Here is a 126,678-nt window from a genome sequence, read left to right as displayed (position 1 = left end):
GAAACTCTTATGTGTGAGCTGTGACTAGTGATGTACCTAGTGAAACACGAAAATGTTAGTTTGGAGTGGCTCTCAACGGCCTACCTTCACTACTCCTCTCCCCTCTCCTACCCCCTCCCCTCCTTCCTCCACTTGGAACACAGCCATTCGCCTCTATTTACCTAAGGTCTAGAGGCAGATTTTGCCAGTCCATATGAGAGCTTGAGTGCCCGTGCCAGTCCTGCCAGCACTCCACGCTTTCTTCCTCACCCTTCTTACGAATGTGTCTCCTCTGGGCCACATAGAAACTTATACTGTTGGATCGCAGCTGCAGTATTGTGAGAACTCTTATGTGTGAGTTGTGACTCGTGATATACTTAGTGTAACACTGGAAATAGCGTTCCGTTTGATGCCTCTGCTGCCCCTCACCAGCTACCCCTCTTCCTTGCATTTAAACTCAGCCGTTCGCCTCTATCAACGTGCTGTGTAGAGGAGTATTTTGCTGCTCCTTTGGTACTCGAATATCTGAGTTCCGCACAGCTAGTCGCCTCTGCCTACCTGAGAAATACGGACGAATCTCCCATCCTGCGTGAGTTGGTGATCCAGACCTGACTGAGGCCTGCCAGATGAATCAGACTGTGCCACTTGTACAAAATGTGTTATATCTCTAACTGAGGAAGATGTACCTGTTATTCTTCTATGCACTGAGTGCTTCTGGGAGGAATGCTGCATAGTTGGAACAAAACAAGAGTGGTTAAGAACAATTTAACGAGCATTGCAGTACCTGGTAACTCCTTTGGAGACGGCTTTTTAACTGTAACATGCCAGAGGTTCATCTATAAACATAGTAAGTTTGTGCTGATTTGTTTGTCCACAGAGTGAAAATTTGTCTGTCATTCCTAGACACGTGTGTTAAGTGTTAAGTGCTGCAGGTTTGGAGTAATTAACGAGTAGTGCAGTATTGGTAACTGTCGAGACGACTGTGGCCCCGTGAATGACCTTGAAAATCGCACTGCGACCCGCAGGCCACTACACCCATATTGCCTGTGTCCAGCGAGGTGTCTATCCCTTCCTTGTCCCTTCTATTCACCGGTATCCTTTTACCCATCGCCAGTGTGAAACTCCTGTCAGCTATGAGTATAGCTGATGGTGTTGATGTAGATGATGGTGAAGGCAGATTTGAAACATATTTTAGTAAACAGGCTCGGAAAAAAGAACGAGGCTTCCAGAGAAAGCTTGCTGAAAGCAATACAGTGGGCGCACACCCTCCCAAAGCTGTCAGGTTAGATTTCCCTAACAACACTGATCAAGAGACCAAGTGTAACTGTTTTTTCGAAGCTAGTGTAGACAATCATGAGAAAACGATCAAGTTTGCCCACGATGATGATAACTACGTCTTTGTGCCTAATGATTCAGCATTTATAAACAAACTTCTCACTCACGAATATGCCAACATCAAACTCCGAGCTGCCCCACCAAGGGCACCTAAAGTGCTTATTGTCATCTACAACGTCAACAAGCACTTGAATCCTCAATATCTGGCGTCAGAGCAAGTTGCAAGCCTTCGTTGACTTTCCAACGGTCTGATATTAGCTGAGTGGACTGGCCAGGGGACTCTGCCACGCTATATTCACTCCCGTGCAGCCCTCAACAGACGCTATAACATTGCATTGTACAGACCTCCTCAACGTCGATGTTATAAGTGTCAACGCTGGGGTCACATTGCCAGGAAATGCCCATCTAAGTCACACTGGTGTGCAGTGTGTGCCAACGCTCATCCTTCTGAACGGTGTTATGATATGATCAAACAGCAACAGACTGTTGCTAAACAATGTATCAATTGTAAGACCTCAGGAGTCACAGCAGCTCATACTGACTGCAGTGTGAGGGCTGATCGCATCTCAGCCAACCGCACCTCACCCTGTACCCCTCATTATGACTCCCCAGGACTACCAGGTACCTCGAGTCTGAATACTGGCTCATGCCTGCCCTCAGAAAATGGGGTTGAGCACCTCACCTGGGGAGCACGTCAACAGACCTCCATCACGTCTGCTGTCAATACCAGCCTAGCTGAGTCAGCTGACAGTCAGCCAACGAGCTCAGCTGACCGGGACTTCACGTCTCCAGATGTTCCAAGTCTTGCTCCTGTGGTATACAACCTGATGTCGCGCATAAAAGTACTGGAAACACAACAATTTCTCCTGAAACAACAACTTGAACAACACAAGGAAAGATGTGTAGAGTGTACTAATAACAAGATTGTCACAATTTGTGAAAGCAAGTGTAAGGTTGCTGAACAAGGTGGTGGTGGTGTTCTTAATTACAGTAATGACGAATATAATACTTGTGTTGATAACTGTAGTGAGCATCATAACGAAGGCTATGGTGTCTATGATGTTAGTAATAGTGATGACCGTAATATAAGTGGTGGTGAAGAGTGTGATGAGGGCAGTGATGTCTATAATGTTAGCAATAGTGATGACCGTAATATAAGTGGTGGGGAAGAGTGTGATGAAGTTAACCACTTTGACATTAATGTTGAATATAATACTGTTGATAAATGTAATGAACACTATGTTGGTAGTGGTGTTGGTGATGACAGTTACAGTGATGCGTGTAATGTTAGTGGGGGAGGGAATGTGAGTGGTGGTGTCACCTATCATACATTCACACATGAACAGCGTCGTGCTCTGAGTAAACAAAGACTCCCACGAGGCCTTACAACTGGAAGTGCACTTAGAAAACTCATGGACAAGGGTAACACTGCTGACATTGATAAGGTCTGCTATTTATATGAACAATTTTTTCATTATGCTGAGAAACACAAGAAGATTCCAGGACTACTATAATGGATCAAAACTCGTATAAACTTTCTATATTAAGCTGGAACATTGCATCACTTAGAAAAAGACTTCCTGACCTTCATCATAAAGTAACCACTGAACCCATTGATGTTGTGTGTCTACAAGAGTGCAGAGTCCCTGAAAAATCCCAACCCCCTAAATTACCATCATTTGTTGCATATAACCTCAAATCTACTAACTCTTGTGTTCTATATATTAAAAAATTACTTCCCCATCAACTTCTTGCACATAAGAAAACAGAGGGGCTACAGTATCACGGTGTTAGGATTTATATTGGGAACTCTGCTCTCAACATATTTAACTTGTACGCTCCTGCTGATAAGTTTAATTACTTGGAGCTCCCAACTTGTCCCAACTTCTGAGCCTACTCTTATTATTGGTGATTACAATGCGAGACACAAAAGCATTGGAAACTCACAGTTTGGTAATCGTAATGGCAATCAACTGTTGTCACTCTTAAACAGTCATGATAATGTCCAAATTGTAGGTGACCTTGAACCCACACATATCTATGGAGGCGTCCTTGATCTGTGCCTGGACTTCAACATTACTTCTGCCAGCTGTGAGTCTTCCATTGTAACAGATATAGCGTCTGATCATTTCCCTAGGCTAACCTCTCTAGATATTGGTAATACTATCCTTCCTGGTGGGATATTCAAACGGAAACGTTTTAATGTTCCCACTGATCAGCATGATGACTTTGTTGCACATGTGACTGACTGGTATAATTCCTATGAGTGTTCCTCTGTAGAGACTTTTAACAATGACCTTGTGAGCAGTATTCAGAACTACTTAGAGCCGCCACTGCAACCTCTTGGTACTCTAAACCCAACAAACTTCCATAATAATCATATCTCCTTCAAAAACCATACTTATTACAATGATTCTAAACTTCGTACACTGAAACGTACTGCTCGCAGACTAGGCCTAGCCTATAGAAAACATCGTACCCCTGGAATGCTGAGGCTCTTCCAAACTGCCCTTGCTGCTGCCAGAGAGCGTATGACAGAGCTGCGGCAAACAGACTGGGAAAAATTTGTCAACGGTCTTAATGCTCACACCCCACTTAGCCGGGCATGGAGGGACATAAATAGAATTAAGGGTAACAGAACTGGGCAGATCGCGCACCCTCATCCCTTGCATAGGACGAATGAGTTAGTCAGTGCTTGGGCTGCTACATCTAGCTATGACAATCTTCCCAGTATCACACAGGCAAAATTAAATGACAAATATGATGCAAGGGAGAGACTTGTTTGCTTTATGATCAGCAAGGCAGATGACTGCAACATTCCTTTCACTAATTATGAACTTGATGCAGCACTAACTAAGGGCAACTCCACGTCGCCTGGTGAGGATGGTATTACAACATACTCAGATTGCTGTGTCGAGTACCAGGTAATCCATTACTTGAATTATATAACATGAGCTATGTAACTGGGGAGCTCCCTCAATCTTGGACCAACAGCCTCATCATTCCAATTCCTAAGCCCAATCAACAAAATGCATTTCGCCCAATATCTCTTACTAGCTGCTTGTGTAAAACATTTGAGAGAATGATTCTTAATCGTCTCATGTACAGAATCAAACAATTTTTGTCTCCCCGGTTACATGGTTTCATGCATGGAAGGAGCGTGCATCATTGCATAGCCACCTTTCTCACCCTGCACACTGACAGCTCATACACTACCTTCCTTGACCTTAAATCCGCTTTCGATGTAGCCAACCGACATGTAATCATTAGTGAACTTGCCAGAATGGATGTTGGAGGATGGCTTCTCCGCTGGATTAAAGGCTACCTGTCCAACAGAAAATCGTCTGTGTTGTTCCAGGGACATAGAAGTGTAACTAAAGACTTTGAATTAGGAACCCCACAGGGAGGTGTGCTCAGTCCCACACTGTTCAATATTCTAATTAATGCATTACTTAATGCTATGCCTAGTCAGCCCCATAATTATATGATTAGTTTTGCTGATGATATAATGATTCACACCACCGGATTCTCCAACACCCAAAACATTCTTAATCATGTACTAGCCTCGTGTCAGGACCTGGGGTTGATAATCTCTACTGATAAAACAAAGATACTCAATAGGCGTCCTCCTCGACAGAGAGGCACAGTTCGTCAGATCCAATTGCATGATGGGTCTCTTCTAGAATATGTAAGCAGATACAGGTATCTAGGCTTTGATGTTCCACTACTTGGACCTGTTGTAACAAGACTTTGTCGCCAATACAAAGAAAGACTAAGAGCACTTAGAGTTGTGGCTGGGTTTCACCCCAGGTATGGTGCTAATGTTAAAATTGTGAAAATGATGTATCTTGCTTATATTAGATCATTGGTTGATCATGCTGCGCCACTACTTGAGCTCGTGTCTGACTGGAAGCTTGGACGGCTGGAAAAACTGCAGAACGAAGCAATGAGGATCATTTTAGGATGCCCTCGTACTGCCAAAATTTTAAATATGCAAAAAGAACTTGATATTCCAAGCATCAGAGATCGTGTTACTGAAAGAAATATCCTAATTGGGGTTAATATGCTCAGGCAAGCCCATTCAAACCCCTGCACAGAAGCCCTCCAAACTTTCCTCAGCACTGGTGAACACTCCTCCAGATGGATCGAAAAAACTGGAACCGACCTCCGCATGAATCAGATACATGATCTATGTCAAGTAAGGCAACAGCGGCTCTTCTCCGCTCCATGGGATATTACCCCATTCCAAACTACCATTCCTCCATTTCCCCCCAAACTACTTCTTAAATCACAACCAAAACTTCGCCTTGAAGCCAAACATGATGCCTTAAGCTGTATTGATAACTTAGTCACACAGCACACACTCTCGCAAATTATTTACGTTGATGGTTCTGTTCACCAATCCACTGGTGCAGCTGGTAGTGCTGCTGTTGTCGTACAGGGTGATGGCTCTCTTAAAGAATTTGGAGCACGCATCAATAATTGGGCCTCTACCCTTCAGACAGAACTGTTTGCCATACTCCTTGCACTGAAATGCATCTATGTATCTAAGATTGACAGTTTAATTGTAACTGATTCTCTGTCATCCATAAATGCTCTCAACTCATTAAGCATAAATTGTGGCATGCTTGTGTCAGAAGCTAGACACAGGTATGGTAAGATTGTGGACAGTGGAGTCAGAGTGCACATGCTGTGGATTCCATCTCACATTGGTCTTCGGATGCATGATAGAACTGATAAATTGGCTAAGCTATATGCTTTCAAAGAGGGGGTAGATTACAATCTTGGCTTGTCAGGTAGTAGTTTGAGAACAATAATACGAAAAGAACTTCAACTGAATTTTATTGACTTAACTCAGGGAGATTGACACCAGTCAGTCCATCTATCATCATTCTATCATGCAAGAGGAGCCACATGTCTATGGTGCATCCAACAAGATAAGCAGACTCTTGGATGTCACTACTGCCCGGCTCTGGCTGGGTTACAAGTATCTATGGCAGGTTAAATCACCACCACCAGATGTAGACCAAACGAAATGTAAACTTTGCCAGATGGACTATTGTCACACCTTGCGTCATTATGTACTGGAGTGTGATCAAATTAATGAATTTAGAGACAACTCACTCAGAAATGTTCAAGAAATGGCAAAGTATTTTATCCACAGTGGTACATTACAGACCATTCTGGAGAAATACCCTGACTTTGCTAGCTGTAAATAAAGCATTACCACGTGTGTGTGTGTGTGTGTGTGTGTGTGTGTGTGTGTGTGTGTGTGTGTGTGTGTGTGTGTGTGTGTGTGTGTGTGTGTGTGTGTGTGTGTGTGTGTGTGTGTGTGTGTGTGTGTGTGTGTGTGTGTGTGTGTGTGTGTGTGTGTGTGTGTGTGTGTGTGTGTGTGTGTGTGTGTGTGTGTGTGTGTGTGTGTGTGTGTGTGTGTGTGTGTGTGTGTGTGTGTGTGTGTGTGTGTGTGTGTGTGTGTGTGTGTGTCAACAATCAATATTTGCACCAATAACTCACTACAGTTGTGACCGGGTGTGGAAGTGTGAATTGCTCATTACACTATAATTTGTTCATGATTGTAGCCATGTATAAACGTAAGTAACCATTCTTACAGTATTCATTACCTTTGTAACTTGTGAGTTCATTACCTTTGTACCTATGGAAATAAATGGTATAAAATACCGACACAATGGAAATATAAACACATATGCAGTATAATGTGATCCTTTATTGACAACGTTTCACCCACACAGTGGGCTTTTTCAAGTCTCACACAGATCTACCTGGGGTTGTAAGGTACGGGAGTATTTATAGTCATGTTCAGAATGTTGAGGTCAGGTGGAGAATGCTGCATCTGATGATCTACCGGGTGGGGTTATAGAGTCTTGGGTAGCTTGGCAGGGGTATTGGACAAGTTGTGAGTAGACCTTCTGCAGTGTTCTATGTTCTTATGTGGGATAGCGATGAAGAAGTTTCTTGGCGAGTGGTTCAGCTATGTTATAGAAGCCGTTGTTCTGGTTGAAATTGTTGGTTATAGAGATAAGCGATGATTCCAGGATTCTTCTGTATTGAGTGTTGTCTTCTGTGGCGTTAAGTCTTGAGTTTCTGTAGTTAATTAAATGGTTGTGTGAATTGCGATGTTGTACACAGGCATTCCTTGTATCGTCAGTCCTGCTTGCATATTGGTGTTCTGAAATACGTGTTTGGAGGTCTCTTAATGTTTCGCCCACATATAATTTGTTGCAGTCATTACAAGGGATTATGTATACCCCTGCAGAGGATAGAGGCTTGTCCTGTCTACTACTGGTGATGTCCTTGATGGTCGTGGTTGTGGAGGTAGATACTTCGAATGATGTATTGGAAAATATGTTGGAAACATGTTTGGCAATGGAGTTGGTGGGGAGGACTATGTATCTCTTCTCGGCAGTTAAACATCTTTAACACACCCAGAGAAGACACTGCCGAGAAGAGATACATAGTCCTCCCCACCAACTCCATTGCCAAACATGTTTATCTCTATAACCAACAATTTCAACCAGAACAATGGCTTCTCTTACATAGCTGAACCACTCGCCAAGAAACTTCTTCATCGCTATCCCACATAAGAACATAGAACACTGCAGAAGGTCTACTCACAACTTGTCCAATACCCCTGCCAAGCTATCCAAGACTCTATAACCCCACCCGGTAGATCATCAAATGCAGCATTCTCCACCTGACCTCAACATTCTGAACATGACTATAAATACTCCCGTACCTTCCACCCCAGGTAGATCCGTGTGTGACTTGAAAAAGCCCACTGTGTGGGTGAAACGTTGTCAATAAAGGTTCGCATTATACTGCATATGTGTTTATATTACCTTTGTACCTAGTTCAGCTATCAAAACTTTGGGGGCCCAGTCCCTGGACCCATTACGTACCTCTGTAATCTGTAAATACCTTTGTAACTTGTCATGATTGTGACTAGGCCTACCTGGAGTTCATTACCTTTGTAAATTGTGAGTTCATTACCTTTGTAAATTGTGAGTTCATTACCTCTGTAACTTGCTCAGCTATCAAAACTTTGGGGTCCAGTCCCTGGACCAATTATGTACCTCTGTAATCTTTTGACTACCGCCCACAGGATGGGTATGGGGTGACTACCGCCCACAGGATGGGTATGGGGTGACTACCGCCCACAGGATGGGTATGGGGTGACTACCGCCCACAGGATGGGTATTGGGTGACTACCGCCCACAGGATGGGTATGGGGTGACTACCGCCCACAGGATGGGTATGGGCTGCATAATAAACATATTAAACTAACTAACTGATCAGACTCTGATAAACCAGCCGCGGGGGGCATTGACCCCAGGTAAACCAGACATTACATAGTCCAGTAGCAACATTAGCGTTCCTATAGGTATGCTGCGCTGGCATTAAAATTTGAAGCCGATCAGAAGATTCGTTCTTGAGATTCGGACGGAAGTCTAAATTATAGGTAACTTTTTTAAGACCATTTATACGCACACAATTAAAAAATAATACGCACACGCCACCCTGAGGCGCACACAAACTATGCACACACACACATACTAACACACCACAAACAATACGCACATGCCACTCAGACACGCACACACACAAACAGTACACATACATAACAAATAGAACGCACACATCTCAAGCATTACGCACACGCCACAGAGATACGCACACGCCACAGAGATACGCACACGCCACAGATACGCACACGCCACAGAGATACGCACACGCCACAGAGATACGCACACGACACAGAGATACGCACACGGATGCATATTACGAATACAATTAAAATGGTGATTCCTTTGTTGAGTTGATGATGCGAGTGTGTGTATTTGTGAGCACTCGCCATGTAACACTCCAAAAATCTCACTTTGTCATGTTCTGACTTGATTGTTTCCCTTCCTCTCTCACCCCCACCCTTCCTTCTTCCTTCCTTCCCCTCTCCTCCCTTCGTTCCTCTCTTTCCCTTCCTTTTTTGTCTCTTATTCCCTCTCCTTTTCCCTATTTTTTGTTCATTTTTTCCACACATTTCCATTTTTTGACAGTGTTAACACAGACAAAGTAACCAGAGTGTAAAGTAGCAACATCAAGGTCAACACTGGCTCTTGATATTAAGGTCAAGAAGACTGGCTCCTGATATTAAGATCAAAAAGACTGACTCCTGATATTAAGATCAAGAAGACTGGCTCCTGATATTAAGATCAAAAAGACTGACTCCTGATATTAAGATCAAGAAGACTGGCTCCTGATATTAAGGTCAAGAAGACTGACTCTTGATATTAAGGTCAAGAAGACTGACTCCTGATATTAAGATCAAGAAGACTGACTCCTGATATTAAGGTCAAGAAGACTGACTCCTGATATTAAGATCAAGAAGACTGACTCCTGATATTAAGATCAAGAAGACTGACTCCTGATATTAAGATCAAGAAGACTGACTCCTGATATTAAGGTCAAGAAGACTGGCTCCTGATATTAAGATCAAGAAGACTGACTCCTGATATTAAGATCAAAAAGACTGACTCCTGATATTAAGATCAAGAAGACTGACTCCTAACAGCCTATTACTTCTTTATTGTCCCAAGTTAAGGCTGTATTTAAGTGTTTTTCCTGAAGTGTTAAACACATTTGTGTCGTTCAGTGTAAGTAATCCTGGAGGCTCTATCCTCCGTTCCTTAATCTCAGCGTCTCGTCCAGTGAGTCTCTCTCTTTCTTTCACTTAAGTCGTTTCCTTTAGGTGTTTTCCCATAAAGTTCTTCATTAGTGCTTCCAGCAACTTAGCAGTTTGTGTGTGTGTGTGTGTGTGTGTGTGTGTGTGTGTGTGTGTGTGTGTGTGTGTGTGTGTGTGTGTGTGTGTGTGTGTGTGTGTGTGTGTGTGTGTGTGTGTGTGTGTGTGTGTGTGCGAGAATTTACTTCTCTATGTTCTTTGTGTTACTTTCTTATGTCTGGTAATACACTTAGTGTCCCACTGAGTTAATTAGTTAAGAGGCGAGAAATTCAGTGGAGCTGGAAGCCAGGCCAAGAGGAAACACCTGTTAACAGCTGAGCTGACCACCATCAGCTGGGTAGTTACTGGGTCAAAGTCCACCTTTAAACAACCACAGGAGAAAAACAATCCAAAATATCGACATCTGGCAATCGCTTGAGGCATCTAAGGCTCCTGATTGGTTGCGAGTGTCTGGAGGAGGAGCCAGGCACTGATAACCTCAGCTGTGATTGGTTGCGAGTGCCTGGAGGAGGAGCCAGGCACTGATAACCTCAGCTGTGATTGGTTGCGAGTGCCTGGAGGAGGAGCCAGGCACTGATAACCTCAGCTGTGATTGGCTCCATCTCTGCTGTGATCTGAAGAAAGAAGCATCGTGAATGGCTAAGATGGTGCAAGGGGCGTAGTTAGAGTGAGGAAGTCGAGTCAGTGATTGGTAGATGGAGGGTGGTGGGTGGGGCCAGGGCAGGATGACCCCCTGAGCGAGGTGCCACGCCAGACAAGCCACCACTCGCCACTTGGCACTCACCGCGTTCATTCATGCAGCCTTCGCCTCCCAAGTAAGTGCCAGAACCCCCTACACTCTCTCTCTCTCTCTCTCATATATTCTTTCAAAGTTTTCGTACTTTTCAGGTCATTATTTTGACAGGATCTCCAAAAGGTTACTTTTTTTTGATTTATTAAAAAGTCAAGAAAGTGAATGTCTATCTTCCAGACAGTGTTTGTCCTACTCAGCGGACGGAGGTTCGAGCCGCCGCCACTTCTTACACTCAATGATCCTCACTTTAAGTGAATATTCTACTACTACTTTTATTAAGGGGAGTAATTCTTTGATACTTGTGAAGGACACTTGATCCAAGGAACTGGAGCTTTCCTAAATTTCTTTGGATCAAACTTAATTACCTCCCATTTTTCTTTGACCCTTACGGATTAATTGTTTTTCCATATTTATAATAATAACAATAGCAGTGATAAAAATAATCTACCTAGAATATTCTTCACTTAACAGACGTCAATGGATGCCTAGAATAACGTCAATTTGTATCTATATTATAGGTCAACTGACGTATATAGTGTCTGGTGACGTATGCTGAAAATTACGTGAGGATAGTCTAAGTCATCCTTAAGAACAGAACAGAAGGAACTCACAAGTGAGGACCCACTGGGGGGGGGGTGAAGGGGATAGTTGAAGCTTGTGAGGACCCACTGGGGGGGGGTGAAGGGGATAGTTGAAGCTTGTGAGGACCCACTGGGGGGGGGGGTGAAGGGGATAGTTGAAGCTTGTGAGGACCCACTGGGGGGGGGTGAAGGGGATAGTTGAAGCTTGTGAGGACCCACTGGGGGGGGGGGTGAAGGGGATAGTTGAAGCTTGTTAGGACCCACTGGGGGGGGGTGAAGGGGATAGTTGAAGAATAGTTGAGGTACAGGAAAGAGATGTTCAACTCTGTTGAACACTTCGGTCTGTGTACAGTGTTAATAAGGAATATGATTAATTGTGTACGCCCTCTAAAAGCTATTTGAGTAGCCCTAAGGTGGTGTATCTCTCTCTCTCTCTCTCTCTCTCTCTCTTTCAAAATCCAGAAACAGTAATTTTTATATTTTAATCTAAGAACAAAAATAGTTTTTAAAAATTTTTTTTTTTCTTATCAAATGTTTAGTGTTATATCAACAGATATAATATATATTACTTATATATTAATATTTGGTCGGGTTGAGAAATAATTTATCCGTGAGGTAAATACCGTCAATCCCGGCATATAAGGCGCAGGCTGATTTTCCAATACTTTTTTGTGGGAAAGAGTCGCGTCTTATATGCCAGATATTAAAGTATCTCTCTGCTTTCCCCATGAAATGTTTTCTTTTAAATACACGTAATGGAAAACGTAAGACGAGAACAAGGTTGTGATTATCTCCATTATTCACTGTATTAAAATATTGTTTGAGAAAAATAATGTATATATATATATATATATATATATATATATATATATATATATATATATATATATATATATATATATATATATACATATATATATAATAAAAAACAGTTGATGTCACAGTGTGCAAATTAACCACAGCGGAAATGATCGACACCATGCCTAACCCTTCTAGGGCAGGGTAGGTGCCTGAGTCCGAGCTTTTAGCTCATAAGACTGTCATTCCCATTTGCTCCCTTGGGGCGGGGATGGCAGACCAGAGAGGCCTAGCTTGTGGCTAGGCCTGGGGACAGTTGGTCCCAAAGATGAGGAGGTACTTGTGCCTCCTCCCATGGGAGACTTAGGTCTCAGACACTCTCTAAAGAGGGAGCCAAGGCCGGGCCACCACTTAGAAAAGGCCCGGGCCGGGAGAATACCGGCGAATCTTTAATAATAATAATACACAGCGGAATAAATAGAAATTCCAAGCGCTTTCGCGATTTATCACATTATCAAAGAATAGCGAAAATAATAGAAGAAATGTCGAAAGATAAACAGATAGACAGAGAGGGAGACAGAGAGACAGACAGAAAGAGAAAGAGAGAGAGAGAGGAGGGTTTGGTGTGGAAGGGAAATCGTGTTATTGACAAGTATATAGCCGCATGTCATGTGCTGGAAGGGTGACTAAAACACAAGTCAGGTGAGAGAAGTGCTGGCCACTAACTGCTGTTATCACTCTCACAATACCTGTTTTTTGATGTTGTATAATTTAGGCCTTCCTTTTTCTTGCTGGATCATTAAGGTTGACTGCCAACTATACTCCACTATTACAGTAAATACTCAGCCTATATATATGCGAAATTTATACTTCTCGGTGTATATACCAGCGATTTATTAAATGATTCAATGGGCCACAAAGGTTAGTGTCTATACAGATATACACCTCAGTATATTTACACGGAGATAGACGCCTCACCGTATATTCACTAAGGGATACACACCTCTCGCTGTATATCCATTAAGGGATACACACCTCTCGCTGTATATCCACTAAGGGATACACACCTCTCGCTGTATATTCACTAAGGGATACACACCTCTCGCTGTATATCCACTAAGGGATACACACCTTTCGCTGTATATCCACTAAGGGATACACACCTCTCGCTGTATATCCACTAAGGGATACACACCTCTCGCTGTATATTGATAGAACAAAACTGGTCAGGAAACATTAGCCAGGAAACATGACGAATGTTTCCTGACGCGGGTCTTAGTCACAGTACTAGAAATATTTGAACTGGTCAGGAGACAGACCCAGGGTCTCCTGACCCAGGGTCTCCTGACCCAGGGTCTCCTGACCCAGGGTCTCCTGACCCAGGGTCTGCTGACCCAGGGTCTCCTGACTAGGGTCTCCTGACCCAGGGTCTGCTGACCCAGGGTCTCCTGACCCAGGGTCTGCTGACCCAGGGTCTCCTGACTAGGGTCTCCTGACCCAGGGTCTCCTGACCCAGGGTCTCCTGACCCAGGGTCTCCTGACTAGGGTCTTCTCAACATAAATATCTCGTTATTAAAAATAATATTATTGCCAGGAAAGTGTCCTGACAAGTCTTAATATTTTGACGACCCATCCTTGTACAGTACTTTAATAATGGAAGCTCTAGGTTACGTCAAGTTGGTCAGGAAACATTAGCCAGGAAACAGGACAAGTGTTTCCTGACGCGGGTGTTAGTCATATGATTACCCACAGCTGGAGCTTTTGGTCATGTGACCGAGGCCTTTCCCTGGCTTACCCCTCCACCCTTTAAAAATTAAGGTTATAATTATAACTATTAGATAGTTGATACCTGTATTTATAAAAGCTAAAGTGATTTCAGGCTTGTCTGCTCTGATTCCTTTATCTGCTTATTGATAAACTCAGTCAGGTTATTTCAGGTTATCTTTAAATCTTAGCTCTATATCTTCTTTTATACACATTATTTTTATAATTACATCATTTATATAATAACTTGTATTTTTATTATGACTGATAAATGGTTATAAATGACCATAATTTTTAAAGGGGTGGACCGGTAAGCCAGCGGAAGGCCTCGGTCAGATGACTAAAAGCTCCAAAGGTGGGTCATCATCTGACTAAGACCTGCGTCAGGAAACACTTGTCCTGTTTCCTGACGAATGTTACCTAACTTCAATTCTTTGAAGAAATGTCTATAACTATGGCTGTAGGTTTTAGAAGGGTGGATAGGTAAGCCAGTGGAAGGCCTCGGTCAGATGACCAAAAGCTCCTGTTTCCTAAGGAACCTGACCTAACAGTTCCTCGTAAAGAACATGGTGGATCACTTCAAGAATCTATACAATAGAGAACATTAACAAATTTATGTAAAACTCATAAGGATAGAACAAAATAATCTGACTTAACGAATAGTTTACAAAAATTACGGTAGATTTTTTGGTTAGTAATGAGGCAAAATTAAACGTTATTATATCAAATATTTGCATAAATCACAATTTGAGTTTTATTTCTCGAGTAGAATCTGGTTTTTAGAATTGATAATCCCAATAATTATTGATCGACACCATGCCTAACCCTTCTAGGGTAGGGTAGGTGCCTGAGCCCGAGCCTTTAGCTCATAAGACTGTCATTCCCATTTGCCCCCTTGTGGAGGGGATGGCAGACCAGAGAGGCCTAGCTTGTGGCTAGGCCTGGGGACAGTTGGTCCCAAAGATGAGGAGGTACTTGTGCCTCCTCCCATGGGAGACTTAGGTCTCAGACACTCCCTAAAGAGGGAGCCAAGGCCGGGCCACCACTTGGAAAAGGCCCGGGCCGGGAGAATACCGGCGAATATTTAATAATAATAATAATAATAATAATTATTTTTCGTACATTTCAAAGGTGTTCTGTAAAGTACTTTATTTATTTTCCTGATTTTTAAGGATCATTATTTCTTAGATTTCTTGGGGAAAATTTTTTTAGAATTTAATTATCTGGTTTTAATACATTCTGTTTGACATACATTATTTTTATACGTAATGGACATTTTTTTTAAGATGGGCGTTTAAGTGTAGGTTTGTGGTACAATTTAAATATACCATAATATATGTGTCTTTCTTTTGAATCATGTGAGAAAGGGCATCATGGAGCACACTGGGAAATACAGTCAGAAAGTCACTGTTTAAGGCTCGTCAAACAGTCAACCCTTCGACTGTCTTAGCCGGAGTTAAATACTGACTGAATAAGCTGCACAGATGACCTGAACATAGAAGAAATAACATTATAACGACGTGTCGGTCCTAATTTCACCATTGACAAGTCACACTAACATATGAAGGAAAGGGAGTCAGTATATACGATATTGTACCTTTTTATTCTAAGATGATGGGCTGCTGAGATGTATCTCTCATTGTTTCTAAACCTTTCTATTATGATTATAATCAAAACCAAGCGCTAAACTCACGAGGATTACACAGCTCTTTTATTTTTAAAATAAGATTTTTATACGTCTCGTTTTCTCCAAGTTTCACTTTATTTTAGTTTTCCCTCGCTATAATCCACTAAACACATTGATCAAGAGCCTTCAACTGGCATCAAGGGACCCACATTGAAGGGTGACTTAAAAAAACGAGATAAACCACGTCTATAGCCAGCCTCGTTGAAAAATTTGTGTTTTATTTGTAATTTGTAGATGTATCTGGTGTGTGGGTCAGACAATAAGATGTATTACAGAGAAAATAATACACAGTGAGAGGTGTGGACCTCTCGGTGTATATATACTGAGAGTGTATTCTGATTCCTATTTTAGATTTTTGATTTGACCGGGTTACCTGTAGTCTTGATGGCCCCTTATGAAGTCGATAGGCTTTGAACCCCATTAACCAATTACATGTAACTGTAGTAATTGTGGATATGGATGTGGGGGAGCCTGGGTGGTGTATAGGAGGGTGGGGGGGGTAGGACAGTATGCAACAGGTCCAACACTTGTTGACTTGAAAGATACGTCCCGACCTGACTGGTCGATAATTTTCCTGGACCTGTCATCGCTCACACACACACCAGCGAAGAGACGGGGCCAGGAGCTATGTATCGACCCCTGCAACCACAAATAGGTGAGTACACACACACTCACATTGCCTTGTTTTTGGATGAAGGGTGTTGAAGGAGAGATGGAGAGTGTTGGAGAAGGAGAGATGGAGAGTGCTGGAGGAGTGTTGGAGGAGAGATGAAGGATTGTTGGAGGAGAGACGGAGGAGAAGTGTTGAAGGAGGAGAGACGGAGTGTTAGAGGAGAGACGGAAGAGAAGTGTTGGAGGAGGAGAGACGGAGGAGGAGTGTTGGAGGAGCTGTAGTCATTTCGTAAAGTGGAGAACACAATAAATATCCTCGACGATGGTCAGTCTCCTTCCTGACACTTGTTGTTGTTGTTGTTGTTGTTGTTGAAGATTGTGGTGATTGTGGTGGTGGTGCAGGAGTTGGTGGTGCACTTGATGGTGCAGGTGGTGATGGTGATAGTAACAGTGGTGACGGTGGTGACAGTGGTACAGTAAACGTCTCAGCATATAACAATACAGAGAACAGAATACTATAACAATCTCTATATACACACATACAATACTATAACAATCTCTAAATACACACATACAATACTATAGCAATCTCTAAATACACACATACAATACTATAACAATCTCTATATACACACATACAATACTATAACAATCTCTAAATACACACATACAATACTATAACAATCTCTATATACACACATACAATACTATAACAATCTCTATATACACACATACAATACTATAACAATCTCTATATACACACATACAATACTATAACAATCTCTATATACACACATACAATACTATAACAATCTCTATATACACACATACAATCCTGCTTGCTGCCTCGCCACATACACTGTTTAACTGCAACTCTCTGTAATTTCCCAATTCTTCCCATCTTTATTTTCTATTTTCAACCACTCCTCTCATCCTCCTCCACCCCCCCCTATCAGTTCTTCACAAACATTCTTCTCTTCCATTCCTCCCTCCATCAACTCCTGTCCTCTCCTATAATTCTCACTTATTCCTTCCATCCCTCCGTCTCACTGTCTCCCACACTACTTGTTTCACTAAACCATACCCCCGGCCGGGATTGAACCCGCGGTCATAGAGTCTCAAAACTCCAGCCCGTCGCGTTAGCCACTAGACCAGCTAGCCACAATAAGATTCATCCAACTAGGTATACCTAGTTGGATGAATCTTATTGTGGCTAGCTGGTCTAGTGGCTAACACGACGGGCTGGAGTTTTGAGACTCTATGACCGCGGGTTCAATCCCGGCCGGGGGTATGGTTTATTTACAATCGTGTCATTACGATTTCTTTAAGTCATACTTGTTTCACTCTCTGTATCCTGTTGTTCTCAATACATAACACACAGCTGACTTATAAACAACAAATACACACATTTTCTCCAGGGACCTGACATAGGTTAAACCTGGGACAGTATCCTATTGGCACTATCCTAGATTATCCTTAACATAACCCACATATATATATCGTGTTAAATAGGTAAAGCTGGTCAATTAGCAAGAGCTCATTTAAAATTAAGTTCTTTCTAAAATTTTCTCTTATACGTTTGAAGATATATTTTTTTCATTTATGTTAATGTAAAAATTAAAAATTTTGTACCAAAAGAACCTTAGAAAATTTACCTGACCTTATTATAACAGGTGCAATTTAATTTAGCCTAATCCAGCTAAATATATTTTAGATAAGTTTACAATAATTTAATAATAAACAAACACAATCAAATATTTTTTTTTTCGTTAGGTTCAGAATGATTTTTGCGAAATTATTGCATACACAAATTTTCGCTTGGCTTATTCGGCAAGAAGAGCGTTGTTATTTAAGCTAAAATCCTAAGTTTTTACCTATACGACACACACACACAACACACACACACACAAACACACACACACACACACACACACACACACACACACACACACACACACACACATATATATATATATATATATATATATATATATATATATATATATATATATATATATATATATATATATATATAGGGCGGTACCACCTCTACAGCTCATCCTCAGTGAAGACAATAAACGTATTTCAGGGAAAACTCAAGGTTCTCCCCGGAGCTGTTTGAGTATTTTCTTCTACCACCCCTTATATTTTATATTTTATGGGAAAATTTATTAATAGACAGAATACATTTACAGAAAACATAAACATGAATACAATGGTACAATATGTTAAAGATTATGAATTTCCTCCAGCTCCTCCGAAGCCGAACGCGAGCCCAGTATGCACCATGCATTTCCCCTCTGGATGGCCACACAGAGGCGCTGGAACATGAAAGTGGCTGCCCTTGGGTCCCTGGTGGTGTCGATGAGTCTGGAACCCAATTCTTTAAGGAAACGTGTGGCATTTTTTCACCATGATCCCAAGGTCTCTGATCCCACTGGGACAAATTGATACTGTTGGCTTATGTCCCTGTACTTGCTGATCTTGTACTCCTCCCTGTGGTCAGCAGCTCCTCCCTGTCGCCCAACACTGTGATGGATATAGGTGTCAGCCAGTGTGGACACACAGGTATAGTCCCATGCTAAGAGCTTGCCATTCTTCCAAGGATACATGGTAATCCCGTCGGGGCGGTTTGCTGGGTTGTGGGTATTGTTGGCTGCTAGTGATCGGGGCTCCCTCTCGGCTGGGCATCCAGCTGTAGCAAGGCTTCTCTTTATGATGTCGTTGACCTCTTTGTATATATACGTATATATAATAGAGAATATGGTACGTGTTCCAGTTCTCAGGTTACTGGAGTTTATATTCGTAGTGAGATTCTAGGAATGAAGGTTACCATAGGTAAGACTGGTCAGGAATCAGGACAAGTGTTTCCTGATGCGGGTCTTAAGTCATATGATGACCAACAGCTGGAGATTTTGGTCATCTGACCGAGGCCTTCCACTGGCTTACCCCTCCACCCATTTTAAAAATTATGGTCAGCCTTCCTGACTAGAGTAATAGATTTTAGCAATTATTTATTATTATTAAAGATTCGCCGGTATTCTCCCGGCCCGGGCCTTTTCCAAGTGGTGGCCCGGCCTTGGCTCCCTCTTTAGGGAGTGTCTGAGACCTAAGTCTCCCATGGGAGGAGGCACAAGTACCTCCTCATCTTTGGGACCAACTGTCCCCAGGCCTAGCCACAAGCTAGGCCTCTCTGGTCTGCCATCCCCGCCACAAGGGGGCAAATGGGAATGACAGTCTTATGAGCTAAAGGCTCGGGCTCAGGCACCTACCCTACCCTAGAAGGGTTAGGCATGGTGTCGATCGATTTTAGCAAGTGGAATATAAATTCTCCTTCAGATATTTATGCAAAAAATATGCATTATGAAGAATTATTAATAAAAAAATTATGTATTATTTATTTCCAAAGCATTATTTAATTTTTTAAAAATATTGAATTATTTTCTAAAAAATTTTTTTTTTATTATTTTTTTGCAAAAATATTTCGCACGAAAATGCAAATTTCATTATGTTGAAATTCAGTATTTATATAAGTTATTATAGTGAAATTATCCGATATTCAATAATGGGTGATGTAAATGATCACGACCCACGTCAGGAGTTTGTGTTTCCTACAGAATTACTAACATTTATGTTATATTCACATTATAATTAGTATTTAGAATGTTCCATGGACGTTATATTTCACAAACGAATTTTAATATTGTAATATAATTTTAGTAGGATGGTTTAAAGAAAACTATTGTCAAAAATTACCTAAATATAAATGATTCTGGAGGCTACTTTGTTTTTTTATGTAATTATGACCAATTGACTCCTCTGATGATTAGCCATTTTTTTTAAATGTGTAATATTTTCAATGATTTTCAAGATCATCGACACCATGCCTAACCCTTCTAGGGCAGGGTAGGTGCCTGAGCCCGAGCCTTTAGCTCATAAGACTGTCATTCCCATTTGCCCCCTTGTGGCGGGGATGGCAGACCAGAGATGCCTAGCTTGTGGCTAGGCCTGGGGACAGTTGGTCCCAAAGATGAGGAGGTACTTGTGCCTCCTCCCATGGGAGACTTAGGTCTCAGACACTCCCTAAAGAGGGAGCCAAGGCCGGGCCACCACTTGGAAAAGGCCCGGGCCGGGAGAATACCGGCGAATCTTTAATAATAATAATAATAATAATCCTGGAGGCTACTTTGGTTTTTTATGTAATTATGACCAATTGACTCCTCTGATGATTAGCCTTTTTTTTTTAAATGTGTAATATTTTCAATGATTTTCAAGATCATCGATACTATGCCCAGCCCTTCTAGGGTAGGGTAGGTGCTTGAGCCAGAGCTTGCAGCTCAAAAGACTGTCATTCCCATTAGCCCCCTTGGGGCGGGGATGGCAGACCAGAGAGGTCTAGCTTCTCCCTACGAGCCCCGTGAGGGCGGGGAATGTGGCTAGGCCTGGGAACAGTTGGTCCCAACGGTGAGGGGGTACTTGTGCCTCCTCCCATGGGAGGAGGCACAGGGAGCCAAGGCCGGGCCACCACTTGGAAAAGGCCCGGGCCGGGAGATATACCGGCGAATTTACAAGAATAATAATTGACTTTTCTGATGATTAGGTGTGTTATAAATCTTGTAAATTTGCAGTTATACATGGGTGACGTCTGTAACTTATACAGATACAACGGTAATCTCCTGTGCTGCTAAGAATTTATGACCGTTCTTGAAGACGCAAAAACATCGTTCTGTCTCTCAGATAAACTCTTCACGTTCATCCAGACAATTAAAGATAGTGGAGTGAGAGAGTACCAGAGTTTTGTAATAAGAGGAATGGTCTTGTCTCTCAAGTTGATTTAGTGAGAGAGAGAGAGAGAGAGAGAGAGATAAGGCTGAGATTTGGACGCTTAAGATATTACATTGACCTTCATGTTGTACTGACTCTTGGTATAAGGTCACTCGAACATCATATAATGTACTTGTCATCCTTCCACCACTACTTCTACTCTTTCCCACTGACCCTTCCACCACTCTCTCTTCCTCCTCAATGCCCATCACATAACCCCCACCCCCACCCACACCCCACCATCCTAACACCCACCCTACCCCATGCACTGAGCTCTGTTAATACAATATCCGATAACAGCGATGCTCCACCCAGTGGCTCTTCATGGATTATTAAAGATTCTTATTTTTTCCATATTAAATTAGTGAAAAAATCAAGGCAAAAATATATATATATGACAGGTACGGTGGAAACTCGATTTAGTACAAACTGATGTTAAATGAATGTCTCTGGCGGCTGTTTTATAAAGGGTGACGCCATGGAATGCAACCTTTGGATCATAGGATTCACAGAAACTATACTTCATTTATGCTGGTCACATAGAACACTCAGAATCAGATTCTATAAAAGATGCTCGCATGATTTTTGAAAAGGACAGTATCCTACAGGCCGTATCCAATTCCTTTGAAGATAATGTTGACCCTTGACCTGGCCTAAATCAACCTTAATATGATTTGACCTTGGTTGACAAGAAAATCTTCAAGATATTTTCTGAAGTTGGTCGTAGCTGTTTACACGCTCAGTCTGCGATAAGTATTTGAATCATTTTGCCTTTCAAGTGTGGACACACTCTCCCTGTCCTCCTCTCTCTCTCCCTGTTACCCTCTCTCTCCCTGTTTCCCCTCTCTCTCTCCCTATATCCCCCTCTCTCTCAGTATCTTATTAAGCCCTGAGCACCGAACCTTGGGCTGATCATCTCGTCTTATTGCCTCAGAGTTGGACTTCCGTCAAGCTGTTAATGAGCACCTAAACTCCGCACGTTGGTTATTGAAAACTCCACATACCACTTTCTTATGTATTAGAAAAAAGGGGGTGACTTGAGAAAATTAAGTTAATAATAATTATTATTATTTATTTATTTATAGGGGTAACTCGAGAGAATCTTCAGTTCAACTATTATTTCATATTCAGGGGGAAGGTTTTAGCACATAGGGAAAATAAAGCCTCTGGGGAATGGGAAGTAATAGTTTGATTTGAGGAATGTGAAGGGTAGATTCAACTTCTCGGATCAAGAGCCGGTTATCATCATTAAGGTACCCACCTAGCATCCTTGAAGACTATCACGTCAAGAAATTTAAATTGTGGTATTTGTGGGGTGTAATAATAACATATTCTGCTGAGTATATTTCGTTGTATGTGTACTGAGAGCAACAGTGTGTATACACGTGGAGAGACAATATACACACCTAGATGTGTATTTCTCTCGGTGTATATATACTGAAAGATTATTTTAATACTTGTTTAAGGGAATAAAATATATTCATCTGGTGAAGTCTGACCCTCGTGTAGTCGACAGGCTTTAAGGGGCCCCTGAGTTTCCCTGTTTCCCAATATCATGTTTATTTTTCCCCTATAACCTACCGTCTCCATAATTATTATCGCATTTGTTTTGTCTGCTTTCGTAAGGTAAGGTCCAGGATCTTTCCTTAATTCGTGGTATAACTTAACAAATGTTTGAGGACAATTGTGTTACAGAGGTCTGAGTTTTACTCAGACCTCTGCAACACAGTTCCTTGAGATTCTGCTCAAGGAAGTGCAAATGACGTTAAAAGTTGAGTTCACAGTGAAAATTAAAATATTTACTTAAAACTGAAGATCTGAGGGAGAGATCAGCAGCAGCAGCATGACGAACAAGAGCAAGAGAAGAACTAAGAGTAGGAGGAGAGGGAGAAGGAAGAATAAGGGAGATAGTTATAGGGGATATGTCTCCTCAGGTATATAATCAATTATACGGAATACTTGTGTGTGTGACTCGTTCTCTCGCTGTAGATAATCGATTTTACGGGATACATGTGTCTCTTCTTGAAGATAATCGGGAAACAGTTACTATCGAGGTGTGAGAGAGTAAATGGAGGCAGGGACACATTACTGACACATTTTTGTGTATCGGTGTATCGAGCCCAACTTGGTATCTGCCTATGTTAGTGTACTGTGTACTGCAGTCCACTCTCTCAACCACTTTATCGTAACACTTATTTGTGGTGGCAGGGGTCCGGTCATAGCTCCTGGTCCCGCCTCTTCACTGATCGCTACTAGGACCTCTCTCTCCGTCCTTCATGAGCTTTATCAAACCTCGTCTTAAACTATGTATGATGTGTGTGTGTGTGTGTGTGTGTGTGTACTCACCTACATGTGGTTACAGGGGTCAAGCCACAGCTCCTGGCCCCACCTCTTCGCTGGTAGCTACAAGGTAGACTCTCTCCTGGCTTCAAGAGCCATATAGTACCTCTTCTTCAAGCTATGTATGGATCACGCCTCTACTGCCTTTTTTTTGTGTATAGGGGAGAGGGAAGCGAACCGGCAGAGAGTGTTGAGGGAAAAGTTGATGAGTAGACGCTAGTCAGAGCCTGTGTAGTAGAGGGAGAGGATGAAGGGAGAGGGAGAAAGGAAGAGGACGAAAAGAGAGAAAAAGGGAGAGAGTATATATTTAGTAAGATTTATATTAGTTAAGGACGCAGACTGATAGACAGAGTACAGTATGAGGGAGAAGTGAGAAGGGAGGTAGGGTGAAGGGAGTGAATGGTAGGGAGGTAGGGTGAAGGTAATGAATGGTAGGGAGGTAGGGTGAAGGTAATGAATGGTAGGGAGGTAGGGTGAAGGGAGTGAATGGTAGGGAGGTAGGGTGAAGGTAGTGAATGGGAGAGAGGGAAGGAAGGAGGGAGTGAGTGAGAGGGAGGGTAAAGTGAAGGGAGGGTTGCTAGACCCAGCCACACATGGAAATACTCTTAAGGAGCAGTGAGAGCAAGGATGCTCACTCCCTGTCTCTCTCTCTCTTTCTCTCCCTCGTACTCTCCTGTTCAAATTCTACTCTTTACCCCATTACTTAAGCATTCCACTTCCCTTTCTTATTGTATTCTCTTCTTCCTCCTCCCTCCCTCCCTCTCTCCCTCCCTCCCTCTCTCCCTCCATCCTTCCCTCTACCTTGCTGCACCTCAATTTAGGATTATCCTTGCGCCCTCTTGTCTTGTGGCCCCCCCCCCTATTCTCCTTCCTCCCTCTCACTTCTTCCCTCCTCCCTCTCACTTCTTCCCTCCTCCCTCTCACTTCTTCCCTCCTCCCTCTCACTTCTTCCCTCCTCCCTCTCACTTCCCCTCCTCCCTCTCACTTCCTCTCTCCCATCATTTTCTTTTCTTTCTTCCGGCTGCCATAATTACCTCAAATAAAATGAAGATGCATCAATAAAGGAGTGTAGCAGTGCCACCAGCAGTGTAGCAGTGCCACCAGCAGTGTAGCAGTGCCACCAGCAGTGTAGCAGTGCCACCAGCAGTGTATCAGTCCCATCAACAGTGTAGCAGTGCCACCAGCAGTGTAGCAGTGCCACCAGCAGTGTAGCTGTGCCATCAGCAGTGTAGCAGTGCCACAGTGTAGCATTGCCACCAGCAGTGTAGCAGTGCCACAAGCAGTGTAGCAGTGCCACAAGCAGTGTAGAAGTGCCACAAGCAGTGTAGCAGTGCCACCAGCAGTGTAGCAGTGCCACCAGCAGTGTAGCAGTGCCACCAGCAGTGTAGCAGTGCCACCAGCAGTGTAGCAGTGCCACCAGCAGTGTAGCAGTGCCACCAGCAGTGTAGCAGTGCCACCAGCAGTGTAGCAGTGCCACCAGCAGTGTAGCAGTGCCACCAGCAGTGTAGCAGTGCCACCAGCAGTGTAGCAGTGCCACCAGCAGTGTAGCAGTGCCATCAGCAGTGTAGCAGTGCCACAGTGTAGCATTGCCACCAGCAGTGTAGCAGTGCCACAAGCAGTGTAGCAGTGCCACAAGCAGTGTAGCAGTGCCAACAGCAGTGTAGCAGTGTCACAAGCAGTGTAGTAGTGCCACAAACAGTGTAGCAGTGCCACAAGCAGTGTAGCAGCGTCACAAGCAGTGTAGCAGTGCCACAAGCAGTGTAGCAGTGTCACAAGCAGTGTAGCAGTGCCACAAGCAGTGTAGCAGTGTCACGAGCAGAGTAGCAGTGCCACAAGCAGTGCAGCAGTGTCACAAGCAGTGTAGCAGTATCACAAGCAGTGTAGCAGTGCCACAAGCAGTGTAGCAGTGTCACAAGCAGTGTAGCAGTGCCACAAGCAGTGTAGGAGTGTCACAAGCAGTGTAGCAGTGCCACAGTGTAGCAGTGCCACAAGCAGTGTAGCAGTGCCACAGTATCACAAGCAGCGTAGCAGTGCCACAAGCAGTGTAGCAGTGTCACAAGCAGTGTAGCAGTGCCACAAGCAGTGTAGCAGTGCCACAAGCAGTGTAGCAGTGTCAGAAGAAGTGTATCAGTACCACAAACAGTGTAGCAGTGCCACAAGCAGTGTAGCAGTGTAGCAGCGTCACAAGCAGTGTAGCAGTGCCACAAGTAGTGTAGCAGTGTCACAAGCAGTGTAGCAGTGCCACAAACAGTGTAGCAGTGCCAAAAGCAGTGTAGCAGTGTCACAAGCAGTGTAGCAGTTCCACAAGCAGTGTAGCAGTGCCACAAGCAGTGTAGCAGTGCCACAAGCAGTGCAGCAGTGCCACAAGGGATGGCACTAGTGTAGTTCACTCTGTTTATAGTGTCAGTGAGACGTAACTCACTCACTTTATGGCCCTTATTTTAATAGTGCCAGGAGGGAGAGAGAGAGAGAGACAGAGAGAGAGAGAGAGAGAGAGAGAGAGAGAGAGAGAGAGAGAGAGAGAGAGAGAGAGAGAGAGAGAGAGAGAGAGAGAGAGAGAGAGAGAGAGAGAGAGAGAGAGAGAGAGAGAGAGAGAGAGAGAGAGAGAGAGAGAGAGAGAGAGAGAGAGAGAGAGAGAGAGAGAGAGAGAGAGAGAGAGAGAGAGAGAGAGAGAGAGATAGATAGATAGATAGATAGATAGATAGAGAGAGAGAGAGAGAGAGAGAGAGAGAGAGAGAGAGAGAGAGAGAGAGAGAGAGAGAGAGAGAGAGAGAGAGAGAGAGAGAGAGAGAGAGAGAGAGTACAATAACTCTCTACAAAGATTACAATACCAGCTGATAACTTAATAAAAGCCAAATACTAGTTTATGAAATAATATTTTTTATAGATTAGTATTAGTTAAATTATGATCTCTCTCTCCCTCTCACACACACACACACACACACACACACACACACACACACACACACATACACACACACACACACACATACAAGACACTGTACACTGTGTATGTTAGGCCCATACTTGAGTATGCAGCACCAGTCTGGAACCCACACCTGGTCAAGCACGTCAAGAAGTTAGAGAAAGTACAAAGGTTTGCAACAAGGCTAGTCCCAGAGCTCAAGGGAATGTCGTACGAGGAAAGGTTAAGGGAAATCGGACTGACGACACTGGAGGACAGAAGGGTCAGGGGAGACATGATAACGACATACAAGATACTGCGGGGAATAGACAAGGTGGACAGAGATAGGATGTTCCAGAGAGGGGACACAGGGACAAGGGGTCACAACTGGAAGCTGAAGACTCAGACGAGTCACAGGGACGTTAGGAAGTATTTCTTCAGTCATAGAGTTGTCAGCAAGTGGAATAGCCTAGCAAGTGAAGTAGTGGAGGCAGGAACCATACATAGTTTTAAGAAGAGGTATGACAAAGCTCAGGAAGCAGAGAGAGAGAGGTCCAGTAGCGATCAGTGAAGAGGCGGGGCAAGGAGCTGAGTCTCGACCCCTGCAACCACAATTAGGTGAGTACAATTAGGTGAGTACACACACACACACACATACACACACACACACATACACACACACATACACACACACACACACACACACACACACACACATACACACATACACACATACACACATACACACACACACACACACACACACACACACACACACACACACACACACACACACACACACACACACACACACACACACACACACACACACACGTACTCATATACAACAGGCCTAGTGTCTAATCGACATGTGCCTAGGACAAAATGGTAACTAACACACACACACACACACACACACACACACACACACACACACACACACACACACACACACGCTGGAATTTTGATGAGCTGGAGAGAGGAGACAGCGGAGAAGAAAGTGATTACATAGCGGGAACGCTTCACTCTGGAGGTCCCAAGGTGGTAATAGCAGTGATGTATAACCCACCACAGAACAGCAGGAGGCCAAGGCAAGAGTACGACGAGAGCAATAAAGCGATGGTTGACACACTGGCTAGAGTGGCCAGAAGAGCTCATGCATGCAGGGCAAAGCTCCTGATCATGGGTGACTTTAACCACAAGGAGATCGATTGGGAGAACTTGGACCCACATGGGGGCCAAGATACATGGAGGGCTAAGATGATGGAGGTGGTACTGGAAAACTTCATGTGCCAACACGTAAGGGACACTACAAGAGAGAGAGGAGAGGATGAACCAGCAAGGCTGGACTTAGTATTCACCTTGAGTAGTGCAGATATCGAGGACATCACATATGAAAGACCCCTTGGGGCCAGTGACCATGTGGTTTTAAGCTTCGAATACACAGTAGAGCTACAAGTGGAGGGAGAAGCAGGAAGGCCAGGACGAATGAAGCCAAACTACAAGAAAGGGGAATACACAGGAATGAGGAACTTCCTGAACGGGGTTCAGTGGGACAGAGAACTGGCAGGGAAGCCAGTTAATGAGATGATGGAATATGTAGCAACAAAATGCAAGGAGGCTGAGGAGAGGTTTGTACCCAAGGGTAACAGGAATAATGAAAAAGCCAGGATGAGCCCATGGTTTACCCAAAGGTGCAGGGAGGCAAAAACCAAGTGTGCTAGGGAATGGAAGAAATATAGAAGGCAAAGGACCCAGGAGAATAAGGAGAGCAGTCGTAGAGCCAGAAACGAATATGCACAGATAAGAAGGGAGGCCCAAAGACAATATGAAAACGACATAGCAGCGAAAGCCAAATCTGACCCGAAACTGTTGTACAGCCACATCAGGAGGAAAACAACAGTCAAGGACCAGGTAATCAGGCTAAGGAAGGAAGGAGGAGAGACAACAGGAAATGACCCTGAAGTATGTGAGGAACTCAACAAGAGATTCAAAGAAGTGTTCACATAGGAGACAGAAGGAGCTCCAGAAAGACGGAGAGGTGGGGCACACCACCATGTGCTGGACACAGTGCACACAACCGAGGAAGAAGTGAAGAGGCTTCTGAGTGAGCTAGATACCTCAAAGGCAATGGGGCCAGATAACATCTCCCCATGGGTATTGAGAGAGGGAGCAGAGGCGCTATGTGTACCCCTAACAACAATATTCAATACATCTATCGAAACAGGGAGATTGCCTGAGGCATGGAAGACAGCAAATGTAGTCCCAATCTTTAAAAAAGGAGACAGACATGAAGCATTAAACTACAGACCAGTGTCACTGACATGTATAGTATGCAAAATCATGGAGAGATTATCAGAAGAGTGGTGGAACACCTAGAAAGGAACGATCTCATCAACAGCAGCCAACATGGTTTCAGGGACGGGAAATCCTGTGTCACAAACCTACTGGAGTTCTATGACATGGTGACAGCAGTAAGACAAGAGAGAGAGGGGTGGGTGGATTGCATTTTCTTGGACTGCAAGAAGGCGTTTGACACAGTTCCACACAAGAGATTGGTGCAAAAACTGGAGGACCAAGCAGGGATAACAGGGAAGGCACTACAATGGATCAGGGAATACTTGTCAGGAAGACAGCAGCGAGTCATGGTACGTGGCGAGGTGTCAGAGTGGGCACCTGTGACCAGCGGGGTCCCGCAGGGGTCAGTCCTAGGACCAGTGCTGTTTCTGGTATTTGTGAACGACATGACGGAAGGAATAGACTCTGAGGTGTCCCTGTTTGCAGATGACGTGAAGTTGATGAGAAGAATTCACTCGATCGAAGACCAGGCAGAACTACAAAGGGATCTGGACAGGCTGCAGACCTGGTCCAGCAATTGGCTCCTGGAGTTCAATCCCACCAAGTGCAAAGTCCTGAAGATTGGGGAAGGGCAAAGAAGACCGCAGACGGAGTACAGTCTAGGGGGCCAGAGACTACAAACCTCACTCAAGGAAAAAGATATTGGGGTGAGTATAACACCAGGCACATCTTCTGAAGCGCACATCAACCAAATAACTGCTGCAGCATATGGGCGCCTAGCAAACCTCAGAACAGCATTCCGACATCTTAATAAGGAATCATTCAGGACCCTGTACACCGTGTACGTTAGGCCCATATTGGAGTATGCGGCACCAGTTTGGAACCCACACCTAGCCAAGCACGTAAAGAAACTAGAGAAAGTGCAAAGGTTTGCAACAAGACTAGTCCCAGAGCTAAGAGGTATGTCCTACGAGGAGAGGTTAAGGGAAATCAACCTGACGACGCTGGAGGACAGGAGAGATAGGGGGGACATGATAACGACATACAAAATACTGAGAGGAATTGACAAGGTGGACAAAGACAGGATGTTCCAGAGATTGGACACAGTAACAAGGGGACACAGTTGGAAGCTGAAGACACAGATGAATCACAGGGATGTTAGGAAGTATTTCTTCAGCCACAGAGTAGTCAGTAAGTGGAATAGTTTGGGAAGCGATGTAGTGGAGGCAGGATCCATACATAGCTTTAAGCAGAGGTATGATAAAGCTCACGGCTCAGGGAGAGTGACCTAGTAGCGATCAGTGAAGAGGCGGGGCCAGGAGCTCGGACTCGAGCCCCGTAACCTCAACTAGGTGAGTACACACACACACACACACACACACACACACACACACACAGGACAGGAAAGATAGGGGGTGATATGATAACGACATATAATACTGAGAGGAATCGACAAGGTGGACAGAGACAGGATGTTCCAGAGATGGGACACAGCAACAAGGGGTCACAATGTTGTAGACTCAGATGAATCACTGGGATGTTAGAAAGTATTTCTTCAGTCACAGAGTTGTCAGGAAGTGGAATAGTCTGGGGGGTGATGTAGTGAAGGCAGGATCCATACATACTTTAAGAAGAGGTATGATAAAGCTCATGGAGCAGGAAGAGTGATCTAGTAGCGACCAGCGACCAGACGGGGCCAGGAGCTGTCACTCGACCCCTGCAACCACAACTAGGTGAGTACACACACAAAGACGAGACAGTATCATTAGCGAGCCAGAGAGAGAGAGAGAGAGAGAGAGAGAGAGAGAGAGAGAGAGAGAGAGAGAGAGAGAGAGAGAGTGAATCTTCCGAACTTCAACAATAAATCCGTCCTATCATCTCTAAACTGTCCAATTGGAAACAAACTTTCTCTCAAGCTGACAATAATAAAAAAAAAAGCTTTCAAAAACGTCATTATATAGGCGAGTATTGGTGATCACTTACGCTATGCGTGTTGGTAAACAGCATGACTGTCACTGTCATTCTCAGGGTTCAGAGTCAGCAAGTCCTAAGTACTCCAAGTGTGTCGTGAAGGGTGTAATTAGCCTGTGAACTACCATTAAATATGCTGCAATTAATAACAATGAAATATGATTGGCTGTTTGAGTTTAAAGCCTATCTACTACACGAGGGTTATTAAGGCTGCAGGTAAACTGTTCACCACCAGTCAAGAACACTTTATACCTTAAGATAGTGATTATATACACTTTTATTATTATTATTATTATTATTATTATTATTATTATTATTATTATTATTATTATTATTATTATTATTATTATTATTATTATTATTGTCAGTTGTTAGATATAAAGTTTTTTTTCCTCCCCTCGCTCTCTCCCTGCTTCATCCTCCCTCTCTCTCCCTACCTTCATTCTCTCCCAGCAAGGACTGGCGGAGGAGGGGTGACTAACATAACCCATACATCAACCTTATCACTCTTCAGATATAAGTCTCCCTTGGCCTCCCAAGCTCTCTCTCTCTCTCTCACTCTCTCAGTCTCTCACTCTCACTCTCTGAACCAGCGTTCTAGTAACCTTTTCGTTATAACAATCCAGTAACAATCCTCTTGCTGCCAGCACACTCAGGCGGAAACGAGAGTGCTATTGTCATGGTGTTATTGTGACGAGTGTGCTATTGTCACGGTATGTGTGTTATTGTCACGGCGTTATTATCACGGTATATGTGTGTGTTACCGTCACGGCGTGACGAGGATGGTCCCACAGGAAGCAGCCTGGGCTGGGTGACTAGTCATGTAGCACCGGCGGGCTACCCAAAAGTGCTATAGAGAGGTATCTGAGGGTACTGTGAGAATACTGTTACAGCCACTGGAGGTAGTCAGTGTTACATCCAGTGGAGGTAGTGTTGCAACCACTGGAAGCAGTGTTATGTTACAACCACAGGAAGCAGTGTTAGTCACTGGAGGCAGTGTTACAGCCACTGGAACAGCATTACAGCCACAGGAAGCAGTGTTGCAGTCACTGGAGGCAGTGTTACAGCCACTTGACGTAGTGTTACAGCCACTGGAAGTGTTACAACCACAGGAAGCAGTGTTACAGTCACTGGAGGCAGTGTTACAGCCACTGGAACAGCATTACAGCCACATGAAGCAGTGTTGCAGTCACTGGATGAAGTGTTACAGTCACTGGACGTAGTGTTACAAGCACTGGAACAGTGTTACAGTCAGTGGAATCAATGATATAGCCACTGAAGGTAGTGTTAGAGTCACTGGAGGCAGTGTTACAACTCCTGGAGGGAATATTACAGTCACTCGAGGTAGCAAGTGTTAGGAAGACTGTAGACTTGAAACAGTTACTTACAGTATTAAACAGTTGAGGACGCAAGAGTTTGTGAGAGTAAAGCCAGAGGAAGGACGTGAGAGAAGGTTAGTGAGAACTGAAAGGGAGTAAGAGAGGGCTGGAGAAAAGGGAATGAAGAGAGGAAAAAGTGCGCCAGAGAAGGGAAAAGAGAAAGGAAACATATATATACATCATCGTAGCCGGTCATTCTCTAGTAATTAAGCAAGGTTCAGCGAAGGAAGACATGTTGATGTGGGTTAGGTTATAGAGGAGCCGTTGTGAGAGGGAACCTGACTTTCTAGTTCCCTGTCTGTCTGTTTGTCTGTCTGTTGCCTGTCTGTCTGTGAGCTACATTCTAGACTATTTCAATTTCCCTCCATCAAAACAATAATAATTCTTACAATAACAACAACAACAACAACAACAACAACAACAATAATAATAATAATGATAATAATAATAATAATAATAATAATAATAATAATAATAATAATAATAATAATAATAATAATAATAATAATAATAATAATAATAATACAAGTATAGCACGGAAGCCCTTAAATTAGTCTTCTACACAAGAGGAAAACTGGGCTTCACACAGTCAGATTATAATTTTTTACACCAGCTTTAAGCTGCTGGAACACCAGCTTCAAGTTGCCAGAACACCAGCTTCAAGTTGCCAGAACACCAGCTTCAAGTTGCCAGAACACCAGCTTCAAGCTGCTAGGACACCAGTTACAAGCTCCTGGAACACTAACTTCAAGCTGCCAGAACACCAGCCTCAAGCTACTGGAACACCAACTTCAAGCTGCCAGAACACCAGCCTCAAGCTACTGGAACACCAACTTCAAGCTGCTAGAACACCAGTTACAAGCTCCTGGAACACCAACTTCAAGCTGCCAGAACACCAGCTTCAAGTTGCCAGAACACCAGCTACAAGCTCCTGGAACACCAACTTCAAGCTGCCAGAACACCAGCTTCAAGCTGCTGGAACACCAACTTCAAGCCGCCAGAACACCAGCTTCAAGCTGCTGGAACACCAGCTTCAAGCTGCTAGAACACCAGCTACAAGCTCCTGGAACACCAACTTCAAGCTGCCAGAACACCAGCTTCAAGCTGCTGTAACACCAACTTCAAGCTCCCAGAACACCAGCTACAAGCTGCTGGAACACCAACTTCAAGCTGCCAGAACACCAGCTACAAGCTGCTGGAACACCAACTTCAAGCTGCCAGAACACCAGCTTCAAGCTGCTGGAACACCAACTTCAAGCTGCCAGAACACCAGCTTCAAGCTGCTGGAACACCAACTTCAAGCTGCCAGAACACCAGCTTCAAGCTGCTGGAACACCAACTACAAGCTGCCAGAACACCAGCTTCAAGCTGCTAGAACACCAGCTACAAGCTCCTGGAACACCAACTTCAAGCTGCGAGAACACCAGTTTCAAGCTGCTGGAACACCAACTTCAAGCCGCCAGAACACCAGCTACAAGCTCCTGGAACACCAACTTCAAGCTGCCAGAACACCAGCTTCAAGCTGCAAAAACACCAGCTTCAAGCTGTCAGAACACCAGCTTCAAGCTGTCAGAACACCAGCTTCAAGCTGCTGGAACACCAACTTCAAGCTGTTAGAACACCAGTTTCAAGCTACTGGAACACCAACTTCAAGCTGCTAGAACACCAGCTACAAGCTCCTGGAACACCAACTTCAAGCTGCCAGAACACCAGCTTCAAGCTGCCAGAACACCAACTTCAAGCTGCCAGAACACCAACTTCAAGCTGCCAGAACACCAGTTTCAAGCTGCTGGAACACCAGCTTCAAGTTGCTGGAACACCAGCTTCAAGCTGCTGGAACACCAGCTTCAAGTTGCTGGAACACCAGCTTCAAGCTGCTGGAACACCAGCTTCAAGTTGCTGGAACACCAGTTTCAAGCTGCTGGAACACCAGCTTCAAGTTGCTGGAACACCAGCTTCAAGCTGCCAGAACACCAGTTTCAAGCTGCTGGAACACCAGCTTCAAGTTGCTGGAACACCAGCTTCAAGCTGCTGGAACACCAGCTTCAAGTTGCTGGAACACCAGTTTCAAGCTGCTGGAACACCAGCTTCAAGTTGCTGGAACACCAGCTTCAAGCTGCTGGAACACCAGCTTCAAGTTGCTGGAACACCAGTTTCAAGCTGCTGGAACACCAGCTTCAAGTTGCTGGAACACCAGCTTCAAGCTGCCAGAACACCAGTTTCAAGCTGCTGGAACACCAGCTTTAAGTTGCTGGAACACCAGCTTCAAGCTGCTGGAACACAGCTTCAAGTTGCTGGAACACCAGTTTCAAGCTGCTGGAACACCAGCTTCAAGTTGCTGGAACACCAGCTTCAAGCTGCTGGAACACCAGCTTCAAGTTGCTGGAACACCAGTTTCAAGCTGCTGGAACACCAGCTTCAAGTTGCTGGAACACCAGCTTCAAGTTGCTGGAACACCAGCTTCAAGCTGCTGGAACACCAGCTTCAAGGTACTTGTCTCACCCGTCAATGAGACGAGAGTACAGGACTGCTTGAAATTATGTCAACAACCGTCTCTGTCCCTCTGGCTCTTGCTTCTCCTCCTCTTTCTTTCTCCTTTTCCTCCCTCTTGTTACCTAGCTGGCTGGCTGTCTGGCTGGCTGGCTCCCTGGCTGTCTCCCTGGCTGGCTCCCTGGCTGGCTCCCTGGCTGGCTGGCTGGCTGGCTGGTTGTCTGGCTGGTTGTCTGGCTGGTTGTCTGGCTGGTTGTCTGCCTGGTTGGCTGTCTGACTGACTGACTGGCAAGGTTTCTCTTTCTGTAACAGTTAGTGAAGTCATCTAAGAGACAACAGTTATTAAAGAACTTGCCCCTGACGTCATTAAATGAATCACACACTTATTTTTTAGGTTTCCCCACTTTTGTTTTTGTTTTTGCAATACGGCTTTCAAGATGAAAATATTGAAATCTTGCAGATGTAGAAAGCTATGAAGACAGTCTTACCTCGCACCCATCCTCAAAAAAAAAAAAACCGAAGAGGAGGGACTATCAACTCTAGGCTGGTCAACAAGACTTTTAAATTGGCCAGGAGTGAATGACCAATATTTTCATAAATAAATGAGTATACTGAGAGGGGACATGAGCCTCTGACAACATTTTCTCCCTTAAACATGAATTTCAAAAATAAAAAAAGTGCTGGTCGGGGTGAACGTCTGGAGGAGTCATTGACAATTTTTACTCACTATCAAGAGGTGAAGCAACTGGATAACAGAATGCACAGAAAAACTTACGAAAGAATTTTTTGAAAAGTATACGGGGGAAAAAAGCGATAAAAGTGGAAGATATTGGAAGGTTGGAAGAGTGTGTAAGAAGGGTGTGAGAATGAGTGCTTATCAGTCCCTGAGGAGGCCATGAGAGTGGGAGGTGAGTGGGAGGGTGCCATGAGATGGGAGTGGGGGTGCCCGGAGAGCGGGAGGTGGGGGGGAGGGTGCCATGAGAGATGGGAGTGGGGGTGCCATGAGAGATGTGTGGGGGTGCCATGAGACATGTGAGTGGGGGTGCCATGAGAGATGTGAGTGGGAGTGCCATGAGAGATGTGAGTGGGGTGCCATGAGAGATGTGAGTTGGGGTGCCATGAGAGATGTGAGTTGGGGTGCCATAAGAGATGTGAGTTGGGGTGCCATGAGAGATGTGAGTGGGGTGCCATGAGAGATGTGAGTGGGGGTGCCATAAGAGATGTGAGTGGGGGTGCCATGAGAGATGTGAGTGCCATGAGAGATGTGAGTGGGGTGCCATGAGAGATGTGAGTTGGGGTGCCATGAGAGATGTGAGTTGGGGTGCCATGAGAGATGTGAGTGGGGGTGCCATGAGAGATGTGAGTTGGGGTGCCATGGGAGATGTGAGTGGGAGTGCCATGAGAGATGTGAGTTGGGGTGCCATGAGAGATGTGAGTGGGAGTGCCATGAGAGATGTGAGTGGGGTGCCATGAGAGATGTGAGTTGGGGTGCCATGAGAGATGTGAGTTGGGGTGCCATAAGAGATGTGAGTTGGGGTGCCATGGGAGATGTGAGTGGGGTGCCATGAGAGATGAGTTGGGGTGCCATAAGAGATGTGAGTTGGGGTGCCATGGGAGATGTGAGTGGGGGTGCCATAAGAGATGTGAGTGGGGGTGCCATAAGAGATGTGAGTTGGGGTGCCATGAGAGATGTGAGTTGGGGTGCCATGAGAGATGTGAGTTGGGGTGCCATGAGAGATGCGAGGGGGTGCCATGAGAGATGTGAGTGGGGGTGCCATGAGAGATGTGACGGGGTGCCATGAGAGATGTGAGTGGGGGTGCCAGGAGAGATGTGACGGGGTGCCAGGAGAGATGTGAGTGGGGGTGCCATGAGAGATGCGAGGGGGTGCCATGAGAGCTGTGACGGGGTGCCATGAGAGATGTGACGGGGTGCCATGAGAGATGTGAGTGGGGGTGCCATGAGAGATGTGACGGGGTGCCATGAGAGATGTGAGTGGGGGTGCCATGAGAGATGCGAGGGGGTGCCATGAGAGATGTGAGTGGGGGTGCCATGAGAGATGTGAGTGGGAGTAGTGCTGGTGGTATCACTGCCTCCATGATGAACGACACAAAACATCTCGTAGCGCGGGAAAAACAATGGAAGGTGGAGATGCGGACTAGCGAGGGATAACTGAAGCAAACATTCCGAGGAGGAGGAAAAGTCAAGCACGACTCAAGAGAAGAAAACAAATCTACCGTCACTTGCTCCCTGGCTGTCTTGGGGCATTTCACACGTGATTCAGTAATGAGACACAACATAGCAACAACCTGAGTCACAGTGATCTCACAATCACACTCAAACAGCACGTCAAATCCCCCCCCCCCCCCAAAAAAAAAACTCACTCATCTCCACTCACTCCCACCTAACTATGCTTCAACGGATAGAGTTGAAACCTTGTTCATGGTAAGTTATTTTAGGATGCTGGATCATCTCACATGCCAGGGCGTTAGATTATTAAAATAAAAAAAGTGAAGAGAAATGCACCGTAAAAAAACCCCGTTTTGTAGCCGAGAGGGACATGTTTTTTAGGTGAGGTAGAGCACGGATGTTATATTTAACCTCAGCGGTAAAATATAAAGTAAAAAATATAAATTGACTATGAAAAACACAAGTAGAGAGCAGTAGGACTCATGTTTGTTAACCCGAGCAGTTAGAGTGTGTGTGTGTGTGTGTGTGTGTGTGTGTGTGTGTGTGTGTGTGTGTGTGTGTGTGTGTGTGTGTGTGTGTGTGTGTGTGTGTGTGTGTGTGTGTGTGTGTGTGTGTGTGTGTGTGTGTGTGTGTGTGTGTGTGTGTGTGTGTGTGTGTGTGTGTGTGTGTGTGTGTGTGTGTGTGTGTGTATGTGTGTGTGTGTGTGTGTGTGTGTATGTGTGTGTATGTGTGTGTGTGTGTGTGTGTGTGTGTGTGTGTGTGTGTGTGTGTGTGTGTGTGTGTGTGTGTGTGTGTGTGTACTCACCTAATTGTACTCACCTAATTGTGGTTGCAGGGGTCGAGACTCAGCTCCTGGCCCCGCCTCTTCACTGATCGCTACTGGATCCTCTCTCTCTCTGCTTCCTGAGCTTTGTCATACCTCTTCTTAAAACTATGTATGGTTCCTGCCTCCACTACTTCACTTGCTAGGCTATTCCACTTGCTGACAACTCTATGACTGAAGAAATACTTCCTAACGTCCCTGTGACTCGTCTGAGTCTTCAGCTTCCAGTTGTGACCCCTTGTCCCTGTGTCCCCTCTCTGGAACATCCTATCTCTGTCCACCTTGTCTATTCCCCGCAGTATCTTGTATGTCGTTATCATGTCTCCCCTGACCCTTCTGTCCTCCAGTGTCGTCAGTCCGATTTCCCTTAACCTTTCCTCGTACGACATTCCCTTGAGCTCTGGGACTAGCCTTGTTGCAAACCTTTGTACTTTCTCTAACTTCTTGACGTGCTTGACCAGGTGTGGGTTCCAGACTGGTGCTGCATACTCCAGTATGGGCCTAACATACACAGTGTACAGTGTCTTGAACGATTCCTTATTGAGGTATCGGAACGCTATTCTCAGGTTTGCCAGGCGCCCGTATGCTGCAGCGGTTATTTGGTTGATGTGTGCCTCCGGTGATGTACTCGGTGTTATGGTCACCCCAAGGTCTTTCTCCCTGAGTGAGGTCTGTAGTCTTTGTCCACCTAGCCTATATTCTGTCTGCGGTCTTCTTTGCCCCTCCCCAATCTTCATGACTTTGCATTTGGCTGGATTGAATTCGAGGAGCCAGTTACTGGACCACATGTCCAGCCTCTCCAGGTCTCTTTGCAGTCCTGCCTCATCCTCGTCCGATTTAATTCTTCTCATCAACTTCACGTCATCTGCGAACAGGGACACTTCAGAGTCTATTCCTTCCATCATGTCGTTCACATATATCAAAAATAGCACTGGTCCTAGAACTGACCCCTGTGGGACCCCGCTCGTAACAGGCGCCCACTGTGATACCTCTTCACGTACCATGACTCGTTGCTGCCTCCCTGTCAGGTATTCCCTTATCCATTGCAGTGCCCTTCCTTTTATGTGTGCCTGATCCTCCAGCTTCTGCACTAATCTCTTGTGGGGAACTGTGTGTGTGTGTGTGTGTGTGTGTGTGTGTGTGTGTGTGTGTGTGTGTGTATGTGTGTGTATGTGTGTGTGTGTGTGTGTGTGTGTGTGTGTGTGTGTGTGTGTGTGTGTGTATGTGTGTGTGTGTATGTGTGTGTGTGTATGTGTGTGTGTGTGTGTGTGTGTGTGTGTGTGTGTGTGTGTGTGTGTGTGTGTGTGTGTGTGTGTGTGTGTGTGTGTGTGTGTGTGTGTATGTGTGTGTATGTGTGTGTGTGTGTGTGTGTGATAATTTACAAACGGTTGCTAATGATACTAAAATAAATGTAATAAGCCATGTGGTTGAAATATCTAAAAAAAAACAGTTATTGATACCTAGTGTCTGATAACTACCAAGACACGAGACATGAACTGACTCACCTGATCGGTCAGCGACTTGGGAGTCAGAGGAACTTGACCTGTCCTCTCCAGAGACTCCAGCCTTAGTGTTTCCTATTCCCCAGGGAGCAGTGTGACCCCTGAGGGTTTAGCGCTTCTCCCTCCTCTCTCCTCGTCCCCCCACTAAAATGCATTTACAAAACACGAAGATATGAAAAGCGAATCACTGAGGAAAAAAAAAAAACTTGAAACAGGACACCAGAAGTATATTAGTGATACAATCACTGGGAATGGAAGGACTTAGAGGTAAGATCCAAGGAAGAGGAAGGGAACCCCAGTTCCTTGGATCAAGAGACCTCTCCAGACACAAGGCTCTCACTTTGAAGGGATAACTGTTATGAGTTCTATTCTTGTAACTGTAAATTGTTAATTACCCAGACACTCAAACATCTCTTCCGCGAAGCAGTTTGTGCCTCTGGTTAGTGTATGACCTTTCCCAGACTTCTTGGAGGTGTGTGTGTGTGTGTTTGTATGTGTGTGTACTCACCTAGTTGTACTCACCTGGTTGAGGTTGCAGGGGTTGAGTCCAAGCTCCTGGCCCCGCCTCTTCACTGGTCGCTACTAGGTCACTCCCTGAACCGTGAGCTTTATCAAACCTCTGCTTAAAGCTATGTATGGCTCCTGCCTCCACTACATCGCTTACCAAACTGTTCCACTTACTGACTACTCTGTGGCTGAAGAAATACTTGCTAACATCCCTGTGATTCATCTGTGTCTTCAACTTCCAACTGTGTCCCCTTGTTGCTGTGTCCAATCTCTGGAACATCCTATCTTTGTCCACCTTGTCAATTCATCTCAGTGCGTGCGTGCGTGCGTGCGTGTGTGCGTGTGTGTGTGTGTGTGTGTGTGTGTGTGTGTGTTGTGTGTGTTGTGTGTGTGTGTGTGTGTGTGTGTGTGTGTGTGTGCGTGCGTGCGTGCGTGCGTGCGTGCGTGTGTGTGTGTGTGTGTGTGTGTGTGTGTGTGTGTGTGTGTGTGTGTGTGTGCGTGCGTGCGTGCGTGCGTGCGTGCGTGCGTGCGTGCGTGCGTGTGTGTGTGTGTGTGTGTGTGTGTGTGTGTGTGTGTGTGTGTGTGTGTGTGTGTGTGTGTGTGTGTGTGTGTGTGTGAAAAGGAAGGAGGTTGCCTGCTTGTGGAAAGAAAACGAAGGAGGGGGAGGGGGGTGAATCTTCTTTTTCAAGGGAGTTCGGAGAATGAGAGATGGGGAAATAGAGGGGAAGGGGGGTAAACCCTCCGGGAATGGGTTGGGATAAATGGGGCCTTCAGAGAAATGGTTATTAGGGCGGAGAGGGTTGGGGGGTTGGTATGTGATTGTGTGGGAGAGGGTGAGTGAAGGGGGTGTTCATGGTGAAGGGAGGGGATAGAGAGGAAATGCGATCATGAGATCACAATGTGGCAGTTGTGAAGCTGCTGATCTTTTGGTGTCGTATTTCTCAGGCTAATGTAACAACATCTTACCTCATGTTATTGTTGTTACTCTTAATATTGTCTTCCTGATGTCTTGTATACTTCACTCATTCCTTTCCTGCCTTGCCTTCTTATCTTCACCCCTTCCTTGATCCTTAAATGTCTTACTCCCTTCCTGCCTATCTTCCTCTCAGTAATACTACTAGGTAAGTAGGTAGTAGATTCGCCGGTATAATCGCCCGGCCCGGGCCTTTTCCAAGAGGTGGCCCGGCCTGGGATCCCTGTCGTGGGAGTGTCTCAGACCAATGTCTGTCATGGGAGGAGGTATAAGTACCTCCTCGTCTTCTGGGACCAACTGTCCCCCGGCCTAGCCCCATTCCCCGCCCCCAGTGGGCTCGGAGGGAAAAGCTAGGCACCTTGGGCTGCCACAAACCCCGCCCACACTGGGCTCAAAGGGTGTGCCACCTACATAGTAGGAGATGCAAAGGCAGCAAGCACTACAGGATCCCTTTGGAGCCACACCCCAGCTTTGGGCCTAGGCCCGACCGCTGGGAAAGCTCAAGAATGCCTCTTGCTGTGTGTGTTGCTGCTGCTACTACTACACTTGTCCGTTTTTATATCAGTTTTATTTTAAGTACAACTAGTTTATAACCATTTTTCTTACCTCCTCTCTGCACTGTCATTAATTATTTTTTTATGATAGCCAGGCATCAAGTACCACCATGATTCTAATTACTGTTTCCTGTTATCAAACGGAAATAGCGTCGACAACTATTTTTTATGCTCCATGTTCCTCGATCGTTATTAGCGTTGTCTACTCCGTTTGTTTCCGTTATTCGTCTATTATTAAGCTTACCCGACCGTTATTTTTTGTTCTATCATTTCTTCCGTTGCTGCTTGAAAGTTATTCCCGTTGCTAACCAATATTTCCGCATCAAAGAGTTATTTCCGTTACTCGACCGTTATATCCGTTAGCCGATCATTTTTTCCATTGTCGCCCGATATTTGAGTCGTGCAGAAAGCAACGCTCTTGAAGGAGTCAAGGAGCAGCGGCTGGAGGCTGGCTTCTCCGGTGACGTGTGCCCCTTGGACCCCCATGGGGGCCCATGGGGCACCCAGAACCCCATTGATTTCCATTTAGCAGACGGGTGTAGGCGGTTATCGGCGCGACGGTCGGTCGCTCGGCCGATTGGTCCACCGGTCGGAGGCTGGAAATGAAGCGAACGCTATTCAACCCCTCTCTTCCGTTCGGAAATCAGACCGAATGTAAATATCGCCTCAAGGTAGTAGATCTTGTATCGTAGTTTAGCACATATTTACAATTTTATATTTGCAATTATACTGTAATAAGAAAAAATAAAACTAGTGAAGATAACCGACTTGGTCATTGTAGTTTTAATACAGGTTGTGTATTTAAGGGGAAACTTAACAAAAAGTTTTTTTTTTGCGGCTATTTTGTTAATTGCCTTCACGAGGAAAACGCTGCCTCAGTGTGAGTAATACAGTGCCTGGGGTATGGAAGTAAATCAGATATGATTCAAAGAAGTAGAAAGAAGCTCCTCTTCCTTGGATCAAGAGCCCTTCACTAGTATCAAGGCACCTGCCCTCACGGGTTATTTGCCTTCACCTTTCTGAAATCACTTTGTTCCTATATTTTTTGTTTATTGCATTCCCCGTTTTTTTTACATATTTTGCTCTCTTGGTTCGTTCGTTAACGGGGTTTCAAGCCTGTCTACTATACAGTGATCATCAAGGCTGCACGGATTTAAGTTAATTCTTAAGTGTATATACACTGTTAGACATACACAGTACAGTGTATTTCTTACAAATACATTTTAGCAGTACTTGTAAAATCTTAACTAATTCTTCCTTGTTTCAATATCACAGTCAGATGTCCCATGTGAAGCATTCAGTACAAGGAATTGTGAAGGCTCTATCCTCCGTCAAGTAACTGGATTCATCCAACTTCGGTACATTTCCCTTCTACACTTTGCTCGAGGGTTTTCAAACCATATACTTTTGTATCTCTTCTGTATTTATGAGGGCAACTGGGTTTTTGTTCCCTCCCCCAAAGTGTATTAATGTGAGGGCAGCTAAATAAAAACTGACACGTGTGTATTGGAAGAGAGGAGGGAGCAAAACAGAAGATAAAGGAGGATAAAGATAGGATAAAGGATGAAGTACAGAGGAAATACAGGCTAGAAGAGGAAAGGTAAAGAAGGTGCAGGGAGGAAGGACATCGAGAAAGAAGCGAAGAAGAGAGTAAGGTAAGACCCGATTCTGATCGTTAACATCGGAAGGTTAATAACCCAGGGTAACCCATGAAAGCCAAGCAGTTTGGCTTATTTACATGGGAGTCCTTTGCTTCTTCCCCAGGATCACCAGGATCCCCAGGATCACCAGGATCACCAGGATCACGCCCACAATAACCAACTTAACCTGTTGTAAATGTTATGTTTGACTTTAACTACTAATAACTGATAAAGCCACTCCGGGACAAATGTTAACGTCTTACAGAAAACACTTGAGAGGAAAACATCGGAAGGAATGTGGGAAAGAGATGAACAAAAGTATAAAAAGGAATAGAGATAGGAGAGAGAGACAGAGAGAGAGAGAGTGGAAAGTCTCGACATGCTGCTAAACTAACTCAATTTTGACGAGGTTTTAAAACATCTTGAGTAGTCCATTTTGAGGTTGGCAGACATGAGGCCAATAAGCAAAGCTTTTATCTTAATGTTTCCTATCTAAGTCTCCTTCCTCCTCTTTTTTCATTTATTTTTCTCCAAAGCCCAAGTTTCACTGTCTCATATCTTCTATCCCTTTACTTTCATTTTTCCATCCCATCGCCTGGTCTATCCTCTGACATGATATATACACTGAGAGGTGTATATATATATATATATATATATATATATATATATATATATATATATATATATATATATATATATATATATATATATATATATATATATATATATATGTGTGTGTGTGTGTGTGTGTGTGTGTCGTGCCGAATATGTAAAACTGGTCAATTAGCAAGAACTCATTTAAAATTAAGTCCTTTCTAAAATTTTCTCTTATACGTTTAAAGATATATTTTTTTCATTAATGTTGATGTAAAAATTTGTAATTTTGCACCAAAAGGAACTTAGAAAACTTATCTAACCTTATAATAACACGCGCAATTTATTTTAGCCTAACCCAACTAAATAAATTTTAGATTTGTTTATAATAATTTAATACTAAAGAAACACAGTGAAATATATTTTTTTCGTTAGGTTCAGAATGATTTTGGCGAAATTATTGCATACACAAATTTTCACTTGTCCTATATGGCAAGATGAGCGTTGCTATTTAAGCCAAGATCGCAAGTTCTGACTAGTCGGCACTATATATATATATATATATATATATATATATATATATATATATATATATATATATATATATATATATATATTTGTATAAGAGATTAAATTATTCTTGTGTGGTGTTGATAAGGTTAGATGCAGACTTTATGACCCTAGTGTAGTCGACAGACTTTAATTCCCATTACTGAAGACTAGTCATCTCCGCTCAGCTCCTCTACACTCTTTATTCTCCCTCTCGCTGATTTACCCCCTTGTATATTTATCAGGAATAAATAAAGGGGATGTAAATAACGCGCTGAAAATTTCCAGCCAAGACAGGACTCGCAGCAATGGTTTCAAGTTGGAAAAATTCAGATTCAGGAAAGATATAGGAAAGCACTGGTTTGGTAATAGAGTTGTGGATGAGTGGAACAAACTCCCGAGTACAGTTATTCAGGCTAAAACGTTGTGTAGTTTTAAAAATAGGTTGGATAAATACATGAGTGGGTGTGAGTTGGACCTGACTAACTTGTGTTGCTGGGTCTGGTGCAGTGCTCCATCCTTGAGTGGCGGTGACCAGACTGGGTGGGTTATTGGGCTAATCCGGGGGGGATGGGTCATTGGGCTAATCCGGGGGGGAGACATGGACCTGCTCCGTATGGGTCAGTAGGCCTGTTGCAGTGTTCCTTCTTTCTTATGTTCTTAATTCTTCCAGTCCTCGCCTTCTTTCCCCGTTCCCTAAATTTATTTTCTTCTCCCTCAAGCACTTTTCTTCCCTCCCTCTCTCCCTCTTCTCCTCTTTATGGTTTCCTTCCCTGCTCAGTTCTCTCTCTCATCTCTCCCATCTTTCTTTCCCTATCCTCTACCGTCTCCTACCACGTTACTCGCCTCTCCTTCATTCCTTTCTCTCATCTCCCAATTCATGAAACACTTTAGTCGTGCTACTTTATTATACAAAAACATTATATATATATATATATATATATATATATATATATATATATATATATATATATATATATATATATATATATATATATATATATGTGTGTGTGTGTGTGTGTATATATAATATGTATATATACTCCATATACAACATCTTGTAGGAGTGAGGAAGAGCCAGTTGTGAGTGTGGGGGAAGTTCGTGAGGCAGTAGGTAAAATGAAAGGGGGTAAGGCAGCCGGGATTGATGGGATAAAGATAGAAATGTTAAAAGCAGGTGGGGATATAGTTTTGGAGTGGTTGGTGCAATTATTTAATAAATGTATGGAAGAGGGTAAGGTACCTAGGGATTGGCAGAGAGCATGCATAGTTCCTTTGTATAAAGGCAAAGGGGATAAAAGAGAGTGCAAAAATTATAGGGGGATAAGTCTGTTGAGTATACCTGGCAAAGTGTATGGTAGAGTTATTATTGAAAGAATTAAGAGTAAGACGGAGAATAGGATAGCAGATGAACAAGGAGGCTTTAGGAAAGGTAGGGGGTGTGTGGACCAGGTGTTTACAGTGAAACATATAAGTGAACAGTATTTAGATAAGGCTAAAGAGGTCTTTGTGGCATTTATGGATTTGGAAAAGGCGTATGACAGGGTGGATAGGGGGGCAATGTGGCAGATGTTGCAGGTGTATGGTGTAGGATGTAGGTTACTGAAAGCAGTGAAGAGTTTTTACGAGGATAGTGAGGCTCAAGTTAGAGTATGTAGGAAAGAGGGAAATTATTTCCCAGTAAAAGTTGGCCTTAGACAAGGATGTGTGATGTCACCGTGATTGTTTAATATATTTATAGATGGGGTTGTAAGAGAAGTAAATGCGAGGGTCTTGGCAAGAGGCGTGGAGTTAAAAGATTAAGAATCACACATAAAGTGGGAGTTGTCACAGTTGCTCTTTGCTGATGACACTGTGCTCTTGGGAGATTCTGAAGAGAAGTTGCAGAGATTGGTGGATGAATTTGGTAGGGTGTGCAAAAGAAGAAAATTGAAAGTGAATACAGGAAAGAGTAAGGTTATGAGGATAACAAAAAGATTAGGTGATGAAAGATTGGATATCAGATTGGAGGGAGAGAGTATGGAGGAGGTGAATGTATTCAGATATTTGGGAGTGGACGTGTCAGCGGATGGGTCTATGAAAGATGAGGTGAATCATAGAATTGATGAGGGGAAAAGGGTGAGTGGTTCACTTAGGAGTCTGTGGAGACAAAGAACTTTGTCCTTGGAGGCAAAGAGGGGAATGTATGCGAGTATAGTTTTACCAACGCTCTTAAATGGGTGTGAAGCATGGGTGATGAATGTTGCAGCGAGGAGAAGGCTGGAGGCAGTGGAGATGTCATGTCTGAGGGCAATGTGTGGTGTGAATATAATGCAGAGAATTCGTAGTTTGGAAGTTAGGAGGTGGTGTGGGATTACCAAAACTGTTGTCCAGAGGGCTGAGGAAGGGTTGTTGAGGTGGTTCGGACATGTAGAGAAAATGGAGCGAAACAGAGTGACTTCAAGAGTGTATCAGTCTGTAGTGGAAGGAAGGCGGGGTAGGGGTCGGCCTAGGAAAGGTTGGAGGGAGGGGGTAAAGGAGGTTTTGTGTGCGAGGGGCTTGGACTTCCAGCAGGCATGCGTGAGCGTGTTTGATAGGAGAGAATGGAGACAAATGGTTTTTAATAATTGACGTGCTGTTGGAGTGTGAGCAAAGTAACATTTATGAAGGGGTTCAGGGAAACCGGCAGGCCGGACTTGAGTCCTGGAGATGGGAAGTACAGTGCCTGCACTCTGAAGGAGGGGTGCTAATGTTGCAGTTTAAAAACTGTAGTGTAAAGCACCCTTCTGGCAAGACAGTGATGGAGTGAATGATGGTGAAAGTTTTTCTTTTTCGGGCCACCCTGCCTTGGTGGGAATCGGCCAGTGTGTTAATAATAAAAAAAAATAAATATACTCCACTGTCAAATTTCAAAGATTTATGGAAAATATTTTTCGCCAGAGATGAAAAAATTATTCATTGATTTACGTTTTTATTTACAGATTCTTTAACTGATTTGCATATTTATTATTACCTATTCTTAAATTTTACCCCTCAGTCTTTACGAAAGTTTGAAAAAGATTTCTTTTTATCAGTAATCGTTAGCTCCATATAGGTGATACAGCGCCTGAGAAACGGGAAAGTATCTCCACTTCCTCGAATCAAGAGCCCTTCAGTAGCATCAATGTATTCCCATTGAGGAGATTAAATTTTTTTTTTTATTTTCGATTTTAGATCTTACAGGGTGGAGAGCGTCCCGTCCCCTCAACACTATTTTAGATCTTACAGGGTGGAGAGCGTCCCGTTCCCTCAACACTATTTTAGATCTTACAGGCTGGAGAGCGTCCCGTCCCCTCAACACTATTTTAGATCTTACAGGCTGGAGAGCGTCCCGTCCCCTCAACACTATTTTAGATCTTATAGGGAGGGGAGAGCGTTCCGTCCCCTCAACACTATTTTAGATCTTGCAGGGTGGAGAGCGTCCCGTCCCCTCAACACTATTTTAGATCTTACAGGGAGGGGAGAGCGTCCCGTCCCCTCAACACTATTTTAGATCTTACAGGGAGGGGAGAGCGTCCAGTCCCCTCAACACTATTTTAGATCTTACAGGGTGGAGAGCGTCCCGTCCCCTCAACACTATTTTAGATCTTGCAGGCTGGAGAGCGTCCCGTCCCCTCAACACTATTTTAGATCTTACAGGGTGGGGAGAGCGTCCCGTCCCCTCAACACTATTTTAGATCTTGCAGGCTGGAGAGCGTCCCGTCCCCTCAACACTATTTTAGATCTTACAGGGAGGGGAGAGCGTCCCGTCCCCTCAACACTATTTTAGATCTTGCAGGGTGGAGAGCGTCCCGTCCCCTCAACACTATTCCGACTTCTTTCAATTACTCCCGTGAGTTCTTTTTCCCTGTCATTTGCCTTCCACTGTGGTGCCTCATGGTCCACTCTAGCCACGGTGGGCGACCCGCTGGAGCCACGGTGGGCGACCCGCTGGAGCCACGGTGGGCGACCCGCTGGAACCACGGTGGGCGACCCGCTGGAACCACGGTGGGCGACCCGCTGGAGCCACGGTGGGCGACCCGCTGGAGCCACGGTGGGCGACCCGCTGGAGCCAAGGTGGGCGACCCGCTGGAGCCACGGTGGGCGACCCGCTGGAGCCACGGTGGGCGACCCGCTGGAGCCACGGTGGGCGACCCGCTGGAACCACGGTGGGCGACCCGCTGGAGCCACGGTGGGCGACCTGCTGGAGCCACGGTGGGCGACCCGCTGGAGCCACGGTGGGCGACCCGCTGGAGCCACGGTGGGCGACCCGCTGGAGCCACGGTGGGCGACCCGCTGGAGCCATGGTGGGCGACCCGCTGGAGCCACGGTGGGCGACCCGCTGGAGCCACGGTGGGCGACCCGCTGGAACCACGGTGGGCGACCCGCTGGAACCACGGTGGAGCCACTGTGGGCGACCCACTGGAGCCACGGTGGGCGACCCGCTGGAGCCAAGGTGAGCGACCTGCTGGAACTACTGTGGGGACCCGCTGGAGCCACGGTGGGCGACCCGCTGGAGCCACGGTGGGCTACCCGCTGGAGCCACGGTGGGCGACCCGCTGGAGCCACGGTGGGCGACCCGCTTAGCCACGGTGGGCGACCCACTGTAGCCCCGGTTGTAGGCCCACTGAAGCCACGGTTGTAGGCCCAGTGGAGCCACAGTGGTCCGCACAAGTTGGCTCGTGTCTACCTCATTACACTCATCAACCGCACATACTTCCATCCTTTGTCAATCATCAAAAGTGTTTCCCTCCATCAATAAATAAGAACACTGAGCTGATGCTTGATTCTCTAATTCTTTACTACATCAACAGATGGCAGCACCGCCAGGTCACTATCTGGGTCACTGTTTTTTTTTTTCACTTCAACAGATGGCAGCACCGCCAGGTCCCTGCCTGGGTCACTGGTTCTTCAGGATGCCACCCACAACAGTCGACTAACACCCAGGTACCTACTTACTGCTAGGTGAACAGGGACAGCAGGTGTAAGGAAACATGACCAACGTTTCAATCCTCCTTGTTTGTTTTGCCTTCACAGGTGCCTTGATACCGGTGAGGGGCTCTTGATTCAAGGAATTGAAGCAACCCTCCCCTTCTTTGGGTCATATCAGATACTCTACTCCACAGACGCTACCTTATGACTTCTAAAAGTAACTATGCCTTGTGGACGAATAATTATGTAATTACTTAATTATTATTTGATAAGAGAAGTTCCTTCAGTCACCCAACCTTAATGTGGGATAATAATCGACAGTGTCACATTGTTTGACGGGATATGTGTAATTATTATGAGACAAACTTCATCACCAAAAAAGAGAATTTTGAGCAACGGAGAGGTAGACTATTTTAAATTTCCCTTGTTGCAATAAACCCGCCATGTAAATTCATCAAGAGAATACAGCTACGTTTTTTTCAGAGGTCTCTCACACACACACACACACACACACACACACACACACACACACACACACACACACACACACACACACACACACACACACACACACACACACACGCATACACACACACACACACACACACACACGCACACACACACACACACACACACACACACACACACACACACACACACACACACACACACACACACACACACACACACACACACACACACACACACACACACACACACACACACACACACACACACACACACACACACACACACACACACACACACACACACACACACACACACACACACACACACACACACACACACACACACACACACACACACACACACACACACACACACACACACACACACACACACACACACACACACACACACACACACACACACACACACACACACACACACACACACACACACACACACACACACACACACACACACACACACACACACACACACACACACACACACACACACACACACACACACACACACACACACACACACACACACACACACACACACACACACACACACACACACACACACACACACACACACACACACACACACACACACACACACACACACACACACACACACACACACACACACACACACACACACACACACACACACACACACACACACACACACACACACACACACACACACACACACACACACACACACACACACACACACACACACACACACACACACACACACACACACACACACACACACACACACACACACACACACACACACACACACACACACACACACACACACACACACACACACACACACACACACACACACACACACACACACACACACACACACACACACACACACACACACACACACACACACACACACACACACACACACACACACACACACACACACACACACACACACACACACACACACACACACACACACACACACACACACACACACACACACACACACACACACACACACACACACACACACACACACACACACACACACACACACACACACACACACACACACACACACACACACACACACACACACACACACACACACACACACACACACACACACACACACACACACACACACACACACACACACACACACACACACACACACACACACACACACACACACACACACACACACACACACACACACACACACACACACACACACACACACACACACACACACACACACACACACACACACACACACACACACACACACACACACACACACACACACACACACACACACACACACACACACACACACACACACACACACACACACACACACACACACACACACACACACACACACACACACACACACACACACACACACACACACACACACACACACACACACACACACACACACACACACACACACACACACACACACACACACACACACACACACACACACACACACACACACACACACACACACACACACACACACACACACACACACACACACACACACACACACACACACACACACACACACACACACACACACACACACACACACACACACACACACACACACACACACACACACACACACACACACACACACACACACACACACACACACACACACACACACACACACACACACACACACACACACACACACACACACACACACACACACACACACACACACACACACACACACACACACACACACACACACACACACACACACACACACACACACACACACACACACACACACACACACACACACACACACACACACACACACACACACACACACACACACACACACACACACACACACACACACACACACACACACACACACACACACACACACACACACACACACACACACACACACACACACACACACACACACACACACACACACACACACACACACACACACACACACACACACACACACACACACACACACACACACACACACACACACACACACACACACACACACACACACACACACACACACACACACACACACACACACACACACACACACACACACACACACACACACACACACACACACACACACACACACACACACACACACACACACACACACACACACACACACACACACACACACACACACACACACACACACACACACACACACACACACACACACACACACACACACACACACACACACACACACACACACACACACACACACACACACACACACACACACACACACACACACACACACACACACACACACACACACACACACACACACACACACAGAGCATATGGGCGCCTGGCAAACCTCAGAACAGCATTCCGACATCTTAATAATGAATCGTTCAGGACCCTATACACCGTGTACGTTAGGCCCATATTGGAGTATGCGGCACCAGTTTGGAACCCACACCTAGCCAAGCACGTAAAGAAACTAGAGAAAGTGCAAAGGTTTGCAACAAGACTAGTCCCAGAGTTAAGAGGTATGTCCTATGAGGAGAGGTTAAGGGAAATCAACCTGACGACGCTGGAGGACAGGAGAGATAGGGGAGACATGATAACGACTTACAAAATACTGAGAGGAATTGACAAGGTGGACAAAGACAGGATGTTCCAGAGATTGGACACAGCAACACGGGGACACAGTTGGAAGCTAAAGACACAGATGAATCAAAGGGATGTTAGGAAGTATTTCTTCAGCCACAGAGTAGTCAGGAAGTGGAAGAGTTTGGGAAGCGATGTAGTGGAGGCAGGATCCATACATAGCTTTAAGCAGAGGTACGATAAAGCTCACGGCTCAGGGAGAGTGACCTAGTAGCGATCAGTGAAGAGGCGGGGCCAGGAGCTTGGACTCGACCCCTGCAACCTCAACTAGGTGAGTACACACACACACACACACACACACACGCATCTCGCGTACACAAATATATTTACGATAACAAGAGTGCAACATCACACTGGTGAATACATTGTAGAACCACTACTGCAAACATTAAACTTGTATATTAGTTTATTGTTGCACCCACTCATTGTATTTATAAATTTCGGCATAAAATAAATATCGGGATAATCCACTGAATTACTCAGCTTAATTATTTTGGCTTCTGTATCAGGAAGTATATTTGCAGCACATGATCTCCACTGATTTTGCCAGAGGGCCATTTATGAGTGGATCCTCTTGTAATTGGCAGATTCTCAACATGAATACCGGTGAAGGGTTCTCAGTTTTTTCCAGGATAGAATGTGAGTCGGAAAACTGGACAAAGATACTGAGCACTGGGTATAATGTACCAGTTGTTGCCAGACTATTAAGCCAACAACAAATTTATAAATATTTAGTATTGCCAGTGAGCGGCTATAGTATTTTAATTATCGTGACGTGTTTCTCCCAGGGACATATGGATTCAGCTTAACACTTTCAGCAATGTAAACTACTTCTGTAAACCATACACTGATCTTTTCATCAATGTTTTGCTTGGTTTCTTCAAACACAGATTTAGCTGAATTTGTACTCTGGTAATCAGACACAATTGTTATATTTGTCAGGAATGAGTCCCAACACTGGTCTTGATTTTTCAGTCAACGAACCATTGTGATTATGTCTTCCGTACATCCTTAGAGCTTTCTTACCGAGTCCATCCATGCATATAGTTAAAAATTTAACACTCATAGTGCAGCACACTTGTGTTCGTTGATGCGAGTGGGTAAATTCCTTACAGTTTCACCTACGTATACCTTGCTACAACCTTCACACTGAATTTGTAAACTGCGGCATCCACTGTCTGGATGTGACTACTATACCTGTGCTTTACAAGGTCGTAAATAATGGTGGAGGTTGACTCATCATTTCTGTGATGTTGGGGTCATCATAGATGAAGCAAAATTAAATTGGATGCAGAGTTCAATTATTCTATGATATTTGTGCGTGGAAGAGGAAGCTTAAAATCATAACCTATTTAATGTTAATCGGCCTGTTAGCCCCGCTACTCTGCCTGCTAGTCCCGCTACTCTGCCTGCTAGTCCTGGTACTCTGCCTGCTAGTCCTGCTACTCTGCCTGCTAGCCCCGCTACTCTGCCTGCTAGCCCAGGAACTTTGCCTGCTAGCCCTGCTACTCTGCCTGCTAGCCCCGCTACTCTGACTGCTAGCCTTGGAACTCTGCCTGCTAGCCCTGCTACTCTGCCTGATAGCCCTGCTATTCTGCTACTCTGCCTGCTAGCCCAGGAACTCTGCCTGCTAGCCCTGCTACTCTGCCTGCAAGCCCTGCTACTCTGCCTATCCCAGGAACTCTGCCTGCTAGTCCTGCTACTCTGCCTGCTTGCCCTGCTACTCTGTCTGCTAGCCCAGGAACTCTGCCTGCTAGCCCCGCTATTCTGCCTGCTAGCCCTGCTACTTTGCCTGCTAGCCCTGCTACTCTGCCTGCTAGCCCCGCTACTCTGCCTGCTAGCCCAGGAACTCTGCCTGTTAGCCCCGCTACTCTGCCTGCTAGCCCAGGAACTCTGCCTGATAGCCCTGCTACTCTGCCTGCTAGCCCAGCAACTCTGCCTGCTAGCCCAGGAACTCTGCCTGCTAGCCCTGCTACTCTGCCTGCTAGCCCAGCAACTCTGCCTGCTACTCTGACTGGTAGCCTCGTTACTGTGGCTTCTGCCTTTGAACGAGAATATAACAGCCAGGAGCAAAGACCAGCGCTAAATCCCGACCAAAATCTCTTCCTTTGATGAGATTGTTCAAGATAATATCTCTCATTTCCTTGACATGTATTAAAATTGGTGCTCAGATCAATTTTAGTGATTTCTTTTTCACAGTATATTAGAACCTTCCGAGCAGTTTATTTCGAATTATTAATTTTTTTTTTTAAGATTTGCAGTCGGAGTGTAACCGACCTTTTGTTCGGAGTGTAACCGACCTTTTGTTCGGAGTGTAACCGACCTTTTGTTCGGAGTGTAACTGACCTTTTGTTCGGAGTGTAACCGACCTTTTGTTCGGAGTGTAACCGACCTTTTGTTCGGAGTGTAACCGACCTTTTGTTCGGAGTGTAACTGACCTTTTGTTCGGAGTGTAACCGACCTTTTGTTCGGAGTGTAACCGACCTTTTGTTCGGAGTGTAACTGACCTTTTGTTCAGAGTGTAACCGACCTTTTGTTCGGAGTGTAACTGACCTTTTGTTCGGAGTGTAACCGACCTTTTGTTCGGAGTGTAACCGACCTTTTGTTTCGTTCTCTGAGTATGCAAGAAAAGACTAAATTGCAAACTTAAAAAAAAAAATCATATAAAAGCCTAATTAAGTTACTATACTAGTTGAGGGAGGAAGAGAGAGAGAGGAAGGGAAGGAGAGAGGGAGGGATGGAGGGAGAGAGGGAGTATACAGTAAAGGGTGAGGGGTGGCTTGTGGTAGGGAGGTTATAGGCATGGTAGAGGGGCATGAGAAGTGGAACAAGAGGGGGTAGGGAGAGAGAGAGAGGGAGGGGGGGTCGTCACGACCCACACACCCGGGAGTACGACCAATCAGCTCCATAATCATGGCGTAATGGGATAGAGAGGGGGACACGTTGCCGGGAATCCCATATAAACGGCTTTTGATCTTAACTTTTAGAGGATCCAGCACACACACAGAGACACGACCCGACCCTTAAAACAAAAAGAGAGCGCTGGAACAAGAGAAATTTGATCTGTGATTCTCTTTTGCTTATTGGGTTATATAAATACCTGATGATTTAATTATAAAAAAAAACGCGTCATGTCAGCAAAAAACATTAACAATCTCATATTCACTGTTTTGTTTTAGCTATGAGAATAAAACGTGATATTCATAGTGTACCGGACTACGGTACGCTGATAAGGGTTTTGTTTACGTGGTGCATGACAACGGTAGAGTAGTTTATGCCTCGGTTTACGTGGTAAAGTTTATGTCTTCGTAAAGGTTACAATGTGTAATTACAGTTTTGATTTGCCGAGGCATTTTGGGCAACGTAGCAACGATGGCCTCATGTAGATCTATGACGACCCTGGTACCAAATAACAGTAATGACGTACTCTACATCAGTGGTACCACGCTACTGTACTCTGAATGAAGGTCATGACATCCGTGATACTAGACAACAGAAATGAGGTCCATGACTTCAGCTTTTCCATATTATGGTGCTCTGAATGAGGTCCTTGACGTCAGTGGTACCAGACAATGGTACTGTGAATGAGGTCCTGTCACTGGTACCAGACAACGGTACTCTGAATGTCTCTGACGTCAGTGGTACCAGACAATCGTACTCTGAATGAGATCCTTGACGTCAGTGGTACCAGACAACGATAACGAAGTCCCTGACGTCAGTAGTACTAGACAACGGTACTCTGAATGAGGTTCCCGTGACGTCAGGGCCTCAAATAAAGTGTTGGCAAGCACAGTCCACGTAATTAGTTAAAGACGTGACCAAATTAGCAACAGCTGAGATCTGCCGACCCGAGCAAGTTAATGAATAACCTTAGTGTTGACATGCAGGAGAACGGTGTTCGTGTTCCGTGTGGTGTACACACAGAGTAGAAGGGTCCGCTGTACAAGCAGTGTACAAGGGTGCGCTGTACACGCAGTGTACGAGGGTCCGCTGTGCAAGCAGGGTACAAGGGTTTGTTGTACTGGCAGGGTACAGGGGTTCGTTGTACAGGCAGAGTACAGGGGTTGCTGTACAGACAGAGTACAGCAGGGGTTGTACAGAGTACAGCAGAGGTTGTACAGGCAGAGTACAGCAGAGGTTGTACAGGCAGAGTACAGCGGAGGTTGTACAGGCAGAGTACAGCAGAGGTTGTACAGGCAGAGTACAGCAGAGGTTGTACAGGCAGAGTACAGCAGAGGTTGTACAGGCAGAGTACAGCAGAGGTTGTACAGGCAGAGTACAGCAGAGGTTGTACAGGCAGAGTACAGCAGAGGTTGTACAGGCAGAGTACAGCAGAGGTTGTACAGGCAGAGTACAGCAGAGGTTGTACAGGCAGAGTACAGCAGAGGTTGTACAGGCAGAGTACAGCAGAGGTTGTACAGGCAGAGTACAGCAGAGGTTGTACAGGCAGAGTACAGCAGAGGTTGTACAGGCAGAGTACAGCAGAGGTTGTACAGGCAGAGTACAGCAGAGGTTGTACAGGCAGAGTACAGCAGAGGTTGTACAGGCAGAGTACAGCAGAGGTTGTACAGGCAGAGTACAGCAGAGGTTGTACAGGCAGGATACAGCAGAGGTTGTACAGGCAGGATACAGCAGAGGTTGTACAGGCAGAGTACAGCAGAGGTTGTACAGGCAGGATACAGCAGAGGTTGTACAGGCAGAGTACAGCAGAGGTTGTACAGGCAGGATACAGCAGAGGTTGTACAGGCAGAGTACAGCAGAGGTTGTACAGGCAGAGTACAGCAGAGGTTGTACAGGCAGAGTACAGCAGAGGTTGTACAGGCAGAGTACAGCAGAGGTTGTACAGGCAGGATACAGCAGAGGTTGTACAGGCAGAGTACAGCAGAGGTTGTACAGGCAGAGTACAGCAGAGGTTGTACAGGCAGGATACAGCAGAGGTTGTACAGGCAGAGTACAGCAGAGGTTGTACAGGCAGAGTACAGCAGAGGTTGTACAGGCAGGATACAGCAGAGGTTGTACAGGCAGAGTACAGCAGAGGTTGTACAGGCAGAGTACAGCAGAGGTTGTACAGGCAGAGTACAGCAGAGGTTGTACAGGCAGGATACAGCAGAGGTTGTACAGGCAGAGTACAGCAGAGGTTGTACAGGCAGAGTACAGCAGGGGTTGTAAAGGTAGAATAGAAGCCTGTGCTGTACAAATTGTTCTGGAGCTATGTTTCTGTTCTACTTCAGTAGTAGTGTACTTTTTAAAGTGAATAACAGAGAACACATAAGTACTTTTCTGGTTATTTCCAAGTAGTCTCCGCGGTCCTGGTCTTGTACTTCCCGCCTCGGTCTCAGAACAGACCTCTTAAAAGTGAGAGGAAAATTTACACGACTAAGGACTATTGAGAAACACGCAAGAAAATAAAGATATGTGCATTAAATGATGAGAAACATACCTATGTATGTATGTTCAATGAGAATAGTAAGTTGTGGGAGGTACCTGTTATTCTACAACGTCAGGAGACGTTTTGCCAGTGCAAAACGTTGAATAATCTTGCTTGGTATGGCAAGATGGCAGTGCCTCTCTGGATAGTTGCTGTCCAAGTGTCTTGAGACCTATGTCTCCCATGGGAGGAGGTACAAGTACCTCCTCATCTTCTGGAACCAACTTTCCCCAGGCCTAGAGGACCCATTCCCCGCCCTCACGGGGCTCGTAGGGAGAAGTTAGGCTTCTGGTCTGCCATCTTCCCCGCCCCAGGGGGACTCGTGGGAGTGGTAGTCTTGTGTTCTGCTGGTGGTAGCAAGCTCTAGCTCTGGCACCATCCCCGCCCCAGGAGGGCTCGTGGGAGTGGTGTCTTGGTTCCTTCATTTATAACCATTATTATTAAATCAATAATATAGAGATATTGTTTCACAGTGTGTTTAACTTTGTATTTCAGTTTGTGTTTTTCCTTGTGTTTCACCTTGCGTTACCTTGCATTCCACCTTGTATCAGATTGTTTCACCTTTCCTCTTGTGTTTCGGTTTGCTTCACCTGTTTCAATATGTTTCAGTTTGCGAGGTGGCTGAGCTTCTGAGTGCTCTGTCCACCAGGATGGCGGCCCGCAACACCCAGGACCGCGAGGCCGCCCACCTGCCCACCCGGGGCCGCCCACAGCCCCCCGCCCATGCCTCCACCCCTGCGGGCGTGGGCGGTAGTGGCTCTGTTGCTGCCACCTTCTCCACCACCACAGCCGTCACCACCCATGTGATGGAGAACCCCATGGCTGCTCCCTCACTCCTCCAACACAAGACACTTAAGGATAAATTGTCTACGATCTCCGCCGCCAGCAACACCACCACAACCACCACCAGCAATACCTTCACCACCACTTCCTCCAACACTTCTACCGAAGCCTCCCCCAACGCAGACGCCAAGACCAACCCGACCCTGTCCGATGCGTCAAGACCCGACGTGACACAGTGTGAGAAGGGCAAGACGTCGCCTGCTGCCACTACCGCTACTACCATGCCACCTACCACCACCACTACCACCCTGCCACCCGCAACAACCCTGCCGCCCACCACCACCCCGCCCAACTCCGACCCGCCACCACCCTACCAACTCGCTAGCAGCAAAGACTCGGTAAGTGCAAACTTCAAATCTTATGTGCGTCTAACTTAGTGTGGGGTGACTCTTAGGGTTTCCAGGGCTAACTTTGCGGCTTATCTTAAGTTGGCCAAGTCCAGACTCCCTTCAACTCTGTTTAAAGGACGAAGTAAAACGGCACAAGTCATTGTAGTCATTTTTCTTAAGTTATAGATGAAATCTACCCAGACAGAAGTGTTCAGTCACTTTGTATACCTTTCTCAGCCTTAGTAAAACTTGGGCATCGACACCATGCCCAGCCCTTCTAGGGTAGGGTAGGTGCCTGAGCCCGAGCCTTTAGCTCATAAGACTGGCATTCCCATTAACCCCCTTGTGGCGGGGATGGCAGACCAGAGAGGCCTAGCTTGTGGCTAGGCCTGGGAACAGTTGGTCCCAAAGATGAGGAGGTACTTGTGCCTCCTCCCATGGGAGACTTAGTCTCAGACACTCCCTAAAGAGGGAGCCAAGGCCGGGCCACCACTTGGACAAGGCCCGGGCCGGGAGAATACCGGCGAATCTTTAATAATAATAATAATAATAAAACTTGGGTGGAAAAGTGCGTAGATTGTATAATCCTACAACCGTGTAGAACACGTTTTTTTTTAATTGCAAGTTTATTTATTCAGTTACGATCACTTTTGCAAAATTAGGCAAAGGCGTAATTATTATTATCATACAACTTCATCACAGTCAGTTATAGATCTACATAGATATACGCCTCTTACAACAATTATAGATCTCTATTATGACGCTCAACACGTCGTATATACTCAACACTGCTCTTCAAGTCTCTGTACATGTTCTATATTTCTTGAAGATCTCTTTTCAAAATTAAATTGTATTTACTGAGCTTGGAAAAGATATTTGATTCTTCTTCTAATGATTATTATTATATTACTATTACTACAACCCTGAGATAGTGATTTATGGATATTAATGTCCGAATATTTCATCAAATTTAACACAGTACAATTTTTGTTACAATAATAATTTGTGTTGGATCAGAAGTGTGCCAAGTGGACGAGCGGCAGCGAGCCAGAGAGAGACACCTGGAGCAAGAAGGTGGAATTCCTGCTGGCAGTGGTAGGCTTTGCTGTCGACTTGGGCAACGTGTGGAGGTTCCCTTACGTCTGTTACCAGAACGGTGGAGGTGAGTGCACGCGTTTTTGTTGCCTTTGGGTAGGGTGTTTGTGCCATTGAGTAGGGTGGTTATAGTATTGGGGAGAGTGTTTGTACCACCAGGGCTCAATCCTAAGGTACTTTCTCCCTGGTGTTCCCACAGGCGCCTTCCTGGTACCATACGTGATCATGCTGATCTTCGGGGGTCTTCCACTCTTCTTTATGGAGCTTGCCCTGGGCCAATACCACCGCAATGGCTGTCTCACTGTCTGGCGACGCATCTGCCCCATGCTCAAAGGTGAGTCTCCTGGCCAGTGTAACAGCAACGCTCTATGGAAAACTCAATGCTCTAGGCAAGCGTGGTAATCTAGAATATGTGCTATGATAGCAGGCAATTGAAGAAACAGGTGCTTATAGTGAGAGCAAGACTCTCTCATATAGTTGTACAACATCTAGTGTCGAATACGTACAAGCTACGTTTTAGTGTTGCAAGCTTCTTGACTACCTCGCTTGCAGGATTCAATGCACCAATCTTCCACGAACCTGTAGAGTCGTAGAGTCGTATTTCACTCCAAGAATATCCATTTCATCGTTAGGCATAAAGATTCTTCCATTCATTATTACTTCTGCTCACTTGTCTTAAGTCGTTTCTCAGAAGATGTAACCTGCCATTTTTGGCCTGAGGTTAAAATAGTTACAAACTAGTGATTAATGTTCCTGAGGGCAGCTGCTGGCGTTCTCTCTCTCTCTCTCTCTCTCTCTCTCTCCCAGTGAGAACCTAATTCAATTTGAATGAGTCTGGTCTTAGTTAGACATATATACACAGCTGCTGGTCCAGACCTAAATTGCCGTAACTCTCATACTTGACCCCAAGACCAGAGGTGGAGGTAAGTTAGTGACCTTCGTAGTGATGATATATCTTGCTCTGCTCCTCCCTTCACCGAGGTCAACCCTCTTCATTACGAAGGTAATCCTCCCTCCTCCCCCTCACCAAGATAAAGTGGAGCCAGTTCTCGGGTTTCGAAAGGCTGGACTCATGTTGTCCTGTTCCTTCATTAAGGTTTCACAAGGATGAACCGTGTTTGTCTCCTTGCTTCATTAATGTTTCTAAAAATTTGTGAAGCCTCGTTGCTTCATAAAGCTGAATAAATCGTACCAACACGCCATGTTTCTCCATCTGGTAATAATAATGTATTTTCACTGGACATAATCCAATCAGAAGGCGGTCATATTAGTGTTGCTGAATTCTGTTTGTGGTCAGGTAATAAATGAGAAGTTTAGCAGAGTTACCCTTCCTAATTATTTAAAATTCTCAGACTGTCATGACATAACTATTTTCTTACCTTAAATCTGCTTTTTCAATTGCTTTTAAACGCTTTAATCGATTGTTATAATATTTAACGATGACGTGTTTAGTGGGCTTTTTTTCCCGGAAGGTTTAATCGATTTTATCTTATTATTGACGATACATTTAATCTGTATCAGCAGTGCGGCGTCGGGTAACTATGCTAATCCTGTCGAATGAGCAAATAAATTTATTTGACACGTTTTGCATATGTAAAAATAACACACACTGTGTGTGTGTGTGTGTGTGTGTGTGTGTGTGTGTGTGTGTGTGTGTGTGAGTGTGTGTGTGTGTGTGTGTGTGAGTGTGTGTGTGTGTGTGTTATTTTCAGTCACTATTTAAATCATTACATTTAAATACTATAACCGTATTCCCTTGTCTATTAGCTTAATTAATGTAGTCAGCAGTCACACGAAACATGTAATTATAGATAAAATTATATTCCACTTTCATCGACACCATGCCTAACCCTTCTAGGGTAGGGTAGGTGCCTGAGCCCGAGCCTTTAGCTCATAAGACTGTCATTCCCATTTGCCCCCTTGTGGCGGGGATGGCAGACCAGAGAGGCCTAGCTTGTGGCTAGGCCTGGGGACAGTTGGTCCCAAAGATGAGGAGGTACTTGTGCCTCCTCCCATGGGAGACTTAGGTCTCAGACACTCCCTAAAGAGGGAGCCAAGGCCGGGCCACCACTTGGAAAAGGCCCGGGCCGGGAGAATACCGGCTAATCTTTAACTAATAATTATATTCCACTTCTTTATTGTAAAAAATATTATTATTGTGTTCCCACTGGTGTCTTTCGAGACCTCAGTATGGTCTGAGACATCTTGTGAGACCTCTGTGTGTCTGAGACACATCTTGTGAGACCTCAGTATGGTCTGAGACATCTTGCAAGACCTCTGTGTGTCTGAGACACATCTTGTGAGACCTCAGTATGGTCTGAGACATATTGCAAGACCTCTGTGTGCCTGAGACACATCTTGTGAGACCTCAGTATGGTCTGAGACATCTTGCAAGACCTCTGTGTGTCTGAGACACATCTTGTGAGACCTCAGTATGGTCTGAGACATCTTGCAAGACCTCTGTGTGTCTGAGACACATCTGGTGAGACCTCTGTGTGTCTGAGACACATCTTGTGAGACCTCAGTATGGTCTGAGACACATCTTGCAAGACCTCTGTGTGTCTGAGACACATCTTGTGAGACCTCTGTGTGTCTGAGACACATCTTGTGAGACCTCTGTGTGTCTGAGACACATCTTGTGAGACCTCTGTGTGTCTGAGACATCTTGCAAGACCTCTGTGTGTCTGAGACACATCTTGTGAGACCTCAGTATGGTCTGAGACATCTTGCAAGACCTCTGTGTGTCTGAGACACATCTTGTGAGACCTCAGTATGGTCTGAGACATCTTGCAAGACCTCTGTGTGTCTGAGACACATCTTGTGAGACCTCAGTATGGTCTGAGACATCTTGCAAGACCTCTGTATGTCTGAGACACATCTTGTGAGACCTCAGTATGGTCTGAGACATCTTGCAAGACCTCTGTGTGTCTGAGACACATCTTGTGAGACCTCAGTATGGTCTGAGACATCTTGCAAGACCTCTGTGTGTCTGAGACACATCTTGTGAGACCTCTGTGTGTCTGAGACACATCTTGTGAGACCTCTGTGTGTCTGAGACACATCTTGTGAGACCTCAGTATGGTCTGAGACATCTTGCAAGACCTCTGTGTGTCTGAGACACATCTTGTGAGACCTCAGTATGGTCTGAGACATCTTGCAAGACCTCTGTGTGTCTGAGACACATCTTGTGAGACCTCAGTATGGTCTGAGACATCTTGCAAGACCTCTGTGTGTCTGAGACACATCTGGTGAGACCTCAGTATGGTCTGAGACATCTTGCAAGACCTCTGTGTGTCTGAGACACATCTTGTGAGACCTCAGTATGGTCTGAGATATCTTGCAAGACCTCTGTGTGTCTGAGACACATCTTGTGAGACCTCAGTATGGTCTGAGATATCTTGCAAGACCTCTGTGTGTCTGAGACACATCTTGTGAGACCTCAGTATGGTCTGAGACATCTTGCAAGACCTCTGTGTGTCTGAGACACATCTTGTGAGACCTCAGTATGGTCTGAGACATCTTGCAAGACCTATGTGTGTCTGAGACACATCTTGTGAGACCTCAGTATGGTCTGAGACATCTTGCAAGACCTATGTGTGTCTGAGACACATCCTGTGAGACCTCAGTATGGTCTGAGACATCTTGCAAGACCTTAATATGTCTGAGACACATCTTGCAAGACCTCAGTGTGGTTTGCAACAATCAAGGGATATAGGAAAGCATCTCACTACAAACTACTTCTCCGGCTCTCAGGTTATTGAATCGGTTTTTTATTGAGCCTTCTTGGAGGTAACAAATTCCTAAAGTGGCTGTTTTTTTTTTTTTGGGGGGGGGGAGGGGTAGGAAGGGTGAATGGGGCAGAAGTGGGAAGTGCTGGGGAGACGGAAGAGAAGGCACTAGAGAAACTATATAGAGAGGAAGGTGAGAGGACTTGAAGGGAAAGGAGAGAATGCAGAAGATTAGATGGCAGAAAAAACAAATGTGAAGAAGGAAGATAAGGAAATAAGAGAAAAGAAGGAAGAGGAGAGAAAAAATGAAATGGGGGAGAACGAGGTATTGAACTGTGTAGTTATTACAAACGTGACTGACCTCCCTAGGGAAGTAGGGGCAACACGGCCACAATTACCCATCACGAGGGAGGAGGAGGGGGTAAGATATGTGGTGAGGGGATGGTGTAGGGGTGGGTAGAGGCTGGATAGTTGCAACGGCAGCGGGCAAATAGTTTTACAGGTTGCGAGAGCAGGAGTTGCAGACACTGGCACTCAGTGGCACTGACACAAACTGATTAAAGTGAGCAGGGAAATTGGTGAAATTGTTAAGGTGAGGCAGGGGTGAGTGAGATTAAGGTGGGCGGGAGGAGTGGTGAGGGAGTGGGTGGGGAGGGAAGGTGGTGGGGCAAGGTGGGCAGGGGAGGTGGTGAGGTCAGGTGGGCGGGAAGGTGGTAGAATTAGGGTGCACTTGGGGAAGGTAGTGAGAGTGGGTGGGGAGGGAGGTGGTGAGGTAAGGTGGGCGGGGGGGAGGTGAAGTGAGTGGAGTAGGCAGGAGGGTAGTGAGGTGGGTGGGCGGGGAGGAGTGGTGTTGGGGAGTCAAGGTGCATGGGAGGTAGTGAGGAGTAAGGTAGGCGGGAGGTGAGTGAGTGGGTGGAGCAGGGAAGGTGAGTGAGGTAAGGTGGGCCAGGGAAGGTGGTGAGAGTGGGTGCGCAGGGAAGGTGGTGAGAGTAAGGGTAGGCAGGGAGGTGGTGAGGTAAGGTAGGGAGGGAGGTGGTGAATTAAGGTGGAAGCGTGGGAGGTAATTGGGAGACTAAGGTGGAGAGGTGAGTGAGGGTAAGGTGGGAGGAGGAGTGGTGACGTAAGGTGGGGGAGTAGTGGGGTAAGGTGGGGAGGAGTGGTGGGAGTGGAGTGGAGCGGGGAAGGTGGTGGGAGTAAAGGTGGGTGGGGAGGTGGTGAGGAGTAAGGAAGGCAGGGAGGTAGTGAGGTGGGTGGAGGCAGGGAAGGTAGTGGGAGTGGGTAGGCAGGGAAGGTGGTGGTGGAGTAGGCAGGGAAGGTAGTGAGAGTAAGGTGGGCGGGGAAGGTAGTGGGAGTGGAGTGGGCAGGGAAGGTGGTGGAGTGGAGTGGGAGGGAAGTGGGGTAAAGGTGGAGGCGGGGAGGGTGGTGGGGTGGAGTGGCCAGGGGAGGGTAGTGAGTGGGGTGGGCGGGAGGGTAGTGAGGTAAGGTGAAATCAAAGTAGTGAAATTAAGGTGGGCAGGGAGGTAGTGAAATTAGGAGTGGGCAGGAAATAGTGAATTAAGATGGGCGGGGGAAGGTGAGTGAGGGTAAGGTGAGCAGGGGGAGGTGGTGAGAATTAAGGTGAGCGGGAGAGGTGGTGGGAGTGGGGTGGGGAGGGAGGTGGTGGGGTGGAGTAGGGGGAGGTAGTGGGGTGGTGGGGAGAGGTGGTGAGGAAGGTAGGGAGGGAAGGTGGTGAGGGTGGAGTGGGCGGGGAGGTGGTGAAGTGGAGTGGGCGGGGAGGTGGTGAGGTAGGGTGGGCAGGGAGGTGGTGGTGGAGTGGGCGGGGTGGTGAGGTGGAGTGGGCGGGAGGTAGTGGTGGGTAGGCGGGAAGGGTGAGTGGGAGTGGAATTAGGCAGGGAGGGTGGTGAAGTGGAGTAGGCAAGGGAGGGTGGTGTTAGAAATTAAGGTGAGCGGGAAGGTGGTGAGGAGTGGAGTATCATGGGAGGTAGTGAGGAGTAAGTGGGCGGGAGGTGGTGAGTGGAGTAGGCGGGGAAGGGTAGTGAGGGTGGAGTAGGCAGGGAAGGTGAGTGAGGCGGGTAGGCGGGAAGGAGTGGTGAGGTAGGAGTGGGAGGGGAAGGTGGTGAGATTAGGGTGGGCAGGGGGAGGTGGTGAGAATTAGGGTGGGCGGGGGAGTGGTGGAATTAAGGTAGGCGGGGAAGGTAGTGAGAGTGGGTAGGCGGGGAAAGTGGTGAGTGGGTGGGGAGGGAGGGTAGTGGGGGTAAGGTGGGGAGGTGAGTGAGGTAAGATGGGGAGGTGGTGAGGAAGGTGGGGAGGGAAGGTAGTGAGGTAAGGTGGAAGCGGGAGGTAGTGAAGTAAGGTGAGCGGGAGGTGGTGAGGTAAGGTAGGCAGGAGAGGTAGTGATTAAGGTAGGCAGGGAAGATGGTGAAATTAAGGTAGGCAGGGAAGGTGAGTGAGGAGTGAGGTAGGCAGGAAGGAGTAGTGAGTAAGGTGGAAGGCAGGGAAGGTGGTGAGGTAAAGGGTAGGCAGGGGAGGTGGTGAGATTAAGGTAGGCGGGAAGGTGGTGAGGTGGGTAGGCAGGTTAAGGTGGTGGAGTGGAGTAGGGAGGGAGAGGAGTAGTGAGGTAAAGGTGGGCGGGAAGGTAGTGGTTAGGAGTGGGCAGGAAGGTGGTGAGGTAAGGTGGAGCGGGGAAGAGGGTAGTGGGATTAAAGGTGGGCGGGAAGGTAGTGAGGGTGGAGTAGGGAGGAGAATTAGTGAATTAAGATTAGGCGGGGAGTGGTGGAATTAAGGTGGGCGGGAGTGGTGAGATTAAAGGTATGCAGGGAGGTAGTGAGGTAAAGATTAGGGAGGGAGGTGGTGGGAAGAGTGGGTGGAGCGGGGAAGGTGGTGGGAGTGGGTGGGCAGGGAAGGTGGTGAGGTGGGTGGGGAGGGAAGGTAGTGAAATTAAGGTGGGCAGGGAAGGTAGTGAATTAAGGTAGAGGCGGGAAGGTAGTGAGGGTAAGGGTGGCAGGGAAGGAGTGGTGAGGTAAAGGAGTGGAGCCAGGGAAGGAGTGGTGTTGAGATTAAAAGATTAGGCGGGGGAAGGAGGTGGTGAGGTAAAGGTGGAGCGGGGAAGGTGATGGTGGGTCAAGGTGGGCAGGGGTGGTGGGGTAAAGGTGGGCGGGAGGTGGTGGTGGAGTGGGCAGGGAGGTGGTGAGGGTGGGTGGAGCGGGGGGTGTGGTGAGGTGGGTGGGCAGGGAGGTGGTGAGGTGGGTGGAGGCAGGGAGGTGGTGGTGGGTGGGCCAGGGAGGTGGTGGGAGTAAGGTAGGCAGGGGAAGGTAGTGAGGTAAGGTAGGCAGGGGAAGGTAGTGAGGTAAGGTAGGCAGGGGAAGGTAGTGAGGTAAGGTAGGCAGGGGAAGGTAGTGAGGTAAGGTAGGCAGGGGAAGGTAGTGAGGTAAGATAGGGAGGGAGGTGGTGTTGAGTGGAGTGGGCAGGGAGGTGGTGAATTAAGGTAGGCAGGGGAAGGTGGTGGGGAGTAAGGTGGGCGGGGAGGAGTGGTGAAGTGGGTAGGCAGGGAGGTGGTGAGGGTGGGTAGGGAGGGGAAGGTAGTGAGGTAAGGTAGGCAGGGGAAGGTAGTGAGTAAAGGTGGAGCGGGAAGGTAGTGAGAGTGGGTAATGGGAAGGTGAGTGGAGTGGAGTAGGAGGGAGGTAGTGAAATTAAGGTAGGCAGGGAAGGTAGTGAAGACTAAGGTGGGCAGGGGAGGTGGTGGGAGTGGGTAGGGAGGGAAGGTAGTGGTGAAATTAAGGTAGGCAGGGAAGGTAGTGAGTAAAAGGTAGGCAGGGGAGGTGGTGAGTGAGTAGGCAGGGAGGTAGTACTGAGGTAAGGTAGGCAGGGAAGGTGGTGATGAGGTAAAGGTAGGCAGGGAAGGTAGTGGGAGTGGAGTAGGCAGGGAAGGTGTGTAGTGAGGTAAAGGTGGAGCAGGGGAAGGGTAGTGAAATTAAAGGTGGGCAGGGGGAAGGTGGTGAAATTAAGGTAGGCGGGAAGGTGAGTGGGGTAAGGTGGGCAGGGAGGTGGTGGGAGTAGGGTGGAGGCGGGAGGTGGTGAAATTAAGGTGGGCGGGGGAGGTGGTGGTCAAGGTGGGCAGGGAGGTAGTGGTGAGGGTAAGGTAGGCAGGGAAGGTGGTAAATTAAGATGGGGGGGAAGGGGTGGTGGTGGAGTGGAGCCAAGGGAGGTGGTGAGGTAAAGGTGGGCGGGAGGTAGTGAGGTAAAGGTAGGCGGGGAAGGAGTGAGTGAAGTGGGTGGAGCGGGAAGGTGGTGAGGTGAGGTAGGCAGGGAGGTGGTGAGGTCAAGGTGAACAGGGAAGGTGAGTGGGAGTGGGTGGGCAGGGAGGTGGTGAGTAAGGTGGGCGGGAGGTGAGTGGGAGTGGAGGTGGGCAGTGAAGGTAGTGAGGTAAGGTAGGGAAGGGAAGGTAGTGAGGTAGTGTAGGCAGGGGAAGGTAGTGAGGTAAGGTAGACAGGGAAGGTGGTAAATTAAGGTGGAAGCAGGGAAGGTGGGAGTAAGGTAGGCAGGGAAGGAGTGAGTGAAATTAAAGGTGGGCAGGGAAGTGGTGGGATTAAGATTAGACAGAAGGAAGGTGGTGAGATTAAGGTGGGCGGGAGGAGTGGTGGGAGTAAGGTGGGCCAGGGAGGTGGTGGGAGTAAGGTAGGCAGGGAAGGAGTGGTGGAGTGGAGTGGGCGGGAAGGTGGTGAGATTAAAGGTGGGCAGGGGGAGGTGGTGAGGTGGGTAGGCAGGGAAGGTAGTGAGGGTCCTCAGAGTGGGCAGGGGAGGTAGTGAGGTAAGGTGGGCGCAGAGAAGGAGTGAGTGGTGAGGTGGGTGGGCCGGGGAGGTGGTGGGAGTGGAGTGGAGCGGGGGAAGTGTGGTGAGATTAAAGGTAGGCAGGGGAAGGTGAGTGAGGTGGAGTGGGCAGGGAGGTAGTGAGGTAAGGTAGGCAGGGGGAGGAGTAGTGAGTAAGGTGGGCGGGAAGGTGGTGAGTGGAGTAGGCGGGGAGGTGGTGAGATTAGGGTAGGCAGGGAAGGTGGTGGGAGTAGGAGTGGGGAGGGAAGGTGGTGGGGTGGAGTAGGCCGGGAGGTGGTGGGGAGTGGAGTGGGCGGGGAGGTGGTGAAATTAAGGTGGGCGGGAAGGTGGTGAGAATTAAGGTGGGCGGGAAGGTGGTGAAATTGGAGTGGGGAGGGAGGTGAGTGAAAGTAGGGTGGGCCCAGGAGGTGGTGAAATTAAGGTGGGCAGGGAAGGTGGTGAGGTAAGGTAGGCGGGAGGTGGTGATTAAGGTAGACAGGGAAGGTAGTGAGGAGTGGGTAGGCCGGGAAGGTGGTGAGGTGGGTAGGCAGGGAGGTGAGTGAGATGGGTAGGCGGGGAAGGTGGTGAGGTGGAGTGGGGGGAAGGGAAGGTGAGTGGTGAGATAATGTAGGCAGAGGGAAGGTAGTGAGGTGGGTGGACAGGGGTAGTGAGAATTAAAGATTAGGCAGGGAAGGTGGTGAAGGTAAGGTGGGCGGGAGGTGGTGAATTAGGAGTGGGCAGGGAGAGGTAGTGAGGTAAGGTGTTAGACAGGGGAGAGGTGGTGAGAATTAGGAGTGGGCGGGGAGGTGGTGAGGTAAAGGTGGGCAGGGGTAGTCAGGTGGGTGGGCCAGGGAGGTGGTGGGAGTGGGTGGGCAGGGGAGGTGGTGAGGTGGAGTGCAGGGGAAGGTGGTGAGGTGGGTGGGCAGGGAGGGTGGTGAGATTAGGAGTGGGCAGGGAAGGGAGTAATTGAGTAAGGTGGAGCGGGAAGGTGGTGGAGTGGAGTGGAGCGGGGAAGGTAGTGGTCAAAGGTGGAAGCAGGGAAGGTGAGTGGGAGTGGAGTAGGCAGGGAAGGTGGTGGGAGTGGGTGGAGGCAGGAGAAGGTGGTGAAATTAGGGTGGGCAGGGAGGTGGTGAGGTGGAGTGGGCGGGGAGGTGAGTGAGGTAAGGTGGGGAGGGGAGGGTGAGTGGGGAGTAAAGATGATCAGGGAAGGGTGTTGAGTAAAGGTGGGCGGGGGAGGGTGGTGAGGGTAAGGTAGGCAGGGAAGGTGGTGAAGTGGGTGGGCGGGGAGGTAGTGAGTGGGTGGGGGAGGGAGGTGGTGAATTAAGGTGGGCAGGGGAAGGGTAGTGAAATTAAGGTGGGCAGGGAGGTAGTGAAATTAAGGTAGGCAGAGGGAAGGTGAGTGGGAGTAGGTAGGCGGGAGGGTAATTGGGGGTAAGGTAGGGAGGAAGGGTATTGAAGTGGAGTGGGCAGGGAAGGTGAGTGAATTAAGGTGGGCAGGGAAGGTGAGTGAGGTAAGATTAGGCAGGGAAGGTAATTGAGGTAAGGTGGGCAGGGAAGGTGAGTGAGGAGTAGGGTAGGCAGGGAAGGGTAGTGAGGTCAAGGTGGAGCCAGGGAAGGTGAGTGAGGTAAGGTGAGCGGGAAGGTAGTGAGGAGTAAGGTGGGCGGGGAAGGTAATTGAAGGTAAGGTAGGCAGGGAAGGTAGTGAGACAAGGTGGGCAGGGGAAGGTGTGGTGAAGTGGAGTGGGCGGGAGGTGGTGAGGTAAAGGTGGTGGGAAGGTAGTGAGGTGGAGTGAGCGGGGAGGTGAGTGAGGGAATTAAGGTGGGCGGGAAGGAGTAGTGAGGTGGAGTGAGCCCAGGGAAGGTGGTGGGGGTAGGAGTGGGCAGGGAAGGTGAGTGAAATTAAGGTGGAGCGGGGAGGGTGAGTGAGGAGTGGAGTGGGCGGGGGAGGTGGTGGGAGTGGGGTGGGCAGGGTGGTGGGGTAAAGGTGGGCGGGGAGGTGGTGGGGTGGGTGGAGCGGGGAGGTGGTGGGGTAAGGTGGGGAGGGGTGGTGAAATTAAGGTGGGCAGGGGTGAGTGGGAGTAAGATTAGGCAGGGGAAGGTGGTGGGAGTCAAAGGTGAGCAGGGAAGGTGAGTGAGGTAAGGTAGGCAGGGGAAGGTAGTGAGGTAAGGTAGGCAGGGGAAGGTAGTGAGGTAAGGTAGGCAGGGGAAGGTAGTGAGATTAAGATTGGAGCTGGGAAGGTGAGTGGGGGTGGGTGGGCTGGGAGGGTGGTGGGGTGGGTGGAGCGGGAGGTGGTGGGGTGGGTGGAGCGGGGTGGTGGTGGGTGGAGCGGGGAGGTGGTGAGGTAAGGTGGAGGCAGGGAGTAGTGAGATTAAGGTAGGCAGGAGGTGAATCAGGTGGAGTGGAGGCAGGGAAGGTGGTGAAATTAAGGTAGGCAGGGAAGGTGGTGGGGTATTAAAGATTAGGCAGAGGTAGTGAGTGGAGTAGGCAGTAAGGAAAGGTAGTGAGTGGAGTGGGCGGGAGGTGGTGGGAGTGGGTGGGCAGGGAAGGTGAAGTCAGGTAAGGTGGGACAGGGAAGGAGTGGTGAAGTGGAGTGGAGCGGGGAGGGTAGTCGGAGTAAGGTGGAGCCAGGGAGGTGGTGAGTAAGGTGGAGACAGGGAGACCAAGGTGAGTGGGAGTAAGGTAGGCGGGGAAGGAGTAGTGAGAGTCAAGGTAGGCAGGGAAGGTGGTGAATTGGGTAGGCAGAGGTGGTGAGGGTAAGGTGGGCGGAGGAGTGGTGAGATTAGGAGTGAGCGGGAAGGTAGTGAGGTAAGGTGGGCGGGGAAGGTGGTGAGAGTAAGGTGGGGCCAGGGAGGTAGTGAGTGGAGTAGGCAGGAAGGTGGTGAGGTAAGGTGGAGCAGGAGGTGGTGAGGTGGAGTGGGCGGGGAGGTGGTGGAGTAAGGTGGAGCGGGAGGTGGGTGAGGTGGAGTGGCGGGAGGTGGTGAGGTAAGGTGGGCAGGGGTGGTGAGGTAAGGTGGGCGGGAAGGTGAGTGAGGTGGAGTGGGCAGGGAAGGTGAGTGGGAGTAAGGTGGGCGGGAGGTAGTCAGGTGGAGTGGAGGCGGGGGAGGTAGTGAGGTAAGATGGGCAAGGGGAGGTGATCCAGATTAAGGTAGGCAGGGAAGGTGGTGAAGTGCAAAGGTAGGCAGGGAAGGTGGTGAGTAAGGTAGGCAGGGAAGGTGGTGAGAGTGGGTGGGCGGGGAAGGTGAGTGAGTGGGTGGGGCGGGAGAGGTGGTGGTGCAAGGTGGGTGGGGGAAGGTGGTGGGAGTGGAGTAGGGATGGAAGGTAGTGATGTAAGGTGGGCGGGGAGGAGTGGTGAGTAAGGTGGGCGAGGGGGTGAGTGAGGTAGGTGGGCGGAAGGAGTGGTAGGGTAAAGATGGAGCGGGGAGGTGGTGGGAGTGGAGTGGAGCGGGGTGGAGGTGTGGGATTAGGGTGGAGCGGGGGAAGGTGGTGGGGAGTGGTGGGGCGGGGAGGTGGTGGGAGTAAGGTGGGCTGGGAGGTGGTGAGATGCAGGTGGAGCAGGGAGGTGGTGGGAGTGGGTGGGCAGGGAGGTAGTGAGGTAAAGGTGGCGGGAGGTGAGGGTGGGTGGGCGGGGGAGGTGGTGTGGGGTGGAGTGGGCAGGGAGTGGTGAGAGTGGGTGGGCAGGGAGGTAGTGGGAGTAAGGTGGGCCAGGGAGGTAGTGATTAAGATTGAGCGGGAAGGTGGTGAGGTGGTGGGCAGGAAGGTGGTGAAATTAAGGTGAGGCAGGAAGGTGGTGGGGTAAGGTAGGCGGGGAAGGTGGTGAGGTAAGGTGAGCCAGGGAAGGGTAGTGGGAGTGGGTGGGCGGGAAGGTGAGTGGGAGTCAAGGTGGGGGAAGGTAGTGAGGAGTAAGGTAGGCGGGAAGGAGTGAGTGGGGTAAGATTAGGCGGGAAGAGGTGAGTGAGGTAAGATTAGGCAGGGGAAGGTGGTGAGTGGAGTAGGCCAGGAAAGGTGGTAGTTAGAGGAAACCAACTTCATAAATACGGAAGCAAAATACTGATGACATTTTTTTCGAGAATTCTCTTAAAATTTTGTATTGCAATCCGTTGTGACCATCTGCTTGTATTAATCAGTGATGAGTAATTGGTTGTAATTACTTAATTGAATCAGGGAGTGTTGAGTCTCAGCTCCTGGGTCCGCCTGTTAACAATAAATTAACCAAAAAGACCTTAATCTCTTATATCTTGGGTTGAGGCTTCCTTCTTTTGTAACCTATGTTGTCTCTTCTACTATTAATATGTTACCATCTGTACTAATCCTCTATGATATATAGTTCCTAACTCCCCTGAGAGATATTTCCTAACTCCCCTGAGAGATATTTCCTAACTCCCCTGAGAGATATTTCCTAACTCCCCTGAGAGATATTTCCTAACTCCCCTGAGAGATATTTCCTAACTCCCCTGAGAGATATTTCCTAACGTCCTTGAGAGATATTTCCTAAACTCCCTGAGAGATATTTCTATTTATCTGCCAAATATATCTCATTCTCCTGTCATCTCTTAAGCTAAACACTTCTTTACCTCGTCTTTTCTTAGAGAATTTTGTAAGCCGTGATTATATCCCCTCTGTCAAGTTTCCTATCCTCGTGAGTTGTAACTCCCAATCTCCATTTATAGGCTTTATTCTTAAACCCTTGGGCCAATCTTGTTGTAAATCTTTGCACTTTCTGTGTTTTCTCTGTTTTACTAAAACAGGGTTCTATTATGGCTGTTCTTATTCCAAGACTGGTCTTATTATGATATACAAATTAAATGATTCCCTGCAAGGAGTCTATCGTTCAAGATACTTCAACTAACTGTGTATGTAAGTTAGCGAGCAGTGTTAGTATTTGTGTGTCGGTTCCGCTTCTCAAGTTAAGGGATCAATGGTTATAAATGACCATCCATACTCTCCCCCTCCTTCTCCTTCTCCTCTATCTCCTCCTCCTGGTGTGAGACACGACTCACAAGACGAGTCACTCAACATGGTGAATATCGACACCCTGGGAAGACCACCAGGTGACACCTAGCAACCTCTCTCCCTAGACGTGAGAGAGAGAGAGAGAGAGAGAGAGAGAGAGAGAGAGAGAGAGAGAGAGAGAGAGAGAGAGAGAGAGAGAGAGAGAGAGAGAGAGAGAGAGGAGAGCGGAGAGAGAGAGAGAGGCGAGCGGAGAGAGAGAGAGAGAGAGAGAGAGGGAGAGAAGATAGGAGGAGAGAGAGAGAGAGAAGAGAGAGAGAGAGAGAGAGAGAGAGAGAGAGAGAGAGAGAGAGAGAGAGAGAGAGAGAGAAATACACCTAGTTGGACGAATCTTATTGAAGCTAGTTGGCCCAGTGGCTAACGCAACGGTCTGGAGTTTTGAGACTCTCTGACCGCGGGTTCAAATCCCGCCCGTGGTATGGTTTGTTTGCAATCGTGTCATTACGATTTCGTGAGTCAGAGAGAGAGAGAGAGATTGACGATAGGGAAGATGACATTTTCATGTGGTTTTTGTGACTGATCCAAATTACTTGAGTTACCCTTCCATTCCTCGTTATCAAACGTGATTATTTCCCAAACGCTGTCATAACACCTAAGAGTTTAGCTCTTCCTCGTAATAATAATAAGCTAACGTTTACCTTAATGAAGGATTTTTCTTATATAGTTTTTCCAACTTTATGTACATTATAAAATGGTACTAGAGACATTTTTTTGCAAATGGGATTGATGCTAATTTCTGATAAGTAACTCTAACCTAATTAAACCAACCTAATTCAACTTAAACTGACCAAAAATTTAACTTCTTGTCCAGATTACGGTAGGTTAGGTTAGGTTAGGTCAGGTCAGGTCAGGTCAGGTCAGGTCAGGTTAGGTTAGGTCAGGTCAGGTCAGGTCAGGTCAGGTCAGGTCAGGTTAGGTTAGGTTAGGTTAGGTTAGGTTAGGTTAGGTTAGGTCAGGTCAGGTTAGGTTAGGTCAGGTCAGGTTAGGTTAGGTTAGGTTAGGTCAGGTCAGGTCAGGTCAGGTCAGGTTAGGTTAGGTCAGGTTAGGTTAGGTTAGGTTAGGTTAGGTTAGGTTAATTTAGGTTAGGTTAGGTTAGGTTAGGTTAAGTTAGGTTAGGTTAGGTTAATTTAATAAAGTTGGTGGAATTACCGACAATATGTAAAGTAAAAGGACACAAGTGCAACTAATGTGACATTTATTGTGGCAACGTTTCGCTCTCCAGGAGCTTTATCAAGCCATTACAAACGATACATGGACACAGAGGGTATATAAAGGCTCAGAGTGAGGTGAATACTAGTGAGGTACCATTTCGATGTTCACTAGTGGTAGTAGTAGTAGTAGTAGTAGTGACAAAAGTAATACAATATGGTAGAGCAATTAATTCGTACATGAGTAAAAGGATATAAAAGCTATTACTTGGGTAACATAAAAATAGGTTGGACAAATACAAACTGGAATGAGGCAGCTTGTTTCAGTGTTCACTCTCTGTGCTTTGTGTAGTATAACAGGAGAGACTATGTGATGGCAGGGTTTACTGTTTTCAGGAGGATTCTTGCTAAGACTTCGGAGATGGTGAAGCTGCCGTTGTTTTGTTTAATTGTATTCGAAACAGCGATCAGTGCTGATTCAAGGCACTTGCGTCTGCGGAAATTAGTTTCTTTTATCACTAATTGGGCGTCTCTGAATTTCATAAGATGATTTGTGGAATTTCGGTGTTGTACACAGGCGTTGTTTAAGTTGTCGTTCCTACATGCGTATATGTGTTCATTGAGGCGGGTGTCGAGGTTTCTTGCTGTTTCACCTACGTAGATCTTGTCACAGCCTCCACAGGGTATAGTGTAAACTCCTGCATTGACTGGTTCGTGGTGCTTGGGTTTTGTCCTGGTTAGATCCTTTATTGAAGTGGTAGAAGCGATGGCGACTCTGGTGTTAGCTTGTGAAAGTACTTTTGAGACGTTTAGTGCAACCTGGCTGTTGGGAAGAATTATAACTTTGTTGGGAGCGGTGTTGATGCGTGGAGAATTGATGATCTGAAGAGCTCTTTTCTTGCAGTCTTTGATGAAAAAAGAAGGAAATTGTAACTCAGTGAATGTTTGGTGAATGTAAGTACATTCCTCGTCAAGAAACTCAGGACTACAAATTCGGTATGCTCTTAGGAAAAATCCGATGATGATGCCTCTTTTGGTCTTGGTATCTTGACTGGAATAGAAGTGCTCCACACAAACTAGCCGGAGTTCTTGCCAAACATCTTTCCTGCCTTCTGGGGACCATCAGCCCCGCTCATCTTAAACACTCAGGCGACCTTCTCAACCGCATCCGTAACCTCTCCATCCGTAACAAGAAACTAAGCAGTTTGGATGTGACTTCCCTCTTCACAAAAGTACCTACCAAAAAAGCCATCGAGGTTCTACGACGTAAAGTCAACCAGGACCTTAATCTTCCTTTACCTCCCGGAGATTTTGTTGACTTGATTGAACTCTGTGTTAACTTCAACTGTTTTTCCTTCAATAACAAGCTCTACAAACAAACCTACGGCATGGGAATGGGGTCCCCAATAAGTGCCGTCCTAGCCAACTTATACATGGAACACCTAGAGTCCGAACACTTCGCCAACATCATCCCTTCAAGCGTCACTTGGTTACGTTACGTGGACGATGTCCTCGTAATAACTCCAAAACGTTTTGATGTACGGGATCTTCAGGCAAGGCTCAATGCAGTTGAACCAGCGATTCAGTTTACACTAGAAGAAGAGTCCAATGACAAGCTACCTTTCCTCGACGTCCTCATTCACAAAGTAGACAACAACCTAAGATTTCAAGTTTATCGGAAACCCACCAATAAAAATGATCTCACACACTTCTATTCCAGTCAAGATACCAAGACCAAAAGAGGCATCATCATCGGGTTTTTTCTAAGAGCATACCGAATTTGTAGTCCTGAGTTTCTTGACGAGGAATGTACTTACATTCACCAAACATTCACTGAGTTACAATTTCCTTCTTTTTTCATCAAAGACTGCAAGAAAAGAGCTCTTCAGATCATCAATTCTCCACGCATCAACACCGCTCCCAACAAAGTTATAATTCTTCCCAACAGCCAGGTTGCACTAAACGTCTCAAAAGTACTTTCACAAGCTAACACCAGAGTCGCCATCGCTTCTACCACTTCAATAAAGGATCTAACCAGGACAAAACCCAAGCACCACGAACCAGTCAATGCAGGAGTTTACACTATACCCTGTGGAGGCTGTGACAAGATCTACGTAGGTGAAACAGCAAGAAACCTCGACACCCGCCTCAATGAACACATATACGCATGTAGGAACGACAACTTAAACAACGCCTGTGTACAACACCGAAATTCCACAAATCATCTTATGAAATTCAGAGACGCCCAATTAGTGATAAAAGAAACTAATTTCCGCACACGCAAGTGCCTTGAATCAGCACTGATCGCTGTTTCGAATACAATTAAACAAAACAACGGCAGCTTCACCATCTCCGAAGTCTTAGCAAGAATCCTCCTGAAAACAGTAAACCCTGCCATCACATAGTCTCTCCTGTTATACTACACAAAGCACAGAGAGTGAACACTGAAACAAGCTGCCTCATTCCAGTTTATATTTGTCCAACCTATTTTTATGTTACCCAAGTAATAGCTTTTATATCCTTTTACTCATGTACGAATTAATTGTTCTACCATATTGTATTACTTTTGTCACTACCACTACTACTACTACTACTACTACCACTAGTGAACATCGAAATGGTACCTCACTAGTATTCACCTCACTCTGAGCCTTTATATACCCTCTGTGTCCATGTATTGTTTGTAATGGCTTGATAAAGCTCCTGGAGAGCGAAACGTTGCCACAATAAATGTCACATTAGTTGCACTTGTGTCCTTTTACTTTACATAGGTTAATTTAGGTTAGGTTAGGTTAGGTTAGGTTAATTTACCTTTTTATTTCTACACAGATCGGTTTTACAGACAGAGTTATCATACCTCTGCTCATTTCAAAGCTCAGCCCTACCTGAGATATACTACCCCTCCCCCAGGATGCGACCCACACCAGTCGGATAGCACCCAGGTACCTACTTACTGCTAGGTGAACGGAGACACCAGGTGTAAGGAAACATGACCAGTGTTTCTACCCGTACCGGTGATCGAGCCACGGACACTCTCAATAGTGTGAAATGGTTATAATCGTAACCACAATATTTAACGGGGTGGACCGGTAAGCCAGCGGAAGTCTTCGCTCAGAAGACCAAAAGCTCTACATTATATCACATAATATCCCTATAAGAACATTAGACTGCTGGTGCGGGACTGTTTGTGTATCTTCCATACTGAGTCCTACATTTGTGCTGGTCATCATATCTGTGCTTCTGATCACAGAGTTAACAACCTCAAAAAGCATGGGCACTGGGCTCACAAGTACTACTTCGTCTCTATGGGCTCTTGGGTTTCCTCACAGAACTGAGTTCCAGGATTATTGTAACCACCTGAGACCTGAAAACTGTCACATATCTCTTCCAGGGTCTGAGTGTGGCGATCCGGACAAGAAATTAACGCTGCTGCAACTTGGGTTCTCACCCACATCTAAGGAGCTCCAGGAACTCCATAACGCATGCACGTAAATTACTAAACAACTGTGCTTATCAGTATGCAAATTTATGTACATATCATTACAATTTAAATGAAGATTATATACGGATGAGAACGACTTTGGTTAAATTTGTACGATGGGAAGAATGTTTGTTTTACATAGAGATGTGGCTTAAGTTTGAGAAAATTGATGCATGACTTTAGTAACAGTCTAGGAGCATATATGTATGGTGGACAGGGAGGGATATGGAAGGTATGGTGGTGTGGGTGGTGGTGTGGGTGGTGGTGTGGGTGGTGGTGTGGGTGGTGGTGTTTTGTGGTGTGGCTGGTGGTGTGGGTGGTGGTGTGGCTGGTGGTAAACAAATGGGAGAGGATTTCCGGGTAGGTTTGAGTGCACTGAACAAAGTGAGGAATCACCAGGTGTTAGTGTGAGAAACTAAGTGTTACACTGAGTAGCAGATGGAGAGAGACACACAAGAGGATAAGAAGCAGCGTAGGTCAAGACCGTCAATATTTAATTAACATTGTGTCGTAAAACCGCAACTCATTCTGATATCGAATCCATATATAATGGTGTGTGTGTGTGTGTGTGTGTGTGTGTGTGTGTGTGTGTGTGTGTGTGTGTGTGTGTGTATGTGTGTGTGTGTGTGTGTGTGTGTGTGTGTTTCTCCTGGTCTCTGACCAGACAAGTTGTTTGTGCGGTGCTGAGGTAAGAGTGGACCACTGACAGAGAGACACAAGAGACAGCAACAACCTGACCTCGTCACAGTACATATAACAACCGCTGGAGATCAGTTCATGGTCTCCTAACTTTTATAATTACATACTTATTAAATCCCCCATAATAAGTACTTTACTTGTATTTAAATTAGGGGAGAGACAAATACATCTTCATCAATGTACGAAATTTTGGAGTATACGTAGGGGTGTTAATATATATATATATATATATATATATATATATATATATATATATATATATATATATATATATATATATATATATATATATATATATATATATATATATATATATATATATATATATATATATATATATATATATATATATATATATATATATATATATATATATATATATATATATATATATATATGACGGATATATTACGTTATGTTGGGTTAGTTTAGCTACGTAAATATATGATATATATTTAGCAATAAATAAATAAATTGGATGAACAGTCGTGATTCGTCTGACAACTAGATAAGCAGGGAAAGGCAGGGAACGTGAAATTTTGGACGTTTTTGACTCTCGCTTCGAGACTAGGCTTCTTTGTTTACCGCATGGGGACCCTCTGCAGGGGGCCCTCTGCAGGGGGCCCGCTGCTGTGCAACAATCACAGTTTTGTGACCACCTAAATGCTTCTTTTCTTCTACGATAAAGAGGAATATATTATGAAAGACGTGTCTCCTGTGAAGCGTTAATGGCGCTTAGTTTAGTGCTTTGTCTTCTCATGTCCCGCGGCAACACCACCAGTAACACCAATAAAAGTAGCAGCAACCTTAGCAACAGCAATAATAGCAACAGTAAGTGCATAATCAAGAATAGCAACCGCACCAGCATTAGCAAGAAAACTAGCAGCAGCAGTAACAGCGGCAGTAACAGCTGCAGTAACAGCGGCAGTAGCAGCGGCAGTAACAGCGGCAGTAACAGCGGCAGTAACAACAGCAGTAACAGCGGCAGTAACAACAGCAGTAACAGCGGCAGTAACAACAGCAGTAACAACAGCAGTAACAACAGCAGTAACAACAGCAGTAACAGCAGCAGTAACAACAGCAGTAACAACAGCAGTAACAGCAGCAGTAACAACAGCAGTAACAACAGCAGTAACAGCAGCAGTAACAACAGCAGTAACAGCAGCAGTAACAACAGCAGTAACAACAGCAGTAACAACAGCAGTAACAACAGCAGTAACAGCAGCAGTAACAACAGCAGTAACAGCAGCAGTAACAACAGCAGTAACAACAGCAGTAACAACAGCAGTAACAACAGCAGTAACAGCAGCAGTAACAACAGCAGTAACAACAGCAGTAACAGCAGCAGTAACAACAGCAGTAACAGCAGCAGTAACAACAGCAGTAACAGCGGCAGTAACAACAGCAGTAACAACAGCAGTAACAGCAGCAGTAACAACAGCAGTAACAACAGCAGTAACAACAGCAGTAACAACAGCAGTAACAACAGCAGTAACAACAGCAGTAACAACAGCAGTAACAACAGCAGTAACAACAGCAGTAACAACAGCAGTAACAACAGCAGTAACAGCAGCAGTAACAACAGCAGTAACAGCAGCAGTAACAGCAGCAGTAACAACAGCAGTAACAGCGGCAGTAACAGCGGCAGTAACAGCAGCAGTAACAACAGCAGTAACAACAGCAGTAACAACAGCAGTAACAGCAGCAGTAACAACAGCAGTAACAACAGCAGTAACAGCAGCAGTAACAACAGCAGTAACAACAGCAGTAACAGCGGCAGTAACAGCGGCAGTAACAGCAGCAGTAACAACAGCAGTAACAACAGCAGTAACAGCGGCAGTAACAGCAGCAGTAACAACAGCAGTAACAGCAGCAGTAACAACAGCAGTAACAACAGCAGTAACAACAGCAGTAACAGCAGCAGTAACAACAGCAGTAACAACAGCAGTAACAGCAGCAGTAACAGCAGCAGTAACAACAGCAGTAACAACAGCAGTAACAACAGCAGTAACAACATCAGTAACAACAGCAGTAACAACAGCAGTAACAGCAGCAGTAACAACAGCAGTAACAGCGGCAGTAATAGCAGCAGTAACAACAGCAGTAACAACAGCAGTAACAACAGCAGTAACAACAGCAGTAACAACAGCAGTAATAGCAGCAGTAACAACAGCAGTAACAGCAGCAGTAACAACAGCAGTAACAACAGCAGTAACAACAGCAGTAACAACAGCAGTAACAGCGGCAGTAACAGCAGCAGTAACAACAGCAGTAACAACAGCAGTAACAACAGCAGTAACAACAGCAGTAACAGCAGTAACAACAGCAGTAACAACAGCAGTAACAACAGCAGTAACAGCGGCAGTAACAGCAGCAGTAACAACAGCAGTAACAACAGCAGTAACAACAGCAGTAACAACAGCAGTAACAACAGCAGTAACAACAGCAGTAACAGCAGCAGTAACAACAGCAGTAACAACAGCAGTAACAACAGCAGTAACAGCGGCAGTAACAGCAGCAGTAACAACAGCAGTAACAACAGCAGTAACAGCAGCAGTAACAACAGCAGTAACAACAGCAGTAACAACAGCAGTAACAACAGCAGTAACAACAGCAGTAACAACAGCAGTAACAACAGCAGTAACAGCAGCAGTAACAACAGCAGTAACAACAGCAGTAACAACAGCAGTAACAGCAGCAGTAACAGCAGCAGTAACAGCAGCAGTAACAACAGCAGTAACAGCGGCAGTAACAACAGCAGTAACAACAGCAGTAACAACAGCAGTAACAACAGCAGTAACAGCAGCAGTAACAACAGCAGTAACAACAGCAGTAACAACAGCAGTAACAACAGCAGTAACAACAGCAGTAACAACAGCAGTAACAGCAGCAGTAACAACAGCAGTAACAGCAGCAGTAACAACAGCAGTAACAACAGCAGTAACAACAGCAGTAACAACAGCAGTAACAACAAGTTCAAAGACTCCTGCTATACATTAGCGTTACACTGAGACTTCGAGTAACGGGGATATAGTTTTGACTGTGTCCGTATATTTCACTGTTTCCACAAGGTTTCACTCTGTCCGTAAAATTTCACTGTGTTCACGAGGCTTCACTATACCCATAAGGTTTCACCCCGTCTATTAGGTTTCACGGTAGACACAAGGTTTCACTGCATTCATTAGGTTTCACTCTGCCCATAAGTTTTCAATGTCGAGGAAGTTTCACTGGACCAGAAAGTTTTCTCCAACACAAGAAGTTTTCTTCAACACAAGAAGTTTTCTCCAACACAAGAAGTTTTCTTCAACACAAGAAATTTTCTTCAACACAAGAAGTTTTCTCCAACACAATAAGTTTTCTCCAACACAAGAAGTTTTCTTCAACACGAGAAGTTTTCTCCAACACAATAAGTTTTCTCCAACACAATAAGTTTTCTCCAACACAAGAAGTTTTCTTCAACACGAGAAGTTTTCTCCAACACAAGAAGTTTTCTCCAACACAATAAGTTTTCTCCAACACAAGAAGTTTTCTTCAACACGAGAAGTTTTCTCCAACACAAGAAGTTTTCTCGAACACAAGAAGTTTTCTTCAACACAAGAAGTTTTCTCCAACACAAGAAGTTTTTTCCAACACAATAAGTTTTCTTCAACACAAGAAGTTTTCTCCAACACAAGAAGTTTTCTCCAACACAAGAAGTTTTCTCCAACACAAGAAGTTTTCTCCAACACAAGAAGTTTTCTTCACGAGAAGTTTTCTTCAACACAAGAAGTTTTCTTCAACAAGAAGTTTTCTCCAACACAATAAGTTTTCTCCAACACAATAAGTTTTCTCCAACACAAGAAGTTTTCTTCAACACAAGAAGTTTTCTTCAACAAGAAGTTTTCTCCAACACAATAAGTTTTCTCCAACACAATAAGTTTTCTCCAACACAAGAAGTTTTCTTCAACACAAGAAGTTTTCTTCAACAAGAAGTTTTCTCCAACACAAGAAGTTTTTTTCAACACAAGAAGTTTTCTCCAACACAAGAAGTTTTTTTCAACACAAGTTTTCTTCAACAAGAAGTTTTCTCCAACACAAGAAGTTTTTTTCAACACAAGAAGTTTTCTCCAACACAAGAAGTTTTCTTCAACACAAGAAGTTTTCTCCAACACAAGAAGTTTTCTCCAACACAAGAAGTTTTCTCCAACACAAGAAGTTTTCTCCAACACAAGAAGTTTTCTCCAACACAATAAGTTTTCTCCAACACAAGAAGTTTCTCCAACACAAGAAGTTTTCTCCAACACAAGAAGTTTTCTCCAACACAAGAAGTTTTCTTCAACACAAGAAGTTTTCTCCAACACAATAAGTTTTCTCCAACACAATAAGTTTTCTCCAACACAATAAGTTTTCTTCAACACAATAAGTTTTCTTCAACACAAGAAGTTTTCTCCAACACAATAAGTTTTCTCCAACACAGTAAGTTTTCTCCAACACAAGAAGTTTTCTCCAACACAAGAAGCTTTCTCCAACACAAGAAGTTTTCTCCAACACAAGAAGTTTTCTCCAACACAAGAAGTTTTCTCCAACACAAGAAGTTTTCTCCAACACAATAAGTTTTCTCCAACACAAGAAGTTTTCTCCAACACAAGAAGTTTTCTACAACACAATAAGTTTTCTCCAACACAAGAAGTTTTCTCCAACACAGTAAGTTTTCTCCAACACAAGAAGTTTTCTCCAACACAAGAAGTTTTCTCCAACACAATAAGTTTTCTCCAACACAATAAGTTTTCTCCAACACAATAAGTTTTCTCCAACACAATAAGTTTTCTCCAACACAATAAGTTTTCTCCAACACAAGAAGTTTTCTCCAACACAATAAGTTTTCTCCAACACAATAAGTTTTCTCCAACACAAGAAGTTTTCTCCAACACAAGAAGTTTTCTCCAACACAGTAAGTTTTCTCCAACACAAGAAGTTTTCTCCAACACAAGAAGTTTTCTCCAACACAAGAAGTTTTCTCCAACACAAGAAGTTTTCTCCAACACAAGAAGTTTTCTCCAACACAAGAAGTTTTCTCCAACACAAGAAGTTTTCTCCAACACAAGAAGTTTTCTTCAACACAAGAAGTTTTCTCCAACACAAGAAGTTTTTTCCAACACAATAAGTTTTCTTCAACACAAGAAGTTTTCTCCAACACAAGAAGTTTTCTCCAACACAAGAAGTTTTCTCTCCAACACAAGAAGTTTTCTCCAACACAAGAAGTTTTCTCCAACACAGTAAGTTTTCTCCAACACAAGAAGTTTTCTCCAACACAAGAAGTTTTCTCCAACACAAGAAGTTTTCTCCAACACAAGAAGTTTTCTCCAACACAATAAGTTTTCTCCAACACAATAAGTTTTCTCCAACACAAGAAGTTTTCTCCAACACAAGAAGTTTTCTCCAACACAGTAAGTTTTCTCCAACACAAGAAGTTTTCTCCAACACAAGAAGTTTTCTCCAACACGAAGTTTTCTCCAACACAAGAAGTTTTCTCCAACACAAGAAGTTTTCTCCAACACAAGAAGTTTTCTCCAACACAAGAAGTTTTCTCCAACACAAGAAGTTTTCTCCAACACAAGAAGTTTTCTCCAACACAAGAAGTTTTCTCTAACACAATAAGTTTTCTCCAACACAAGAAGTTTTCACCAACACAAGAAGTTTTCTCCAACATAAGAAGTTTTCTTCAACACAAGAAGTTTTCTCCAACACAGTAAGTTTTCTCCAACACAAGAAGTTTTCTTCAACACAAGAAGTTTTCTCCAACACAGTAAGTTTTCTCCAACACAAGAAGTTTTCTCCAACACAAGAAGTTTTCTCCAACACAAGAAGTTTTCTCCAACACAAGAAGTTTTCTCCAACACAAGAAGTTTTCTCCAACACAAGAAGTTTTCTCCAACACAAGAAGTTTTCTCCAACACAAGAAGTTTTCTCCAACACAAGAAGTTTTCTCCAACACAAGAAGTTTTCTCCAACACAAGAAGTTTTCTCCAACACAAGAAGTTTTCTACAACACAAGAAGTTTTCTCCAACACAAGAAGTTTTCTCCAACACAAGAAGTCTTCTCCAACACAAGAAGTTTTCTCCAACAAGCATCTTTTTTTTTATTCCCTTGACTCCTCTCAGGATCTTCAAATTCTTAAAAGAATTGGTTATATATATGACTATATTTTTTAAAGGGGTGGAGGGGTAAGCCAGTTGAAGGCCTCGGTCAGATGACCAAAAGTTCCAGTTGTGGGTCATCATCTGATTAAGACCAGCGTCAGGAAACACTTGTTCTGTTTCCTGACAAACCTTACCTAACCTTCAAATTCTTCAGATTGTCTCGAGGTCTCACAGAGTTCCAGAGGTTACGATAGTTTTAATGGGATCCTCATTGTCCAAAGATGTTTCAGAAAATTTCGGACACGTACGAGGAATTTCTATGAATGTCCATTTTTTTTAATATACAGAAAAGAGAGAAAGAAAAACATATAACAAGGGAAAGTGAGAGAGAGAGAAAGAAAGACATTAATGGTGTAAGTTGGTTGAATTGGGCTGGATCTTCCCCTCTCTCCCTCCTTCCCCTCCTCTACACTCCAAACAGAAGCATCAACAACACAAGAGATGGCTGGCTACTCAGCCCAAGAACTGCACAAGTGGTGTGTGACACTCAGCTCTCGTATTGTCCCTCCCTGCTGGCTCCATACTCACGCTAGCAGGCTGCTAGGTAAACAGGAAGGCAAATAGGTAAGCAGATGGACAGGCAATGGAGGCAGAAAAGCATGAAGGTAAGCAATTAGACAAGCAAATTAACAGGTAAGCAATTACACAAACAAATTAACAGGTAAGCAGATGGGTGACGCTGCTCACAAATCAAGCTAGACGACTATTATTTTTTTTTTGGGGGGGGGGACACCCTTGCCGTAGACGGTATGTTGTAGACGACACAGTATCTGGTAGATAGTACAAAACAGACGGTCCATAGTAGACAGCTCTAGAGTCACTATCATTTTTTGAGGGAACATAGATGCCACAGACAAACTTTGTAAGCACAGTATAAATATTTGACTAAGGATAACCCAAGGTAGAATCAAATGTATCTTCCCGTCTGTGCCACCAGGTATCGGATATGCCATCTGTATCATCGACTTGTACATGGCCATGTACTACAACACCATCTTAGCCTGGAGCGTCTACTACTTAGTGGCCTCCTTCAGCAGTGAGCTGCCGTGGACCTCCTGTGGTAACTCTTGGAACTCCGAGAACTGCACGCTCACGGCTAACGTCCACAACGCCACCGATAAGTCTCTCACAGTCTCCCCTGCCAAGGAATTCTTCAGGTGAGTACTTGCTATGAAAAACAGTGAAGAGTTAAACCTGTGTGGCTCATTCAGTGCAAGGAGTTCTAGAAGTTTGCTTCTCCAACTACTGAAGTGTCTGCAGGCCTTAAATATTTTAAAAACATGATGGTTATGCATTTAGTGAGGCCGAACTACCCACTGAAGCTGATGCATTGTGGAGAAATAAGAATTACTATTATTTTAATCAAAATTGTTATTTCAATTGGATTTCAAATGAAAAATTGAGGAACGTCTTATTATTATCTACACATCACTCACTGTATATGATAACTCACATTTAACAGTTGTGAACATAATTTCTTTAACAATTTATGTGGGTACGCAGTCATCTCTGTAGTAGTAGCAACAGTTTAGTTAGTTTTCATGCCTAACCCTTCTAGGGTAGGGTAGGTGCCTGAGCCCGAGCCTTTAGCTCATAAGACTGTCATTCCCATTTGTCCCCTTGGGGCGGGGATGGCAGACCAGAGAGGCCTAGCTTGTGGCTAGGCCTGGGGACAGTTGGTCCCAAAGATGAGGAGGTACTTGTGCCTCCTCCCATGGGAGACTTAGGTCTCAGACACTCCCTAAAGAGGGAGCCAAGGCCGGGCCACCACTTGGACAAGGCCCGGGCCGGGAGAATACCGGCTAATCTTTAACTAACTAACTAATTAGTTTTCATGCCTAACCCTTCTAGGGTAGGGTAGGTGCCTGAGCCCGAGCCTTTAGCTCATAAGACTGTCATTCCCATTTGCCCCCTTGGGGCGGGGATGGCAGACCAGAGAGGCCTAGCTTGTGGCTAGTGACTAGGCCTGGGGACAGTTGGTCCCAAAGATGAGGAGGTACTTGTGCCTACTCCCATGGGAGACTTAGGTCTCAGACACTCCCTAAAGAGGGAGCCAAGGCCGGGCCACCACTTGGAAAAGGCCCGGGCCGGGAGAATACCGGCGAATCTTTAATAATAATAATAATAATAATTAGTTTAATATACATCGACACCATGCCTAACCCTTCTAGGGTAGGGTAAGTGCCTGAGCCCGAGCCTTTAGCTCATAAGACTGTCATTCCCATTTGCCCCCTTGTGGCGGGGATGGCAGACCAGAGAGGCCTAGCTTGTGGCTAGGCCTGGGGACAGATGGTCCCAAAGATGAGGAGGTACTTGTGCCTCCTCCCATGGGAGACTTAGGTCTCAGACACTCCCTAAAGAGGGAGCCAAGGCCGGGCCACCACTTGGAAAAGGCCCGGGCCGGGAGAATACCGGCTAATCTTTAATAATAATAATAATAATAATTAGTTTAATATATATAACTACAATAAATGGTTATAAATGACCATAATTTTTATAGGGGTGGACCGGTAAGCCAGCGGAAGGCCTCGGTCTGATGACCAAGAGCTCTAATGGCGGGTCATCATCTGACTAAGACCAGCGTCAGGAAACACTTGTCCTGTTTTCTGAGGAGCCTTACCTAACCTAACCTTAGTTTAATATGTTTAGTATGTGCCCCATACCCATCCTGTGGGCGGCAGTCGAAAGATTACAGAGGTACATAAAGGGTCCAGGGACTGGACCCCAAAATTTTGGTAGCAAGTAGTAGCAAGTAAGCACGGGACCACAATCACTCCCACGAGCCCTCCTGGGGCGAGGAAGGTGCCAGAGCTAGAGCTTGCTACCACCTGCAGCTCACAAGGCTGCCATTTCCACGAGCCTCCCTGGGGTGGGGAAGATGGCAGACCAGAGGTCTAACTTCTCCCTACAAGCCTCGTGAGGGCCGGGAATGGAGCTAGGCCTGGGGACAGTTGGTCCCAGAAGATGAGGAGGTACTTGTACCTCCTCCCATGGCAGACATAGGTCTGAGACACTCCCAAGACAGGGTGCCAAGGCCGGGTCACCATCTGGAAAAGACCCGGGCTGGGACAAGACCTGCGAACCTACAACAACAAGGAACACTTGTCCTGTTTCCTGACGAACCTGACTTATCCTAGCCCAGCCGGACCACAGTTACCTAATAGTTATAATAATAACAATGCTTTTTAAAGAAGCGAAAGGGTAAGCCAGCGGAAGTCCTCGGTCAAATGGCCAAAAGCTCCAGCTGTGGGTCATCATATAACTAAACTAAATATTCCATTCAATGTCTAGTTTAGAGAAATTCTTAAAATCGCACATAAATGCTGCTATTGTTAGAATATCATATAAATACAGATAATATATATATATATATATATATATATATATATATATATATATATATATATATATATATATATATATATATATATATATATATATATATATACATATATATATATATACATATATATATACATATATATATATATATATATATATATATATATATATATATATATATATATATATATATATATATATATATATATATATATAATAAGGTAAGAGATAATATTATTTCGATTTAACAATTAAAGCCCCTCGTAATCAATGTGACTATCATTGTGGAAGCAAAAAGTGTTACGGCTTATCTCTTGTTTACATTAATGAGGTGAAAACGCGGAAATAATGACCAAAAAATGAAGCGTGGAGTAGTGCAGCACAGTCAGGTCCAGTTACAGTCCTGGGATCACCACACAAGCCTAATCTCCGATACGTCAGCTGGGGCCACTGGTTAATTGGATCGTAGGAGGTTATGGCTCTTAATGACCATAGAGCCGCCTCGAATATTCTGAGATACTTCGAGATTCTTGCATCCATGAAGGCTGTTTTTATATTAACAATGCGATTATTATTATTATTATTAAAAAGCACAAAAGACGTGTTCATCTTGCTAAAATTCTCTATCATTCTTCTTGCCTTCACGGACGCCGTGCTGTTTACCCGGGTTTTATATACGACATTCGTAATGTGAATCTTAGCTACTCATCTCCTCACTCACTCTTACTCTCGTTGACCTTTTTTTCCAGTCATCATTACTAACCTTCCACTGCGTCCTTAACAAAAACTCCCTCCTTCTCTTACCCTTACAGGAAGGAGGTGCTGGTCTCCTTCTCTCAATCGTTCCTACTCATACGTTCCTCTTCCTACCCTTACAAGAAGGTAGTGCTGGAGGTTTCATTTTCCCCCTTCAATACTCCATTAACCATACCTCCCTCCTCCTACCCCTGCAAAAAGGTGCTAGAGGTTTCAATCTCCCTTCTGTACTAACCATATATCCTTCTCAACCCATCCCTGCAGGAAGGAGGTGCTGGAGGTGGACAAGTCTACAGGTCTTGGGGACTTGGGACCAGTCAAGGGCTCACTGGCACTGTGCCTCTTCTCCGTCTTCGTTCTTGTCTACTTCTCCCTCTGGAAAGGAGTAAAATCTACTGGAAAGGTACGTGGTAAGGTCAGAACTGCTGGGAGGCCAGGGATGAACTTAGGTCGGGTCAGGGCAGGTGGCCCCAAAAAGCTCCAGGAACCACTGGTGTGTCCCCACTCCACAAAGGGAGCAGTATAGGAATCCCCCAAAAATAACCATAGATCAATAATAGCATTACCGTCACACATAAAAAAATCTTTGATAGAGCGCTGAGATGATACAGCTGAACCCAAGGAAGGAGAACTATAACACATCCCAGTGCAATATGGTTTTAGAGCGAGACGTTCTCAAAGGGGTTCAAGCGCTACATATATCCATGCTTCTTGAACTGATGGACCACTTGCACATGGTTGTAAACACTGGAAGAAGACAAATACTGATGCAATACGCACACACTTCGTGATCATGGTTTAGTAACACATAAAATACACGTAAAACCAATATCTCGAAGAGTGGACAGATGAGGCTATACACTGAAAAATCTCTGATCCTCAGTCAATTATCTTTTTTTCATTTCTCAATCTGACATAGACGAAGATACCAGTTAAAATCATTATCTCTATGACGTTATTCGTATACGATACAGTAACCCCTTTTATAAAGCCCTCTATTTATAGTGCGATTTTTTGTATATGCGATTGACAAAAATCCATCTAGAGTTGAACATTACGAGGAAAGGAATTTATAGTAGATGATACTGAATTTTGAATACACTTTTCTGAATTATATTATTAAAAAAATCACTAAATGTAGAGAGTTATGAAAAAGCTTATTAGGTAAAAGGACATATGTGCGACTGATGTGACATTTTATTGTGGCAACGTTTCGCTCTCCAGGAGTTTGACGAAGCTCCTGGTAATTCTACCAACATTAGTACACAGAGTTTACTGTATGAGAACGGTATCCACACTAGACACAGCTGACCTTAAATGTGAAAATGGTATACAATACCTACAGGTTGTATTACATTGTATTATATTGATGGGGAAGCGCTTAACTCGTAAGGTCATTCAGCTCTTGGGGAATAGAAAGGGGTTGAGGATAATCATAAACCTGAATGATTCGCCAGTACTGTCCCGGCCCGGATCTTTTCTAGATGGTGACCCGGCGTGAGGATAATCACCTCTGATCTTGGGTAAGGGAGGGGTGGGGTTGAGTGGTTGAAAGGAGAGGGGTGGGCTAAGGATGTTGAGAGAGAGGAATGGGTGGGGTATGAAGTTTAATGGGGATGTGGTTTGGTTGATAGGAGGGGGATGTGGCTAGAAAGTTGACAGGAGGGGGTGTAGTTAGAAAGTTGATGGAAGGGGTAGGGGTTAGAAGATTTAGAGGGGAGGGGGTGGCGTTGGGTGTGGAGTCATGACAATGGTGTCACTTGTTGCTCTCCGCTCTTGAGAGCCACCTCCCTTCCCCACCCCTACTTATGATTCCTCCTACCCTCTCCCCGGGCCTTCCTTCCCCACTCTCCTCCTCTATCTTTACCTCCTCCCTGAGGTGCCACGCAGCTCATTGGTGAGACCATTCGACTTACAATTGCAAGAGCAAGGATTCGATTCCCTGGCACGGAAAAACATAGGGGGCTTCTTTTATACCCTTGCTGACCTTGCTCGCCTAAAACTTTAGTACCTGACCAGCCGGGTTGTGGCTCAAACACTGGTTTGCGTGCGGCCGACAGTAACAGCCTGGTTGATCAGGCCCTGATCCACAGCGAGGTCTGGTCATGGACAAGACCGCGGGGGCCCGGTCCATGATCAGTCGTGTGCGTAAGAAAATTCCAGTCGCTGCTGGAATTTAATTTATTGTGCAAGAAAACACTCCAGTCCTGTGTGTAAAACTTCCGTACTTGCTGGAAGTATTCAAGTGTTGGGTAAAAAGGTACCAGTAATGGTTACAGCAATAATAATCAAGCGCTAAATTAGATTCATATAGTTTCCCCTCATTTCCTGGGACCCTTCCCATTATTTCCCAGGTGTTATATAACCCATATGAATTTAGTGCTTCACCACGACTACGGTAATAACTTTCTTCCTGACATGCGTGTGTGGTGCTGTTGCAGGCGGTGTGGGTGACAGCGCTGATGCCCTACGTAGTGCTCCTGATCCTGCTGGTGCGAGGAGTGACCCTGCCTGGTGCCACTGATGGCATCCTCTACTACCTCACCCCACGCTTTCAGATGCTCGACAAGCCCAAGGTAATCACTCGTATTTTCTATAATTCAGTTGTGCAATCTGACGTAGTCTAGAGGTTACACTAGAGGCTCCCACCAGGGACCACGAAGAATCAGTTCATAGACGAGTATGGTTGGGTAGCAAACCTGTCCCGCGATTAGTGGAAGGGGGATCGAGCTTACAGTTTTCATAAATAAGTTCTGTTCGTTACTATGAGTCTTCATAGGTTAGGTAGGTTCATCAGGAAACAGTTAAATGATGACCCGCAGCTGGAGCTTTTGGTCATCCGACCGAGGCCTTCCGCTAGCTTACCGGTCAGCCCCTTTAAAAATATGGTTATAATTAAGAACCATTATTATTGCTTCTTACTGTTTTTTTTAAGCATGTTCTGCTGTCTTGGGTCTCATCTGTTCTTTCTTTAATGTGTTATAACTACTGCTACGAGTCCCCCTCCCTAACACCCTTTTATGGTTATGGAGATTTTGCCGCCTTGAATCTCATCTCTCAACGTTGTATATATGGTTCTCTTTGCTGCATGCTTCTTTAATTTTAACATTATTCATGGCTGTGTTGATTTAGGTGTCCCGTGGCTCGATAGCTGGCGCACTCAGCTCACACACTGAGGTCTGAGGTTCGAATCTCCGGTACGGCTGGAAAACATTCGGGACGGGTTTCCATAAGACACCTGCTGTCCCCGTTCGCCCATCAATTTCAATGGGTACCTGGGTGTTAGTCGACTGGTGTGGGTCGCATCCTGGAACAAAACTGACCTAATTTGCCCGAAATACTAAGCATAACAAGCGGCTTTTTATATAGTAGTATGTCACTGATGTCAGCTAGGCTTGTATACCATGTACATGTAGCGAATAAAGATATTATTATTGTTTCAAATGGCTCCGTTTATCTCCTTGAGTCACCCCAACCTGTTAACGTTTTCTGTGGATGTGTTAGAGGGCGTGAGTCTGCCTTACCTATTGACGTTTTCTATAGTTGCTGCCTTCATTAGATAATAATATCTTCATTTACTACAAGTACATGTACAAGGTATACAGGCCTAGCTGACAACAATGACATACTGCTATATAGAAAGCCCTTGTTATACTCCGCATTTCGGGCAAATTAGGTCAGTGTCCCAGGATGCGACCCACACCAGTCGACTAACACCCAGGTACCCATTTTACTGATAGGGAACAAAGACAACAGGTGGAAAGAAACCAGTCCAATGTTTCTACTCTGACTGGGAATCGAACCCAAACCCTCGCCATGTGAAGCGAGAGCGTTGACCACCAGGCCACCAGAGCCACCGATTTTAGATTTTGCTACCGAACGGTTAGTTTATTTATAATGGGTATGTGGAGCATAATATTGTGTGGCCCATATCCATCCTGAAGATGGTTGCACAAGAGCATATGGATACACAAAAGACTTAGGAACTAGGCCGCAAAAGGGCCATAGCTCCTAGGCCTGGATTTGTATCTACAATTCACTTATCTCTTGCAAGTAAATTTAGGGAATTTGTTAAATATATCCGGTATCTTATTTTACTGCCTTGGGAGATCTTAAGTCCCAGAAAATAGAAACTTCAGCAATGCTGGAAAGAAACCTTTAATGGTATACTTGATGATATCCTCATTACCCTACTAAAGTCTCCCAACTCAAGCCGACATTTTAACATCATGTACGAGTATATAAGCTTTCCTGAAAAATGCAATATGACTGGTAAATATAGCTAGCTTTTGTGAGTTGTACAATTGATACATGTTTATATTAAGTCTATGGGGGAAAAATTGGTAACCCTCAAAAGGACACAACCACATTTACTAATACGTATAGATTTTTAAAGGTGGACGGATAAGCCAGTGGAAGGCTTCGATCAGATGACCAAAACCTCCAGTGGCGGGTCATCACATGACTAAGAATTTCAGGAAATACTTGTCCTATTTCCTGATCAAACTTACCTGACCTTATCTAACCTACACTTTTTAACTCCTAAACAAGGTTCGATCAGGTTAAGATGAGCATCGGGACTTCCCTATGGACACAAAATATAACTGTCTCTATTGTACAATCCTTCGGGGAATTTACGTAATAACTTTCCATTCTGCTCAAATCCCAGTAACCGAACTTATTACAATGCATAGACTTCTTTCTCTGTTGATCTGCTGTGGTTCTATGACTATCTTGATTACAATGATGATGATGATGATGACGATAATAATAATAATAATAATAATAATAATAATAATAATAATAATAATAATAATAATAATAATAATGGCTATCCTGAGTCCCAACTCCGTCAGTGATTTATGTGGTTTTTTGGTCTGCCTAGATCTCTCTCCTCTATATTAACATCTATCATTCCTCTAGTTTCATTCCTATAATGGTGTTCCCGGCCTGGAAATTCAGTCTGTGGGGTCATTAACACATTCACCAACAAAGATCACTAATGATCGTTCCCAACTGAGTTCTATTTATCGAAGACTTTAACTCATATCATTAATGCGTGATTTAGATTTCAATTATTATTAAAGATTCGCCGGTATTCTCCCGGCCCGGGCCTTTTCCAAGTGGTGGCCCGGCCTTGGCTCCCTCTTTAGGGTGTGTCTGAGACCTAAGTCTCCCATGGGAGGAGGCACAAATACCTCCTCATCTTTGGGACCAACTGTCCCCAGGCCTAGCCACAAGCTAGGCCTCTCTGGTCTGCCATCCCCGCCACAAGGGGGCAAATGGGAATGACAGTCTTATGAGCTAAAGGCTCGGGCTCAGGCACCTACCCTACCCTAGAAGGGTTAGGCATGGTGTCGATGTAGATTTCAATTGATTTTGTCTGAAAAATACTTAATTCATATTATTTTTTATAATTACTACCTAATTTATACAATTTTTGGTTATTAATAAGATTTAAGTTTAGTGTTTGCATAGCAAACACAAATTTTAAAAAATAGGCTTCCGATGATTTAAAAAAGTATTTGAATAAACGTATTAAACTAAACTAAAAATAAGCTTGTATTCTTGACAGGTGGTGAGCAAGTGACATGAACATGAAGCCTTAGTGACTTGATAGTAGGAAAGGCCATATATAACCTTACCTGACTGGTTCCTACAGGTGTGGGTGGATGCTGCTACCCAGATCTTCTTCAGCTTGGGACCTGGCTTTGGTACTCTACTGGCCCTTTCTTCCTACAACAAGTTCAACAACAATTGCCTCAGGTAGACTACAACATAGTTTATGTCAAAAATCTTGAAATTATTAAATTCGTTAAGATATCGATAATGATGTGATGATTTAATTCACGTTTAGAAAACATTGTTGATGGTATGGAGATGTTTCTGAGTCTGTGGTTATTACATACACTTTTATCAAAAAAATTCTTCCCAATAATTCAAAGGGAGATTAATTCATTTGGGCCAAGACTAGAGAAGTGACATAACCTTACCATCGAAGGCCCTGACCCGACCATCGGGGTCCTTGATCCGATCATCAAGGGCCCTGACCCGACCATCAGGAGCCCTGAGTCGGACCATCGAGGGTCCTGATCCAACCTTCGAGGGGCCCTGACTGCCATGGGAAAGACCTGACCGGGAAAGTGAGTGACCTGACCATTGGGAACTCCTGAAGGGGTTTAAGTACGCATTCTAAAATTGTCTGCCAGTTTTGCTAACGAGAATTCATTATTTTGGCACTTGTTAGTGGCACTGCCCTCTTCTTCAGTTCTCTCTCTCTCTCCTTTTTTCGCCCTTCCCTCACCTCTTTATTTTCCATTTCCCACTCGTTCATCCTCATTTTCTATCTTCTACATTTTCTCTCTCCTCTCTCCACACCCTGTTTTCAATACACATATCCTCATGATACAGGTATAAGTGTGCCATCGTCACTATACTCTAAACTCAAGCTCCTGGCCCACTAGTGGTGAGAGCAGTATCTTACCACTACCCCAGAGGGCACAAAAAGAATTACACAGGAGAAATGTTCCTGAATTCATGAAGCTGTGAATGGTGCCAGTGAAGCTCTCATTCAGCGCAATGTGGTGAAGACTCGGCCCTCCGTCCGTATGGATCACTCAGCACAAGGAATGGTGGGGACTTCATTTCTACCCATTGACCCCCCCACACCCATACATGTAACCCCAAACCCACCCATCAGAACCCAACACCCGCATATCAGGGCTACACACCCACACATCGTAGCCCCCACACGTCAGGGCCCCACATACCTACACATCGGGGCTCCTTACACCCACACATCAGGGTCCCCACATCCACACATCGGGGCTCTTACACCCGCTTTCATAAATCAGAGAGCAACACCACGTGACCACGTCACAAAATATATGACATAAATATTAATTAGCAACTCGAGTGTGAGCAGCTTGTCACTTATAATGGATGACTGCTCCAGCTGCTGCAATTACTGAGTTTAGGACCCCTTACCCTGACTGTCTGAGGCTGTTACTTTGGCTGTTTGTGGCGCTTAACCTGGTTGTTTGAGGCCCTACTTATGGCTATTTGTATGTGTGTGGGGATCTCACTACTGTTTTCTCTATACTGCGGCAGTTCAGTGATATTCTCACTGTGCTGCGACTTACCCTGGCTGCTTGGAGCCCTTCTAGTGGTTGTTTCTATCTTCGGGGTCCCCCCTCACTGAGGTATTCTTATTTCTGGTTTAGGGTCCGGGAAGAGATGCAAAGGGACAAGAGGAAGAAGAGACGTCAAGCCCGACTCCTGAGATCGTGAACAGGATGGTAAACTATCTTGGTTGTGGAATTAGTCGATATTAAGTTCAACTTGAATTCTCACCTCTCTCTCTCTCTACACACAGCGTTTTACAAGGTTACGGTAAATATTCCAAACTTTATCTAGCACAATAACAGAACGCTCGACTCACATCTCAAGGGTCCCTGGCAGGGAGAGACGTAAGGAAAGTATCCTTACACCTATTGACGCTGTTCACCTAGCAGTAAATAGGCTAGGCACCGGAGTGTTGGCTAACCGGAGTGTCATCTTAGGGATAGGCTGACCTTTAAAATAAATTGAGATAGGATAACAGTTCTTCCCTATACAGCCGAGGAAGGATAACAGGTTGTAAAATGTTGGAAAAAAAATAATAATAGCTCCAACAAAGCAAAGGAACAAGAATTACTTGAAAAAGAAGTCACGAATAAACATCAGAGAAGACGCAACAAGAGAGTTCACACACACATGCATACACACGCACACATGCACACACGCACACAGGTGTAGGTTCCCAGGATATATTGGCTTCCGGGTGCCCGTCATGGTCTGGCTTTCAGGGACCTCTGATTCTGCTTTTGATTTCTCTTGTCTTTTGGTTCTCCCGGTGCAGTCTATGTGATGGAATATTTTCATAACATTTAAAACCTCGAATCATACTTACATGTTCCTATATAAATTAAAATCATATTAAATTAGGTTTACCTGGAGAGGTTAGGTAAAGTTTGTCAGAAACAGGACAAGTGTTTCCTGACGCGGGGATCGACACCATGCCTAACCCTTCTAGGGTAGGGTAGGTGCCTGAGCCCGAGCCTTTAGCTCATAATACTGTCATTCCCATTAGCCCCCTTGTGACGGGGATGGCAGACCAGAGAGGCCTAGCTTGTGGCTAGGCCTGGGGACAGTTGGTCCCAAAGATGAGGAGGTACTTGTGCCTCCTCCCATGGGAGACTTAGGTCTCAGACACTCCCTAAAGAGGGAGCCAAGGCCGGGCCACCACTTGGACAAGGCCCGGGCCGGGAGAATACCGGCTAATATTTAACTAAAATTTAACTAACCTGACGCGGGTCTTAGCCAGATGATGACCCACAGCTGGAACTTTTGGTCATCTGACCGAATCCTTCCGCTGGCTTACCAGTCTTCATATTAAATTCAACATTCTTGGGAATAATAATAATAATATCAACTTCATATCCTCAGTACAATACACTCGACCATATAATTTATCCCCATCTATTCAGTTAAAACTAAATTTAAATTATTTAATAATGTCTAGACTTCTTTCATTAATGTTCACATTATTTCAGTATCGATTTTAAATATCTATTTAGGAAACAAATCATGCCTGGTGGTGATTTTTGTAAATACTTCAGTTACTTATTAATTATTATTAAAGATTAGCCGGTATTCTCCCGGCCCGGGCCTTTTCCAAGTGGTGGCCCGGCCTTGGCTCCCTCTTTAGGGAGTGTCTGAGACCTAAGTCTCCCATGGGAGGAGGCACAAGTACCTCCTCATCTTTGGGACCAACTGTCCCCAGGCCTAGCCACAAGCTAGGCCTCTCTGGTCTGCCATCCCCGCCACAAGGGGGCTAATGGGAATGACAGTCTTATGAGCTAAAGGCTCGGGCTCAGGCACCTACCCTACCCTAGAAGGGTTAGGCATGGTGTCGATGTTCAGTTACTTTTTTTTTTTTTTTTTTTTTTTTATTCGCCGGTATTCTCCCGGCCCGGGTCTTTTCCAAGTAGTGGTGACCCGGCCTTGGCTCCCTATCTGGGGAGTGTCTCGAGACTTAAGTCTCCCATGGGAGGAGGTACAGTACCTCCTCATCTTTGGGACCAAGTGTCCCCAGGCCTAGCCACAGTCCCCGCCCTCACGGGGCTCGTAGGGAGAAGCTAGGCCTCTGGTCTGCCATCTACCCCGCCTCGAAGGGGCTCGTGGGGATGGCAGTCTTGTGAGCTGCAGATGGTAGCAAGCTCAGGCTGTTGTTCAGTTACTCCTTTATAGGTAAATTATTGATATTTTCTTGATGTCTATGTATAAGTAAACTGCAGCATTATGTAAATCCATCACTAGTCGTAAATTAATCTTCAAATATTTACTTTAATATTAGCATCATTTAAATTTCCAATATTTGGGTATAATTTACTTTTAGGCCTTAAAGGTATTTGATTTTGACGTTTATTAATTATATCTTTTACAATATAATAATACTTTTATTTACTACAAGCACATTTACAAAGTATACAGGCCGAGATGACGGCAATGACATACTACAATACTATAAAGAAAGCCGCTTGTTATGCTGAGCATTTCAGGCAAATTAGGGCAGTTTTGTCCCCCAGGATGCGACCCATACCAGTCGACTAACACCCAAGTACCCATTTTACTGATGGGGAACATAGACAACCGGTGTAAGAAACACGCCCAAAGTTTTTACCCTCGCTGGGAATCGAACCCAGACCCTCGTCGTGTGAAGAGAGAGCTTTAGCCACGGGGGCCTGATGAGGGTATTTCTCATTCGGAGACTTGTGGAAATATAGTAAGCCTCTGTAATGAGTGCTGGTGTTGTCTGAGACACATGGTGTCGTGAGACACACAGTATTCTTAGACACATGGTGTCTGAGACACATGGTGTCGTGAGACACACAGTATCCTTAGACACATGGTGTCTTGAGACACATGGTGCCGTGAGACACAGTATCCTTAGACACATGGTGCCGTGAGACACACAGTATCCTTAGACACATGGTGTCTGAGACACATGGTGCCGTGAGACACACAGTATCCTTAGACACATGGTGTCTTGAGACACATGGTGTCTTGAGACACATGGTGCCGTGAGACACACAGTATCCTTAGACACATGGTGTCTGAGACACATGGTGCCGTGAGACACACAGTATCCTTAGACACATGGTGTCTGAGGCACATGGTGCCGTGAGACACACAGTATCCTTAGACACATGGTGTCTTGAGACACATGGTGCCGTGAGACACATATTGTCCATGGCAGGGACGTGAGACACACGGTGTCATAATCCTATTGGTGCCATCAGTGTGACCTCGACCACAAAATGAAAAAGGTGGTGCTTGCTCCATCACTCTCAACCAACCTCTATCTCCTCCAGCTTCCCATCAGGGTTCTCTCCTTCTTTCCTTCTTCCCTCTCCTCACATTTTTCTTTTTTACCTCCCCATTTTCTTGTGGACTTAGCCCCCTCTTGTTTCCTCCCTCTTTTCTCTTTATTCTAATGAAGTAATCAAAGTGAACAGTTAATGAAGTTTCAATCCTGTCTACCACACGAAGGTCATTAAGGTTGCAGGTCACCTGTCCATCACCAGTCAAGAATATCTTAATACCTAAACTAGAGCCCCCCTATACCTCCAGGTAAACTACAGCCCCCCTACCTCCAGGTAAACTAGAGCCCCCCTACCTCCAGGTAAACTAGAGCCCCCTACCTCCAGGTAAACTAGAGCCACCCTACCTCCAGGTAAACTAGTGCCCCCTACCTCCAGGTAAACTAGAGCCCCCCTACCTCCAGGTAAACTAGAGCCCCCTACCTCCAGGTAAACTAGAGCCCCCTTACCTCCAGGTAAACTAGAACCCCCCTACCTCCAGGTAAACTAGAGCCCCCTACCTCCAGGTAAACTAGAGCCCCCCTACCTCCAGGTAAACTAGTGCCCCCTACCTCCAGGTAAACTAGAGCCCCCTACCTCCAGGTAAACTAGAGCCACCCTACCTCCAGGTAAACTAGAGCCACCCTACCTCCAGGTAAACTAGAGCCCCCTACCTCCAGGTAAACTAGAGCCACCCTACCTCCAGGTAAACTAGAGCCCCCTACCTCCAGGTAAACTAGAGCCACCCTACCTCCAGGTAAACTAGAGCCCCCCTACCTCCAGGTAAACTAGAGCCCCCTACCTCCAGGTAAACTAGAGCCACCCTACCTCCAGGTAAACTAGAGCCACCCTACCTCAAGGTAAACTAGTGCCCCCCTACCTCCAGGTAAACTAGAGCCCCCCTACCTCCAGGTAAACTAGAGCCCCCTACCTCCAGGTAAACTAGAGCCCCCCTTCCTCCAGGTAAACTGGAACCCCCTACCTCCAGGTAAACTAGAACCCCCCTACCTCCAGGTAAACTAGAGCCCCCCCTACCTCCAGGTAAACTAGAGCCCCCTACCTCCAGGTAAACTAGAGCCCCCCTACCTCCAGGTAAACTAGAGCCACCCTACCTCCAGGTAAACTAGTGCCCCCCTACCTCCAGGTAAACTAGAGCCCCCCTACCTCCAGGTAAACAAGAGCCCCCTACCTCCAGATAAACTAGAGCCCCCCCTTCCTCCAGGTAAACTAGAGCCCCCCTTCCAGGTCCTCCTCCAGGTAAACTGGAACCCCCTACCTCCAGGTAAACTAGAGCCCCCTACATCCAGATAAACTAGAGCCCCCTACATCCAGGTAAACTAGAGCCACCCTACCTCCAGGTAAACTAGAGCCCCCCTAGCTCCAGGTAAACTAGAGCCCCCCCTACCTCCAGGGAAACTAGAGCCCCCTACCTCCAGGTAAACTAGAGCCCCCTACCTCCAGGTAAACTAGAGCCCCCCTTCCTCCAGGTAAACTGGAACCCCCTACCTCCAGGTAAACTAGAACCCCCCTACCCCCAGGTAAACTAGAGCTCCCCTACCTCCAGGTAAACTAGAGCCCCCTACCTCCAGGTAAACTAGAGCCCCCCTACCTCCAGGTAAACTAGAGCCACCCTACGTCCAGGTAAACTAGTGCCCCCCCTACCTCCAGGTAAACTAGAGCCCCCCTACCTCCAGGTAAACTAGAGCCCCCTACCTCCAGGTAAACTAGAGCCCCCTTCCTCCAGGTAAACTGGAACCCCCTACCTCCAGGTAAACTAGAGCCCCCCTACCTCCAGGTAAACTAGAGCCCCTACCTCCAGGTAAACTAGAGCCCCCCTACCTCCAGGTAAACTAGAGCCCCCCTACCTCCAGGTAAACTAGAGCCCCCCTACCTCCAGGTAAACTAGATCCCCCCTACCTCCAGGTAAACTAAGAGGTAAACTGGAACCCCCTACCTCCAGGTAAACTAGAGCCCCCCTACCTCCAGGTAAACTAGAGCCCCCCTACCTCCAGGTAAACTAGATCCCCCCTACCTCCAGGTAAACTAAAGCCCCCCTACCTCCAGGTAAACTAGAGCCCCCTACCTCCAGGTAAACTAGAACCCCCCTACCTCCAGGTAAACTAGAGCCCCCTACCTCCAGGTAAACTAGAGCCCCCTACCTCCAGGTAAACTAGAAACCCCCCTACCTCCAGGTAAACTAGAGCCCCCTACCTCCAGGTAAACTAGAGCCCCCTATCTCCAGGTAAACTAGAGCCCCCTACCTCCAGGTAAACTAGAGCCCCCCTACCTCCAGGTAAACTAGAGCCCCCCTACCTCCAGGTAAACTAGAACCCCCCTACCTCCAGGTAAACTAGAGCCTCCCTACCTCCAGGTAAACTAGAGCCCCCTACCTCCAGGTAAACTAGAACCCCCCCACCTCCAGGTAAACTAGAGCCCCCCTACCTCCCGGTAATCTAGAGCCCCCCTACCTCCAGGTAAACTAGAGCCCCCTACATCCAGATAAACTAGAGCCCCCTACATCCAGGTCAACTAGAGCCACCTACCTCCAGGTAAACTAGAACCCCCTACCTCCAGGTAAACTAGAGCCCCCCTACCTCCAGGTAAACTAGAGCCCCCTACCTCCAGGTAAACTAGAGCCCCCTACTTCCAGGTAAACTAGAACCCCCTACCTCCAGGTAAACTAGAGCCCCCTACCTCCAGGTAAACTAGAGCCCCCCCTACCTCCAGGTAAACTAGAGCCCCCCAGGTGAACTACCTCCAGGTAAACTAGAGCCCCCTACCTCCAGGTAAACTAGAGCCCCCCTACCTCCAGGTAAACTAGAGCCCCCTACCTCCAGGTAAACTAGAGCCACCCTACCTCCAGGTAAACCCCCCCCTACCTCCAGGTAAACTAGAGCCCCCTTCCTCCAGGTAAACTAGAGCCCCCTACCTCCAGGTAAACTAGAGCCCTCTACCTCCAGGTAAACTAAAGCCCCCTACCCCCAGGTAAACTAGAGCTCCCCTACCTCCAGGTAAACTAGAGCCCCCTACCTCCAGGTAAACTAGAGCCCCCTACTAGGTAAACTAAAGCCCCCCCCCCAGGTACCTCCAGGTAAACTAGAGCCCCCTACCTCCAGGTAAACTAGAGCCCCCTACCTCCAGGTAAACTAGAGCCCCCTACCTCCAGGTAAACTAGAGCCCCCTACCTCCAGGTAAACTAGAGCCCCCTACCTCCAGGTAAACTAGAGCCCCCCTACCTCCAGGTAAACTAGAGCCCCCTACCTCCAGGTAAACTAGAGCCCCTACCTCCAGGTAAACTAGAGCCCCCTACCTCCAGGTAAACTAGAGCCCCCCCCTACCTCCAGGTAAACTAGAGCCCCCCTACCTCCAGGTCAACTAGAGCCCCCTAGCGCCATTGGTACACTAAGAGAAAACACCATAAGTGTCCGGGGCCCAAAACTGTTCAACAGCCTCCCATCAAGCATTAGGGAATTGCCAATAAACCCCTGGCTGCCTTCAAGAGAGAGCTGGACAGATACCTAAAGTCGGTGCCGGATCAGCCGGGCTGTGGCTCGTACGTCGGACTGCGTGCGGCCAGCAGTAACAGCCTAGTTGATCAGGCCCTGATCCATCGGGAGGCCTGGTCATGGACCGGGCCGCGGGGGCGTTGATCCCCGGAATAACCTCCAGATAAACTAGAGCCCCCCTACCTCCAGGTAAACTAGAGCCCCCTACCTCCAGGTAAACTCCAGGGGTCAAAATAATCTCCCAGATGTATATATATTGGAAGATCTGAGCCTCTCAGTGTATTGTCGGTTATAAAAATGTTAAAATAAATAAATGTTATGGTAAACAGGGAGTGAGAGGTAGATAAAAAATATATACTCTGGACCATCGGTCGAAAAATAGCACAAAAAATTATTTAAAGTTCAGATTTACAATTAGAGAAGCAACTTGGAATTTTATGAGGACCTTTGAATTTATTATAATTTTGTTAGGTAAAATGACACAGATACAATTACTGTGATATTTTATTGTGGCAACGTTTCGCTCTCAAGGAGCTTTGACAAGCCGTAACGGCTTAACGAAGCTCCTGGAGAGCGAAACGTTGCCACAATAAAATATCACAGTCGCATCTGTGTCCATTTACCTAACATTCAGTTAATAATTCTTCCGTTATTACTATTCTGATTTTGTCGAAAGAAGTACTCCGTATGTTGCTGCTAAATATTAAAACTGAATATATATATTCTTAGAAAAAAATCCCACAAGAAACAGCCTTTCTCTGAAGCTTGCTCTGTTAACGATGATAAAATAATGAATTCTTTGTACATCTTGCTCTTCGCGTCTACTACTTCGCCAGCGATTCCTGATTCTCCAGCTCCTTCCCACGATGGCTCCGCTGCTGGGTCAAGCCCTGACTCTTTTTCCGACTGAGAACACTCCTCTCCAGCGTTATTCGTCGCCTGTCCCGTCTTCTCCGTTTACCCCATTGGGGTTTTACCTGTATTCTCTTATCTTATGAATTTTTACACTCACCTGGTCATGGACCGGGCCGGGGGGCGTTGATGCCCGAAACATCCTCCATTATATCCCATTAACAGTGTCTTGTAAACGAGCATAACGTGTTGAAAATGGTATGAAATACCCACAAGTTGATGCTTAAGACACACGTGCAACAGCTGGGTATCTTTATTGTAGGTTTCTTTAGTCAAATACAGAGGCAGCTGGTGTAATAGTGAAATGAAAATGATGTGCTCGGTCCAACAGCCTTGGAGAAGTATCTGAGGTAGTCGGTTCTGCAGCCTGTCTGAAGAAGAGTCGGTTCTGCAGTCTGTCTGAAGAAGAGTCGGTTCTGCAGTCTGTCTGAAGAAGAGTCGGTTCTGCAGTCTGTCTGAAGAAGAGTCGGTCCTGCAGCCTATCTGAAGAAGAGTCGGTCCTGCAGTCTGTCTGAAGAAGAGTCGGTCCTGCAGCCTGTCTGAAGAAGAGTCGGTCCTGCAGCCTGTCTGAAGAAGAGTTGGTCCTGCAGCCTGTCTGAAGAAAAGTTCAACTCCATGGTCTGGGACGATATGAAGCTGAAGCATGAGAATGGAGTCTTCAACACTGTGTAGGTGAAACGCTTCAGAAATAAAAATAACCAACTGTTGCACATGTGTCTTAATCAAGCATAACAACAGTTATATAATGGGGTGAGTTAAGTAGCCTTAGTTAAGTTTACTATAGCCATTGATAAAACCAGTTTTAAGGGGATTGGACACGTTCGTGAAGGGGTAACATTTCTAAAAATATAAATCCCCCTCCCCCCAAAAAATGAGCAAATTTGGACTTGTTTGGTCTATGAAGAAGACGGGGTGTTAAGCGACCAATCACGTCCCAACCTTGCCTTGTTAGGACCGCAGTCTGCGCTAGTTCGAGTCTAATTGGCCGTTGGATAAGCAGCACCATCGATGATGGCGGGTCGTTCCCGGAGAGGCAACGAGCTTGTTAGGTCAACTGCTTGTGTGTGTGTGTGTGTGTGTGTGTGTGTGTGTGTACTCACCTAATCGTGGTTGCAGGGGTCGAGACTCAGCTCCTGGCCCCTCCTCTTCACTGATCGCTACTGGGTCCTCTCCCTCTCTGCTTCCTAAGCTTTGTCATACCTCTTCTTAAAACTATGTATGGTTCCTGCCTCCACTACTTCACTTGCTAGGCTATTCCACTTCCTGACGACTCTATGACTGAAGAAATACTTCCTAACGTCCCTGTGACTCGTCTGAGTCTTCAGCTTCCAGTTGTGACCCCTTGTTTCTGTGTCCCCCTCTCTGGAACATCCTATCTCTGTCCACCTTGTCTATTCCCCGCAGTATCTTGTATGTCGTTATCATGTCTCCCCTGGCCCTTCTGTCCTCCAGTGTCGTCAGTCCGATTTCCCTCAACCTTTCCTCGTACGACATTCCCCTGAGCTCTGGGACTAGCCTTGTTGCAAACCTTTGTACTTTCTCTAGCTTCTTGGCGTGCTTGACCAGGTGTGGGTTCCAGACTGGTGCTGCATACTCCAGTATGGGCCTAACATACACAGTGTACAGTGTCTTGAACGATTCCTTATTAAGGTATCGGAACGCTATTCTCATGTTTGCCAGGCGCCCGTATGCTGCAGCGGTTATTTGGTTGATGTGTGCCTCCGGTGATGTGCTCGGTGTTATGGTCACCCCAAGGTCTTTCTCCCTGAGTGAGGTCTGTAGTCTTTGTCCACCTAGCCTATACTCTGTCTGCGGTCTTCTTTGCCCCTCCCCAATCTTCATGACTTTGCATTTGGCAGGGCTGAATTCGAGATGCCAGTTTCTGGACCACATGTCCAGCCTGTCCAGGTCTCTTTGCAGTCCTGCCTCATCCTCATCCGATTTAATTCTTCTCATCAACTTCACATCATTTGCGAATAGGGACACTTCAGAGTCTATTCCTTCCATCATGTCGTTCGCATATATCAAAAATAGCACTGGTCCTAGAACTGACCCCTGTGGGACCCCGCTCGTCACAGGCGCCCACTGTGATACCTCTTCACGTACTATGACTCGTTGTTGCCTCCCTGTCAGGTATTCCCTGATCCATTGCAGTGCCCTCCCTGTTATATGCGCCTGATCCTCCAGCTTCTGCACTAATCTCTTGTGGGGAACTGTGTCAAAGGCCTTCCTGCAGTCTAGGAAAACGCAATCAACCCACCCCTCTCTCTCGTGTCTTACTTCTGTTACCTTGTCATAAAACTCCAGAAGGTTTGTGACACAGGATTTGCCTTCCATGAACCCATGCAGGTTTTCATTTATAATCTTGTTCCGTTTCAGGTGTTCCACCACTCTCCTCCTGATAATCTTCTCCATGACTTTGCACACAATACATGTCAGAGACACAGGTCTGTAGTTTAGTGCCTCATTTCTGTTTCCTTTCTTAAATATGGGGACTACATTTGCTGTCTTCCATTTCTCAGGTAGTTGCCCAGTTTCAAGGGATGTGTTGAAGATTGTGGTTAGGGGCACGCACAGCATCTCTGCTCCTTCTCTAAGGACCCATGGGGAGATGTTGTCCGGTCCCATCGCCTTTGAGGTATCAAGGTCACTTAGCAGCTTCTGCACCTCCTCCTCGGTTGTTCGTATGTCTCCAACACTTGTTGGTATATTCCCTCTTGATGTTCCCTTCTGTGCTGTCCTCCCAGAGCCCTTCCTGTCTCTACTGTAAAAACTTCCTTAAATCTCCTGTTTAGCTCCTCACATACCTCCTGATCATTTCTTGTGAGTTCTCCACCTTCTGTCCTCAGTCTGATCACCTGGTCTTTGACTGTTGTCTTCCTCCTGATGTGGCTATACAACAGTTTTGGGTCAGTCTTGATTCTCGATGCTATGTTATTTTCATACTGTCGCTGGGCCTCCCTCCTTACCTGTGCATACTCGTTCCTGGCTCTGCGACTAATCTCCCTATTGTGTGTGTGTGTGTGTGTGTGTGTGTGTGTGTGTGTGTGTGTGTGTGTGTGTGTGTGTGTGTGTGTGTGTGTGTGTGTGTGTGTGTGTGTGTGTGTGTGTGTGTGTGTGTGTGTGTGTGTGTGTGTGTGTGTGTGTGTGTGTGTGACGAGAGAGAAAATTTAACATCATTACGATGCAACATCCATTAAATCTTCAGTTAGTAAATTACAGGAACTTCGTAGAGCTGTGACGATGGTTGATGATTCTCTCTCTCTCTCTCTCTCTCTCTGTCTCCCTCCCTCCCTCCCTCCAGGAACAATGAGACCAATAAGCCACGCACTGGCAGATGAGACTCTCGCTTCCAACACCCGTCTCCCACAGTCAAAGTTTTTCCACTGCTTTCTTTAATTTGTTCCCACTCTTTTATATGCATGATGCCTAACGTTTTTACACAATCCTCCACTTTAACATTATATAATCCAAACCCAGCCTTGGCAATATAACATGAGGTAACATTACATAAAATAAGATAACATGGAATAAGGTTAAAATCCACAACTAACCCAAAATCACAATATCGAGGCTGCAACAATTCCAAACTAACCCACAATTCGAAAAGTAGCTTTAGACGACGTTTCGGCTACCCTGGACCATCATCAATTGAACGCGTGTTTCAGAAATCATTTGCTGCAAATGTTCGCCCCCTCAAGGAAGGTTCCTTGATGTTGGTGAGGGGCTCTTGATTTAGGGAATTGGATCTGTGCTCCAGTTCCCCAAATTAACCCTGAATGCCTTCCACATCCCCCCCAGGCGCTGTATAATCCTCCGGGTTTAGCGCTTCCCCCTTGATTATAATAATAATAATAATGCAAATGTTCGCGTGTTTCAGAGATTGTTCGACGTAATTGTTTGCGTGTATTACCTGGAGTTTACCTGGAGAGAGTTCCGGGGGTCAACGCCCCCGCGGCCCGGTCTGAGACCAGGCCTCCTGGTGGATCAGAGCCTGATCAACCAGGCTGTTGCTGCTGGCTGCACGCAAACCAACATACGAGCCACAGCCCGGCTGATCCGGAACTGCCTTTAGGTGCTTGTCCAGTGCCAGCTTGAAGACTGCCAGGGGTCTGTTGGTAATCCCCCTTATGTGTGCTGGGAGGCAGTTGAACAGTCTCGGGCCCCTGACACTTATTGTATGGTCTCTTAACGTGCTAGTGACACCCCTGCTTTTCATTGGGGGGATGGTGCATCGTCTGCCAAGTCTTTTGCTTTCGTAGTGGATGATTTTCGTGTGCAAGTTCGGTACTAGTCCCTCTAGGATTTTCCAGGTGTATATAATCATGTATCTCTCCCTCCTGCGTTCCAGGGAATACAGGTTTAGGAACCTCAAGCGCTCCCAATAATTGAGGTGTTTTATCTCCGTTATGCGCGCCGTGAAAGTTCTCTGTACATTTTCTAGGTCGGCAATTTCACCTGCCTTGAAAGGTGCTGTTAGTGTGCAGCAATATTCCAGCCTAGATAGAACAAGTGACCTGAAGAGTGTCATCATGGGCTTGGCCTCCCTAGTTTTGAAGGTTCTCATTATCCATCCTGTCATTTTTCTAGCAGATGCGATTGATACAATGTTATGGTCCTTGAAGGTGAGATCCTCTGACATGATCACTCCCAGGTCTTTGACGTTGGTGTTTCGCTCTATTTTGTGGCCAGAATTTGTTTTGTACTCTGATGAAGATTTAATTTCCTCATGTTTACCATATCTGAGTAATTGAAATTTCTCATCGTTGAACTTCATATTGTTTTCTGCAGCCCACTGAAAGATTTGGTTGATGTCTGCCTGGAGCTTTGCAGTGTCTGCAATGGAAGACACTGTCATGCAGATTCGGGTGTCATCTGCAAAGGAAGACACGGTGCTGTGGCTGACATCCTTGTCTATGTCGGATATAAGGATGAGGAACAAGATGGGAGCGAGTACTGTGCCTTGTGGAACAGAGCTTTTCACCGTAGCTGCCTCGGACTTTACTCTGTTGACGACTACTCTCTGTGTTCTGTTAGTGAGGAAATTATAGATCCATCGACCGACTTTTCCTGTTATTCCTTTAGCACGCATTTTGTGCGCTATTACGCCATGGTCACACTTGTCGAAGGCTTTTGCAAAGTCTGTATATATTACATCTGCATTCTTTTTGTCTTCTAGTGCATTTAGGACCTTGTCGTAGTGGTCCAATAGTTGAGACAGACAGGAGCGACCTGTTCTAAACCCATGTTGCCCTGGGTTGTGTAACTGATGGGTTTCTAGATGCGTGGTGATCTTGCTTCTTAGGACCCTTTCAAAGATTTTTATGATATGGGATGTTAGTGCTATTGGTCTGTAGTTCTTTGCTGTTGCTTTACTGCCCCCTTTGTGGAGTGGGGCTATGTCTGTTGTTTTTAGTAACTGTGGGACGACCCCCGTGTCCATGCTCCCTCTCCATAGGATGGAAAAGGCTCGTGATAGGGGTTTCTTGCAGTTCTTGATGAACACAGAGTTCCATGAGTCTGGCCCTGGGGCAGAGTGCATGGGCATGTCATTTATCGCCTGTTCGAAGTCATTTGGCGTCAGGATAACATCGGATAGGCTTGTGTTAATCAAATTTTGTGGCTCTCTCATAAAAAATTCATTTTGATCTTCGACTCTCAGTCTGGTTAGCGGCTTGCTAAAAACTGAGTCATATTGGGACTTGAGTAGCTCACTCATTTCCTTGTTGTCATCTGTGTAGGACCCATCTTGTTTAAGTAGGGGCCCAATACTGGACGTTGTTCTCGATTTTGATTTGGCATAGGAGAAGAAATACTTTGGGTTTCTTTCGATTTCATTTATGGCTTTTAGTTCTTCCCGCGATTCCTGACTCCTAAAGGATTCTTTTAGCTTAAGTTCGATGCTTGCTATTTCTCTGACCAGTGTCTCCCTACGCATTTCAGATATATTGAGAGAGATTAGCCGCCACTATTGTTCGCGTATCACATTAATTGTTATATAAATGGATGAAAAGTGGAAAACAACAGCTGAAGCGTCAGGGAAGAGAGATCAATATAATTACTCTTGCGAGAGAGACAGAGAGAGACAGACAGACAGAGAGAATCACAAGAGTGATGGTAACACTTTCTCCTCTTGACGTATTGTGTGTCCACTACCAACTTTATCACTCCTGTTCCTCCTCCTCCTCCTCTTCCATCCTCCTTTTTTACTCTGACGTGCAAGAGGTGAGAGAAAGGAAGGAGGGACTTAAGAGAATAGTAAAGGGGGTAATAAACGGGGAGGCAGCTAAGGGTGACGTGTGTTTACAGTCACGGTATTGTGCCTTTTTGTTATTTAAGGGAGCGAACTTGCGTCCCTTCGGTTTTAGGACGGACGATCTACCACTGTGGCCTTCATCAAACTACAATGTTGAAAGAGGAATTCCTTTCAGAGAAAGGGTAATTAAAGCATCAGGTTTGCACTGGTCTTGTGAAATGTTGAAACTGGGTCCTGTTGAACATCATAGCTGACTCGAGGATTTTTGTACACTAAAGACTGCTAAAGAACATAAAGGCACACTACCGTGACCAGAACAATACATGAACAACACGTGTGACCGGAACAATACACGAACAATACGTGTGACCGGAACAATACACGAACACGTGTGACCGGAACAATACACGAACACGTGTGACCGGAACAATACACGAACATGTGTGACCGGAACAATACACGAACATGTGACCGGAACAATACACGAACATGTGTGACCGGAACAATACACGAACACGTGTGACCGGAACAATACACGAACATGTGTGACCGGAACAATACACGAACATGTGTGACCGGAACAATACACGAACATGTGTGACCGGAATACACGAACACGTGTGACCGGAACAATACACGAACACGTGTGACCGGAACAATACACGAACATGTGTGACCGGAACAATACACGAACATGTGTGACCGGAACAATACACGAACATGTGTGACCGGAACAATACACGAACAACACACACACATAGAACGACGTTTCGCTCCCACTTGGACCATTTACAAGTCACACTGTGACCTGTAAATAGTCGTTATAAGCTTTGCTCTCCTGTGAGGTTTGTGTAACTGTTACACATATAACGAGAGTAGTGTCGTGTTATTATTATGGTTAATATTAACACACTGGAACACTGCTGACTTCTCTGGTGTATATCTAAACAGATTTCTTGCATTCAATTATTCTAGCAATTATATTAGTAGTTTATGAAGGTTCCTTCTGTGTCTGTTCTGTAAGAGTAGTTTTTAATGTACAGTATTAGGTGGGTTCCACCATGGAAATATTTTTTTGTCATTTTAATAACCACAAGATCTTTGGAAATTTCTATGCGTACTGCTGACGCTTACAAATGGCTCTTGCATTATGGGGAGCGCTAAACCCGTAGGATTATACAACGCATGTAGGGGGAGGGATGGAAGGTATTCAGGTTCAATTCAGGGAACCGGAGCACAGATCCAATTCCCTAGCACAGATCCAATTCCCCTCAAGGAACCTCCCTTGAGGGGAATGGCTCTTGCAACAAATTTCCAGTTACTGCTGCTGACCTGAGATTGTACAAAACGTCGAGTTAACTCACTTAGTAGAAGGAGCTTGGTGTTCCCTGACCCTCTGGACACTACATAAGACGGACTTCACTCCTGAGTGTCTGGTTACACTCTCCCACATAGCGATCTACTTTTCCCCAATGTCGGCTGACTATGTCGCTAGGAATTGTAGATTTCGCCTCACTGCGGGTGTGCCTGATAGGGACGAATATCCTGTATTTTGGAAAAACCTCTCAAGGTTATCTTGTTCCCCAGTCACGTGTATTAACGCTGGTTTAGCTGGCTGTACACTCGTGACGTCCATCCCGCGTCGTGACTGAGTAGCAACTGATCTCCCTGGCGTTCTTAACTGAATTTATTAGAATTTTGAACTCTCAACTCTCTAATTCTCATATATTAAATCTAATTTATAATTATTTTAGGTCCTAAAACTGTATTAATAATTCCTATGTTTATTACTTTGTGTATCTACGTAGCTCTTCCTAGAAGGGTAAATATTAGTAATGTGTGCAAGTGTTATATAAGTGGGTATGCTAAGGGCTCTTTAAGATTATACGTTATAAGCATTTCGTGGAATATTTTGGTAATCCAAATAATTTCCACAAGATCGCAGGTTCGTGGCATCATAATTCCAGTCATATGAACCAGATGTTTTCCTCCTCCAGCTTTTATTCTTAAACTCATGAGTGCCTTTACTGAGTAGTGTCCGTGTCACTTTACAGGGACGCCCTACTGACGTCCTCCATAACTCCTGACTACCCTTACTGAGTCGTGTCCCTGTCACTTTGCAGGGACGCCCTGCTGACGTCCTCCATAATCCCTGACTACTCTTACTGAGTCGTGTCCCTGTCACTTTGCAGGGACGCCCTACTGACCTCCTCCATCAACTGCCTGACGAGCTTCCTGGCAGGGTTTGTCATCTTCTCCGTCCTGGGTTACATGGCTCACGTACAGAACAAGGACATCTCTGAAGTCGGCGAAGAAGGTGAGGCGAAGGAAGCTCTTGCATCATACAGAAATAATAAGCAATCAGTTCACAAAATTATTTTTTTTTGTCTACCGTAAATGAATGGATTAGAGGATCACAGCATTAAAAAGTATACTAAGGAAAGCGCTGCAATTTGACGCAGTAGTATATCACACCTTGAGAAGTATATGACACCTGACAACGAGTCAGTGTATGATATTTAAGACCTGGATCGGTGTTCTCTGAATCTGTCCTTTCATGTCCTCATGTCCTGCGCTGGTTTTGCTTGTGTTTCTTCCTACCTTCAGGTCCAGGACTGGTGTTCCCTAAGAGTGTTTCTCCCTACCTTCAGGTCCAGGACTGGTGTTCCCTAAGAATGTTTCTCCCTACCTTCAGGTCCAGGACTGATGTTCCCTAAGAATGTTTCTTTCTACCTTCAGGTCCAGGACTGGTGTTCCCTAAGAGTGTTTCTCCCTACCTTCAGGTCCAGGACTGGTGTTCACCGTGTACCCTGAGGCTATAGCAACCATGACGGGGTCGGTGTTCTGGTCCATTATTTTCTTCCTCATGCTTATCACCCTTGGTAAGTAACTGATAAAAACTTACATTACTACCATATTACGTATATATATATATATATATATATATATATATATATATATATATATATATATATATATATATATATATATATATATATATATATATATATATATATATATATATATATATAAATTCAATGAACACAGTAGTCTTGAAGGAGAGCAGAGGAGTAGCCCTTCTAGAGAGGGGTAACTGACTGGCTGGCTCTTTGGATAGCTTGAGGCCTTTGTGTTATTGTGCACACAAGTGAGACAGCATGGCGGTGCACTCCATGGGGACCCCCAGGCATCCACAGCAATCTGTCCCTCTCTCTCTCGGCTGCAGTCCAACATTGTCCCTAGACCCAGGAGGGTACAGGAGACATCAGATGTGCGGATTGTAGGTCACGCTGAACCAGAGAGCTGAAATTTAAAAATTTTCTGGTCATGGGGTGCTATATATTTGCTGGTAATGTCTATTTCCGTGTTGGATGTTGAATAGCCTTGATAGCGGCGAGATAAGATGAGATGGGGTCTTTGTTTTTACGTCAGGACAAGGGTTTTGTGACACAGTTCTTATTTTTCCCCTTGATGACCAAGTCGAAGGTCATAATCCACTGTGTCTGACACCACATTTAAAATCCCAGACTTGTCACATAGTAATATCCTAAATTACTACCATTTTGATAAGACAGACTATGTACATGAATGGTGTACAATACCAACAAGATGAAGAATTAGACACATGTGCAACATCTGGGTATCTTTATTGTAGACGTTTCGCCATCCAGTGACTTTATGAATGCAAATCAGTCTCTCGGCTGAGAGACTGATATACGTCATCTTTGTACATAGTTCAACTGTCTTCCAATTATAGCCACTGGTTGACAAAATGTCTGTTCAGTAAAGATACCCAGATGTTCCACATGTGTCTCTAATTCTTCAAGACAGAACATGTCTTATTCGGGAATTCCACAAATTATTTTTTCCAGACAATATTATGAATGTGTACACTGGTTGTGAAGCCACGTACAAGTTACAGATGATAACTCTCGCAGGGATATGCCAAGAGAGTCATACTGGGACTCTTTACAGCGTATGTTTATAACATCTGTCACCAAGCCAATGATAATTGTTGACATGTTATCTCTTAGAGCAAACACAGGTGTCATCCATCACGTCACTGACGACGGTAGTGTTTACATGATTACTGAGACAAACATTTCCAAGTTCACGCTATGTACATCCTTAGTTTACATAAAACTGGTTTGTCTTGCCTAAGTTCTGTGCCTTAGGTACTTTAGTCTGCATTTTGTATCATAAAAAATATACGTTTTTTTAGGTACGTTCGTCAGGAAACAAGATGTTTCCTGACGAACGTACAGGTGGAGTTTTTGGTCATCTGACCGAGGCCTTCCACTGGCTTACCCGTCCACTCCTTTAAAATTTATGGTTATGATTATAACTAGGATATTTCTTTTATATTATACTAGGTATTATAAGTGTCATAAATACTGATTATTAAATAAATAGCATATCTTTATGGTAGTCTCATCTCTGCTACATTTATATTAAGGGTAAACAATTTTAAAGTGTTAGAACTTTCTGATTAAGAAGTTGCACTCCCTCCTACACCTCATCCCGCACTCCCTCCTTCAACGCATCCTGTTTCCCCTCCTTCAACGCATCCTGTTTCCCCTCCTTCAACGCATCCCGCACTCCCTCCTTCAACACATCCTGCACTCCTTCCTTCAACGCATCCTGTATCCCCTCCTTCAACGCATCCTGTATCCCCTCCTTCAACGCATCCTGCACCTCCTCTTGCTACTACAGGTCTGGACAGCACCTTCGGGGGTCTGGAGGCTATGATCACGGGTCTATGTGACGAGTACCCTCGTCTACTGGGCCGTCACAGGGAGATCTTCGTCCTGTGTCTTCTTATCTTTATTTATGTCTGCGCCCTCCCCACCACCACCTACGTGAGTCTCCTGAAGGCGATCACCTTGATCTTAACCCTCTTGCATGTCCCCTAGGAAGCCATCCACAGCAGTTGTCTAGCATCAATCTGTTTACAGTTAGGTAAACAGGAGTAACAGGAGGTGTTTAGAGATTTGCCCAATACGACTCACTCCGCCTGGGAATCGAACCCGGGTAGCTTCATTTGTAAGACGAGCTCTCATTTCGGTTGTGACTTGATAATGGTTCAGGAGAGACCTAAATGTTGTCTAGAATTTCTTTATTTTAATATTTTATAAACATGCACTCTTTCCTGTAACAATGGGCTGAAGAAAATTAGATTTTACGTTCAGAGATATACCAGTGCTGAGGACAACCTTCATGGAGGTTACCGTGATGTTGCTGAAGGGTTCTTGATCCAAGGAACTGTAGCTATCTTTCCTTAATTCAATCAGGGTTACCTCACATTCCACACACGGTATTTAACCCTTATGGGGGTTCCGCTACCCTAGGATATTAATAACAATAAAACAATAATTTGGTAATATAACTTTAATATATAATAATAATAATATTAATAAGACACAATTTGCAGGCCTATTATCCCCATAAGCCTACCTATCACTGTCACTATCACACACAGGGCGGCATGTACATCGTTGATCTCCTCAACATCTTTGGCACTGGGAACCCCATCTTGTTCATCGTCTTTATTGAAGCCATGGCTGTCTGTTGGTTCTACGGGGCTGAGCGTTTCGCTGACGACATCCAGAAGATGATTGGGTCTCGCCCTGGCCTCTTCTGGATCCTCTGCTGGAAGTACATCTCTCCTACCTTCATATTTGTGAGTGTTCATCATTAACTGCTATGTCTTCTTACTAAGTATTAACTGCGTTTTACATAATCTTTTCATGATCCCTCCAGTACATGATCCCTCCAGTACATGATCCCTCCAGTAAGTGATCCCTCCAGTAAGTGATCCCTGCAGTAAGTGATCCCTGCAGTAAGTGATCCCTGCAGTAAGTGATCCCTGCAGTAAGTGATCCCTGCAGTAAGTGATCCCTGCAGTAAGTGATCCCTGCAGTAAGTGATCCCTGCAGTAAGTGATCCCTGCAGTAAGTGATCCCTGCAGTAAGTGATCCCTGCAGTAAGTGATCCCTGCAGTAAGTGATCCCTGCAGTAAGTGATCCCTGCAGTAAGTGATCCCTGCAGTAAGTGATCCCTGCAGTAAGTGGACAGAGATGTAGCTAATGTGACATTTTATTGTGGCAACGTTTCGCTCTCCAGGAGCTGTCAAGCTGTATCGGCTTAACAAAGCTCCTGGATAGCGAAACGTTGCCACAATAAAATTTCACATTAGTTACATCTGTGTCCATTTACCTAACATTTTCTTGGTAATTCTACCAACACTGGACACACATTTGACGCTGACAGTAACACAACACCATGAACGACCTCTAAACTATTTTAGACAGTTCTTACAGGGTAAACGCTGTTATCCTACCTCGGCTCGTTTATAGTGTAAGAGATGTTATCCTACCTCAGATTATTTTTTTTATTCGCCGGTATTCTCCCGGCCCGGGTCTTTTCCAATAGTGGTGACCCGGCCTTGGCTCCCTATCTGGGGAGTATGTCGAGACCTAAGTCTCCCATGGGAGGAGGTACAAGTACCCCCTCATCTTTGGGACCAAGTGTCCCCAGGCCTAGCCACAGTCCCCGCCCTCACGGGGCTCGTAGGGAGAAGCTAGGCCTCTGGTCTGCCATCTGCCCCGCCCCAAAGGGGCTCGTGGGGATGGCAGTCTTGTGAGCTGCAGGTGGTAGCAAGCTCTGGCTTCTGCTATACTACCTCAGATTATTCCAAAGTCAGCCCTATATGTGATATAACCACAAGAAGGGTGAACCTAGGTGAAAATGGGCAGTTAGTGTAAGGAAACGCGTTCATATGTTTTCCCCCACCTGGGAATCGAACCCGGGCTACTTTGGCTGTGACCCAAGGTCTACCACTAAGAAGCCTATTTCTTCTTGCACTAACAGGTGCTGTTCGTGTGCTCGTTCGCACTGGGAGACGGCTCTGTAGCGTTGAATCTCCCACCCTGGGCGGTGGTCCTGGCTTGGGTCCTCACTTGCTCCTCTATAGTATGTATTCCTCTCTACATAATCTACATGTTCTTCACCACTCCAGGGACATTCAGAGAGGTGAGTGTATTGACCTTGTGACTGAAGAAATAAAAACTATGCCTCAAGTCTATATTTTGTTATTAATATAGTCTACTATAATGCTCCTCACATATCCTTATACGTATATTGTCAACATTTAATATCAAAGCGCCGTAACTACATTAGTTTACCTTCATACCATTAAATTTATTTACTGCTGGTAATTATTACTTTATAAAACAATCAAAACTTTCACAAACATTCAAAATAATGTTCCATAAATAAATATTTAATCGCCGTTTTACTGAATCTGTAAAAAAAAAATTTCAGTTCTGTAAAACCTGTATATATCTGTATTGACTCTATGTGACTGGTCTTTGTCGTCCCCACAGCGCATCAAGGCTATGATCAAACCGGAAGAATACATCTCCCCGCACCTCAGCCAGATCAATACTCCCTATGGAACACATGTTTAAGACCACAAACAAAAAACAATACTACTAACCTCACGTTCTAGTTTGCAACAACCACTATCACTAACGTAACGTTCTCCTTTGCAACAACCACTACCACGAAACTTGCGTTCTAATTTGCAACAACCACTTCAACCTTTACTACCTATATTCCTATACCCATTCAGGTACTGCTTTAATGTCCCATCATTATGCAGCTACCACTGTTAATCCCAGCGGATACAACAACCTAACAAAACCCAACTCTAACATCATCTGTCGCACATCCAGATGTCTTTAAATATTTGAACGCGATGTACAAGAATGTTGCTGTGCTGGACAGTACAGTACATAGTAATCACAAAATGTACAGCAGGAAATACTGGGAGTTTCTAAGGGGGAGGTATTTCCTGAACCTATGGTGATATGTTAATGCAAGCCAACACAAGCATCCTTATTTCTCCTCTCCAATCCCTTCTCTTCCTTCTGCGTCTGTCCTCTCCCTCTTTTAGGATAAATGGAGTAAGTTCACTCCCATATATATATATATATATATATATATATATATATATATATATATATATATATATATATATATATATATATATATATATATATGCCCCTATGTATGTACACAACAGCAAAACTGACATAACAGTAATTCGAAAGTTCAATTTCGTATTTACACAAGACTTACATTCTTACATGTTGTGTTCTTACCATCTTCACACACCCATTGTGCTCTGTGTTCTCACCTCTTGTATATATAGGTCACCAGTTGAGTGAATGTATGTCTGTCTATATTAACGCCACTGTGTGAAGTACGACACTGTAGTTACTTTGAATATCTAACCAATTGTTCCACTGCTGTATGTAAATTGACTATAGTTATATTAATAATATATATATATATATATATATATATATATATATATATATATATATATATAGATATATATATATATATATATATATAATATATATATTAGCATTAATTTTGTTGCCTTTTGAGTTGTATATAGTAAGCCTCGTTGAGTAATTTCTTCAAGCATAGACTAGCAGTGCTCAGTATAGTGTAATACAGTGGGTGTGTTCTCTCCTTTTATTAAGAAACTGTTAATTTTTAAAGTGGAGGAAGGGTAAGCCAGTGGAAGGCCTCGGTCAGATGACCAGAAGCTCCAGTGGCGAGTCATATGACTAAAACCCGTCAGGAAACACTAGTCCTGTTTCCTGACCAATCTTACCTAGCGTAGATTTCCTTATTTATACGTATATATGTATTATATATATATATATATATATATATATATATATATATATATATATATATATATATATATATATATATATATATATATATATATATATATATATATATATATATGATAGCCAACATCGAAGACCAAAAACTGTTTTCTTTTCTTACTAGTTAACTTTTGAGTGCAAATTAACAACATTATCTGTAGTTGTGACAGTTTTAGGCAAACTGCTTCACCTGTCATATCAAGTCAAGTTGATGATGGTAGTGTATGTGACTGTTAACTGTTGTGTCTTATCTGTTAAACGTGGGGAAAAAAATATTTTATCACAGCAAATACAAATGGATATTTTGAATATCAAGTTTTAACATTTTTGTACAGTTACTAGATAATAAGGATTTAGTGATATGTTCTCTATATATTGGTGACGTGTTTGTTATTAACGTCGTTTGTGAATGCTGTTGCCTGATTCAGCCCTATGTAGGATCTTAGCTAAACCCTATTTAGGAAAGAGATTAAACCCTATTTAGGAGAGAGATTAAACCCTATTTAGGAGAGAGATTAAACCCTATTTAGGAGAGAGATTGAACCCTATTTAGGAAAGAGATTAAACCCTATTTAGGAGATTAAACCCTATTTAGGAGAGAGATTAAACCCTATTTAGGAAAGAGATGAAGCCCTATTTAGGAGAGAGATTAAACCCTATTTAAGAGAGAGATTAACCCCTACTAAGGAATTGTAAGGATGAACAAAGAGCTGAGTAACAACTCTTAGTTGCTAGTCTCTACGTATCTATTGTGAGGGATCCTTGTGATGTCAGTGGACGGATCTATCGTCACTGGACAGATTTAATATGACATGATGGATGAAGCGTCAGTGGACGTAGCTAGTTATATGGTCAAGAATAGTAAGAGGTGGTGGTTGTGGAAAGAAGGCAGTGCTGGCCGCTGTCTCCTGCTGTTACCACAGCTCTCACTACTCTCCTTGACTTAGATCACACTTGTCGTCTTCCGTAAATATGTAATATATATGTAAATATGTATTTCACTGTATAGAGATGTGTTGGTCAAGAGTGTAGCCAGACACTATGTTAACACTAGGGACTCCAATGGTAACAAGTCACTTTGTCTGGCTTTTTTGGGGGTTATCCTAGATAATTAACACATGTTAAACTATGTATGATAATTGTACTTACGTATAACTGTACCTAAATAATATACTTACTAAGGGCCTTGAGGTACTGTTTTAACGTCAGCCAGGTTAAACAGGATCAGACGCTAGGCAAGCCTTGCTCTACTCAGCCTTCCTTTGCTCGTCCTCTCTTAATATTCAGCTTGTACAGTATTCACATCATTTACAAGTCAAGAGCTTCGCTTGTAACGTTGAAAAAATGTTAATTGTCAAATCTTATCAGATCAAGTAAAGATTACTGAAGGGGAGGAGCTGCCGCGTCAGTGTACTAATGTTAGTGTTAATAACGTACAGCGCTCAATGACCCAGCCGGGTTTAGCTAGTGCTTTCTGTGAATACGATATATATGATGTAGATTCAATAGAGCGTTTCCATACGCGTGTGACGTCACTACGAACGTTCGTAGCGTTCGTAGTGACGTCCCGTTAATGGGGTACTCATCTAGTAGGACATTTTGTATTTCTCTTATTTTTTTTTTAAATATCTTTTTTCAACGATGATGGTTGAAAACTGATTTAAGCAATGTTAATATATATTCCAGGTAAAGGATCATTATTTTCTGCCCTATATGAAACACTTAATGAAATAACAAGTCAAAATGCATAGCCAGGTTTCCCGGTTTCATAATTTTATACATATGGTTATAGAGTAGCTATGGTAGAGGCAGTTATATATATGTGTATGTATGTGTGTGTGTGTGTTTCTCTGTTTTATGTCTATTGTCTCTGAACACTTGTTAACCCCGTGTCACAGCCAGACACGAGGCTCATCTGTTAACCCTGTGTATCACAGAGACATGATCTCAACAGTTGTTTTACAAAGTAATTTACAATTCTTGTCCTAGTTTCCATGTAGGTTGTCAGCGAGAAGTGTTTTAGATATTAATTTTTACCTCTGTCGTAGCACACTTTGCTATACAGTCCTGGTGTGTCAATGGTAACTCCAGCAGTGAACAGGTTAAGAGGTCCACTTCATATGACAGAAACACCACTGTTGAGGATACCTAAGCTGTTGGTGATCTGCAATAACACCATTGACAGTGTGGTACTGGTGTCATGGTGGCCCAGTATGTATGTGTGTGTTTATAAGTACTTCCCAAGAGATTCTTGCTACTGGAGCAAATACTATCACCTTGTACACCTTGTACTTTGTCTTACTAGTAGTGGATGCCGCCACCAGTTACTAGATGTCACATGTTAAATCAAATACATAATATGACAGTTTATAATTAGTTTGATATACCTAACAACGTGTTAAAACTATACAGCCCTCCAAGCACTTTCGTTTTACTGGATATCAAAAAGAATGAAAGGTCTGAGGCCTGGTCACAGACCGGGCCGCGGCGGCGTTGAACCCTTGAATCCTCTCCAGGTATCTCCAGGTAAACTGAGTAATAGGACACAAAATCCTGGAATGTATTATGAAATTTAGACGCTGTGACATCTTAGTTCACCTCTTCACAGCCTTGATCAGTTAATATAGTGGAAATAATAAGTAATCACTAATTTTATTACAACAACAATGTACATATGACAAACACTGGGATTGTTATGAATGATAATCTTCAGTGATATCTCAAATCAAAAGAAAAAACTTCTGTACTGATCTAATGTGTTTTTTAATGGATGAAACACGATCGTTTCAACTTAAGAGTCACCACACCATTCAGATGTCACTCTAAGAATTATAACGTTCTCAACATTTAAGAATCACTTGACATTAAGTGGTAGTATTTTACTGAATTTACTCATTTAAAAATATTTCATGTATAAATTAGTCGAAAAAGAGGATAAAGGATTTCCCATAGACATACAAAAATTGAGAATAACGCTTGCCTTAATCGGCAAGAGGAGCGTTCTTACCTATTCGGCACGACATATACATATACATATATATATATATATATATATATATATATATATATATATATATATATATATATATATATATATATATATATATATATATATATATATATATATATCTTTCTTTCAACACACCGGCCGTATCCCACCGAGGCAGGGTGGCCCAAAAGGAAAAACGAAAGTTTCTCCTTTTACATTTAGTAATATATACAGGAGAAAGGGTTACTAGCCCCTTGCTCCTATACACACATACACACACACATATAATATATATATATATATATATATATATATATATATATATATATATATATATATATATATATATAATTTATATATATATATATATAATTTATATATATATATATTTTTCAACAAGTCGGCCGTCTCCCACCGAGGCAGGGTGACCCAAAAAAGAAAGAAAATCCCCAAAAAGAAAATACTTTCATCATCATTCAACACTTTCACCACACTCGCACATTATCACTGTTTTTGCAGAGGTGCTCAGAATACAACAGTTTAGAAGCATATACGTATAAAGATACACAACATATCCCTCCAAACTGCCAATATCCCAAACCCCTCCTTTAAAGTGCAGGCATTGTACTTCCCATTTCCAGGACTCAAGTCCGACTATATGAAAATAACCGGTTTCCCTGAATCCCTTCACTAAATATTACCCTGCTCACACTCCAACAGATCGTCAGGTCCCAAGTACCATTCGTCTCCATTCACTCCTATCTAACACGCTCACGCACGCTTGCTGGAAGTCCAAGCCCCTTACCCACAAAACCTCCTTTACCCCCTCTCTCCAACCCTTTCGAGGACGACCCCTACCCCGCCTTCCTTCCCCTATAGATTTATATGCTTTCCATGTCATTCTACTTTGATCCATTCTCTCTAAATGACCAAACCACCTCAACAACCCCTCTTCTGCCCTCTGACTAATACTTTTATTAACTCCACACCTTCTCCTAATTTCCACACTCCGAATTTTCTGCATAATATTTACACCACACATTGCCCTTAAACAGGACATCTCCACTGCCTCCAACCGTCTCCTCGCTGCTGCATTTACCACCCAAGCTTCACACCCATATAAGAGTGTTGGTACTACTATACTTTCATACATTCCCTTCTTTGCCTCCATAGATAACGTTTTTTGACTCCGCATATACCTCAACGCACCACTCACCTTTTTTCCCTCATCAATTCTATGATTAACCTCATCCTTCATAAATCCATCCGCCGACACGTCAACTCCCAAGTATCTGAAAACATTCACTTCTTCCATACTCCTCCTCCCCAATTTGATATCCAATTTTTCTTTATCTAAATCATTTGACACCCTCATCACCTTACTCTTTTCTATGTTCACTTTCAACTTTCTACCTTTACACACATTCCCAAACTCATCTACTAACCTTTGCAATTTTTCTTTAGAATCTCCCATAAGCACAGTATCATCAGCAAAAAGTAACTGTGTCAATTCCCATTTTGAATTTGATTCCCCATAATTTAATCCCACCCCTCTCCCAAACACCCTAGCATTTACTTCCTTTACAACCCCATCTATAAATATATTAAACAACCATGGTGACATTACACATCCCTGTCTAAGACCTACTTTTACCGGGAAGTAGTCTCCCTCTCTTCTACACACCCTAACCTGAGCCTCACTATCCTCATAAAAACTCTTTACAGCATTTAATAACTTACCACCTATTCCATATACTTGCAACATCTGCCACATTGCTCCTCTATCCACTCTATCATATGCCTTTTCTAAATCCATAAATGCAATAAAAACTTCCCTATCTTTATCTAAATACTGTTCACATATATGCTTCAATGTAAACACCTGATCTACACATCCCCTACCCACTCTAAAACCTCCTTGCTCATCCGCAATCCTACATTCTGTCTTACCTCTAATTCTTTCAATTATAACCCTACCGTACACTTTTCCTGGTATACTCAGTAAGCTTATTCCTCTATAATTTTTACAGTCTCTTTTGTCCCCTTTCCCTTTATATAAAGGGACTATACATGCTCTCTGCCAATCCCTAGGTACCTTCCCCTCTTTCATACATTTATTAAACAAAAGTACCAACCACTCCAACACTATATCCCCCCCTGCTTTTAACATTTCTGTCATGATCCCATCAGTTCCAGCTGCTTTACCCCCTTTCATTTTACGTAATGCCTCACGTACCTCCCCCACACTTACATTCTGCTCTTCTTCACTCCTAAAAGATGGTATACCTCCCTGACCAGTGCATGAAATTACTGCATCTGTTTCTTCCTTAACATTTAAAAGTTCCTCAAAATATTCTCGCCATCTACCCAATACCTCCATCTCCCCATCTACTAACTCCCCTACTCTGTTTTTAACTGACAAATCCATATTTTCCCTAGGCTTTCTTAACTTGTTTAACTCACTCCAAAATTTTTTCTTATTTTCATTAAAATTTCTTGAGAGTGCCTCTCCCACTCTATCATCTGCTCTCCTTTTGCACTCTCTCACCACTCTCTTTACCTTTCTTTTACTCTCCATATACTCTGCTCTTCTTATAACACTTCTGCTTTGTAAAAACCTCTCATAAGCTACCTTTTTCTCTTTTATCACACCCTTTACTTCATCATTCCACCAATCACTCCTCTTTCCTCCTGCCCCCACCCTCCTATAACCACAAACTTCTGCCCCACATTCTAATACTGCATTTTTAAAACTATTCCAACCCTCTTCAACCCCCCCACTACTCATCTTTGCACTAGCCCACCTTTCTGCCAATAGTCGCTCATATCTCACCCGAACTTCCTCCTCCCTTAGTTTATACACTTTCACCTCCCTCTTACTTGTTGTTGCCACCTTCCTCTTTTCCCATCTACCTCTTACTCTAACTGTAGCTACAACTAAATAATGATCCGATATATCAGTTGCCCCTCTATAAACATGTACATCCTGGAGCCTACCCATCAACCTTTTATCCACCAATACATAATCTAATAAACTACTTTCATTACGTGCTACATCATACCTTGTATATTTATTTATCCTCTTTTTCATAAAATATGTATTACTTATTACCAAATTTCTTTCTACACATAGCTCAATTAAAGGCTCCCCATTTACATTTACCCCTGGCACCCCAAATTTACCTACTACTCCTTCCATAACATTTTTACCCACTTTAGCATTGAAATCCCCAACCACCATTACTCTCACACTTGATTCAAAACTCCCCACGCATTCACTCAACATTTCCCAAAATCTCTCTCTCTCCTCTACACTTCTCTCTTCTCCAGGTGCATACACGCTTATTATAACCCACTTTTCACATCCAATCTTTATTTTACTCCACATAATCCTTGAATTAATACATTTATAGTCCCTCTTTTCCTGCCATAGCTTATCCTTCAACATTATTGCTACTCCTTCTTTAGCTCTAACTCTATTTGAAACCCCTGACCTAATCCCATTTATTCCTCTCCACTGAAACTCTCCCACCCCCTTCAGCTTTGTTTCACTTAAACCAGGACATCCAGCTTCTTCTCATTCATAACATCCACAATCATCTCTTTCTTATCATCTGCACAACATCCACGCACATTCAGACTTCCCACTTTGACAATTTTCTTCTTCTTATTCTTTTTAGTAATCTTTACAGGAAAAGGGGTTACTAGCCCATTGTTCCCGGCATTTTAGTTGACTTTTACAACACGCATGGCTTACGGAGGAAAGATTCTTATTCCACTTCCCCATGGATATAAAAGGAAAATTAATAAGACCAAGAACTATTAAGATAAAATCAAAGAAAACTCAGATGAGTATGTATAAATAAACGTGTACATGTATGTGTAGTGTGACCTAAGTGTAAGTAGAAGTAGCAAGACATGCCTGTAATCTTGCATATTTATGAGACAGGCAAAAGACATCAGCAATCCTACCATCATGTAAAACAATTACAGGCTTCGTTTTACACTCACTTGGCAGGACGGTAGTACCTCCCTGGGTGGTTGCTGTCTACCAACCTACTACCTACATATATATATATATATATATATATATATATATATATATATATATATATATATATATATATATATATATTTCAAAGCACCGTAGGTCAGCAAAGGCATTCCCGGGAGAGCACCGGAAGATTTCTGGATTCAACACCATTGCAATATTAACATGATGGTGGGTGAGGCGCAGGTCAACTAGTGATGGACCAGTTCCCAGGGTCCCTCCCTCAGTAAAGCTACTGCACACTTCCTGCAAGGTTGCAGCCACACTCCTCCAGCTATTGCAAGTACGTTTTGCATTTGTTATACTGTGTCTCTGTTCATTAATTCTTCAATAGCGTATACAGATGTATTAACTTGAAAGGAAATGCGTAAGATTAAGATTAGATTAAGTTGTTCACGAGGGATATTCACCTAATATTATTGTTAGTACAGTTGTTGTATTCCTGGGAAGCGTTAAACTCATAGGGGTTATACAGCCCCAAGGGGATAATCAGCTTTCATCCGAGGATTAGGAGAGTAAATCCAATTCTTCGGATCAAGAGCCCATCACCAGCATCCAGGCTTCACCCTTGAAGGGGCCGAAAGGTGTACATACCTCAGAGTATATGCACTGATTATCTGTTTGTGTGTTAGTGAAGGGAGGAATTACGGCTTTAATGGCCCACGTATGGTCGTTAGAAAGTAAATCTAAGAAATTAACCAGGCTATCCATTTATCTGAACTAGCAGAAGTAACTGCATTCAGTAAGACTGGCTAGATATCCATAATTTCAATAATTATGTCAATATACCAGCTGTTGAGAGTACCAAAATAGGCAATGCATCAGAAATCCATTCATAATTAACTGGTACCTGTGATCTCTAGAGCCAAGTGCCATTGTTCTTAGTAATCTTATTTTTTATATAACTTTGCTATGGCAAGCGTTTTTATTTTCCAGATAATAAAATGCTAAATAAAAACATTATTATGTTACAAAAATGCATAATAACTATTATACTGAGATTACATCTACGTCCCCCTTATAAAATTTAATATTATGCGAAGCTTATT

General features: G+C 45.1%; 1 protein-coding gene across 1 annotated transcript; it reads left to right on the top strand.

Moving 5' to 3' along the window:
- The first annotated feature begins 10,839 nt into the window (after window positions 1-10,839).
- LOC128700756 (sodium-dependent serotonin transporter-like) lies at window positions 10,840-117,607 on the top strand. Its single transcript, XM_070097175.1, has 14 exons — window positions 10,840-10,881; window positions 57,957-58,528; window positions 59,537-59,681; window positions 59,814-59,948; window positions 85,602-85,821; window positions 89,027-89,165; window positions 91,204-91,338; window positions 94,425-94,528; window positions 112,032-112,156; window positions 112,623-112,721; window positions 114,553-114,698; window positions 115,319-115,519; window positions 116,710-116,871; window positions 117,225-117,607. Exons 2-14 carry the CDS (start codon window positions 57,998-58,000, stop codon window positions 117,306-117,308), a joined length of 2,226 nt encoding a protein of 741 aa, XP_069953276.1. The 5' UTR covers window positions 10,840-10,881; window positions 57,957-57,997; the 3' UTR covers window positions 117,309-117,607.
- Window positions 117,608-126,678: the final 9,071 nt, after the last annotated feature.

This window comes from Cherax quadricarinatus, chromosome 56, assembly GCF_038502225.1.
Source record: "Cherax quadricarinatus isolate ZL_2023a chromosome 56, ASM3850222v1, whole genome shotgun sequence".
In the NCBI taxonomy this organism is placed as follows: domain Eukaryota; kingdom Metazoa; phylum Arthropoda; class Malacostraca; order Decapoda; family Parastacidae; genus Cherax; species Cherax quadricarinatus.
This window is presented reverse-complemented; position numbering and strand designations above follow the sequence as displayed.

Excerpts from the sequence above, each read along its gene's own strand:
- LOC128700756 (XM_070097175.1), top strand. The coding sequence starts at position 57,998 with ATGGCGGCCCGCAACACCCAGGACCGCGAGGCCGCCCACCTGCCCACC. Across the intron at positions 59,682-59,813 it reads CTGTTACCAGAACGGTGGAG|GCGCCTTCCTGGTACCATAC; the intron begins GTGAGTGCACGC and ends GTGTTCCCACAG. Across the intron at positions 91,339-94,424 it reads AGATGCTCGACAAGCCCAAG|GTGTGGGTGGATGCTGCTAC; the intron begins GTAATCACTCGT and ends TGGTTCCTACAG.